The 132,266-nt window shown below is 43.0% G+C and overlaps 1 protein-coding gene across 2 annotated transcripts; it reads right to left on the minus strand.

Moving 5' to 3' along the window:
- Positions 1–23,876: 23,876 nt before the first annotated feature.
- On the minus strand, positions 23,877–105,368 carry ddx11 (DEAD/H (Asp-Glu-Ala-Asp/His) box helicase 11). Of its 2 annotated transcripts, XM_072552453.1 has the most exons (27): positions 105,234–105,367; positions 104,638–104,769; positions 101,938–102,183; positions 100,948–101,034; positions 99,523–99,671; positions 98,501–98,543; positions 97,324–97,431; positions 95,952–96,039; positions 94,442–94,653; positions 92,403–92,555; positions 86,212–86,258; positions 79,884–79,963; positions 73,862–73,906; positions 72,484–72,551; positions 68,835–68,873; positions 65,712–65,841; positions 63,655–63,789; positions 58,284–58,396; positions 56,717–56,789; positions 45,761–45,864; positions 41,348–41,497; positions 40,526–40,594; positions 39,042–39,142; positions 32,421–32,505; positions 29,965–30,040; positions 24,611–24,765; positions 23,877–24,173 (listed from the first exon to the last, which is right to left on the minus strand). In XM_072552453.1, the coding sequence occupies exons 2-27, from the start codon at positions 104,764–104,766 to the stop codon at positions 24,135–24,137; spliced, it is 2,724 nt and encodes a 907-aa protein (XP_072408554.1). In that variant the 5' UTR covers positions 104,767–104,769; positions 105,234–105,367; the 3' UTR covers positions 23,877–24,134. The 2 variants fall into 2 exon arrangements, with proteins under 2 accessions (XP_072408554.1, XP_072408555.1); XM_072552454.1 differs by lacking the exons at positions 23,877–24,173; positions 24,611–24,765; positions 29,965–30,040; positions 32,421–32,505; positions 39,042–39,142 and adding an exon at positions 39,310–39,333 and having other exon boundaries at positions 105,234–105,368.
- Positions 105,369–132,266: the final 26,898 nt, after the last annotated feature.

Raw genomic sequence — 132,266 nt, forward strand, 5'->3', positions numbered from 1 at the left:
CTCTCACCGTATGTATAAACACAGATATTCCCCCTACACCACTGTCACCGTGTGTATAAACACAGATATTCCCCCTACACCACTGTCACCGTGTGTATAGACACAGATATTCCCCCTACACCACTGTCACCGTGTGTATAAACACAGATATTCCCCCTACACCACTGTCACCGTGTGTATAAACACAGATATTCCCACTACACCACTGTCACCGTGTGTATAAACACAGATATTCCCCCTACACCACTGTCACCGTGTGTATAAACACAGATATTCCCCCTACACCACTGTCACCGTGTGTATAGACACAGATATTCCCCCTACACCACTGTCACCGTGTGTATAAACACAGATATTCCCCCTACACCACTGTCACCGTGTGTATAAACACAGATATTCCCCCTACACCACTGTCACCGTGTGTATAAACACAGATATTCCCCCTACACCACTGTCACCGTGTGTATAAACACAGATATACCCCCTACACCACTGTCACCGTGTGTATAAACACAGATATTCCCCCTACACCACTGTCACCGTGTGTATAAACACAGATATTCCCACTACACCACTGTCACCGTGTGTATAAACACAGATATTCCCCATACACCACTGTCACCGTGTGTATAAACACAGATATTCCCCCTACACCACTGTCACCGTGTGTATAAACACAGATATTCCTCCTACACCACTGTCACGGTGTGTATAAACACAGATATTCCCCCTACACCACTGTCACCGTGTGTATAAACACAGATATTCCCACTACACCACTGTCACCGTGTGTATAAACACAGATATTCCCCCTACACCACTGTCACGGTGTGTATAAACACAGATATTGCCACTACACCACTGTCACCGTGTGTATAAACACAGATATTCCCCCTACACCATTGTTGTCGTGTGTACAAACACAGATATTCCCCCTACACCATTGTCGTCGTGTGTACAAACACAGGTATACCCCTACACCACTGTCACCGTGCGTATAAACACAGATATTCCCCCGACACCACTGTCACCGTGTGTATAAACACAGATATTCCCCCTACACCACTGTCACCGTGTGTATAAACACAGATATTCCCCCTACACCACTGTCACCGTGTGTATAAACACAGATTTTCCCCCTACACCACTGTCACCGTGTGTATAAACACAGATATTCCCCCTACACCACTGTCACCGTGTGTATAAACACAGATATTCCCCCTACACCACTGTCACCGTGTGTATAGACACAGATATTCCCCCTACACCACTGTCACCGTGTGTATAAACACAGATATTCCCCCTACACCACTGTCACCGTGTGTATAAACACAGATCATCCCCCTACACCACTGTCACCGTGTGTATAAACACAGATATACCCCCGACACCACTGTGACTGTGTTTATAAACACAGATAATCCCCCTACACCACTGTCACCGTGTGTATAAACACAGATATTCCCCCGACACCACTGTCACCGTGTGTATAAACACAGATATTCCCCCTACACCACTGTCACCCTGTGTATAAACACAGATATACCCCCTACACCACTGTCACCGTGTGTATAAACACAGATATTCCCACTACACCACTGTCACCGTGTGTATAAACACAGATATTCCTCTTACACCACTGTCACCGTGTGTATAAACACAGATATTCCCCCGACACCACTGTCACCGTGTGTATAAACACAGATATTCCCCCTACACCACTGTCACCCTGTGTATAAACACAGATATACCCCCTACACCACTGTCACCGTGTGTATAAACACAGATATTCCCCTACACCACTGTCACCGTGTGTATAAACACAGATATTCCCACTACACCACTGTCACCATGTGTATAAACACAGATATTCCTCCTACACCACTGTCACTGTGTGTATAAACACAGATATTCCCCCTACATCACTGTCACCGTGTGTATAAACACAGATATTCCCCCTACACCACTGTCACCGTGTGTATAAACACAGATATTCCTCCTACACCACTGTCACTGTGTGTATAAACACAGATATTCCCCCTACACCACTGTCACCGTGCGTATAAACACAGATATTCCCCCTACACCACTGTCACCGTGTGTATAAACACAGATATTCCCCCGACACCACTGTCACTGTGTGTATAAACACAGATATTCTACCGACCCCACGGTCACTGTGTGTATAAACACAGATATTCCCCCTACACCACTGTCACCGTGAGTATAAACACAGATATTCCCCCTACACCACTGTCACCGTGTGTATAAACACAGATATTCCCCCTACACCACTGTCACCGTGAGTATAAACACAGATATTCCCACTACACCACTGTCACCGTGTGTATAGACACAGATATTCCCCCTACACCACTGTCACCGTGTGTATAAACACAGATATTCCCACTACACCACTGTCACCGTGTGTATAGACACAGATATTCCCCCTACACCACTGTCACCGTGTGTATAAACACAGATATTCCCCCTACACCACTGTCACCGTGTGTATAAACACAGATATTCCCCCTACACCACTGTCACCGTGTGTATAAACACAGATATTCCCCCTACACCACTGTCACCCTGTGTATAAACACAGATATACCCCCTACACCACTGTCACCGTGTGTATACACACAGATATTCCCACTACACCACTGTCACCGTGTGTATAAACACAGATATTCCTCTTACACCACTGTCACCGTGTGTATAAACACAGATATTCCCCCGACACCACTGTCACCGTGTGTATAAACACAGATATTCCCCCTACACCACTGTCACCCTGTGTATAAACACAGATATACCCCCTACACCACTGTCACCGTGTGTATAAACACAGATATTCCCCTACACCACTGTCACCGTGTGTATAAACACAGATATTCCCACTACACCACTGTCACCATGTGTATAAACACAGATATTCCTCCTACACCACTGTCACTGTGTGTATAAACACAGATATTCCCCCGACATCACTGTCACCGTGTGTATAAACACAGATATTCCCCCTACACCACTGTCACCGTGTGTATAAACACAGATATTCCTCCTACACCACTGTCACTGTGTGTATAAACACAGATATTCCCCCTACACCACTGTGACCGTGCGTATAAACACAGATATTCCCCCTACACCACTGTCACCGTGTGTATAAACACAGATATTCCCCCGACACCACTGTCACTGTGTGTATAAACACAGATATTCTACCGACCCCACGGTCACTGTGTGTATAAACACAGATATTCCCCCTACACCACTGTCACCGTGTGTATAAACACAGATATTCGACCTACACCACTCTCACCGTGTGTATAAACACAGATATTCCCCCTGCACCACTGTCACCGTGCGTATAAACACAGATAATCCCCCTACACCACTGTCACCGTGTGTATAAACACAGATATTCCCCCGACACCACTGTCACTGTGTGTATAAACACAGATATTCTACCGACCCCACGGTCACTGTGTGTATAAACACAGATATTCCCCCTACACCACTGTCACCGTGAGTATAAACACAGATATTCCCCCTACACCACTGTCACCATGTGTATAAACACAGATATTCCCCCTACACCACTGTCACCGTGAGTATAAACACAGATATTCCCACTACACCACTGTCACCGTGTGTATAGACACAGATATTCCCCCTACACCACTGTCACCGTGTGTATAAACACAGATATTCCCACTACACCACTGTCACCGTGTGTATAGACACAGATATTCCCCCTACACCACTGTCACCGTGTGTATAAACACAGATATTCCCCCTACACCACTGTCACCGTGTGTATAAACACAGATATACCCCCGACACCACTGTCACTGTGTGTATAAACACAGATATACCCCCTACACCACTGTCACCGTGTGTATAAACACAGATATACCCCCGATACCACTGTCACTGTGTGTATAAACACAGATATTCCCACTACACCACTGTCACCGTGTGTATAAACACAGATATTCCCACTACACCACTGTCACCGTGTGTATAAACACAGATATTCCCCCGACACCACTGTCACCGTGTGTATAAACACCGCTATTCCCCCTACACCACTGTCACCCTGTGTATAAACACAGATATACCCCCTACACCACTGTCACCGTGTGTATAAACACAGATATTCCCACTACACCACTGTCACCGTGTGTATAAACACATATATTCCTCTTACACCACTGTCACCGTGTGTATAAACACAGATATTCCCCCGACACCACTGTCACCGTGTGTATAAACACAGATATTCCCCCTACACCACTGTCACCCTGTGTATAAACACAGATATACCCCCTACACCACTGTCACCGTGTGTATAAACACAGATATTCGCCTACACCACTGTCACCGTGTGTATAAACACAGATATTCCCACTACACCACTGTCACCGTGTGTATAAACACAGATATTCCCACTACACCACTGTCACCGTGTGTATAAACACAGATATTCCCCTACACCACTGTCACCGTGTGTATAAACACAGATATTCCCACTACACCACTGTCACCGTGTGTATAAACACAGATATTCCCCCTACATCACTGTCACCGTGTGTATAAACACAGATATTCCCCCTACACCACTGTCACCGTGTGTATAAACACAGATATTCCTCCTACACCACTGTCACTGTGTGTATAAACACAGATATTCCACCGATCCCACTGTCACTGTGTGTATAAACACAGATATTCCCCCTACATCACTGTCACCGTGTGTATAAACACAGATATTCCCCCTACACCACTGTCACCGTGTGTATAAACACAGATATTCCCCCTACACCACTGTCACCGTGCGTATAAACACAGATATTCCCCCTACACCACTGTCACCGTGTGTATAAACACAGATATTCCCCCGACACCACTGTCACTGTGTGTATAAACACAGATATTCTACCGACCCCACGGTCACTGTGTGTATAAACACAGATATTCCCCCTACACCACTGTCACCGTGTGTATAAACACAGATATTCGCCCTACACCACTCTCACCGTGTGTATAAACACAGATATTCCCCCTACACCACTTTCACCGTGCGTATAAACACAGATATTCCCCCTACACCACTGTCACCGTGTGTATAAACACAGATATTCCCCCGACACCACTGTCACTGTGTGTATAAACACAGATATTCTACCGACCCCACGGTCACTGTGTGTATAAACACAGATATTCCCCCTACACCACTGTCACCGTGAGTATAAACACAGATATTCCCCCTACACCACTGTCACCGTGTGTATAAACACAGATATTCCCCCTACACCACTGTCACCGTGAGTATAAACACAGATATTCCCACTACACCACTGTCACCGTGTGTATAGACACAGATATTCCCCCTACACCACTGTCACCGTGTGTATAAACACAGATATTCCCACTACACCACTGTCACCGTGTGTATAGACACAAATATTCCCCCTACACCACTGTCACCGTGTGTATAAACACAGATATTCCCCCTACACCACTGTCACCGTGTGTATAAACACAGATCATCCCCCTACACCACTGTCACCGTGTGTATAAACACAGATATACCCCCGACACCACTGTCACTGTGTGTATAAACACAGATATTCCCCCTACACCACTGTCACCGTGAGTACAAACACAGATATTCCCCCTACACGACTGTCACCGTGTGTATAAACTCAGATATTCCGCCTACTCCACTGTCACCGTGTGTATAAACACAGATATTCCCCCTACACCACTGTCACCGTGTGTATAAACACAGATATTCCCCCTACACCACTCTCACCGTGTGTATAAACACAGATATTCCCCCTACACCACTGTCACCGTGTTTATAGATTGAGATATTCCCCCTACACCTCTGTCACCGTGTGTATAAACACAGATATTCCCCCAAAACCACTGTCACTGTGTGTATAAACACAGATATTCCTCCGACCCCACTGTCACCGTGTGTATAAACACAGATATTTCCCCGACACCACTGTCACCGTGTGTATAAACACAGATATTCCCCCTATACCACTCTCACCGTATGTATAAACACAGATATTCCCCCTACACCACTGTCACCGTGTGTATAAACACAGATATTCCCCCTACACCACTGTCACCGTGTGTATAGACACAGATATTCCCCCTACACCACTGTCACCGTGTGTATAAACACAGATATTCCCCCTACACCACTGTCACCGTGTGTATAAACACAGATATTCCCCCTACACCACTGTCACCGTGTGTATAAACACAGATATTCCCACTACACCACTGTCACCGTGTGTATAAACACAGATATTCCCCCTACACCACTGTCACCGTGTGTATAAACACAGATATTCCCCCTACACCACTGTCACCGTGTGTATAGACACAGATATTCCCCCTACACCACTGTCACCGTGTGTATAAACACAGATATTCCCCCTACACCACTGTCACCGTGTGTATAAACACAGATATTCCCCCTACACCACTGTCACCGTGTGTATAAACACAGATATTCCCCCTACACCACTGTCACCGTGTGTATAAACACAGATATACCCCCTACACCACTGTCACCGTGTGTATAAACACAGATATTCCCCCTACACCACTGTCACCGTGTGTATAAACACAGATATTCCCACTACACCACTGTCACCGTGTGTATAAACACAGATATTCCCCATACACCACTGTCACCGTGTGTATAAACACAGATATTCCCCCTACACCACTGTCACCGTGTGTATAAACACAGATATTCCTCCTACACCACTGTCACGGTGTGTATAAACACAGATATTCCCCCTACACCACTGTCACCGTGTGTATAAACACAGATATTCCCACTACACCACTGTCACCGTGTGTATAAACACAGATATTCCCCCTACACCACTGTCACGGTGTGTATAAACACAGATATTGCCACTACACCACTGTCACCGTGTGTATAAACACAGATATTCCCCCTACACCACTGTCACGGTGTGTATAAACACAGATATTCCCACTACACCACTGTCACCGTGTGTATAAACACAGATATTCCCCCTACACTCCTGTACCGTGTGTATAAACACAGATATTCCCCCTATACCACTGTCACGGTGTGTATTAACGCAGATATTCCTCCTACACCACTGTCACCGTGTGTATAAACACAGATATTCCCCCTACACCACTGTCACGGTGTGTATAAACACAGATATTCCCACTACACCACTGTCACCGTGTGTATAAACACAGATATTCCCCCGACACCACTGTAACCGTGTGTATAAACACAGATATTCCCTTACACCACTGTCACTGTGTGTATAAACACAGATATTCCCCCGACACCACTGTCACCGTGTGTATAAACACAGATATTCCCCCTACACCACTGTCACCGTGTGTATAAACACAGATATTCCTCCTACACGACTGTCACTGTGTGTATAAACACAGATATTCCCACTACACCACTGTCACCGTGTGTATAAACACAGATATTCCCCCGACACCACTGTCACCGTGTGTATAAACACAGATATTCCCCCTACACCACTGTCACCGTGAGTATAAACACAGATATTCCCCCTACTCCACTGTCACCGTGTGTATACACACAGATATTCCCCCTACACCACTGTCACCGTGTGTATAAACACAGATATTCCCCCTTCACCACTGTCACCGTGTGTATAAACACAGATATTCCTCCGACGCCACTGTCACTGTGTGTATAAACACAGATATTCCCCCTACACCACTGTCACCGTGAGTATAAACACAGATATTCCCCCTACTCCACTGTCACCGTGTGTATACACACAGATATTCCCCCTACACCACTGTCACCGTGTGTATAAACACAGATTTTCCCCCTACACCACTGTCACCGTGTGTATAAACACAGATATTCCCACTACACCACTGTCACCGTGTGTAAATACACAGATATTCCCCCTACACCACTGTCACGGTGTGTATAAACACAGATATTCCCCCTACACCACTGTAACCGTGTGTATAAACACAGATATTCCCCCTACACCACTGTCACCGTGTGTATAAACACAGAAATTCCTCCTACACCACTGTCACGTGTGTATAAACACAGATATTCCCCCTACACCACTGTCACCGTGTGTATAAACACAGATATTCCCCCTACACCACTGTCACCGGGTGTATAAACACAGATATTCCTCCTACACCACTGTCACCCTGTGTATAAACACAAATATACCCCCTACACCACTGTCACCGTGTGTATAAACACAGATATTGCCTCGAAACCACTGAGACCGTGTGTATAAACACAGATATTCCCCCGATACCACTGTAACCGTGTGTATAAACACAGATATTCCCCCTACACCACTGTCACCGTGTGTATACACACAGATATTCCCCTACACCACTGTCACCGTGTGTATAAACACCGCTATTCCCCCTACACCACTGTCACTGTGTGTATAAACACAGATATTCCCCCTACACCACTGTCACCGTGTGTATAAACACAGATATTCCCCCTACACCGCTGTCACCGTGTGTATAAACACAGATATTCCCCCTCCACCACTGTCACCGTGTGTATAAACACAGGTATTCCCCTACACCACTGTCACCGTGTGTATAAACACCGCTATTCCCCCGACACCACTGTCACCGTGTGTATAAACACAGATTTACCCCCTACACCACTGTCATCGTGTGTTTAAACACAGATATTCCCACTACCACTGTCACCGTATGTATAAACACAGATTTTCACCCTACACCACTGTCACCGTGTGTATAAACACAGATATTCCCCCTACACCCCTGTACCGTGTGTATAAACACAGATATTCCCCCTATACCACTGTCACGGTGTGTATAAACGCAGATATTCCTCCTACACCACTGTCACCGTGTGTATAAACACAGATATTCCCCCTACACCACTGTCACGGTGTGTATAAACACAGATATTCCTCCTACACCACTGTCACCGTGTGTATAAACACAGATATTCCCCCGACACCACTGTCACCGTGTGTATAAACACAGATATTCCCCCTACACCACTGTCACCGTGAGTATAAACACAGATATTCCCCCTACTCCACTGTCACCGTGTGTATACACACAGATATTCCCCCTACACCACTTTCACCGTGTGTATAAACACAGATATTCCCCCTACACCCCTGTACCGTGTGTATAAACACAGATATTCCCCCTATACCACTGTCACGGTGTGTATAAACGCAGATATTCCTCCTACACCACTGTCACCGTGTGTATAAACACAGATATTCCCCCTACACCACTGTCACGGTGTGTATAAACACAGATATTCCCACTACACCACTGTCACCGTGTGTATAAACACAGATATTCCCCCGACACCACTGTAACCGTGTGTATAAACACAGATATTCCCCTACACCACTGTCACTGTGTGTATAAACACAGATATTCCCCCGACACCACTTTCACCGTGTGTATAAACACAGATATTCCTCCTACACCACTGTCACCGTGTGTATAAACACAGATATTCCTCCTACACCACTGTCACCGTGTGTATGAACACAGATATTCCCCCGACACCACTGTCACCGTGTGTATAAACACAGATATTCCCCCTACACCACTGTCACCGTGAGTATAAACACAGATATTCCCCCTACTCCACTGTCACCGTGTGTATACACACAGATATTCCCCCTACACCACTGTCACCGTGTGTATAAACACAGATATTCCCCCTTCACCACTGTCACCGTGTGTATAAACACAGATATTCCTCCGACGCCACTGTCACTGTGTGTATAAACACAGATATTCCCACTACACCACTGTCACCGTGTGTATAAACACAGATATTCCCCCTACACCACTGTCACCGTGTGTATAAACACAGATTTTCCCCCTACACCACTGTCACCGTGTGTATAAACACAGATATTCCCACTACACCACTGTCACCGTGTGTAAATACACAGATATTCCCCCTACACCACTGTCACGGTGTGTATAAACACAGATATTCCCCCTACACCACTGTAACCGTGTGTATAAACACAGATATTCCCCCTACACCACTGTCACCGTGTGTATAAACACAGATATTCCTCCTACACCACTGTCACGTGTGTATAAACACAGATATTCCCCCTACACCACTGTCACCGTGTGTATAAACACAGATATTCCCCCTACACCACTGTCACCGTGTGTATAAATACAGATATTCCTCCTACACCACTGTCACCCTGTGTATAAACACAGATATACCCCCTACACCACTGTCACTGTGTGTATAAACACAGATGTTCCCCCTACACCACTGTCACCGTGTGTATAAACACAGATATTGCCTCGAAACCACTGAGACCGTGTGTATAAACACAGATATTCCCTCGATACCACTGTAACCGTGTGTATAAACACAGATATTCCCCCTACACCACTGTCACCGTGTGTATACACACAGATATTCCCCATACACCACTGTCACCGTGTGTATAAACACCGCTATTCCCCCTACACCACTGTCACTGTGTGTATAAACACAGATATTCCCCCTACACCACTGTCACCGTGTGTATAAACACAGATATACCCCCTACACCGCTGTCACCGTGTGTATAAACACAGATATTCCCCCTCCACCACTGTCACCGTGTGTATAAACACAGGTATTCCCCCTACACCACTGTCACCGTGTGTATAGACACAGATATTCCCCCTACACCACTGTCACGGTGTGTATAAACACAGATATTCCCCCTACACCACTGTCACCGTGTGTATAAACACAGATATTCCCCCTACACCACTGTCACCGTGTGTATAAACACAGATATTCCCACTACACCACTGTCACCGTGTGTATAAACACAGATATTCCCCCTACACCACTGTCACCGTGTGTATAAACACAGATATTCCCCCTACACCACTGTCACCGTGTGTATAAACACAGATATTCCTCCTACACCACTGTCACCGTGTGTATAAACACAGATATTCCCCCTACACCACTGTCACCGTGTGTATAAACACAGATATACCCCCTACACCACTGTCACCGTGTGTATAAACACAGATATTCCCACTACACCACTGTCACCGTGTGTATAAACACAGATATTCCCCATACACCACTGTCACCGTGTGTATAAACACAGATATTCCCCCTACACCACTGTCACCGTGTGTATAAACACAGATATTCCTCCTACACCACTGTCACGGTGTTTATAAACACAGATATTCCCCCTACACCACTGTCACCGTGTGTATAAACACAGATATTCCCACTACACCACTGTCACCGTGTGTATAAACACAGATATTCCCCCTACACCACTGTCACGGTGTGTATAAACACAGATATTGCCACTACACCACTGTCACCGTGTGTATAAACACAGATATTCCCCCTACACCACTGTCACGGTGTGTATAAACACAGATATTCCCACTACACCACTGTCACCGTGTGTATAAACACAGATATTCCCCCTACACCCCTGTACCGTGTGTATAAACACAGATATTCCCCCTATACCACTGTCACGGTGTGTATTAACGCAGATATTCCTCCTACACCACTGTCACCGTGTGTATAAACACAGATATTCCCCCTACACCACTGTCACGGTGTGTATAAACACAGATATTCCCACTACACCACTGTCACCGTGTGTATAAACACAGATATTCCCCCGACACCACTGTAACCGTGTGTATAAACACAGATATTCCCTTACACCACTGTCACTGTGTGTATAAACACAGATATTCCCCCGACACCACTGTCACCGTGTGTATAAACACAGATATTCCTCCTACACCACTGTCACCGTGTGTATAAACACAGATATTCCTCCTACACGACTGTCACTGTGTGTATAAACACAGATATTCCTCCTACACCACTGTCACCGTGTGTATAAACACAGATATTCCCCCGACACCACTGTCACCGTGTGTATAAACACAGATATTCCCCCTACACCACTGTCACCGTGAGTATAAACACAGATATTCCCCCTACTCCACTGTCACCGTGTGTATACACAGATATTCCCCCTACACCACTGTCACCGTGTGTATAAACACAGATATTCCCCCTTCACCACTGTCACCGTGTGTATAAACACAGATATTCCTCCGACGCCACTGTCACTGTGTGTATAAACACAGATATTCCCACTACCCCACTGTCACCGTGTGTATAAACACAGATATTCCCCCTACACCACTGTCACCGTGTGTATAAACACAGATTTTCCCCGTACACCACTGTCACCGTGTGTATAAACACAGATATTCCCACTACACCACTGTCACCGTGTGTAAATACACAGATATTCCCCCTACACCACTGTCACGGTGTGTATAAACACAGATATTCCCCCTACACCACTGTAACCGTGTGTATAAACACAGATATTCCCCCTACACCACTGTCACCGTGTGTATAAACACAGAAATTCCTCCTACACCACTGTCACGTGTGTATAAACACAGATATTCCCCCTACACCACTGTCACCGTGTGTATAAACACAGATATTCCCCCTACACCACTGTCACCGGGTGTATAAATACAGATATTCCTCCTACACCACTGTCACCCTGTGTATAAACACAAATATACCCCCTACACCACTGTCACCGTGTGTATAAACACAGATGTTCCCCCTACACCACTGTCACCGTGTGTATAAACACAGATATTGCCTCGAAACCACTGAGACCGTGTGTATAAACACAGATATTCCCCCGATACCACTGTAACCGTGTGTATAAACACAGATATTCCCCCTACACCACTGTCACCGTGTGTATACACACAGATATTCCCCTACACCACTGTCACCGTGTGTATAAACACCGCTATTCCCCCTACACCTCTGTCACTGTGTGTATAAACACAGATATTCCCCCTACACCACTGTCACCGTGTGTATAAACACAGATATTCCCCCTACACCGCTGTCACCGTGTGTATAAACACAGATATTCCCCCTCCACCACTGTCACCGTGTGTATAAACACAGGTATTCCCCTACACCACTGTCACCGTGTGTATAAACACCGCTATTCCCCCGACACCACTGTCACCGTGTGTATAAACACAGATTTACCCCCTACACCACTGTCATCGTGTGTTTAAACACAGATATTCCCACTACCACTGTCACCGTATGTATAAACACAGTTTTTCACCCTACACCACTGTCACCGTGTGTATAAACACAGATATTCCCCCTACACCCCTGTACCGTGTGTATAAACACAGATATTCCCCCTATACCACTGTCACGGTGTGTATAAACGCAGATATTCCTCCTACACCACTGTCACCGTGTGTATAAACACAGATATTCCCCCTACACCACTGTCACGGTGTGTATAAACACAGATATTCCCACTACACCACTGTCACCGTGTGTATAAACACAGATATTCCCCCGACACCACTGTAACCGTGTGTATAAACACAGATATTCCCCTACACCACTGTCACTGTGTGTATAAACACAGATATTCCCCCGACACCACTGTCACCGTGTGTATAAACACAGATATTCCTCCTACACCACTGTCACCGTGTGTATAAACACAGATATTCCTCCTACACCACTGTCACCGTGTGTATAAACACAGATATTCCCCCGACACCACTGTCACCGTGTGTATAAACACAGATATTCCCCCTACACCACTGTCACCGTGAGTATAAACACAGATATTCCCCCTACTCCACTGTCACCGTGTGTATACACACAGATATTCCCCCTACACCACTGTCACCGTGTGTATAAACACAGATATTCCCCCTTCACCACTGTCACCGTGTGTATAAACACAGATATTCCTCCGACGCCACTGTCACTGTGTGTATAAACACAGATATTCCCACTACACCACTGTCACCGTGTGTATAAACACAGATATTCCCCCTACACCACTGTCACCGTGTGTATAAACACAGATTTTCCCCCTACACCACTGTCACCGTGTGTATAAACACAGATATTCCCACTACACCACTGTCACCGTGTGTATAAACACAGATATTCCCCCTACACCACTGTCACGGTGTGTATAAACACAGATATTCCCCCTACTCCACTGTAACCGTGTGTATAAACACAGATATTCCCCCTACACCACTGTCACCGTGTGTATAAACACAGATATTCCTCCTACACCACTGTCACGTGTGTATAAACACAGATATTCCCCCTACACCACTGTCACCGTGTGTATAAACACAGATATTCCCCCTACACCACTGTCACCGTGTGTATAAATACAGATATTCCTCCTACACCACTGTCACCCTGTGTATAAACACAGATATACCCCCTACACCACTGTCACCGTGTGTATAAACACAGATGTTCCCCCTACACCACTGTCACCATGTGTATAAACACAGATATTGCCTCGAAACCACTGAAACCGTGTGTATAAACACAGATATTCCCCCGATACCACTGTAACCGTGTGTATAAACACAGATATTCCCCCTACACCACTGTCACCGTGTGTATACACACAGATATTCCCCTACACCACTGTCACCGTGTGTATAAACACCGCTATTCCCCCTACACCACTGTCACTGTGTGTATAAACACAGATATTCCCCCTACACCACTGTCACCGTGTGTATAAACACAGATATTCCCCCTACACCGCTGTCACCGTGTGTATAAACACAGATATTCCCCCTCCACCACTGTCACCGTGTGTATAAACACAGGTATTCCCCTACACCACTGTCACCGTGTGTATAAACACCGCTATTCCCCCGACACCACTGTCACCGTGTGTATAAACACAGATTTTCCCCCTACACCACTGTCACCGTGTGTATAAACACAGATATTCCCCCGACACCACTGTAACCGTGTGTATAAACACAGATATTCCCCTACACCACTGTCACTGTGTGTATAAACACAGATATTCCACCTACACCACTGTCACCGTGTGCATAAACACAGATATTCCCACTACACCACTGTCACCATGTGTATAAACACAGACATTCCCACGACACCAATGTCACCGAGTGTATTAACACAGATGTTCCCCCTACACCACTGTCACCATGTGTATAAACACAGACATTCCCACTACACCACTGAGACCGTGTGTATAAACACAGATATTCCCCCGACACCACTGTCACCGTGTGTATAAACACAGATATTCCCCCTACACCACTGTCACCATGTGTATAAACACAGATATTCCCACTACACCACTGTAACCGTGTGTATAAACACAGATATTCCCCCGACACCACTGTCACCGTGTGTATAAACACAGATATTCCCCCTACACCACTGTCACCGTGTGTATAAACACAGATATTCCCACTACACCACTGTCACCGTGTGTATAAACACAGATATTCCCCCTACACCACTGTCACCGTGTGTATAAACACAGATATTCCCCCTACACCACTGTCACCGTATGTATAAACACAGATTTTCCCCCTACACCACTGTCACCGTGTGTTTAAACACAGATATTCCCACTACCACTGTCACCGTGTGTATAAACACAGATTTTTCTCCTACACCACTGTCACCGTGTGTATAAACACAGATATTCCCCCGACACCACTGTCACCGTGTGTATAAACACAGACATTCTCACTACCACTGTCACCGTGTGTATAAACATAGATATTCCCCCTTCATCACTGTCACCATGTGTATTAACACAGATATTCCCCCTACACCGCTGTTACCATGTATAAATATGGTCATTCCCACTCCATTACTGTCACTGTGTGTATAACAGAGCAGCTGTTATGCGTACTGAACCAGGAGTTTTAACGTCAAACATTTTCTCAGCTCAATGTGCACTTGGCAATGTCAGCACTGAGCATTTCCTGAACTCAATAGTGTTAATGCTGTAAATTTGTTCCAATTCAGTGTCAGTGCTGTGAATTCTCTGCACTTGATAACTGCTAACACTGTGCATTTTGGAAACTCACTTGTGTCAGCTCTGTACATTCCCTGAACCTGATAGTATCAGCATTGTCTGAAGTCATTGCTATTTGTGCTGTTTTGTGCCCTGAAATCAGTAGCTGACCTTCAACTGGGTCAGGTGAATATTATCCTCTGGTTTTTTGATGGCAAGAATAAGCTTCTCATAAAATCACACCATAGCAGTGTCAGCACACTTTCCTCTATTGCCAGCAATTCCTCTTTTAGTTTTAGACTTGCAGCAGCCACTGAATGTTGCTTTGTCTGGGTCAGTGTTGATTGTGTGGTTTGATATGAAAATATGTGACTCCTCAGACTGGTGTAGACAAGTTACTGAGTTCGTACCCATAACTGAGTTTTTAAAAGAAACTAAAAGCTCAGAGTACCGCAAGTCTGGAACCAAAATAATTATCCAGCAGCTCCTATCCTGTGAGGACAGAGGAAAGTGAGTCCACCATCAGGCTCATCAAGCTTTCTACTGTTCAATAAGATCATGGCTGACCTGTTTGTGGCCTAATTCCACTTCCCTGCCTGGACCTCCATAAATTTTGACACCCTCATATATGCAACAATCTCATGCCTATTGGCGGGTTTCTGTGTTGTGAAGTTCAATATAACAGCCAAAGACTTCAGATTTTGTAAATTCTTCTGTAGCAGGACAGTACAAGTACAGAACTCGGAACATTTAGATCTACTTCTGTCACGTCTTGAAAACTCCGAAATGAGACTCACTGGGATCAGTGCCAAACAGGATCAAATTTTAGGAAAATCCAGGAAAAGCCAAAGATGCTAAAACAAGGATACAGGATGGTTCACAAAGCAGCTTTGCAATATTTAACCTGCCCCTTCGACACAAGCCTAACAAGGAGACCTTTGTCCTACAACCATCTAGAGTTGAAAAATGTGGCCCTGGAAAAAAACACAGCATCCGAGGAGCAGGAGAGTCGATGTTTCAGGCATAAGCCTTTCCTGATGGTCTCTTGTCCAGCCAACACTTTTCGACTCTGACTCTCCAGCATTTGCTGTCCTCACTTTCTCCTACAACATTGCATCATGTTCAAACACACTTTTTCAACAACTTTAATTCATCAAAACAGCCTGTTGTGGTTCACCCATGTTCACCCATGTTCCAAGCCAAAGAAGCACATATTTGGAGGGAGGGCCCAGAGATTTCTCAGAGGACTGTAAAGAAGAGAATCCGTGTAGTAATTCCAGAGAGCTTATTACAGAGAATGGGACACATCCAGCTTGGCTGTCAACAGTGAGTTGTAGGGAGCAAGTTTCCAAAATTGGACCAAACCAGACAATCCTTGTGAAGGGGCTTAATGGATCTGCAGAAGTCCTGATACACGCCAATTTAAAAATTAAAAACTTCTAAGGTACTGCCCAGAATTCTCCATAAACGTCTCAGGGTTGAGATTTGGGCCAGATCTGCAGTCTTATTTGTTAGATTAGATTCCCTACAGTTGGCCCTTTGGCCCAACAAGTCCACACTGACCCTCCAAAGAGTAACCTACCCTGACTCATGTTTTGGCATTTACCCCTAACTAATGCACCTAACACTAGGGACAATTTAGCATGGCCAATTCACCTGACCTGCACATCTTTTGGACTGTGGGAGGAAACCAAGGCACCCAGAGGAAACCCACACAGACACGGGGAGAATTTGCAAACTCCACAAAGAAGTGAACCCGAATCCCTGGCGCTGTGATGCAGCAGTGCTGCCCCTGTTAAATTTACAAGAGTGAATATAAGTCTGTTTAATGCCTGGTTAAACTCAATGGTTAGTACACATAACTCAAGTGAGAATTATGGAGTTTTCCACACATCTGACCTGTGACTAGTGATAGTTAGTGAAATTTGAGGAGTCAGGCAGTGAGTTACTTACCCCAGGATTCCTAGTCACTGGCCTGCTCTTGCAGCTACAGAATTTATTTGCACCTGACTTATGATTGCTCGTACTTACAAATGTGATCCTATACAGGGGTGTAATTTCAAAGCTCTGACATAGAACACAGAACATAGAAACGTACAGAACAGAACAGGCCCTTAGGCCCACGATGTTGTGCTGAGACTTAATCCTAATGTAAAATATAGTAACTTAACCTACATACCCCTCAACTCACTGCTCTCCATGTGCATGTCCAGCAGTCACTTAAATGTCCCCAATGACTTCGCTTCCACCACCTCAACTGTCAATGCATTCCATGGATTCACAACTCTCTGCGTAAAGAACCTACCTCTGATGTCTCCTTTATACCTTCCTCCTAGTATCTTCAAACTATGACTTCTCGTACCAGTCAATCCTACGCTGGGGAAAAGTCTCTGGCTATTGACTCTATCTATTCCTCTCATTACCTTGTATACCTCGATCAGGTCTCCTCCTTTACTCCTTCTCTCCAGACAGAAAAGTCTGAGCTTATTCAACCTTTCTTCATGCGACAAGCCCTCCAGTCCAGGCAGCATCCTGGTAAACCTTCTTTGCGCCCTCTCCAAAACCTCTGTATCTTTCCTATAGTAGGGCTACCAGAACTGGACACAATATTCTAAGTGTGGTATCACCAGGGACTTGTAGAGTTGCAGCAAAACCTTGCGGCTCTTAAACTCAATCCCCCTGTTAATGAATGCCAAAACACCATATGCTTTCTTAACAATCCTATCCACTTGGGTGGCAACTTTGAGGGATCTATGTACTTGCACACCTAGATCCGTCTGTTCCTCCACACTGCCAAGAATCCTGTCTTTAATCCTATATTCAGCATTCGAATTCGACCTTCCAAAATGCATCACTTTGCATTTATCCAGGTTGAACTCCATCTGCCATTTCTCAGCCCAGCTCTGCATCCTGTCTATGTCACGCTGCAGCCTGCAATAGCCCTCGATACTATCAACGACACCTCCAACCTTTGTGTCATCTGCAAATTTACTAACTCATCCCTCAACCTCCTCATCCAAATCATTTATAAAAACTACAAAGAGCAGAGGCCCAAGAACATTCGATAGGCCAAATGGCCTTACTTCCACTCCTATGTCTTATGGTCTTAACAGAGCCCTGCGGGACCCCACTCAACACTGACCTCCAGGCAGAATACTTTCCATCTACAACAACTCTCTGCCTTCTGTCAGCCAGCCAATTCTGAATCCAGATAGTCAAATCTCCCTGCATCCCATACTTCCTGACTTTATGAATGAGCCTACCATGGGGAACCTTATCAAATGCCTTGAACTCCATATACACCACATCCACTGCTCTACCATCATCGACCTGTCTTGACACTTCTTCAAAGAACTCAGTAAGACTTATGTGGCATGACCTGCCCCTCACAAAGCCATGCTGACTGCCTTTAATCACGCTATGCTTTGCCAAATAGTCATAAATCCTATCCCTCAGAATTCTTTCCACAACTTTACTGACCACAGATGTAAGACTGACTGGTCTCTATTTGCCAGGGATTTCCCTATTACCCTTCTTGAAAAGTGGAACAACATTTGCCTCCTTCCAATCCTCCGGTATGACTCCAGTGGAGAGTGAGGAGGCATCTGACATGTAAACATTTTTTGTATTTAGCACCTGCTGTTTTATATGGTGCAGCATGTGTTCTGACTTACAAATGGACACCAAAACAGAAACAATTTGTAACCAGGGGTCTGCCTGTATAGCTCATCCAGTTCAGTTTCTGGTCAATGGTAACACCCGCACTGGATGTTGCTAGAGAGGGATTCAATAATGTTAATGGGGAATGTCAAGTTGAGAGAGAGGGTAAAGAAGTAAGAGATGGAATACATATGGGAAAGTGTGAGGTAAGGCACTTTGGTACAAACAACGGTACAGAGACAATTCTCTAAGGTGAGAAAGGTTTCAGTAATCTGAAGCACAAAGGGGCATGGGAGTCCTGGGTCAGGATTCTTTTAAGGTTAGCTTGCAGGTTTAGTTGGCAGTTAAAAAGGCAAATTTAATGTTGGCATTCATGGCAAGACAGTTAGAATACAAACTAGAGATGTACTGCTGAGGCTGTATCAGGCTTTGGTCGGTCTACATTTGGAATATTGTGAGCAGTTATGGGCCCTGAATCCAAGGAAGGATGTGCTGATCTTGGAGGGTTCCAGAGGAGATTTATAAGAACAATCCTAGGGATAAAGAGCTAATCGTATATGAAGCAGTTCAGGACTCTAGGCCTGTACTCAATGGAGTTTAAAAGGATAAAGGGGGATCTGGTTGAAACTTACAGAATACTGAGATGCCTGGATAGAATGGATGTGGAGATGTTTCCACTAGTCAGAGAGACTAGGACCAGAGGTCACAGCCTCAGGGAGAAGGGACGAGCCTTGAGAATGGAAACAAGGAGTTTCTTCAGCCCTAGGGTGGTTAATCTGCAGTACTCATTGCCACAGAGGGCTATGAAGACCAAGTCATTGAATGTATCGAAGACAGAGATAGATAGGCTCTTGATTAGTTAAGGGATCAGAGTAAGGGAAGAAGAGAGGAGAATGGGGTGGAGGAATATATCAGCCATGATTGAATAACAGAGCAGGTTCAATGAGCCAAGGGGCCTGATTATGTTCTTGTTTCTTATTTTCTTTCAGATGGTCATTGTCTGGCACCTGTGTAGCCCAAATGTCACTTTCCACTTGTTAGCCCAAGCCTGAATTTTGTACAAATCTTATTCCACTTGGAGATGGACTGCTTCAGTTTGAGGAGTCACAAATGATACTGAATATTGTGTAATTATCCTCAATTCTGACCTTGTAATGGTGGGAAGGTCATTATTAGATTACATTACAGTGTACAAATGCACAAATACAGGCCCTTCGGCCAAACAAGTCCACTCTGACCCGCCGAAGCGCAACCCACCCAGACCCCTACATTTATCCCTTACCTAACACTACGGGCAATTTAGCATGGCCAATTCACCTGACCTGCACATCTTTGGACTGTGGGAGGAAACCGGAGCACCCAGAGGAAACCCACGCAGATACGGGGAGAACGTGCAAACTCCACACAGACAGTCGCCTTATTGAAGCAGCTGAAGATGGTTGGGCCTAGGACACTACCCTGAACATCTCAGGGTTTCAGGGGCTGAACACAAAAGTCATGTGACAGATTAAAACTTATCATGTTTGTGACATCTTAAAGACTATCACCTTTGAAAGTGCAGCTTTAAAGTCCTGCAACATCTTGGTGTTTGTACTGGGAATGACTTTGCACAATTCGAATAAATGGATGCAGCCAGCTCATGTACTTACTATATATAACCAAGTAAACTTTAGCCTGTGATGATTCAACCAGAAACTCCTCTAAATGTAATCGCATCTTTGTACGGACCATTTATAGATGTGTCCATTGACAGCTGTAACATGCCACTCACTAATGAAGAGACTGGTTTATCCAGCAGTTAATATAATGAGCTGTTGTGGTTCTGTTTGCCAAGCTGGGAATTTGTGTTGCAGACGTTTCGTCCCCTGTCTAGGTGACATCCTCAGTGCTTGGGAGCCTCCTGTGAAGCGCTTCTGTGATCTTTCCTCCGGCATTTGTAGTGGTTTGAATCTGCCGCTTCCGGTTGTCAGTTCCAGCTGTCCGCTGCAGTGGTCGGTATATTGGGTCCAGGTCGATGTGCTTATTGATTGAATCTGTGGATGAGTGCCATGCCTCTAGGAATTCTCTGACTGTTCTCTGTTTGGCTTGTCCTATAATAGTAGTGTTGTCCCAGTCAAACTCATGTTGCTTATCATCTGAGTGTGTGGCTACTAAGGATAGCTGGTCGTGTTGTTTCATGGCTAGTTGGTGTTCATGGATGCGGATCGTTAGCTGTCTTCCTGTTTGTCCTATGTAGTGTTTTGTGCAGACCTTGCATGGGATTTTGTACACTACATTGATTTTGCTCATGCTGGGTATCGGGTCCTTCGTTCTGGTGAGTTGTTGTCTGAGAGTGGCTGTTGGTTTGTGTGCTGTTATGAGTCCTCGTGGTCGTGGTAGTCTGGCTATCAGTTCGGAAATGCTCTTGATATATGGTAGTGTGGCTAGTCCTTTGGGTTGCAGCATGTCCTCATTCCGTTGTCCCATGCAAGGAATGCACAAAACACTACATAGGACAAACAGGAAGACAGCTAACGATCCACATCCATGAACACCAACTAGCCACGGAACAACATGACCAGCTATCCTTAGTAGCCACACACGCAGATGACAAGCAACAGGAATTCGACTGGGACAACACTACCATTATAGGACAAGCCAAACAGAGAACAGCCAGAGAATTCCTAGAGGCATGGCACTCATCCACAGATTCTATCAACAAACACATCGACCTGGACCCAATATACCGGCCACTGCAGCGGACAGCTAGAACTGACAACCGGAAGCGGCAGATTCAAACCACTACAAATGCCGGAGGAAAGATCACAGAAGCGCTTCACAGGAAGCTCCCAAGCAATGAGGATGTCACCTAGATGTCTGCAACACAAATTCCCAGCTCGGTGAACAGAACCATAACAATGAGTACCCAAGCTACAAATCTTCTCACAAATATAATGAGCTGTTTGAGAAGTCAGTGATAAGGAGCTATTGTAAGCAATGATAAGTCTCAGACACTACAGTCATTCTTTGAAGGGAGCCCTGAAGAAGAATAAATCCTGGAACTACTCAGAAGCAAAATACTGCAAATCTGAAACGAAGCAAAATTTACTGGAGAAACTCACAGGTCCTGAAGCATCTTCTGAAGAAGGGTTACTGGAGTAGAAATGTTAACTTTGTTTCTCTCTCCACAGATGCTGCCAGACCTGAGTTTCAGGTTAGACTGAGTTTCTCCAGCATTCTGTGTTTGTAATAGGGTTAATGTTTCAGGTCAATGACCTTTCATTGTGACCTTGTACCTGTCTGTGGCCATGAACTGTCTATTTCAAAGGATCATGGATAAACTTTGACATTGTTGTGCTTGAAAGCAAGTGACATCATTGTTTTGTTATGTTCATAGTAAAGGAAGACAAGAGAATGGTGCACTCTGGCTGTGGTCACCGATTTTCTCAAATACTTGTCATGTCTGTCTGAAGACAGAGGTCACACATTAACCCTCCTCCCACACAGACGCTGCCAGACCTGCTCACAAATTCCACATTTTCTGTTTTTATTTCAGAGTTCAAACATTTCATTTCTCTTATGAAGAATTGGAAATAGAAAAGTTCAGCTGTAATTCAAATAATACTCTTACTTGATTGAGGCTTTTTTGAATCATTTTACAAATGCTTTTTACCTTAACCATGTTCAATATCTCTCTGGGCGCTGAGACCCACCGTTTTAGGTTGACTTATCAGAGTGTTGCTTTGAAGTTTATATCTTTGATAGAACAAAGAAAATTACAGCACAGGAACAGGCCCTTCGGCCCTCCAAGCCTGCGCTGATCCAGATCCTCTATCTAAACCTGTCGCCTATTTCCTTAGGATCTGTATCCCTCTGCTCCCTGCCCATTCACGAATCTGTCTAGATACATCTTAAATAATGGTATCATGCCTGCTGGTAATGCATTCAGGCACCCACCACCCTCTGCATAAAGAACTTTCTATGCATATCTCCCCTAAACTCCCTGATGTTCTCCCTGGACTCTGCTGTCTTTATTCACATGTGCTATCACAACTTAGCATTGGGCATATTGCCAGGTATTTTCTTTGGATAATCGAATGTTCGGATAATCAAATACCAGACAACAAGTTTAGTCAAGCATCGGGACCTAGTGATGTTGTCCGGATAATCCGAAATTCAGATAATTGAGGTTCTTCTGTATAAACATTCAGGGAGCAAGGGGAGTGTGAGGAAGAGGAGAGAAGGAACACCAGTACCACACAAACAAGGCCACCTCTGTTCTTTATTATTGAGGTTCAGCAGAAAAACACAAACACTCTAACATAATTAGTAAATATCACTCAACAGATAAATATAAAACAATCACAGGAGAACTAGCAGCAGCAAAAAAGGATTTGAATCAACTTCATTGTTATACAATTAGGCAAGAACTCCATAACCAAAGGAGTGGTTTGAAACGGATGGAGGGCACCAGTATGACTGCTGTTAACCATGTCTCAGCCCAGCAATGGTCTCTTGTAGCTACTTAGCATCTCCATGGGCCTTCTTGTCTCTGAAGAACTGTAACCCAAAACATGAGAAGATTAGATTACTTAGTGTGGAAACAGGTCCTTCGGCCCAAGTCCACATCAACCCGTTGAAGCGCACCCACCCAGACCCATTCCACTATATTTACCCCTTCACCTAACACTACAGGCAATTTATCATGGCCAATTCACCACCTCTGCACATCTTTGGACTGTGGGAGGAAACCGGAGCACCCGGAGGAAACCCATGCAGACACGGGGAGAATGTGCAAACTCCACACCCACAGTCGCCTGAGAAGTGGAGACATGTTAAACGTCTCGTGTAACACTCTTCTTCAAACCAAACGATTTTATTACAGAGCTGTGATTTTTGAGATTAATGTTACATCACTCATTCTCTTCACAATCCATGGGGAATGATAATTTCACTGTCCCACTGCAGGCTGACTGGAGTTCAGTGTAACATCGCACCTTTCCGATGGCTCCAAGGGCAGGTCCAAATGAAGTTTCTGTCTTAGTGCGTGCTCTGATCCAAGTTGGTAGCTTGCTGAAGATGTTGGACCGGGTGTAGCGATGATCCAAAAGGACAATAGCAGCATAGTCTTCACGGTGACGAATGGCTCGACCTACAAACAGCCCAGTCCATAAACAACAGAAATGAAGCTTGTCCCTGATACTATTACAAGGTTCCTTACAATTGTGCTACACAACTTGCTACACAAGCCATTGGTTCAGGGAACTGTGATTCAGCAGAAGGCACCTTCTCTCTACAGCTGAGCACTGCTCCTTTCAAGCCTGTAAACCATTTCAATTAGTTCCTGGCTAATATTAAAAGGCCGGTGATATTGACTGGTGCCAGCGGTAAGAACCAAAAGTCAGTAAATTCACTTTTCTTAATGCTTAGCAGAAGGGAAACGGGGCTAATTTTAGGCCTAGATCTGTGAAAGTCAGATAGTACAGACAGCACGTCTGGTCTCCTTCCTATCGGAAAGATGTTGTGAAACTTGAAAGAGTTCAGAAAAGATTTACAAGGATGTTGCCAGGGTTGGAGGATTTGAGCTATAGGGAGAGGCTGAACAGGCTGAGGCTGTTTTCCCTGGAATGTCAGAGGCTGAGGGGTGACCTTATAGAGGTTTATAAAATAATGAGGGGCATGGATAGGATAAATAGACAAAATCTTTTGGGGATGGGGGAGTCCAGAACGAGAGAGCATAGGTTTAGAGGGAGAGGGGAAAGATATAAAAGAGACCTAAGGGGCAACTGTTTCAAGCAGAGGGTGGTACGTGTATGGAATGAGCTGCCAGAGGAAGTGGTGGAGGCTGGTACAATTACAACATTTAAAAGGCATCTGGATGGGTATACGAATAGGAAGGGTTTGGAGGGATATGGGCTGGGTGCTGGCAGATGGGACGTGATTAGGTTGGGATATCTGGTCGGCATGGACAGGTTGGACCGAACAGTCTGTTCTGTGCTGTACATCTCTGACTCTACAAGGCAGTAAAAAAGTTTAGAATGGCGGAGTAAGGCTGCTTTACACAAGTATGGTCAGTGCAGACTTGGAAACTGACCTGTCCATGCTCCCCACCCAATGACTACTGATGAAGATAAGGCAAAGGAGGAAACCAAGCATAGATCTTTGGGGCATACTACAGGGATGTGAGGCCAGGCTGGTAATCTCCTGGATAAGATTAAGTATAAAGAGAACAAAGGCAAATCACTCTTGAGAAGCTGCACTGAGAATGGACAGTGTTGGAGGAGAACAGTGTGGTTCACGAAAATGATGGCTACAGAGGAATTGGAGAGGACAAGAAGGGATTCTGCAATGGTGTTGCAATTAATGTCAGGATCATAGATTCCCTACAGTGTAGAAACAGGCCTTTTTGGCCCAACAAGACCACACTGACCCTCCAAAGAGTAACCCACCAGACCCATTTTCCTACCCTATCACTTGACATTTACACCTAGCTTATGCACCTAACCTACACATCCCTGAACATTCTGGGCAATTTAGCATGGCCAATTCACCTGGATTGGCAAACCTGGATTTAGTGTTGTCCAATGAGGCAGACTTGATAAGGGAGCTTAACGTGAAGGACCCCTTAGGAGGCAGTGATAATATGATTAAATTTATGCTGTAATTTGAAAGGGAGAAAATAGAATCAGAGATAATAGTATTACAGCTGAATAAAGGTAACTACAGAGGCATGAGGGAGGAGCTGGGTAGAATTGACTGGGTGAGGAGCCCAACAAGAAAGACAATGGAATGACAGGAGCTTCTGGGAGTAATTCAGGAGACACAGCAGAGATTCATCCCGAGGGAAAAGAAGCATGTACAGGGACAATGAAGCAATCATGGTTGACTAGGGAAGTCAGCAGTAGCATAAAAGCAAAGGAGAAAGCATAATAATGTGGCGAAGGGCAGGGGGAAACAAGAGAATTGGGAAGCTTATAAAGACCAACAAAGGGCAATTAAAAAAAGTAAGGAGGGAGAACATTAAATATGAGGGCAAGTTAGCCAGTAGAACATAGAACATTACAACACAATGCAGGCCCTTCGGCTCTCAATGTTGCACCGACCTGTAAAACCAATCTGAAGCCCATCTAACCTACACTATTCCATTCTTGTCTATATAGAACATAGAACATTACAGCGCAGTACAGGCCCTTCGGCCCTCGATGTTGCGCCGACCTGTCATACTAATCTGAAGCCTATCGAACCTACACTATTCCATGTACGTCCATATGCTTGTCCAATGACGACTTAAATGTTTATCCAATGACCATTTAGATTACCTTAAAGTTCGCAAGTCGACTACTGTTACAGGCAGGGCATTCCACGCCCTTACTATTCTCTGAGTAAAGAACCTACCTCTGATAGCTATCTTATATCTATCACCCCTCAATTTAAAGCTATGTCCCCTCGTGCTAGCCATCACCATGTGAGGAAAAAGGCTCTCACTATCCACCCTATCTAACCCTCTGATTATCTTATATGTCTCTATTAAGTCACCTCTCAACCTTCTTCTCCCTAACGAAAACAGCCTTAAGTCCCTCAGCCTTTCCTCATAAGACCTTCCCTCCATACCAGGCAACATCCTAGTAAATCTCCTCTGAACCCTTTCCAAACCTTCCACATCCTTCCTATAATGTGATGACCAGAACTGTACTCAATATTCCATGTGCGGCTGCACCAGAGTTTTGTACAGCTGCAACATGACCTCATGGCTCCGAACCTCAATCTCTCTACCAATAAAAGCTAACACACCATACACCTTCTTAACAACCCTATGAACCTGTGTGGTAATTTTCAGGGATCTATGCACACAGACACAGATTTCTCTGCTCATCCACACCACCATGAATCTTACCATAAACCCAGTACACTGTAAGACTGTTATCCTTCCAAAGTGAATTACCTCTCACTTTTCTGCATTAAACTCCATTTGCCACGTCTCAGCCCAGCTCTGCAGCTTATCGATGTCTCCCTGTAACCTGCAACATCCTTCAGCACTGTCTACAACTCCACCAACTTTAGTGTCATCCGCAAATCTACTCACCCATCCTTCTACGCCCTCATCCAGGTCATTTATGAAAATGACAAACAGCAAAGGTCCCAAAACACATCCTTGCGGTACACCACTAGTAACTGAACTCCAGGACGAACATTTCCCATCAACCACCACTGTCTGTCTTCTTTCAGCTGGCCAATTTCTGATCCAAACTGCTCAATCTCATGCCTCCATACTTTCTGTAACAGCCTACCATGGGGATCTTATCAAACACTTTACTGAAATCCATATACACCACATCAACCGCTTTAACCTCATCCACCTACTTGGTCACCTTCTCAAAATAGTATAAAGGAAGACGAGTTTCTTGCAAAATATAAAGGGCAAAAGACAGGCAAAAGTGGGCAATGGGCTGCTGGAAAATGATGTTGGAGAGATAGTAGTGGGGAACAAGGAAGGGGCTGAGGAACTGAATAATTACTTCGCGTCAGTCTTCATTGTGGAAGACATGAGTAATATCCCAAAAATTCAAGCAAGAGAGGGGGCAGAGCTGAGTATGGTGGCCATCAGCAAGGACAAGGTGCTAGAAAAACTGAATGGTCTGAAGGTGGATAAATCACCTGGACCAGATGGACTACACCCCAGAGTGCAGGAAGATAGCTTAAGAGATAGTGGAGGCGTTAGTGGTGATCTTTCAGGAATCACTCGAATCCAGGAGGGTCCCAGAGGACTAGAAAATCGTTAACGTAATACACCTGTTTAAAAAGGGAGCATGGAAAAAGATGGAAAATTACAGACCAATGAACCTAACGTTGGTCATAGGCAAGATCCTGGAATCCTTTGTGAAGGATCAGATTTCTAAATACCACAAAATATGGTAAAATAGGGCAAAGTCAGCATGATTTCATTAAGGGGAAGTTATGCCTGACAAATCTGTTAGAATGCTTTGAGCAAGTAAGACCAAGGAGAGCCATTGGATGTTATCTACCTGGACTTCAAGAAGGCCTTTGACAAGGTGCCACACAGGAAGCTACTGAGTAAGATAAGGGTCCATGGTGTCAGAGGCAAGGTGCTAGCATGGGTAGAAGTTTGGCTGTCTGGCAGAAAGCAGAGAGTGGGGATAAAAGGGTCTTTCTCAGGATGGCAGCCAGTGACAAATGGTGTTCCACAAGGCTCAGTGTTGGGACCACAGTTTTTTACTTTATACATTAACGATCTGGATGAAGGAACTGAGGGCATTGTGGCTACGTTTACAGATGATACAAATATAGATAGAGGGACAGGCAACATTAAGCAGGTGGGGAGGATGCCGAAGGATTTAGACAGGTTAGGAGAGTGGACAAAGAAGTGACAGATGGAGCACAATGTGGGAACATGTGAGGCCATGCATTTTGGTAGGAAAAATAGAGGCATGGATTATTTTCTAAATGGGGAGAAAATTCAGAAGTCTGAAGTGCAAAGAGACTTGGGAGTCCTCGTCCAGGATTCTATCAAGGTAAACTTGCAGGTTGAAGCAGTAGATAGGAAGTCAAATGCAAGGATGGCATTTATTTTGAGAAGACTTGAATATAAAAGCAAGGATGTAATTCTGAGGCTCTGGCCAGGCCATATATGGAGCATTGTGCGCAGTTTTGGACTCCAAACCTCAGAAAGGATGTACTGGCCCTGGAGTATGTTCAGAGGAGATTCACAAGAATGGTGCCAGGAATGAAAAGCCTAACATATGAGGAATGTTTGAGGACTCTGGGTCTATACTTGATGGAGCTTAGAAGGATGGGGAGGGGATCTGATTGAATATTGAATGGCCTGGACAGAGTAAATGTTGGGAAGATATTTCCATTGTAAGGAGAGACTAGGACCTGAAGGCATAGTCTTACACTGAAGATAAGACCTTTCAGAACAGAGATAAGGAGTAACTTCAGTCAGAGAGTGGTTAATCTATGGAATTCATTGCCACAGAAGGCTGTGGAGGCCAGGTCACTGATTATATTTAAGACAGAGATAGATAGGTTCTTGAGTATCAAGGAGATCATGAGTTACGGGGAGAAAGTGGGAGATTAAGGTTGAGAAATACATCAGCCATGATTGAATGGCTGAGCAGACCCAATGAGCTGAATGGCTAATTTCTTGTCCTATGCCTTATGGTCTGATGGTCGACATTCACCTCAGTCTCACCGTTATCTCACTGTACTCCTTGTTCAGTCCAAAAATTACTACAAAGTTTCTTGCCTATCACCTTCTCAGTAATATGTTAGTGCAAGTAATTTCTGAACTTTACAGTACTTAACCCTGTGTCGATGCTGTACAGACACCCACCTATCGATTGGTTAACAGCTTTCATGCAGAGATTTTCCACAAGAAGTTTTCCCGGGGTCTTCCCATCGGTTTTTGGCTAGAGAATTAAAATACAACAGTGAGCAAGACAGATACTTTACATGTTCACAGCCCTGGTTACAAACCATTTACTCAGTTCATAAATCATATTATAAACAGTCTGGCAGTTTGCTCCAGACACCACTCCTGGTCTAGCTCACTCTTCCCAAACACCACTCCTGGAGTCACCCATATTATTCAGTTTTACTGAATCTGGAACACATTACAAACGCCAGCTGAAGTGTGCCCATGTTATAGATGGAAAACAACTAGCTGCTAAAGATGATCCAAGACAAAAGTTGGATGGTGTAATTAAATCAAAGAAGAAACGTTTGTGTTGTTACGGTTTTGGGGAGAGAAAAACTGCAGTATGCTGTTTTCATAAAGAAATGGGTGAATTATTTACGATTTGGTAAATTAACTTGCATTTATATTGTGCCTTTCATGGCCAATTGGGTCACAAAACCTTTTACAACAATGCAGGAATCACAGTAGCCAATGTGAGCACAGCAAGGTCTGGGAAACAAAATTGAGGTAACAAGTAGATATTATGCTTTATGATGTTTATATAGGGATAAAGACTAGCCATGGGGGGAAACTGGGGGGAAAACACTCCCGCACTCTATTTCAAAACCTAGGACCTCTTTTGTTCACCTGAGAGGACTTGTTGCATCTGTGATCTTATCTCTGCAGCAGGGACAGACGTACCCAGCTGAACTGATTGAGCCAAGACAATCCTTTTATTTTGATACTCCCTGCGTGGTGAAGCATTGTACAAAATTCTCATGGAACTGGAAAATCCAGCAGCTTTTAAAGGGCTGCTGCAATAATGCAACAGATCAGGAATACAAAATCCACTCTCCCAACATATTGCAAAGGAAATAGAAAGAGTTCACTTTTGAGGCCATTCTACTAATTCTCTGCCTTGCACTGAAAAAAAATTAGAAATATTTGTATTGCACTGAGGATGGTCAACGCTCTCACATTTAGCACAAAGTTAAAGTACTGCGCATGCTGGAAATCTGAGAAATAAGGAGAAAATGCTGAAAATAAGCATCGCTCCAAAAATGCTGCCTGACCTGCTAAAATTTCCCATTGTCATTCCACATTTACTGGAGATTTTCTGAAGGCCCTGTTTCAGAAAGTACATTTCCTGCAATTCTCACTCACACTGATTAAAGCAGCACGAGAACAGGCATCAGGGATAGAGTTAGTGGAGCACAGTGATTAATTCTGCCAGGGCTTACAAACTGAGCCTTCATATAAACATGCTTATTCGTTTTGCATAAGGTCAGCCTAATGTCATCTTTCCTCTGCTGCCTCCAAAGGGATTTAATCAACCTTTAGTCAAAGGTTTTAGTTAAAAGGACATTGCATCACAGAAATTGCAGGGCACAGCGATACTTTGCACATGCTTGTTTCAAATTCAATTCTCACCCACATATCACTTGCACAAACCGCAGGAGTGACTCTGAATCCTAAAGGGACTTTGCATCTACTCACACTATCTTAAATGTGCTCTACCTACAGCTGGCAATAATGGAGGCACTGTAACCATGGAGCCAGAGGAACAAGAGATAAAAGAGTTTGATGGTGACCCTCTCTCTGTTGCCTGTGATTGGCAAAAGTGAAAGGGGTGGGGAGATTGGAGGGAGTGGAAAGTGGAATATATATTTGTATAAAGTGTTACAATAAACATAACTCAAAATAAAAACTGTGGGAATGTACAAACGTTGGGAGGAGAGACTTTGTCATGTGTTGAGTTTCCCTGTCAAAGACTATCTTTTTAATAGGGTCCTCGCTTTCAACTGAAAGCACTAATTAATGTACCAAAATAAGATATTGTCACATGTGCTATGCCTGAAGGCAAGTCTCATTGGCTGCTGATGCTTCATCCTGGGCATTTTTTGTGATAGCTTCTCTCCATGCTGCTGTGTCAGTGCCTTCCACTCTCAGAGGCTAGGTGACGATACAAGTCCCCAGACCACCACAGCGGGAACAGGAATTCAGCCTGTGTTGTTTGTGTTATTCTGAATCTTGCACAAGCCATCTACATTCAGGTAACAAATGCAGGGCAAGACAGGATCAGGAATAGGCTCTCACATAAAGACAAAGGACATTGACATCTACACACTGCATCTGGCATAAAAAAAATACGGTCAATTAGGAGAAAGTGAGAACCGCAAATGCTGGAGATCAGAGTCGATAGTGTGATGCTGGAAAAGCACAGCGGGTCAGGCAGCATCTGAGGAGCAGGAGAATCGACGTTTTGGGCATTGATTCTCAATCTCCTCAAATGCGGCCTAACCTGCTGTGCTTTTCCAGCATCACAGTCTCGACAAGTACTGTCAATATCTGGATTATGAAGCAATTTACATTCAGGCCTAGCCGCAACATACCAGGGTCTTGTCCAGATAAACCATTTTCTCCTGGAGCTCTGGTGAGTTGATATTGGGAAACGGCATTCCAACCATCACCACACACCTGTAACACAACACACCAGTGACATGACGGATGAACATTGGATCAAGGTCAAAGCATTTTCCATTTCCCATTTCCAATTTGTGTAAGTAACCTTGAACGCTAAAACAATAAGATTTCCAAAATTGTAGAGGGTACTAATGCCAAAGTGCATTGTGGAATCTTGCATCAGTTATGCACCAAATCCCATTCCCTCAGGGCATCTATGTTCAATTGATTACACTGGCAATGTTCACCAGTGTTTTTATACACTTCCCCAGTCTTGCCCCCGTCTACACCTCCTTCAGTGTGTGAGATACTTGCCCCAACTATTTGTTAAAACACACAGTATTGTTGTAATATAGCTGAACAAATAGTAATGGTAATTTCTAAAAATAAATGTAAAGAATGATACTCTGGCAGTAAATTGCCCAGTCACTTGATAACAGATCTGGAGTTATGCCTGAACCTGATGAGGCATTAATTAGCCAGCTCTCCACACCACTGAGCTCTGATCACACCACATTATGTCAAGGCCGTAAAAACTGGGAAACAAACAACACGAGTTCTTCCAAGCATAAAGGGGATTTGAGAGGCGCCAGTTAGTCTGGACTAAAGGTACACAGGAGGTGAGGAAATGGCTAATTGTATCAGAACCCTGAATTTTACTTCAAATCATATCATGTCGGACAAAGGAAAGTTTATTAAATGGAGCAAAAGTCAATTTAAAGCAGATTTTCTCAGTGAGAAAGATCATTAAAACGTTACTGGGCAGAGTAGGAGACACAGAGACACCAGGCAGACAGCTGGGCACTAAGGTAGGGAACATGGGAGAAGATTTTTCAGTCCCTCCAGTTTGTGACATCATTCAAGTGGACTATGACTGATCTGTATCCTAGCTCTAACTCCTCGCCTTTGCTTCATTTCTATAATACACTTGTCTAACAAAGATCTATAAATATAGTTTGCAATTTTCATTTGACCCACCTTGTTGTCAGACAGAATTTCAGAGAAGAAGAGTTTCTTGAAACGACCCTTGAATGGGGCAGCTCTAAATTAAGTTTATACGAACATAAGAACAAAGAACACAACAGGCTGCTCGGCCCTTCCAGCCTGCTCCACCATTCAATTAGATCATGGCTGATCCGATTTTAACCTCAACTCTACATTCCTGCATATTCCCAATAATGTTTCATCCTCTTGGTCATCAAGAGTCTATCTACCTCTGTCTTCAAAATATTTGAAGATTTTGCATTCATTATGTTATGAGGAAGGGAATTCCAAAGGCTCACAACACAGTGAGAAAAACAAAATTTCCTCATTCTTGTTGTAAATGTGTGACCTCTTATTTTTAATCTATGATCCCTAGTCCTTAATTCTCCCACAAAAGGAAACATTCTTCCCACATTCATCCAGTCAAGTCCCTTTCTAAACATTAGAGGATATATCTCTCACTCTGCAGACATCCTGCCTCTATTCCTGATTTAGGGCTTTTGCCCGAAATGTCACTTGTCCTGCTCCTCGGATGCTGCCTGACCTGCTGTGCTTTTCCAGCACCACTCTGATCTAGACTAGAGGATATAGACCTAGCCTGACTAGCCTTTGTCATCAGGCAATCTGCTCATTCCAGGGATTAATCTAATAATCCTTCTCTGAACTGTTACCAAAACATTAAAATCCTTCACAAGTAGTGGTCAGTAGTATACACAACCCAGGTGTAGTCTCACCAATGCCTGTATAACTGAAGCATAACTTCCCTACTCTTGTATTCAATTCCCCACATAATAAACCATAACATTCTGTTAGCTTTCTTGATTAATTGCTGTACCTGCACATTAACTCTCTGTGATTCGTGCATTGTACTAAGATACCCAGATCTCCCTGCATCTCAGGACTCTGCAACCCCTAACCCTTTAGATGCCATACTTTATTTTTCTTCCTGCCAAAATGGACAATTTCACACCATCCCACATTGTACTACATTTGCAGATCTTTGCCTATTCATTTAACCTATCTATATTCCCTTACAGCCTCCTTATGCCCTCTGCACAATTCATTTTCCTACCTATCTTTATGTCATCAGCAAATTTGGTTACCATACTTGTGATCGTTTCCATCCAAATCATTTGCATAAATTATAAACACTGTCCAGGCTTCAGCACTGAGCCCTGTGGCACACCATTCGTGATGCCCAGTCAGCCTGAAAAAGACAGACTTATTCCTACTCTCTGCTTCATGTTAGTAGGCCAATCCCTATCCATGCCAATTTGCCTACACCACGAGCTTTTATTGCTTGCAATAGCCTTACTAAATGCCTTCTGGAAATCTAAGTACAATACTCACCTTTGAATTTAAATTACCAACCAGTTTGTTTTTAACCTTCCTACAAAAGTCTTTTAAACCACCTTAAATACATCAATTAGATCACTCTGTCATATTCTATATTGAATGGAACTTTGCAAGCTGGTTTCATAAATTGAATCTTTTTGAATCTGTTTGGCCAACTGAGTCCACACTGCTCTTCCGAACAGCATCCCACACAGAACGACCACCCTACCCCATTCCTGTAACCCTGCATTTCCCAGGGCTAACCCACCTACCCTACACATCCCTGGACACTATAGGGCAATTTAACATGGCCATTCCACCGAACCTGTGGGAGGAAACCGGAGCACCTGAAGGAAACAGATAGAATGTGCAAACTCCACACAATCGCCCGAATCCAGGTCCCTGGCGCTGTGAGGCAGCAGTGCTAACCACTGAGCCACTATGTTGCCCTTTTTAGTGTTGCACACTCTCAAAGGCTTTTTAATTTTTATTCTGCTGCCCAGAAATGCATGTAGTTCTTTTAAATGGGAGACTCATCAGAGCTTTATGTAACTAACATATTCATAAACAGTTTCAATTCCAATCTTCTTAAAATAGTAGCTTTTTTTAAAAAATCAAATTCACATTGTTCCATAAGGTCTATGGAGATTGGGACTTGCTCTTTTGGGAGCCAGTACAGATACATTGGGCCAAATGGCCTCTTTCTGTTTTGTAAAATTCTATGATTCTAAATGGCAACTTTGGTACTTCCACTTCTAACTTTCACTTCTCCTCCACAATGTTTGGCTTCTTATCAATTAGATAATACTCTAAGATGCCTCAAATTAGAGCATTTCACAATTCTCACAACTAAATTCTGTCAATGTTTCACCAACTCAACTGCTCTTTTTACATGCTTGACTGTGTCACCTAACATAGGTGACAGAACAGGAGATCTAATTCTGTTGACAACTAAGTTATTTATATACAAAATAATGATGGTCAACAGAAGAGTTGGGAACTGGAGAGGAGCATCCACAGAGAGTTAGGGGATTGGACGGTCAGGTTTCAGTAGCACAGATTTGATGGGAGATTGGAACTTCAATATGGAAACAGGATTCTATTGGGCGGATTCTCCCAGTGTCTGCGGGGGTTTCCTCCGGGTGCTCCAGTTTCCTCCCACAGTCCAAAGATATACTGGTCAGGTGAATTGGCCATTCTAAATTGCCCAAAGGTTCATTAGTCAGGGGAAATGGGTCTGGGTGGGTTACTCTTCGGAGGGTCAGTGTTGGGCCGAAGTGTCCGTTTCCACACTTTGGGGAATCTAATTTAATCTAATTACTTATTTTCTTTGAAAGGCATGTGCAATATGAGTATGAGTTCCTAGTAACTAGGTATTAGTAGAATAGTAGAACTATCACAGGACTATTACTCCAGACACCCAGGAAATGTTCTCGGGACCCAGGTTTGAATCCTGCCACAGCTGATGGTGGAATTTGAATTCAATAAATATCTGGAATAAAGAGTCTAATGATGACCATGAAACCTCTGTCAATTATTGGGAAAAAAACCCATCTGGTTCACTAATGTCCTTTAGGGAAAGAAACTGCCATCCTTACTTAGTCTGGCCTACATGTGACTCCAGAGCCACAGCCATGTGGTTGTCTCTTAACTGCCCTCTGGGCAATTAGGGATGGGCAATAGCCAATGATGCCCTCATCCCATGAATCAATAAAAAAAATGCTACTAAACATCCAGAGCAAAACCAATTTTACTTTACACAGTATTCATGAGGTTTGTATGGGAGCTAATGTTGGTCAGTGAGCAATTTAGGATAAGTATGAAGTTTTGGATGGTCTCAGCAGCCAAGGGTGAGGTAATGAAGGTGGAAATAGGCAGTCTTGGTGATGGCACAGATAACTGATTGGAAATGCAAGAATGCAGTCTTCCATGGATTTTAATGTGTAGACATTTGATCAAACTTCAGTATTATGTAGCAAGACCAGAAGACCTTTTCCAGGTGAAACTAAACTAGTGAACGCTGTAGGTAATTTTTTTCCACAGATTGGAGACTTTTAAGTAAACAAACTCAAGAACATCGAGATCTGGCCCTGAAGGTCATGAATGATTAAGAAGGAAATTCAGGAGAACATCACTGAACAGTGAAAATTAATGCATAGTGGCTAACAGGAAAATGATCTTTTCCTCATGGTTTATGAAAAGAACCCAACATATTACTGATATAAAGAGGAATCTTTATAGGATAAGACACTGTCAACATGTTAACCAGATTGATCCCTGAAAGACAGTGCAAAAAACAAACCTAGAGATTTCAAATGGGTGAAGACTTGGTCAATTACTAGTTAAAGAGCAACACTGAGTCTCTGACAAAGTGACCACTCACTGGTATTTATATATAAAAAGTTTTTGCTTCCAGTTGCTTGATCTTAAAGTGAAGAGATGGACGCATGCAAGCTTTATGTGCATTCCAGAATTATTATGTAACAGTGTCATATATTTGTTGAGTTTTAAATAAAGGAATACCATTCCAGAAATCATTGTCTCAAATTTGTCTGTTCTATGTTTCTGAACTCCAGACACCTAGTCAAACCTTGCAAAACTTACCTCAATCTTAAACAGGACACCAAGGGGTGGGGATTGACCAAAATGAACACAAACAAAATAATAATGATATAAATAATAGCACCAGAGACTAATCCCAGGCTCAGATGACCATCATAATAGGATTTGAAGAGATAGATAGAGAACAATGCAGTTGCCCAAAGTTCTCCCCACTTGGCAACTGCTCCTTTCGATGAGAAAGATTAGGTTCAACACGCTTGAAGAACCGGAGATATTTGAAATGGTGGCTAAAGTGGTGGACAGGAAAATGTCTTCCAGGAGGCATTTGATTAAATCCCTCAAAAAAAAAGAGGCTGCTTGTTAAAGCTGCAGCTTGTGAAAGTAAAGGCAAATTAGTGGAGTGGCAGAAGACCTAAGGCAAATGGGAACATATTCAGATTGGCAGCATGGGACTGTACTTAAATGATAAAAGATGGGATAGAATGACTCATGTGTAAGCTCATCATTGACATAAAGGTAGGAGGCATTGTGAAAGTAGTGACTAAGATGCTGAAGGTGTGTGAATAGAAAGAAACGGTGATAAATGGATTTCAATCTCGGCAAATGAGCTCACTTATTTCAGGCCCCAAAAAGGATAAATCAGAAACATTTCTAGTTGTTTGGGAAGACAACATTTCCTGGGTTTCTGCTCTTAATACTGGAGTAACATTCTCCTAAAAATAAAATGCATATTTCACTGTTACTGAGCAGGTACAAGACTAGACTTGGTGACAACAAACTTCTTGATGAAATAACTAGTTGACTTGACAAAGCTCATACACATTTAGTGGCTGTGTTCATGGGGGTGTGGGATGGTGAAGAAAGCAGAGTCTGGGCATTTCCTTTATATTAAATCATAATGAGAACTTGAAACTGTGGCCCTGCACTGATCCAGGGAGCTTGGTTCATCATACAATGAATCCATCTTATTGGTCACACTGGAAGGAAGCACATTCTGTTAGTGCTCTTTGAGATTTACAATAAAAATATAGCAGCAGCAAGTTGACATGTTCTTGGTCTGCGTTGGTGGTGATTCTGATTTGACAGAAATAGCCATGATTCTATGATCAGTTGTGTCACAAAGTCTACTCCTCCCATGCTCCAAACATTGGAATAGTCAGGATTTCATTTATAAACTCCAAAGGCAGGAAGATCTGTCGTAAAGCACTTTACAAAAGATCTGGTTTTCCCATCAGCTTTTGTCACAGACTGTCAGAACTGATATTGCCCTGGATTCATGCAAATCTGTCTAGATATCTCAGAGACACTGAATCTGACTGACAAGTCACTTTCTGGAGAGAGATGGCAAGCCTGCTAATCTATTGTTTCACCAACACTTCCATTGAATGCCACAATGGTTAGTCCACTTTTGGTTCACTTGGGGCAGGAGGGAAGCAAAACTCAACATTGTACCAGCAACATTTCAAAATGGTTTGGACAAAACCCAACTCTGAGGAACTTTGGAGCAAGAAAAAAGTGAGGACCGCAGATGCTGGAGATCATTCCTGATGAAGGGCTTATGCCCGAAAAGTCGATTCTCCTGCTTCTCAGATGCTGCGTGACCTGCTGTGCTTTCCCAGCAACACACTCCCGACTTTGAACTTTGGAGCAATCAAATTATGAATTCCTACCTGCCCAGGTCATCTGAGAAGTTGATGCCTTCACTCATTTTTCCACCAACCACAGAGAAGAGCAGGCCCCCAGCAACTAGGCCTGGCGAGCGACTCGAATGCTGTATGACACCAGAAAATAAAGAAACTAATGCAGCCAAAGTTTGGAATATTAACCCCTTATCATCAATAACATGGGTCAATCTGCTTCTTCTCAGTCTTTGCTCCAATCTAATCATATCAATGATCTGGAACCCTATTGTTATGTAGGTGGTTGAGAGTTCTGCCCCTTTAAGAGAGCTGATCAGGTGACCTGGTGGAGAGAGAGAGAGAGAGAGAGAGCTTGGGTCCAGTCCAGAACCGGCTGTGGAAGTATGAACGTCATCAATAAAGCATCTCCGTCCAGATTTACCATTTGCCTATCTGCTATATAATTCCTGGTAGCAAAAGAGCACCAACATAGCAACTTGAACTATGACTGCCTTTGGGGGAGGTGATGGCCTAGTGATATTATCTATTAATCCAGAAGACCAGGTCGTGAGATTTATTGGTCAGAGCATGGAGGAGGTCATGTTGCAGCTGTACAGCACATTGGTTAGGTCATTTTTGGAGTTCGGGTCTCCCTCCAATTGGAAGGATGTTGCGAAACTTGAAAGGGTTCAGAAAAGATTTACAAGGATGTTGCCAGGTTTGGAGGATTTGAGCTATAGGAAGAGACTGAATAGTCTGGGGCTGTTTTCCCTGGAGCATCGGAGGCTGAGGTTTATAAAATCATGAGGAGCATGAATAGGGTAAATAACCAAAGTCTATTCCCTGGTGTAGGAGAATCTAGAACTAGAAGGCATAGGTTTAGGGTGAGAGGGGAAAGATATAAATGGACCGAAAGGGGTGATTTTTTTCACGCAGAGGGTGGTGCATGTATGGAATGAGCTGCCGAAGGAAGTGGTGGAGGCTGGTACAATTACAACATTTAAAAGGCATCTGGATGGGTATACGAAAAGGAAGGGTTTGGAGGGACATGGGCCAAGTGCTGGCAGATGGGACCAGATTGGGTTGGGATATCTGGTGGGTATGGACGGGTTGGACCAAAGGATCTGTTTCCATGCTGTACATCTCTATTTGAACTCAAGAAAGAAGAAAACTGAAATTAAGAGTCTAAAGATGACCATAAAACCATTGCTGATTGTTGAAAACCCTTCTGGTTCACCAATGTTCGTTAGGGGAGGAAATTTGTAACCTACTTGGTCAGCCTGCATGTAACTCCAACCCACAGCAATGTGGCTGATTCTGAAGCAGTTATGGATGGCAATAAATGTTGGCCCAGTCTGTGATTCCCACATCCAGTGAATGCAAAACAACATTCGCAATTTTTTCTTTGAAGGTGCTGACTCTCATTGTGGAGTAGAAATCAGCCCATTGGTATCTTGCCCAGATTGTCCAAATGAGAGGGTAAGAGTCTCAGCCTTGTCTTGTCCTCAAACAGTATCTATACTCCTGCGACGTACCTGGATGCACATAGAGTATTCGGATAGCACTTGCTCCACTTGACTAGCTTTTTTAGGTTCCTGAAATATCTATAGCATCAAATAAAAGCATAAAAGTAGTTTAGGTGACAGAAAACACTCCGAAAGTCAAATATTGATCAAGCCAGCATCAAAGTAATTCATATAGCAACAATATAGGCCTGGTGTGATAATAAACTAAACAACAGGTTTGAGATTCACATTCACCACAGACATAAAACAGACCGCTCTCCCTCACCACTGTCCCAACATCACATTCTCACTCTCATTCTCTGCTCTATCATCACATTCTCACATCTGCTCCCCACAATATACTTTTAAAGATATCTTAGTGCACAATTTGTCACCTAAACAATTTTTAGCCTTCAATTCAGGGGTGGTTTTCATTTGATATCATCCAGCATTAGTAAAAAGAAGAGGCTACGTTGACAGCTATTGGGTAGGGGAGAATGAAAGCTTAGCTGAAAAGATTGTTCCTGAATGAGCTCATAAAGGGGGAGGGAGCAAGAAAAAGTGGAGGTTTAGGCAAAAACTTCCTGAAGGGACTGAAGGGTCTTCCATCAAGGAGGGGTGGGGTGTGAAAGAGAGGAGAAGTGCAGTTAAAAGTCAAAGGACTGAACAATGCAAGCATGAGACACACAGAATCATACACAAGATGTGAGGGGAGGGACATTTTTTAAATAGAAAGAAAGATTTTCAAACACTGTACAACATTCTTATCAAAAGAAAAGAGCGTGGTTCCAAACTATTACCTCTGAGTTGTTAAAAGCTGAAAGAGCCACAAGTGTGAAAGAACTAAGTTACCTTCTTTCTGGCTTCAAGCTGTGTCAGGAGGCCGGTCTTTTCCCAGTGTGTGTACACTCGTTTTTCATACTCGTAGGATGGAAAGAAGCATACGATACCACCAGGGACCACCTTACACAGATTGACCAGCACCCGGCCACATTCATCCAGCTACAAAGAGAAGATTTGGCATTAAAAGCAAAAGAAGAACAAAGTATGGTCAACATCATACGAGGCATTCAGATTAATTCCAGAACTTGTCATTTAGAACAAGCTAAGTAGCATAGTTAAGGGCTGTGCTGATATCCATTTTAACCAGGAACTTCAAGGAAATGCTGGAAGGCAGAACAGCCTAAACCACCGATGATGATGTTCCCCACAAGGTCAGTGCCTCACCTTGGCCTGGTATTCCAACACTTGTCACAGTTGTTGGGTTTGGTCAGTCAAAAGGAATCATTAAAATTTAATCTTTCTGCAAGCTTTTGAAAGTGTTATCTAGTTAGTCTACTCTTTCCCACTAGTCCTGCAAATATTTCTTTCTTCTCGTCTACATACCATTTCCTTTTGAAAGTCACTATTGTATTAAAGGTAGTCACCAACTTATGAACATCTGATTTATGAACAGTTACACTTACAAATGAGGTCCAATACTAACTTTAAGCATGATCCCTCATGCGAGCATCTGCTCATACTTACAAATTGATATTTTTTGCTGTCCTGTATTATGTTGCAATTTGCAAAGAAATTGATTCAAGATCATACTCAGGAATGGCAATGGTACATAACTCAGGGACTGCCTGTATACTAAATCACAGAATCCCTACAGTGAGGAAGCAGGCCATTCGGCCCATTGAGTCCACAATGACCCTCCCAAGAGCAGTCCATCCCAGACCCATTCGCTACCCCATCTCTATAACACTGCATTTCCGATGGCGAATCCACCTAGCCTGCACATCCCTAGGCAATTTAGTTAACCTGCACCTCTTTAGACTGTGGGAAGAAACAACAGTACTTGCAGGAAACCCTCACAGCCAGATAATCGCAGCAAACTGTTGTGCAAGGTCTCATTGCTCCTTTTAAATGGGTGTCCATAATTTACCAACTCCCTAACTAGTGGAAACAATTCCTTCAACAAAACATACTTTGCTCCTAGACTTCTTTGAGATTCCTAAACTCAGATTTTCCTTCATTCCAATGATGCTGCTGTGAAGTGTCTCCCATCTAGTTTTAAGCACAAAATACAACAAATTTGGAACAGATGGTTAAGCACCAATTCCAGCAGTCAGCAGAGCTTTAGGCAAAGGCATCAAGAACACAGTGGAGAAACCGTTCATTTGTACTGAGTGTGAGAAAGGAGTTCACTTAGTTATCAAATCTGTAGAAACACGAGCAAATTAAAAAAATGTCTGGGCCCCCTGCTGAGATCTATATCATCGATAGCCACAGGCAAGGTGTCTGAAGACTGGATGTTGGCTAACATGGTGCCACTTTTTAAGAAAGATGGTAAGGAAAAATCCAGAGATCTACAGATTGGTGAGCTTGACATGGGTGGTGGGTAAGTTGTTGGAAGGAATCCTGAAGGACAGGATTTACATGTATTTGGAAAGGCAAGGACTGATTAGGGATAATCAGCATGGCTTTGTGCATGGGAAATCATGCTTCACAAACTTGGTTGAGTTTTTTGAAGAAGTAACAAAGTCGCTTGATGAGGGCAAAGTGGTGGATGTGAGCTAGATGGATTTCAGTAAAGCTTTCGACAAGGTTCCTCATGGTAGAACTGGTGAGCAAGATTAGATTCTGCAGAATAGAGGGAGAACTAGCCATTTGGATACAGAACTGGCTCAAAGGTAGAAGACAGAGGGTGGTGGTGGAGGGTTGTTTTTCAGACTGGAGGTCTGTGACCAGTGGAGTGCCACAAGGATCGGTGCTGGGTCCACTACTTTTAATCATTTATATAAATAATTTACTTGTGAACATAGGAGGTATAGTTAGTAAATTTGCAGATGACACCAAAATTGAAGATGTAGTGCACAGCCAAGGTTACTTCAGAGTACAACTGGATCTTGATCACATGGGTCAATGGGCTAAGGGGTGGCAGATGGAGTTTAATTTAGATCAATGTGAGGTGCTGCATTTTGGAAAGGAAAATCACGACAGGACTTATACACTTAATGGTAAGGTCCTGGGGAATGTTGCTGAATAAAGAGACCATGGAGTGCAGGTTCATAGCTCTTTGAAGGTAGAGTCGCAGGTAGATAGGACAGTGAAGAAGGCATTAGGTATGGTTGTCTTTATTGGTCAGTGCATTGAGTATAGGAGTTGGGAGGTCATGTTGTGACTGTACAGGACATTGGTTAGGCCATTTTGGAATTCTGTGCGCAATTCCTACTGGAAGGATGTTGCGAAACCTGAAAGGTTTCGGAAAAGATTTACAAGGACATTTGCTAGGGTTGGAGGATTTGAGCTAAAGGGAACGGCTGAACAGGCTGGGGCCATTTTCCCTGGAGCATCAGAGGCTGAGGGGTGACCTTATAGAGGTTTATAAAATCATGAGGGGCATGGATAGGGTAAAAATACAAGATGTTTTCTCTGGGGTAGGAGAGTCTGAAACTAGACAGCATTGGTTTAAGGTGAGGGGGTTAGATTCAGAGGGACCGAAGGGGCAAATATTTCACACAGAGGATGGTGCTTGTATGGAATAAACTGCCATAGGAAGTGGTGGAGGCTGTTACAATTACAGCATTTCAGTGCTGTATATCTCCAGGACCAAAAAGAGTTACATTTTCAGATTAACATTATTCCACATTCACTGAATTAGCAAAAAAAAGGCTTTCCAGAAATTCTTGTAAAGCTTTCAAAAGACTGAGTGTACCCTTACAAATTACAATGTATAACAAATTAAATAAGACCTTTGCCAGTAACCATATCAGCTGAGAACCAGATGATTAAGTGGAATTTCAGTTATATCCATTGTAAATTCTTTGATTATAAAGTACAGCGTTTAAGTTCACAGTATTATCTGACATTTGCATTAGACTAAAGATAGTCCTAAAATCCTTTTTATAAACTTAACACACAGAATTATGACTTGCCTGTAATACTAAATGGAAGCCTGGAATTTGACACCAAGACATTTATGATCAGGTAAACAGACAATGACCAATCTTCCAACCTTGATTAGAACAAATTCAAAGCTTTTGAAAGTTGCATATATAAATCAGATTCAGGGGATACATGCTGAACAGTCTACTGTTCTTTTGTCAGAAACATCTTCAGAAGTGTCTGGAGATCCAATTAATAATTCCAGAGACCTAGTTTGGTCCATCACTGAATTTAGAGCAGACCAAGTCTCACATGGGTGAGGGTCACAGAGATAAGCAAACCCATGATTGAGGTGAGGAGAGTGAGGTCTGCAGATCAGAGTTGAGAGTGTGGTGGTGGAAAAGCACAGCAGGTCAGGCACCATCCAAGGAGCAGGAATTGACATTTCAGGCCAGATTCCTGATGAAGGGCTCCGGCACAAAACATCGATATTCCTGTTTCCTCGGATGCTGCCTGACCTGCTGTGCTTTTCCAGCAACACACTCTCAACCATGACTGAGGTGAGCTTGTCACTACTTTACATCACTAGCCATTTACTGAAGGACCCCAAGATGACATTCTCATCAGATTTACTGAAGATACAAGTTGTTTAAAATTTTCTTCTGCTTGATCTTGTCGAAAATCATAAAGGTCTGTTGTTGCAATGAGTATAATCTTTCTTTGCTTAGTTTTCTATTAACTTTAGCTCCTTCTTAACAAAAAAGTTATTGGCTTGTCTCAAAATCATGCACTAAGATTATAATTAATTGGGTTGTTTACAGACATTGGTAAATTGGGGTAATTATGAATTGAACAACCTAGGATGTTGCCTGGTTTGGAGGGAAGGTCTTAGGAGGACAGGCTGAAGAACTTGACACTGTTTTCCTAAGGGAGGTTGAGAGGTGACTTAATTGAGACATATAAGATAATCAGAGAGTTATCATAGGGTGGACATTGAGAGGCTTTTTCCTTGGATGCTGATGGCTAGCACAAGAGGACATAGCTTTAAATTGAGAGGTAATAGATATAGGACAGATGTCAGAGGTAGTTTCTTTACACAGAGAATAGTAGGGGCATGGAGCGCACTGCCCGCAACAGTAGTAAACTTGCCAACTTTAAAGGCATTTAAACAGTCATTGGATAAACATACGGATGAAAATGGAATAGTGTAGGATAGATGGGCTTCAGATTGGGTCCACAGGTCACAGCAACAATGAGGTGCCTGTACTGCGCTGTAATGTTCTATGTTCTAAGCTCAAATTCAATATATCACAACTTTACAATACCAAGCTTTACTGAGATTTGCTGACTTATTTCAGATTTTGGAGACAGCTTCAGGTCTGAAATACTCACCAGCTGTGTCTTGTCCCTCTTCTGGAAGGTGAATTCAAGCTGCTGTCCTGATGGACCACTACACAGGATTACTGGCAAAATGTTTCCTGGAGGAATCACATGATCTAAGAGGTTCAGAAAAAAAAAGGACAGTTGACAGGTAATTCTGCACTAAAAATTTCAGGAACCACCAGCTTGTAGATAGAAACTGGGTATTCCTTTTGGACAGGGTTGGCTGAGGTGACCACCCTGTGACAGGCAATCAGTGTCAGTGAGAGGAATGGACAGTGTGAGGACATGGAGACAGTCAGTGTCAGTGAGAGAATAAAAGGATGACCAAGTAGGAATAGGGCCAGTCAAAGACAGAAGTGGGAAGTTGAATGTGGACCCTGTGGAGATCAAAGATGTGCTAAATGATTATTTCTCATCTGTTTCCACTCAGGAAAAGGAGAATATTGTACAGGAGAAAAATGAGATACAGGATATTAGACTAGAAAGGATCGAGGTTAGTAAGGAGGAGGTGTTATCAATTCTAGAAGGTGTGAAAGTAGACTAGTCCCCAGGGCCAGATGGGATTTATCAGAGGATTCTCTGAGAAACTAGGGAGGAGATGCTGGAGCCTTTGGCCTTGATCTTTGAGTCGTCATGGTCTACAGGTTTAGTAACAGAGGACTGGAGGATTGCAAATGTTCAAGAAGGGCAGTAGAGATGACCCAGGTAATTATAGACCAGTGAGCATTACGTCTGTTGTAAGAAAAGTTTTGGAAAGGATCATAAGAGATAGGATTTATAATCATCTAGCAAACAATTTGCTCTAGCAAACAATCTAATCTAATCTAATCTAATTTGACTGGAAATAGTCAACTTGGTTTCGTCAAGGGCAGGTCATGTCTCACAAACCTCATTGAGTTTTTTTCAGGTGACCAAGCATGTGGATGAGAGTAGGGCAGTTGACATGGTATACATGGACTTCAGTAAAGCCTTTGATAAGAGTCCATATGGTAGGCTTTTGGAGAAAATGCAGAGGCATGGGATTGAGTGTGATTTAGCAGTTTGGATTAGAAATTGGCTTTCTGTAAGAAGGTAGCAAGTGGTGGTTGATGGAAAATATTCAGCCTAGAGTCCAGTTACTAGTGGTGTGCCACATGGAGCTGTTTTGGGACCACTGCTATTTGTCATTTTTATAAATGACTTAGATGCAGGCATCGGCGGATGGGTTAACAAGTTTGCAGATGACGCTAAAGTTGATGGGATAGTGGACTGTTTGGAAGAATGTTATAGGTTGCAGGAGTATTTGGATATACTGCAGAATTGGGCTGAGAGGTGGCAAATGGAGTTCAATGCAGGTAAATGTGAGGTGATTCACTTGGGGAAGAATAACAGGAAGGCAGAATACTGGGTCAATGGAAAGATTCTTGGTAGTGTGAATGTATGGAGGGATCATGGGGTCCATGTACATAGATCCCTGAAAGTTGCCACCCAGATTGATAGTGCTGTTAAGAAGGCAAACAGTGTGTTAGGTTTTATTGGTAGAGGGATTGAGTTCCAGAGCCATGATGTCATGATGCAACTATACAAAATGCTAGTGCAGCACACTTGGAATATTGTGTACAGTTCTGGTCGCCCCATTACAAGAAGGATGTGGAAGCATTGGAAAAGGTGCAGAGGAGATTTACCAGGATGTTGCCTGGTCTGGAGGGAAGATCTTATGAGGAAAGACTTGGGTCTGTTCTCATTTGAGAGAAGAAGGCTAAGAAGGGTTTTGATAGAGACATACAAGATGATCAGAGGATTAGATAGGATAGACAGTGAAAGACTTTTTCCTAGGATGATGATATCAGCTTGTACAAGGTGGCATAGCTACAAATTGAGGGGTGATAGATTTAAGACAGATGTCAAAGGCAGGTTCTTTACTCAGAGAGTGGTAAGGGCGTGGAATGTCCTGCCTGCCAATGTAGTCAACTCTGCCACATTAGGAGCATTTAAACAATTCTTGGATAAGCATATGGATGATGATGGGATGTACTTACATCAGTACACAGGTCGGCGCAACATCGAGGGCCGAAGGGCCTGTTCTGCGCTGTATTGTTCTTTGTTCTACAACAGTCAGTGTCACTGAGACGAATGGACAAGGTGAGGACAGAGTGACAGTTAGTGTCAGTGAGAGGAGTGGACAGTGTGAGGACACGGAGACAGTGTCAGTGAGAGGAGTGGACAAGGTGATGACTGGGTGACAACTGTCAAGTCTAGGTTCTGGTATATATATATTCTTTAATTTGGAGGAAGTAAGTGACAAGAGAGTAATTCAAGGTTTTTGAGCAGATTTGTGGCTCAGGTTGAGGTTCTGGTTGTAAGTTTGCTTGCTGAGCTGGTAGGTTTGTTCTCTGACGTTTCATCACCATGCTACGTAACATCATCAGTGAAGCGTTGGTGTTCACAGATGTTCATTCATGGTGCGCTTCAACGAAGGCTCACTGAGAATGTTACCTAGCATGGTGACGAAATGTCTGAGAACAAACCTACCAGTCCAGCAAGCAAACGTACAACCAGTAATTCAAGGGTAAGGCAGCATAGTCAGGTGTACTGCAACTGCTGTGGGATGTGGGAAGTTAGGACATCTCATGTCCAAGGTGACCACATATGCAGGACTGCAGCTACTGGATGTCATCCTACCAGATATAGAGCAGTAGCTGGAGTCATTGCTGATTACCTACAAGGCTGAGATAGTTGTGGATAGCAGTGAGATGATCACACTGCCGGTCAAGATTGCCAACGTAGGAAGGGAACATGTGATCACCAGGCACAGCAGAAGCACAAAGCAAACAGTGCAAGAGTTTCTGCAGACATTTCTGTGGCTGTAGGACATTGTGAAGAAAGAAGAATCAGAGATTGTGGACCAAGTCAGTGAAATGCGATAGGTATAAAATCAAAGCATGCAGTCCTAAGAACAGAGTGTAGGGAGCTAGGAAATAAATTAAAAACCAGGACTTCAACATTGGAAATCTCAAGTTTACTCCCAGTGTTACATGCTAGTAAGATCAGAATTAGGAGAATACAGTAAATCAATGCATGGCTGGAAGGATAGTGTAGGAGGGTGGGATTTAAAATCTTAACATAGAAACACAGAAGATAGGAACACAAGTAGGCCATTTTATCCCTCAAGCCTGCTCCTGTATTCATCATAGCCATCATGGATCATCGAGCTCAGTACCTTAATCCCACTTTCCCCCATTGCTTTGTCTTTTTTCTCCAGAAGAGCTTTTACTACCTCTTCCATGAAAACATTATGTTTTGGCCTCAACTACTTTCCATGGTAGTGAATTCCCCAGGTTTAAGAAATACCTCCTCACCTCAGTCGTAAAAGATCTACCCCTTATCCTTAAAGTGACCCCAATCCTGGATTCCTCTCCCATCGGGAACATCCTCCCTGCATTCACCTGTCATTCTTCTCAACTCCAGTGAATACAATCCAAACCAAATCATTTGCCAGTCCTGCCATCCCAGGAATCAATCTGGGAAACCTTCGTTGCATTCCCTCTGCAGCAAGAGCATCCTTCCTCAGGTAAGGAGACCTAAACTGCACCCAATATTCCAAGTGTGGCCCATTTAGTGCCCTGTATAGTGCAACAAGACATCCTTGTTCCTGTACTCAAATCCTCTCAACATGAAGGCCAACATACAATCTGCCTCCTTTACTGTCTTGTGTGCTTGCTTTCACTGACTAGTGCACGAGGATATCCAGGGTTCATTGACCATTCCCCTCTCTCAATTTACAGCCATTCAAATAATAGTCTGCCTTTCTTACTTGCTATCAATATGATAACCTCATATTTATCCACATAATCCTGCGTCTGCCATGCATTTGCCCATCATCTCAGCCTGTTTGGATCAGTGTGGTTCTGGAAAAGCACAGCAGGTCAGGCAGCATCCAAGGAGCAGGAAAATTGATGTTTCGGGCAAAAGCCGTTAATCAGAAATAGAGGCAGGGTGGAAAGATAAATTGGGGGGGGGGGGGGGGGGAGAAGGTAACAAAGAGTACAACAGGTGAATGGGGGTGTGGATGGAGGTGATAGGTCAGAGAGGAGGGTGGAACGGATAGGTGGGAAGGTGGCAGGTAGGACAGATCATGAGGACGGTGCTGAGCTGGAAGGTTGGAACTGGGGTGAGGTGGGGGAAGGGGAAATGAGGAAACTGTTGAAGTCCACATTGATGCCCTGGGGTTGAAATGTTCCGAGGTGGAAGATGAGGCATTCTTCCTCCAGGTGTCGGGTGGTGAGTGAGCAGCGGTGAAGGAAGGCCCAGGACCTGCATGTCCTCAGCAGAGTGGGAGGGGGAGTTGAAATGTTGGGCCATGGGGCTGTGGGGTTGATTGGTGCGGGTGTCCCAGAGATGTTCTCTGAAGTGCTGTGCAAGGAGGCGTCCAGTCTCCCCAGTGTAGAGGAGACCACATCGGAAACAATGGATACAATAAATGTGCAGTTCAAACTTTGATGGATGTGGAAGGCTCCTTTGGGGCCTTGGATGGTGGTGAGGGGGGAGGTGTGGGAGTAGGTTTTGCAATTCCTGCAGTGTCAGGGGAAGTTGCCAGGACGGGAGGGGAGGGTGGAATGTTGGGGGGCATGGACCTGACCAGGTGGTCATGGAGGGAACGGTCTTAACGGAAAGCGGATAGGGGTGGGAGGGAAATATATCCCTGGTGGTGGGATCCGTTTGGAGTGGCGGAAATGTCAGCGGATGATGCTGACATACTGTGAAGATTGGTAGCATGGAAAGTGAGGACTGGGGGTTCTGTCCTTGTTACGGTTGGAGGGATGCGGTTTGAGGGCGGAGGTGCAGGATGTGGATGAGATGCATTGGAGGGCATCTTCAACCATGTGGGAAGGGAAATTGCGATCTCTAAAGGAGGAGGTCATCTGGTGTGTTCTGTGGTGGTACTGGTCCTCCTGAGAGCAGATACGGTGGAGATGGAGGAATTTGGAATACGGGATGGCATTTTTGCAGGAGGTAGTGTGGGAAGAGGTGTAATCCAGGTAGCTGTGGGAGTCGATGGGTTTGTAAAAAAATGTCAGAAACATCGATTTTCCTGCTCCTCAGATGCTGATAACTTGCTGTGCTTTTCCAGCACCACACTGATCTAAACTCTGGTTTCCAGCATCTGCAGTCCCCACTTTTGCCTAGTTGATTTTAACCTCACTGCGCATCATCTCAGCCTGTCCAAATCACACTGCAAAATATCTGCAACTCTGCATCCTCCTCACAGCTCACCCTTCCACCCACCTTTGTGTCATTGACAAATATTGAGATATTATGTTTTGTTCCCTCATCTAAATCATTAATATCTCTGGAGTTCTAGTGCCAATCCTTGCGGTTACCCACTAGTTACTGCCTGCCATTCAGAAGAAGTCAAAAGTCACATGACAACAGATTATACTCCAACAGCTTTATTTAAAATCTGCTCCTTCATCAGGTGAAGCCTGTGATTTTAAAAAAATCTGTTGGACTGTAACCTGGTTATGAGTGACTTCTGACTTTGTCCAATACCAACACCTCCACATCATGGTTGCCATTCAGAAGAAGTCTTTATACCTATCCTTTGTTTCCTATCTAAATAACCAATTTTTTATCCTTCTGAATACACCAGCCCCAATCCCATGCATTTTAATTTTAAACATTAATCTCTTCAGTGTCACTTTATGTCGAAAGTCTTCTGAAAGTCCAAATAAACCATATTCACTTGCTCCCCATGATCAACTCTACTAGATACATTTTCAAAGAATACCAGTAGATTTGTCAAGCATGATTTCCCTTTTATAAATCCATGCCGACTGTCTGTTTCTACTACTGTCCCCTGCTCTGTAGGATCTCCCTGTCTAGTAACATCAGACTCACTTGTCTATAATTCACTGTTTTCTCTCTATATTTCTTTTTAAATAGTGAGGTTACACTAGCTACCCTCCAATCTGTAAGAACAGTTTCTATAAAATCTTGGAAAATGAAGACCAATGCATCCATATGTTTTAAGGCAACTCCAAAAGTACTCTGGGGTGTAAAATGTCAGGCCCTGGATTTACCAGCCTTCAAACACATACATTTCTCTAAAATCATTTCCCTACTATAGAGATTTGGTTCAGTTCCTCCCTCTCACTAAACGCCATACACCCCATCATTTCTGGCGCATTATCTATGTCCTCCTTTGTGAAGACAGAAGCAAAGTATGAATTTAGTTTTTCAGCCATTTCTCTGTTCCCAATGATAAATTCCCTGCTTCTGACTGTAAAGGATCTATATTAGTTTTCACCAATCATTTTCTCTTTATACCATTTACAGTCAGCTTCCTGCAAGCTTACTCTCATACTCTATTTTCTCCTTCATAACCCAACCCTCGGTTCCCCTTTGCTGACTTCTAACCTGTTCCCAATCCTCAGGTCATAGAATCAGGGAGTCATAGAGCCCTACAACATGGAGACAGGCCATTTGGCCCAAATGGTCCATGCCAACCAAAACTGGTCCATCCACAATAACCCCATTTCCCTGCACTTGGCCCATATCCTTCTAATCCTTTCCTATCAATGTATTTGTCCAAATGCCTTTTAAATGTTATTAAAGTACCCGCCTCAACCACTTCTGCTGGTAGCCCACTCCATATCCATACCACCCTCTGTGTAAAAAAGTTGCCCCTCAGGTTCCCTTCTATTCTTTCCCCTCTAGCCTTAAACTGATACCCTCTAGTCCTTGATTCCCCATCCTTGGGAAAAAGACTGAGTGCATTCACCCTATCCATGCCTCTCATGATCTTGTACACCTCTATAAGATCCCCCCTCAGTCTCCTATGCTCTAAAGAAAAAGATCCTAGCTTGACCAACCTCTCCCTATAACTCAGACCTTTGAGTCCTGGCAACATCCTTGTAAATTTCTTCTGTACTCTTTCCAGTTTAATAACATCCTTCCGATAGCAAGGTGACCAAAACTGAACACAATACTCCAAGTGCGGCCTCACCAGCGTCCTGTATAACTGCAACATAACTTCTGTTACGACACAGGGTAAACCCCCCCTGCTAATTTAAACCAGCAACACAGAAAAGATATACCTTGTGCAGTAATCTGTGAAAATTTGAGAGGTCAGGACCTATCCCAAAAGTCACTATTTAAAGTAAAAATTAACAACTTTATTTTTTTTAAGTTTAACAGAGAATATTAATGAACAACTATTTACAACTCATCCATCTACACCTATCTTTTGCCTTTCCCTCTACAATACCTGTCTGATAAAAAAATCCCGATTATGATTTACCCCAAAAAATATGTAATCACATTTCAAAACTAGTCAGCTTGCCGAGTGTCCTCTGTATTTTCCTCTGTTTTCTTCAGAGAATCCCTACAGTATGGAAACAGGCCTTACTAGTCCACACCGACCGTCTGAAGAGAATCCCACCCAAAGCCATTCCCCATTTCTCTACATTTACCCCTAACCTCCACATCTCTGAACACTATGGGCAATTTTGCATGCCCAATTCACCTAACCTGCACATCTTTGGATTGTGGGAGGAAACCAGAGCACCCGGAGGAAACCCACGCAGATACTGGGAGAATGTGCAAATTCTACACAGACAGTCACCCGAGGTCGGAATCGAACCTGGACCCCTGGCGCTGCGAGGCCGAAGTGCTAACCACTGAGCCACCATGTCACCCACTTCTTAGGGATTCTGTTTCGCAGGTCGTTGATAGATAAAGGTACCTTTAAGAGAGTTGATTTGCAAGCAGCCTGTATATGTTGGTGGTTTGGCAGTTCTCCCTCAACTGCTCAACTTTTCCCAGTTTTATACCCCAAAGCATCGGATTGTTTTATTGATTTTAATATTGTCAAAATACTAAATTCAAACTTCATTGGAGTTTGTTATCTTGGGGCATAATTTAAAGTAATTGGCCGAATTCAAATTTGTTTATTGTATCCAGGCAATCCAGCTAATTTAACTGCTCGACTAAATGTTGTATTTCAAGTTTTCCAGTACCCTGTGTGCTTCTCTAAGTCCTTGCTAGCTTTTATACTTCCTTAAAGCACAGTACCCCTCACACCTTCATAACACTTCCCAACTTCTATACTCAATGTCCTGACTGATGAAGGCCAGTGTGCCAAAAGCCTTCCTCACCTGAACTCCAAGGTCCCTCTGTTCCATTACAGTCCTTAAGGCTCAACCATTCACCATGAAACTCCTTGATTTGACTTTCCAAAATGCAAGACCTCAGACCTATCTATACTGATCTCCATTTAGCATTTCTCAGCCCATTTCCCCAGCTGATCAAGGTCCTGCTGCAACTTCTGATAACCTTCCTCATTGTCCACGATGCCGCCTATTTTAGTGTCATCAGCAAACTAACTAACTATGGAGAAAGTGAGGACTGCAGATGCTGGAGATCAGAGCTGAAAATGTGTTGCTGGAAAAGCGAAGCAGGTCAGGCAGCCTCCAAGGAACAGGAAAATCGACGTTTCGGGCATCAGCCCTTCTTCAGGAATGAGGAAAGTGTGTCCAGCAGGCTAAGATAAAAGGTAGGGAGGAGGGACTTGGGGGAGGGGCATTGGGAATGCGATAGGTGGAGGGAGGTCAAGGTGAGGGTGATAGGCCGGAGTGGGGGTGGGGGCGGAGAGGTCAGGAAGAAGATTACAGGTTAGGAAGGCGGTGCTGAGTTTGAGGGATTTGACTGAGACAAGGTGGGGGGAGGGGAAATGAGGAAACTGGAGAAATCTGAGTTCATCCCTTGTGGTTGGAGGGTTCCCAGGCAGAAGATGAGGCGCTCTTCCTCCAACCGTCGTGTTGCCATGGTCTGGCGATGGAGGAGTCCAAGGACCTGCATGTCCTTGGTGGAGTGGGAGGGGGAGTTGAACTGTTGGGCCACGGGGTGGTTGGGTTGGTTGGTCCGGGTGTCCCAGAGGTGTTCTCTGAAACGTTCCGCAAGTAGGCGGCCTGTCTCCCCAATATAGAGGAGGCCACATCGGGTGCAGCGGATGCAATAGATGATGTGTGTGGAGGTGCAGCTGAATTTGTGGCGGATATGGAAGTGTCCCTTGGGGCCTTGGAGGGAGGTAAGGGGGGAGGTGTGGGCACAAGTTTTGCATTTCTTGCGGTTGCAGGGGAAGGTGCCGGGAGTGGAGGTTGGGTTGGTGGGGGGTGTGGACCTGACGAGGGAGTCACGGAGGGAGTGGTCTTTTCGGAACGCTGATAGGGGAGGGGAGGGAAATATGTCCCTGGTGGTCCGTTTGGAGGTGGCGGAAATGACAGCGGATGATACGCTGTACATGGAGGTTGGTGGGGTGGTAGGTGAGGACCAGTGGGGTTCTATCCTCATTCCTGAAGAAGGGCTGATGCCTGAAACGTCGATTCTCCTGTTCCTTGGATGCTGCCTGACCTGCTGTGCTTTTCCAGCAAACTAACTAACCATGCCTTGTACATTCTCATCCAAATCATTGATATAGATAACAAACAGTATTGGGCCCAGCACCAACCCCTGAGGCACACCACTAGTGACAGGCCTCCAGTCCAACAAGCATCCTTCCACTATTACCCTCTGCTTCCATCCAGCAAGCCAATTGTGTATCCAATTTGCCAGCTTCCCTAGGATTCCATGCGATCTAACCTTCCAGAGCAGCCTACTAGGTGGAACTTTACCAATGGCCTTACTGAAATCCAACCTTCCTGGTCACTTCATCAAAGAACCCTGACAAATTTGTGAGGCATGCTCTCCCACACACAAAGCCATGCTGACTACTCCTAATTAAACCCTGTCTTTCCAAATGCACGTATACCTTATGCCTTAGTATCTTCTCAAGTAACTTACCCACCACAGATGTTAAGCTTACTGGTCTATAGTTCCTGGGCTTTTCTTTGCAGCCTTTCTTGAATAATAGCACAACATTCGCTACCCTCCAGACTTCTAGGACCTCATCCGCGACTAACGATGATGCAAAAATATCAGCCAGGGCCCCTGCAATTTCTTCTCCAGCCTCTTGCAGTGTTCTTGGATATATCTGGTCAGGATCAGGAAATTTATCCACCTTCATACATTCTAACACCATCCAACACCTAATCTACTGTGATATGGACTGTCCCCAAGATATCACCATTAACTTCCTCACGTTCTCTAGTCTTCATGTCTTTCTCCGTGGTAAATGCAGAGTACAAATGTTCATTGAGAACCTCAACCATCTCCTGCAGTTCTACACATACATGTCTACTTTGATTCTTGAGGGACCCTGTTCTCTCTCTGGTTATTCTTTTTCCTTTAATATGAAGAGAAATGTCTTTACTCAGTAGTGAACCTGTGGAATCCACTCTCACAGCAAGCTGCAGAGGAGAAGTCACTGAATATAATTAAGAAAGATATAGATTTCTAAAAGCAAAAGGTGTCATGGGTATGGGAACAAGCAGGGGTATGTGGCGGTGGTTAGTGTCCTTTCAGTCAGATTGTGTCTGTGGCAGTGATTCGTGCTCTCTCAGTCAGATGGTATCTGACTGAAAGGGCACTAACCACCACAAACACAACCCAACTGACAGGGCACTACCCACCACCACAAGCACACTCTGACTGACAGGGCACGAACAACCAACACCGCAGACACACTCGAACTGACAGGGCCCTAACCACCACCACAAGCACACTCCAACTGGCACGGTACTCAGTACCACTACAAACACTATCCGTCTGACAGGACACCAGCCTCCAAACAGTCACCGTATGAACGGAATATTAACAGACCACTCATCAAACAGCAGCATCATAAGTAAAGCACTGAGCTATAAAAATGCTAGTTCCAGGTCTACGCTACATATTCTCCTTACACTAGACCATGAAATGAGAGCTCACAAGATCTGGATGATCTGTCTGAACTTGCAACTAAGCATAAAGTTACTGTTCTGCGAAATTGCAAAGATTAGTCATTGGTATAAAGCTGAAAAAGAATGACGCCTATTATCCTGAACTCACCACATGAAAACTCAAGGAGCCGATCTGCAGAAACACCCGAGGCTAACAGCAGCTGATCTTTGAATTCTTCCACCTAGTAATAAAATCAGGAACATTTCTGATTATGTGATAAGTAAATGCTTGCCTATCTCTCCTGTACTACAATGACACCCTGCACTATTGATCACTTTTACTCAAACTTTTGCAGTCTCTCGATACTGTGCAAACCCTCAGTCTGCCCTATGTCCTATACCCCTCAAGTGGTTTTTAAATCTTTACCCAATGTGATTAAACTATACATTTGATTTTATTTCTTTGCCTTTTCTACTCTTTGCAGCTTTAGAACTGTTTAGCACTGCAAATAATTCAGACATAGGTATAGGAATTGTCTTAAATTGTCCCTCCCTGTCTCAAATTATTCTATATATCTTTTCATTGCGCTACCATAAGATTTGGAGTGCTGGGATTGTTCAGATGGAGTCCATGGCTGTTGTTTCTGTTCAGGTTGCTGATCTAGATTTAAATGACAGTCCTGAGATGTGAAACAGCTCAATGATTAGTGCAATACAGTTAGGCTTCAGTTCACAAGAGATGTGTGAATCTGCCCTTCAATTGGTATAACTAAACTATTGTCCATCTAAACCACTGGCTTTTACCCTTCCAGAATACCAACTGGAAGGCCTATTACTCAGTAGCTATTTTTTTTTAAACCAAGACAATTAGTCTATCCTTGATGACCGCCTTTTCAGCTATTACTCATTTTCCACAAAAATTGAACACTCTCTCTTAATCTCTGTAAATCCACAAATAATTAAAGAAATGGCTGAAACTCCTTCCCAGGATGACTCAGTGGATCAGTCTAACATTACATTGAGGGGTTATTTGTCCTTGCTTCACTGTGACATGGGCTCTCAAATCAGAACCTTAAGTCAGATGTTCAGTGAGCAAAATTTGATTTGATGTATTGTTGTCATGTGTACCTGAGTACAGTGAAAAGTTTTGCTTTGCCTGCATTACAGGCAGATCATAAGGACATTCATATCATAGGGTGACTGAACATAATGAGGCATACAGAGTTATGGCTGTGCAGGAGGTGAAAAAAAGCAAGATCAACATCAGATTTGAGTCCATTCAGCAGTCTAATTTCAGCTACAATCACAGCTAATTATTGTTACAAATTGGCTAGAATGGCTTTCTTGGGGGTCTGAAACCCTTGCCTGTAGACTCTGAAAGGCTTTTGCACAGCAGTTTTGAAAGGTTTTCCTTTAAGTAATGAGGTGTGAGGATTAAAAGAGAACAGCACACATTTCTAAGCTGTTTCTCCCTTGCTCCCTGAAAATAAAAGGTTATTTGCTTTAGTCTTTATTGAGATCTAGGGGTTACCGGCAACACCACAAGTTTGAGAAGACTCCACAGGCATTTCACCCAAGACACTGTTTCATTCACAGGACCGGGGTGCACGACACTCATACATGATGATCTGACCTGAAGTTGATGTGTGCTAAGACATACAAATGGAACAGGGTTTCTAGCAGGAATCACTGGATATAAATTAAAACATTGCTCATTCGCATCAGGAAACACCTACCGGTTGCATTGTTCCTCCAGCGATGACCACTGCTCGACACTCCTTCACTACCTCAGCAAAGTGGACTGCTGGATTCAACAGTAAGAACTTCAGACTGCTCTGGGACACTGTACCTGCAAGACACAGAGCCAAGTTCATACATAAGCCCAGCTTAAAACAACACTGAATCAATCAGCTCAAGGCACCAGTCCTTCATATCTGCCATCGGATTCTGCTGAAGAGGCTGTGGACAACACAGTGACTTGCCCTTTCTTTATCAGTGGTTAACAGCTGTGAGCACAGCCAATGCTTTCCTGCCCTTTTTACTGTGAGGCAAGCATCGTAGAGTGGAGAACTGGGAAAGGAAACCATGGAGAAACAGAAGATACTACAGCAAGCATGGACTTCTGACAGATAACATTTGAAAGATGTGAATCTAACAAACAATCTACTAATGTAACTAAGTGTTTCACGAATGGACGACCAGAGTGGTGTTGTTAGTCAGGCAGATGTAGTAGACATCTCCATGATACAGATAACTACAGTTTAAGATGAATGACCAGTCAAATTGCTTTTGTTGTGCTGGTTGAGCTAAAATTGGAGATAAAACAGCAAATCATGCCAGTGAACAGGTCAAAGCCTTCCCAGTAATAAAACAGCACTCCATGAGTTGTGTGCTGGTCCGCAAGTCTACAACATCCTCAGACCCTGAGTGTGGAGTTAATTTTGGCTGAAGCAAGAGCTGCACACTCAAATTAATCTAGGATGGAGTTTGTGTTGAGTTAAGTCTCAGCTAAGCCAGCTGTGGATCCCATCGTGTCCACAGTCTCTCCAGAGGAAAATGTACAGAAATTCTCCAACCAATTAGACACACTGATGAGTGTATGTTAACAGAAATATGTCGTCAGAACCACACCCTTCATGAGATTTACTGTAAGTACCATCATTAGGAAGACGAGGTTTTTTGTTATAGAAAATAAGCAGCATAACTCAGGATTTGGAATGTCAAATATGGCTCTGAAGGTCTATAGTTTGGAGGAGATAGGCAAGTGAGGAGCTGCTTGCTTTTATGGTGCTGGGGAGGAAAAGAGGAAAGAAATGGCAATATTTTAAAGAGGGCACAGGGAGAAAAAAAAAAAGAGGGCATGATGAAGCAGATTTGTAAACATGGATAACGAAAGGCGATCTGTATGTCCTTGTATATTATGATCTGCCTGTAATGCAGACAAAGCAAAACTTTTTACTGTACTGAGGTACACGTGACAACAATACATCAAATCAAATTTTGCTCACTGAACATCTGACTTAAGGTTCTGATTTGAGGGCCCATGTCACAATGAAGCAAGGACAAATAACCCCTCAATCCAATGTTAGACTGATCCACTGAGTCATCCTGGGAAGGAGTTTCAGACATTTCTTTAATTGTTTGTGTATTTACAGAGATTAAAAGAAAGTGTTCGATTTTGTGAAAAATGAGCAGTAGCTGAAAAGATGGTAATCAAGGATAGACTAATTGTCTTGGTTTAAAAAAAATTAGCAACCGAGTAATAGGCCTTCCAGTTGGTATTCTGGAGGGGTAAAAGCCAGCGGTTTAGATGGACAATAGTTTAGTTATACCAATTGAAGGGCAGATTCACACATCTCTTGTGAACTGAAGCCTAACTGTATTGCACTAGTCATTGAGCTGTTTCACATCTCAGGACTGTCATTTAAATCTAGATCAGCAACCTGAACAGAAACAACAGCCATGGACTCCATCTGAACAATCCCAGCACTCCAAATCTTATGGTAGTGCAATGAAAAGATATATAGAATAATTTGAGACAGGGAGGGACAATTTAAGACAATTCCTATACCTATGTCTGAATTATGTGCAGTGCTAAACAGTTCTAAAGCTGCAAAGAGTAGAAAAGGCAAAGAAATAAAATCAAATGTATAGTTTAATCACATTGGGTAAAGATTTAAAAACCACTTGAGGGGTATAGGACATAGGGCAGACTGAGGGTTTGCACAGTATCGAGAGACTGCAAAAGTTTGAGTAAAAGTGATCAATAGTGCAGGGTGTCATTGTAGTACAGGAGAGATAGGCAAGCATTTACTTATCACATAATGCAGAAATGTTCCTGATTTTATTACTAGGTGGAAGAATTCAAAGATCAGCTGCTGTTAGCCTCGGGTGTTTCTGCAGATCGGCTCCTTGAGTTTTCATGTGGTGAGTTCAGGATAATAGGCGTCATTCTTTTTCAGCTTTATACCAATGACTAATCTTTGCAATTTCGCAGAACAGTAACTTTATACTTAGTTGCTAAAGCAGCATTACTGCAAGTGGGGTAAGAAAGAAATACAAGAATGTTGAGAATAACTGTTAAAAAGTATCCTCCTTTGGATGACAGGCTTTCCTTTATCTCATCTAGCAACATAGAAATGATTACAGGAACCTTGCGAGAGAAAGCAACATGGTGTAGATCTCAAAAACGCTTGAGTTTTATACAGAGTTAAGAGCGTTTAATGTGAAAAGACTGCTTGTGCAAATAAACAGTTCTTGGAGGCAGCTTTAGCAATGGAGGCGTGATCAGAGAAGGTAGTGAGACTGACAGTACCAACAAACAATAAAACAATAAGACATCAGTGAGAAAATGAGCAGTTAAAGTCAAAGGAAACCCAAAACGTCAACCAGTGTGTACACAGGAAGCCATTATTAACTTAGAGGGTGATCGTAAGAATTTTAACCAATCTTTCCATACATATTATGGCACAGCTCTGGAGCAGGTGGTACTTGAACTCAAGCTCAGAGGGAGACAATTTATGATGGCACCACATGAGCCCCAGGGTGGTAATATGCCTAGAGGCTGAGGACAAGGTTAATTTGCAAATGAGTAGTTTGTTTTGGAGCTATTAAGGAAGGAGATGCTGACAAAAGACCAGAGGTGGTGGAGTTAATGGATGAGGTGCAAATCAAGAGGCAGGGGTAGTGATAGGCTGTGCTTAAACTTGAGGATGACACTATTCAACTGCAACAGGAATAGGCTAGCAGAATGGACAGAAACGTGGAGGATGAAATATAAACAGAGAAACATTTTGGCACAAAGTATCGACAGACGCAATATAGGGAAGCTATATGGACAATGTGGCACAGATTTAAAGAGTACACAGGAAGAAATGATTGAGAGCTCAAGTGGCATAATTCTGAAGATTGGACATATTGAGAATATTTAGCAAAGTATTTGGATCCTGGATATTGAGTACAAAATTGCTGAATCTTTATTCGGTTCTGGCTAGGCCTCTACTAGATCATTGCATCCATGTTTGTTCAGTACACTTTGAGAGGAATGTGAGGGCTTTTGAAAGTGTCAGAGAGATCAACTAGAATGATTGTAGGGTGAGGAAATTTTAGCTCCAAGGTTAGATTGCAGAATCGGGGCTTATTCTCCCTGGAGCATGAGGGTTGTTAGAGGTATACAAGGTTATGATAGGTTTGAAAAGATAGACAAAATAAAACTTGTTCCCAATGGCTGATTGTAAAAAGACCAAGGGACAAGGATTATAGATTTTCAATGGAAATAAACTTGCAGGGTTACTTGGGAGGTGATGGCCTAGTGGGTTATCACTAGACCATTAACCCAGAAACTTAGCTAATATTCTGTGAAATCAGAATCTATTAAAAAAACATCTAGAATTAAGAATCTATGATGACCATAAAATTTCCAATTGTCAGAAACACCCATCTGGCTCATTAATGTCCTTCAGGGAAATCGGCTTTCCCCACCTGGTCTGGCCTGCATGTGATTCCAAACCCACAGCAACGTGGTTGATACTTATACTTCCCTCTGAAGTGGATAAAAAATGCTGGCCCAGCCAATGAAGCCCACATCCCACGGGTGAATGAAAAATAGATATGGATAATGCAGGGGAAAGGGACGCATTAGATTGCTCTACAGAACCAGTTTGGACTCGATGGGTAGAATGACTCCTTTAAGTGGTGTAATGACTCAAAGGCTATTTAGAATGCACTCAGTGAAGGGCTAACCTAAGCAATTTCACTTCTCACTTACAGGAATGGAAAATGAGTAATGAGGGAGGCTAGATATTTTTATTTGCTCATGAGATGCCTCTAGTTGCTCTTGAGAAGGTGGTGGTGAGCTGCCTCCTTAAACTGCTGCAGTCCATGCACTGTGGACTGACTCACAATGCCCTTAAGGAGGAAATGCCAAGGTTTTGATCCAGTGACAGTGAAGGAACACTAAAACATCTCCAAATCAGGATGGTGAGTGGTTTGGAGGGGAACTTGTAGGTATTGATGTTCCAATTTATTTGCTGCCCTTCTCAGAGATGTAAGTGATCATGCTATCTAAGGATGTTTGGTGAATTTCTGCAATGCATCTTATAAAAAGTACACACTGCTGCTACTGTACATCAGTGGTGGAGGGAGTGGATGCTTGTGGGTGTAATCCAATCAAGAGAGTTGCTATGTCCTGGATGGTGTCAAGCTTCTTGAGTGTTATTGGGGCTGGACCTACCCAGGCAAGTGGGGAGTACTCCATCACACTCCTGACTTGTGCCTTGGAGATGGCAGACCGAATTTGGGGAGTCAGAAAATGGAATGTAGTTTGGACAAAAAAAGAACAGAAGAGATCACAGATATAAAAATGAAAAAGCATGGACTAAAGTAAAATAAAAAACGGGGCTTGCAGTTACATGTAGTTGCAATCACAGGAAATCTCAAAGCTCCCTAAAGCCAATGAAGCACTTTTAAATTATGATTACTATTGTATGTAATAAATAGAGCAGTTAATACCACAAGCCCCATAAACAAGAATGCAATTCTAACTAGATAATCTATTTCTTTGATGGTTGAAGGGTAAATATTATCCTGGATAACTGCCTTGGAAATAAATGCTGGAGATCACAGTGGGTCAGGCAGCATCTATGGAGAGAGAATTTCGAGTCTAAATGACTCTTCATCAGAGCTGATGTGAAGTGTGGAGGGGACAGCAAATAATAGCCTTTTCTTCAAAGTTGTATGACAGTACGTTTTATATCCATCTGCAAGAGCTGGCAGTTGAAACTCTCATCTGACAGATGGTATCTTTAATAGTGCAGTGTTCCATCAGTACAGCATTGAAGTGACAGCCAAGGATTCTTGCTGAAGTCTTGAATTGAGACTTGGATTCATGACACTGTAATTCGGAGCCAAGAGTATTTTTAGTGAGCCATGGCTGCAATAGGGAAGGACAGTCAATGGATGAGCTCCAAAACGAAGCAGAGGTGAAGTGAATCGAACAGGAAGTAACTGAATAGTAAAAGGCAAATGACATGACTGCCTTCTCACCTGATTGAAATAGAGCAAATGACGAAAGATGTGGAATTTGTACGAGAGACATCTCATACCTACCTTGTTTCTGAATGACCACTCGTCCGTCTTTGTTAGCGCTGGTGAGGGCAAAGAGAAACCCCTCAACCTGCATCATCGGAGATGACATAACAGGATGCTCTTCCTCGATGTCCTCTCCCCGCTCATGGAGTGTAACTACCAAATAAACAACAGATCAAATCAACAGTCAGAAATACAAAACAGACACTGAGTACTTTGAGCCAACCAGTGGCACAGACAGACATCAATTCACAGAAATATCTTCCAGGATCCATTCCAACTGTAATAAATTAGTTTCTCTGATCTGGATTTTGGTTTTGCGTTTTACCTGAAGGTAGATAAATCACCTGGACCAGATGGAGTATGCCCCAGAATTCTAAGGGAGATAGCTGAAGAGATAGTGGACGCGTTAGAGGTGATCTTTCAGGAATTGCAGAATCCGGGAGAGTCCCAGAGGACTGGAAAATCGCTAATGTGACACCCTTGTTTAAAAAGGGAGTAAAGCAAATGGTGGAAAATTACAGACCCCAACTAACCTAACCTGGGTAAGATCCTGGAATCCATTGTGATGGATGAAATTTCTGAATACTTGGAAGTGTATTGTTAAACAGGGCAAAGTCTGCATGGTTTCATCAAGGGGACGTGATGCCTGACAAACCTGCTGAAATGCTCTGAGGAAGTAACAAGCAGGTTAGACCAAGGAGAGCTAATAGATGCTATCTACCTGGACTTCAAGAAGGCCTTTGACAGGGTGCCATACAGGAGGCTACAGAGCAAGTTAAAGGGCCGCTGGTGGTTAGAGGCAAGGTGCTAGCATGGAAAGAAGCTGGAAGAAAGCAGAGCTTGGGAATAAAAGGGTCCTTCTCAGGATGGCAGTCCATGACAATGCTGTTCTGAAAGGCTCAGTGTTCGGACCACAATTTTTCACTTTATATATTAACCATCTAGATGAAGGAACTGAGCGCTAAGTTTGCAGACAATACAAAGATAGGTAGAGGGGCAGGTAGCACTGAGGAGGTGGGAAGCTGTAGAAGAATTTGGACAGGTTAGGAGATTGGGCAAAGAAATGGAAAATGGAGTATAATGTGGGAAAGTGTGAGGTTATGCACTTTGGTAGGAAGAATAGAGGCATGGACTATTTTCTAAATGGGGAGAAAATTCAGAAGTCTGAAGTTTGTAGTGCAAAGATACTTGGGAGTTCTAGTCCAGGATTCTCTCAAGATAAACTTGCAGGTTGAGTCAGTAGTTAGGCACATAAATGTAATGATGGCATTTATTTTGAGAGGGCTTGAATATGAAAACAGGGATGTACTTCTGAGGCTCATTTGGAGTACATTTGGAGTATTGTATGCAGTTTTGGGCCCCATATCTCAGGAAGAATGTGTTGGCTCTGGAGTGTTCACAAGAATGGCTCCAGGAATGAAAAGCTTAACATATGAGGGACATTTGAGGACTCTGGGACTATAGAGGACTATATAATGGAGTTTAGAAGGATCAGGGGGTATCTAATGGAAACTTACAGAACACTGAATGGCCTGGACAGCGTAGACATTGGGATGATGTTTCCATTGATAGGAGAGACGAGGACCCGAGAGCACAGCCTTAGAATAAAGGGAAGACCCTTTAGAATGGAGATAAGGTGAAACCTCTTCACATGTGAAAAAGCCAGAGAGTGGTGAATCTATGGAATTCATTGCCATAGAAGGCTGTGGGAGCCAGGTCATTGAGTATATTTAAGACAGAGATAGATAGGTTCTTGAGTATCAAGGGGATCAAGGGTTATGGAAAAAGGGGGAGAAAGGGGTTGAGAAAGTTATCAGCTATGATTGTATTGCGGAGCAGACTCAATAGGCTGAATGGCCTAATTTCTGTTTCTATGTCTTATGGCCTTCTGGTCCTGTACTCACAGCACATTGTAATTAGTTCCCAGTAACACGCAACCTAAACTGCAAAGCATATGATAGTCATGCATAGGAACAAACTAGTTTCAGGACTGGAGCTAAATGGCAAAGTGGGCTTAGCATAATTTACTAAGAAAAGAAACACCATGACCAGACACTGCAAAATTCAACACAGACCTTCTCCAGTGGGTTTCTCATTGAGCTTCTGAAGAAAATTCTCCAGCGCTGCTGTTTTGGATACTTTTTGATCCTGTGTGTTGTTTGGTTTTGACACTGAAACCTGGTACTTGTTCACGAACCCAAAGAGCTGTGGAATGAAGGGAGCTAGTAAAATAACAGTGGTACAGTACAAACAACGGTATATAAAACTAGAGGGGATAGGTTTAAACTGAGTGCGGGAAAATTTTAAAGAAAATAAGGGCGGTACGGTGGCTCAGCGGTTAGCACTGGTGCCTCACAGCACCAGGGGCCCAAGTTCAATTCCTACCTCGGGCAACTGTCTGTGTGGAGTTTGCACATTCTCCCAGTGTCTACATGGGCTTCCTCCAGGTGCTCCGCTTTCCTCCCACAGTCCAAAGATGTGCAGGTCAGGTAGTTTGGCCATGCTAAATTGCTCATAGTGTTAGGTGCATTAGTCAGAGGGGACTGGGTGGGTTACTATTCGGAGGGTCAGTGTGTACTGGTTGGGCCGAAGGGCCTGTTTCCACACTGTACGGAATATAATCTAATATGACTGGAAATGAAGAAACAAGATTGCTATCTAAATGAACACTCAACATTGCTCACAACTATCTCAAAGCTTTCATGTACAGAGGTATATTTAGCAATCTTGTGCTCAAAGGGTTCAGATGACTGGCATTCCATATAAAGGCCTGAACTCTAATCTCTGAGCACAGCACTTGCTGAACTGACTCATTAGTGATTACTATGAGGTTTAACTTATAATGGGGCAGAGATGGCATTTACTTGGACACAGATCTCAGAACAGATATTGTAAAATACACTCTACCTAACATACTCAAAACAGGTTAGAGACACAGACATGACAGCACGACACATGATTTCTGAACTACCGTCATGATTCATGGCGGCATCTTCTGATCTGACAGCTTTATTTCTTTTCTAAATATAAGCATGTGCCCACAAAAGAGGCCAAGGATATTTCCAAAGTTGATCAGGATTGCAAGTCTGGAAGTTGTGGGACCTACTGCTCCTGCTGGACTGTGACCAATCTGGAGTGCAGCAACTTACATGCTGACCTTTGCAGACTTCCAGTGGTCAGGGGAAAATGGAGCAGATTTGCAAAATAATTTGGCCCAGCAAATGAGGAGACAAATGCTAGAAAAATAAAACGAGAAGCCACCCGCCTTATACAGTTAAGGTTGACTTAGAGTTTGTCAAGTAGCTGACAAGCTGTCCAACTCTTAAGCACTTAAAAAAACTTGACATTCTTCATGGTGGAAGCAGGGAGTTACATATTTACTTTCATATGGAGGGGAGAAAAGCTTTTCTTAAAACAAAAAGCTTCACAAAATGTGGGTTCCACTGGCTAGGTCACATCCTGAATTCTCCTGGAGGCAGTGAACCACTTCCTTGAACTGTTGCAGTCAATGGACGGTAGGTAAACCTACAATGTTGCTATAATTCTGAAATGTATTACCTGGCGCTGTGGTGGAAGCAGCTTCAATTGTAACATTATTGAGAGCAGTGATGATTATATAAATAGAAACAGTATCCATCAGTATGGGGAAAGGGCAGGAGGATGACACTAAGTCACAATGAACTCTGAATAGCTTATATTTTACTATGGGAAGACAGCAAAAGATTTGCATGGCCCACAGCAGCCTCTACAGGAGGAACTACTTATGGGTTTTGCATTTAGCAATCTCTCCAGCTCCAAACTTAAACTTTCACATTTTATTGTCAGACAGCCAATGCAGATAGATGGGTCAAATGGTTTCCTTCCACTCTTTAATACTCTGTGCTAAATAGACTGCATTCTATTTGACTCAAACTGCCTTTATAACAATGCCTGGCCTGCTGATCACTTCAGCATTTTTTGTTTTTGTTAATCTCTATTTGACTCCAATAACTGAAAAAGCTGCTAGTTGAACTTGCTGAAATCTTGAAAATCCCTTGATGAATAAATAATACTGTGGAACTGGGCTGGGTTTGCACAGTCATGGAAAACATTACTGAGATTGTTATGTCCATTTTAGTTCTCCAATAGAATTTGTGCTGAGGAAAATTGGCTCTTTATGGGACTTCTACAAAATAATATTTTGGTTTGAGTCTGTTTCAACATCAAAACCTGAACAACTGCCGTGGTAGTTTTGTAACCATACTGATATTTAATTTTTGCTTTGTCTCGTCTGTCTCATCTCAGTTTGCATCAATGAAATAGTCTATAAATTACTACTTCAAGCAACTGTCTGTTCGCTTAAAAACATTGCAAAATATAAACTTACATGCAATACCTTAAAAAAATACACCCTGTCATATTTTAATCCAGTTGGGAAGCTTTTATTGGTTACTAATACATTTAAAAACAGTTTCTTCAGCTAATGAAAGGTTTGAGCACTGAGCTCATGATCAGTCCTGCATGGGCTTTGAACACTGGAAAATTTCTGAGGTTTTATTGACGTGGAAGTGCCGTGTTGGACTGGGATGGACAAAATCAGAATCACACAACACCAGGTTATAGTCCACAACGGCGGCACGGTGGCACAGTGGTTAGCACTGCTGCCTCACAGCGCCAGAGACCTGAGTTCAATTCCCGCCTCAGGCGACTCTCTGTGTGGAGTTTGCACGTTCTCCCCGTGTCTGCGTGGGTTTCCTCCGGGTGCTCCGGTTTCTCCCCACAGTCCAAAGATGTGCAGGTCAGGTGAATTGGCCATGCTAAAATTGCCCGTAGTGTTAGGTAAGGGGTAGATGTAGATGTAGGGGTATGGGTGGGTTACGCTTCGGCGGGGCGGTGTGGACTTGTTGGGTCGAAGGGCCTGTTTCCACACTGTAAGTAATCTAATCTAATCTAATCTAAACTTGTATACAAAATCACCTGCTTTTTAAATCTTTGGCTTAATTTACAATTGATGGAGCTGGCTTTACTGCAGAGTGGAAATCTCCCTCTGTATTCCCCAAAGCAGGTACAGCACAGGTTAGATACAGCTGACATGAGATAATCTAGCCTAGGACTGTAAGTGAAGGATTCTAAGAATGCACCATGTCAGACCTTAGCAGGACCGAAGAGATGTTTAAAAAGAGGCACTCCAAATTCTATTAGCTTAACCAGGCACTGACCTTTCGACTGAGCAAGCTCTTCGTATAGTAGTGCTGCACCTGTTAACAAAGAGAATAAACTGAATAAATGTACAGCAAAGTCACATGAAGAGCATGTCTGAGATTCCTAAGTGTGAGGAATGACCTGCAGCTCAAACAGAGATCTTAGCCTCAGCCACTATAAACACACAACAAACCCCCCACCTAGTAAACAATTCTTTCCTTCCTCACCCAAAACAGCATATCTTATAGCACATGACACCCATTTGGCCCATCTTTGAAAGAGGTATCCAATTAGTTCAACTCCCCTGTTCTTTCCCTATAGCTCTTCTTTTCAACTCCTTTTCAATACTTTAGGAAATTTTGAGGACATTAGAAATTACAGCAGTGAGGTTGAAAAGGACATCAGCAAAGCCAAAAAAGAAGGGAGGAAAAAAAAATTGTCCAACAAAATTAAAGAAAATCTAAAGATCTTTTATCATACATCAAGTGAAAGACGTTGACTAAGGAAATAGTTGTACCATCCGGTCTACAAGGTAATGTGTATGAATGTAGAAGTGGTGAGCCGGGATCACGATGAGTATTTTATCCTTGTCTTCACAAAGGAAAGGGATGATGCAGACATTACAGTTAAAAGGTGGGGCGGGGGGAGTGAAATATTAGATAAAGTAAGCATAATGAAAAGTACAGCAAGTATTAACTGACTTGAGAGGATAAACCTGCAGAGTTGGGTGTAATACAGCCTAGGCTGTTAAAGGAAGCCAGGTACAAAACAGTTCTGTGAATCACTTTCCAATCTTCACTAGATATCAGAGGGCTGGAGTTTTGTAAACGCTGTACCACTATTCAAAATGGATGCAAGGGACTGGCCAAATAATTATAGGCAGGTAGGCCTGACTATGATGGCAAAATACTGGAATTAATATTGAGATAGGACTATCTGGTGCTTGGGGAGGCATGGATTAATCAGAGATGGTCAACATGGTTTTGTTAAGGGAAGATTGCATCATATTAACACAATTTAAATTTTTGAGGAAGTAACAAGGAGGTTTGTTGAGGTTTGTGAAGTGAAAATTGTCTACATGGATCTATATATGGCATTTGACAAGGTCCCAAAAAGCAGAGTGTTAAGAAAAATGAATGCCCATGGGATAGAGTGGAAATGGGAAGATGGATGCAAATTTAGCTCAGTGACAGGAAATAAAAGAAAATGGTCAATAGATAATTTCTGCCAATCACAGAATTCCAACAATGTGGAAGCAGGCCATTCAGCCCATCGAGTCCAAACAGCAGCCCACCCAGATTCAGCCCTATCTTATCCCTGTAATTCTGCATTTCCCATGGTTAATCCACCTAGCCTGCACATCCCTGGACACTACGGGCAATTTAGCATGGACGATCCATCTAACCTGCATATCTATGGAGTGTGGGAGGAAACCGGAGCATCCAGACAAAATCCATGTAGACACGGGGAGAATGTGAATGGAAAGCAGTTTCTGGTCATGTTCTGCAGGTCTCAGTTTTGGATCCCTCGCTGTTTGTGGTATACATTAATGCTTTATACTTAAGTGTGGAGATATGATTGGGAAATTTTCAAACAACACAAAAACTGGCCAAATAATAAAGAGGAAGGTGGTCAACTACATGAATATATCAGCAGTTTGCTTAAATAAGTGAAGAAGTGACAAATAGAATTCAGTTGAAAAGTAATGTGTTTGGAAAGGATAAACAAAGCAAGGGAATGCATGATAAATGGGAGGATCCTGACAGAGATCGAGGAAGTGAGACAGCTTGGAATATATGTCCACAGGTTCCAAAATGGGTTGGTTTTGTGGTAAAGAAGGCACATGGGACACTTTTGTTCAATGGAGGAGATATTGAATACAAAAGCAGAGATCTAGCACTGGAATTAGTTAAGACACTGGTTAGGCCACAGCTGGAGTTACATATAGTTCTGGTCACCACACTAAAGGAAGCACATAATTGCTCTGAAGACAGTATACAGGAGAGTACAAGAATGTTGCTAGGGCATGAAAACTAAACTGCAACTATTAGCAAAGATTGGATAGGCTAGGACTGATTTCCTTACAACAGAGGAAGCTGAGGGGTGAATTAATTCAGGCATGGAAATAGCGGGGGTCTTGGATAAAGTGGATAGGGAAGACTTGTGGAAACTAATGGAGAGATCAGGTACCAAGGAAAACAGATTTAAGGTGATTGGTAGAAGGATTAGATATACACAAGCAAAAGCTTTTCACCCAGAGGGTGGTGGGTTAGACACTGCCCATTTTGGTGGTTGAGGCAGAAACCCTTGACTCATTTAAAAGGAATCTGGATTTGCACCTGAAGCTGAAAAGTGGGATTAGAATGGGTGGCTAGTTCATCCTGCTGCTGCAGGTACTATGGGATTAAGAGCCTCTTTCTCTGGTTTTAAGGTATTACTGAATCTGCTTCTACTACTCTGTAAATGTGTACACTTTGTAATACTATTTAAATTGATGAGCAGATAATTGAAAGTGGAACATCTGAGGAATGTCATTACGTGAGGGAGAAAGTCCAACTTTGTAATATTGAGAGGTGAGGTCCATTTACAAACTTGATGGACGACACAAGACTAGTTGATCCACACAGCTCATTCCACACATAGTGAGTACTGGAGAGAGGTTACCTGTGCCTTCTCCACTCGGAAGGTACATGGTAATTTGAGAGGCAAGTTTTAGAAGTGAGCAAATTAGATTGATTTGAACAGCATACTGAAACCTAAACAGAGCCCCAGGATCAAAACCAGTCACAAATGGTCAGGGGTAGAAACCCAGTTGATGGTAACAGGGAACAAGTCAATCCCAAAGTGAAACCCAGCTTAAACGATTGTAAGTTTAATTCTTGCAGTTGGTTACTGTGGTGGTTAGTCATTGAATATATGAGCCTGCCAATTTTCTTTAATAAAACAGCGCAAGTTTGTTCCACAAAAGGAAAAAAACAAAGCAAATAGTAGTATATATACAGACCTCATCAGCAGCATAAAGAAAAAGTCGACGTTTTTCTCCAGAAATATCCTTTCTAGTCACTCAAACCCAGCGTAGGGTCGCTTCTGTTTTAATTTCAAATTTTTTACTGAACTGATTGTTCCCGGCTTTAATGGCCTCAAGACTTCTCTCCAGCTGTGATGATCTAATTTCTTTTCAATTCTGACAGCTTGAAACTTCAACACAAAATACTCTCACAAACCTAAACCCCCTATGGTTTGGATGAAACTTCTCTGAATTGAAAAATCCAACTTTTCTGAATTGAGCTCAAATATTTACAGCCCCAGACTATTTTCATGTGTCCAACAAAATTTCCACTTGGTAAAGGCCCCATCAATTAAGACTGCAGCTATCTGGCTTAACACTCACTAAGTCGAACACTTTCTTGAAAATGATGTTTTAGGTCACTTTTCTGAATTACTTTCTGTCCACTTGAAGAATGTGACCTACACAGAACTGAAACTAGAATTCATCTGTCGTCACATTAAAAATCTAAATTCCCAAATTGTAATTACATTAACCTTTATCACATCAGTCTCAGTTAAATTACCACTTGGGGACAGTTGTTAATATCATCATGAGCAATAAATATGGGCAGGAACTGATGCATTAAGCCAACTGTATCACACATAAAAGTGACTTACTTTAAATAGGTTGATGTTGTCAAATTGTGCACGGAAAAGGAAATCATTGATGGACTGTAACTCAGTGCCTTTGGAAAACAGACAGAAAAGCAAAAAGGGTTTCGAAGTCAAGGCATATTTTCAAAATAAAAATCAGTAATCCTATGGATTGTCCTAAATGGAGAGCTGTAAATCCATATACAAAGGGGAGCCTAACTCCGATAATAAAATGCATCTGCAGCTCAATTTCATTCCTCCATATTTCTTTGTATCTTTATTTAGTAAGAAATGATCATTCTCTACTTTGGAAGCTCCAGCTCTCCCTGAACACCTATCCCTACACTGGCCTAATGGAGTTCCAGATTTCCACACCCTTTATATGCAGACAAAAGGATGCTGCCTTCCTTCACTCCTCAATGAAATGTTAATGATATCTCTTGTTCTGAATAAAGGGTCAGTTAGACTCGAAACGTCAGCTCTTTTCTCTCCTTACAGATGCTGCAAGACCTGCTGAGATTTTCCAGCATTTTCTCTCTTGTTCTGGATTCCTCTAAGCATTCTAAATATCTTTTTCATAGAATTATTCTTTTAAAGGAAGGGTGTTGTGAGATTTTGACCCAGTAAGACCAAAGGAATGGCAATATATTTCGAAGTTGGGGTATTGTGCGGCTTAGAGGACAAACACCCACTGCTCTTGACCTTCTATTTGGGACAGTTTGTGGGTTTGGAAATTTTATGTCAAATAAGCCTTGGTGAGTTACTACATCTTGTAGATGGCACGTACTGCTGCTACTGTGCATTGGTGGCAAAGTGAATGTTTAATACGCGGGTGTAGCTCTGATGAAGTGTACTCCTCTATCCTGGATGTTATCAAGCTTCTCAAGTGGTGCTGAAACTGAACTCATCCAAATAAGAGGGAAATATTCCATCACAGTTTTGACCTGTGCCTTGGAGATGCTGGACAGTCAGGTGAGTTACTTGCAGCAGAATTCCTTGATTCTCACTGGCTCATGATCCCCCTGCACTGATGTGGTTGGCATAGTTCAGTTTATAGACAATGGTAACCCCCAGAATGTTGATGGCAATGCCAGTGAATGTCAAGGTGATGTGTTTGGATTCTGTCTTGGGCATTGCCCAACACTTGTATGGCATGCATGTTAATACACTTATTGCACATCCTTCAGCCTCCTAAACTAAGAAAGGCCTTAAGTTACCCAAGATTCTGTATCAACCTAAGTCACCTTTGAGAAGAGCAACTGACGAGAAACAGTGACTTGCCTTAAACCAAGGCCAGTGGGGCTCAAAGGACTGGATAACTGAAGGGAGGACAGACTTTTTATATATTCAAAGTAAGCAGATCAAAATACTCTGCCTGTGTTAAAAGTACTCAGTCACCTACCATCCTGAAAAATCTTCTGCATGTTCGGATTTTGTCCAACTTTACCTTGATTAATCACAAAATAAAAGAATTAGTGAAGAGATCAAGCTCATGAAAACAGTGTAAACAACAAAAAAGTGGACTATAAAGGCAGGAGCCCAAAGATGCAATGGATGGGATTCCAGGTAAAATATAAAGCAGACAAAGTGTAGGTCTCCTTCCTTGCTGGCTGGAAGGCCTACTGTAAAGTGAGTTTAAACAATCCCAACTCACAACTTAGAAGTCACATGCTAAAAGGACCAAAGTGCCTTAAATTAGGACTAACTAGTGCTAAAAATCTATTATATTTCAAATATTTCTCAGATTGCAGATCACAGATCTGAAATGTCAATTCAGTTTCTCTCTATACAGATCTGCTGTGTTTCTCCAGCATTTTCTGTTTTTATTTCGGGGTTTCCAGCAAACTGCAGTATTTTACTGTGGAACGGGCCTAGCATCCCTGAAGTGGCAAATACTGCAGGAGGGAGCACACAAAAACTCATGCAAACTTGGAGCAGGAAGCCATGCAGCTCTTTGAGTCTGCTCTCCCATTCTAAAAGAACAGGACTGTTCTGACTGTCACCTCAAAAATCACATCCCACCTATGCTTGATAACTTTCCAACCCCTTGTTTAACTTTAACAAGAATCTATCTTCCTCTGTCTTAAAAATATTCAATGAGTCTACTTCCATCATCTCTTCAAGAAGTGAGTTACAAAGGTTCATGACCTTCAGATAAAAATCTGATTTTTAATGTTTTAAATGGGCAATTGATTTTTAAAGTAACTCCTAGTTCTAGATTCTTGTATAACGGGAAATATCTTCTCTGAATTTAACCTGCCAAGACTCCTTAGGATCTTAAGACATTTCAATTCAAGTCACCTCTTACATTTCTAAATTCCAAGCCTTTTCCAAGCTTTTTACGTAAGATAACCCTCTTGTTCCAGGTATTAATTTGGCAAACCTTCTCTCATTTATTTCCAGTGCATTTACATCCTTTCTTAAATGAGGATACCAATACTGCACACTGCACTCCAGATGCAGTCTCATTAGTACCTTGTATAACTGAAGTATAACCATTCTACTTTTGTATTCAATTCTCCTTGACATAAGTACTAACATTCCACCAGCTATCTTTATTACTTGCCATACTTGTGTAGCAGCATTTTACACTTCATGCACAAGGGCATCCGGATCCCTTTCCACCTTACAGTGTACAATCTCTCACCATTTAGACATTCTTTGTCATTCTTCCTTCCAAAATGGACACTCAATTTGCCACATCCTTGCCTAACCACATAGAGTCATAGAGATGCACAGCATGGGAACAGACGCTTTGGTTCAACCCGTCCATGCCGACCAGATATCTCAACCCAATCTAGTCCCACTTGCCAGCACCTGGCCCAAATCCCTCCAACCCTTCCTATTCATATACCCATCCAAATGCCTTTTAAATGCTGTAATTGTACCAGCCTCCACCACTTCCTCTGGCAGCTCACTCCATACATGTACCACCTTATGCGTGAAAAAGTTGCCCCATAGGTCTCTTTTATATCTTTCTCCTCTCACCCTAAACCTATGCCCTCTAGTTCTGGACTCCCCGACCCCAGGAAAAAGACATTGCCTATTTACCTGATCCATGCCCCTCATAACCCACTCATTTTAATCAGCTCCATATGTCCTTACTTTGCTGTTGTTTATGTCCTCGTGAATTTGACAATTATAACTTCTGTCCCTTCATCTATGTTTAGATTAGATTAGATTACTTACAGTGTGGAAACAGGCCCTTCGGCCCAACAAGTCCACACCGCCCCGCCGAAGCGCAACCCACCCATACCCCTACATCTACCCCTTACCTAACACTACGGGCAATTTAGCATGGCCAATTCACCTGACCTGCACATCTTTGGACTGTGGGAGGAAACCCACGCAGACACGGGGAGAATGTGCAAACTCCACACAGAGAGTTGCCTGAGGCGGGAATTGAACCCGGGTCTCTGGCGCTGTGAGGCAGCAGTGCTAACCACTGTGCCACCGTGCCGCCCATGTTGTTTGTGTAAACTGTGAACAACTGAGATGCCAGCACTGATCTTTATGGCATACTACTCATTACATCTTACCAACCTACAAAAGATCCATGGTGCAAACTCTCTACTTCCTTGTTAGTCAGCCAATTTTCTAACCCTGCCAACATGTCACATCTATGAGCTTTTATTTCCCACAATAACCAGTCACCTTCTCAAATGCTTTCTGGAAATCTAGGAAGATTTATCCACCAGTTACCTTTCAGTCACAGTGCATGTTACCTCCAGAAAGAACTCCCAATAGATTCATCAAACACATTTCACTTTCACAAAACCATGCTGACTCGGGCTGATCACCTTTTCCACGTGCCCTACTATATCCTCTTTAATAACGAGCTCTAACAGCTTCCCTGTGACAGACGTCGAGCTAACTGGCCTGTAGGTTCCTGCTTTTCGTCTCTTTAAATAAAGGAGTTATATTTGCTGTCTTCCAATCGAATGGGACTATCTCAAAATCAAGGGAGTTTTCGAAAATTAAAGCCAATGCATCAGATGTCTCAAATAAAAAAACTGACATAACAATGGATACTAGAAATCAGAAACAGAAACAGCTAGAAAAACTCAGCAGGTCTGGCAGCATCTTTGGAGAGAAAGCAGTTATAGTTTCAGGTCAAACATCTCACTTGTCACTTCTATTAAGACCAGAGAATGGGGTTCACCAGGACTCAGGCACTTGTCAGCTGCTGCTCCAACGACTTACTTAGCTTTACTTCGATGGTCACAATCATACAGCACAGAAGAGGCTCTTCGGCCCATCACATCTGTGTTGACCTAGCTACACTAATCTCACTTTCCAGCATTTGCCCATTGCCTTGAATGTTAAGGTATTTCAAGTGCCCCTTCCCAATTCCATTTTAAAGATTAAGTTTCCTGTCTCGACTGCTCACCCAAGTGGAGCATTCTAGAATCCCACCACCCTCTGAATGAAAATATTTTTCCTCAAATCCCCTGTAAACCTCTTGCCTATCATCTTAAAATTATGCCCTCTTGCTATTGATGCTTCACTGTGGAGAACAGTTGGTTGCTATCCATCTTGATCAAACCCTCATAACTGTATACCTCTATCAGGTGCCCTCCCTGTTCTAAAGAAAACAACCCAAACTTATCCAGTCTCTCTTAAACTCCAACATATTCATTTCTCCTTATAATCTATGCCACAACTGATGAAGGTCAATGTTCCATTAGTCTTTTTAACTACCCTATTATTCTGTTTTACCACTGTCAGGGATCTATGGACAAATACACAAAGACTCTCTGAGCTTCTTAGTGTCCTGTCATTCATTGAGTACTCCCTTGTCTTGTTACTTCCAAAGTGCACCAACTCTCATTTATCAGGATCAAATTCCATCTGCTGCTGATCTGATCATGATGTGATTTTGTTTAGCTCCTTACTTCCTTCCATCTCCTGATTTATTTCGCTTCTGCCGATGGTACTTTCATTATCCGTAAAAATACCTGATCAATTCAATTGCCATTTCCTTATTTTCCATTATTAATTCTCCATCTCATTTTCTATAAGACCAATGTTCATCTTGCAACTTTTTTCCTCCTTACCTATTTTTATATTTTGAGCTAGTTTTCTCCTATCCTCTGATACTTCCTCTTCATGGGCATCATAGTGGCTCAGTGGTTAGCATTGTTGCCTCACAGCCCCAGGGGCCTGGGTTCAATTCCCACCTCGGGCAACTGTCTGTGTGGAGTTTGCACATTCTTCCCGTGTCTGCGTGGGTGTCCTCCGGGCGCTCCAGTTTCCTCCCACAGTCCAAAGATGTGCAGGTTAGGTGAATTGGCTATACTAAATTGCCTGTAGTATTAGATGCATTAGCCAGAGGGAAATGGGTCTGGGTGGGTTACTCTTTAGAAGGTCGGTGTGGACTTGTTGGGCCGAAGGGCCTGTTTCCATGCTGTAGGGAATCTAATCTAATTACTGTTGTTTATATGCTGTCCTATCTCTAAACATGCCACATGTCTTTGCACAATTGCATATATTTTTCTTTCATTTTGATACTAGTCTATAACGTCCCTGGTTAACCACAGATGGTGGGTACATCCTTGAAATGTTTCTTAGTCAGTCTTCTGGGTTGGGCATGCTCTTAAACAGTACAGTGAGAGTTTTACTGTATCTAACCCTGTGCTGTACCTGCCCTGATACTACTTGCTTGGACAGAATACAAGGAGCTTTTTTTCCTGTTGTGCCAATGTGAACTTTACCTACCTTCGCTATCCTGATTAATCACTCTGGAAGAATGAAACTGAAAGTGGTCCAGTCCTCAGTACTAGTTTCCTGCTGTTGTTGTGGTTCTGTTCGCCGAGCTGGGAATTTGTGTTGCAGACGTTTCGTCCCCTGTCTAGGTGACATCCTCAGTACTTGGGAGCCTCCTGTGATCTTTCCTCCGGCATTTGTAGTGGTTTGAATCTGCTGCTTCCGGTTGTCAGTTCCAGCTGTCCGCTGCAGTGGTCGGTATATTGGGTCTGGGACGATGTGCTTATTGATTGAATCTGTGGAGGAGTGCCATGCCTCTAGGAATTTCCTGGCTGTTCTCTGTTTGGCTTGTCCTATAATAGTAGTGTTGTCCCAGTCAAACTCAACTATGAAAGCAACCACCCCAACACACACAAACGAAGTTGCATCAAGACACTGTTCAAAAGGGCCACAACACACTGCAGTACACCAGAACTGCAAAAAGAGGAAGAAGAACACCTATACAATGTATTCGCCAAAAACGGATACCCCCATAATTTCATAAAAAGATGCCTAAGGGAAAGACAACATAACGAGGACATGCCGCAACCCAAAGGACTAGCCACACTACCATACATCAAGAGCATTTCCGAACTGACAGCCAGACTACCACGACCAGTAGGACTCATAACAGCACACAAACCAACAGCCACTCTCAGACAACAACTCACCAGAACGAAGGACCCGATACCCAGCATGAGCAAAACCAATGTAGTGTACAAAATCCCACACAAGGACTGCACAAAACACTACATAGGACAAACAGGAAGATAGCTAACGATCCGCATCCATGAACACTAACTAGCCACAAAACGACATGACCAGCTATCCTTAGTAGCCACACACTCAGATGATAAGCAACATGAGTTTGACTGGGACAACACTACTATTATGGGACAAGCCAAACAGAGAACAGCCAGGGAATTCCTAGAGGCATGGCACTCATCCACAGATTCAATCAATAAGCACATCGTCCCAGACCCAATGTACCGGCCACTGCAGCGGACAGCTGGAACCGACAACCGGAAGCGGCAGATTCAAACCACTACAAATGCCGGAGGAAAGATCACAGAAGCGCTTCACAGGAGGCTCCCAAGCACTGAGGATGTCACCTAGACAGGGGACGAAACGTCTGCAACACAAATTCCCAGCTCGGCAAACAGAACCACAACAGCTCATTATATTAACTGCTGGATAAACCAGTCTCTTCATTAGTGAGTGGCATGTTACAGCTGTCAATGGACACATCTATAAATGGTCAGTACAAAGATGCGATTACATTTAGAGGAGTTTCTGGTTGAATCATCACAGGCTAAAGTTTACTTGGTTATATATAGTAAGTACATGAGCTGGCTGCATCCATTTATTCGAATTGTGCAAAGTCATTCCCAGTACAAACACCAAGATGTTGCAGGACTTTAAAGCTGCACTTTCAAAGGTGATAGTCTTTAAGATGTCACAAACATGATAAGTTTTAATCTGTCACATGACTTTTGTGTTCAGCCCCTGAAACCCTGAGATGTTCACCTAGACAGGGGATGAAACGTCTGCAACACAAATTCCCAGCTCAGCGAACAGAACCACAACAATGAGCACCCGAGCTACAAATCTTCTCACAAACTTTTCCTGCTGTGCGTAAATCCAGCAGAAAAATGTTTAAACCAAAGGAAAGTACTCACCTCCTAAAATGTGGATAAGTTTAACCAGGATGTAAAGGATCTGTTTGATGTACATCAGATTTTTTGCCTTCAGTCTACTTCTGTGTGTCAAAAGAAAAACATGCTGTCAGGGCCAGAATAGCATTTCACAAAGACTAATTTCACAGGATACAACAGTGTGCGAAGTACTGAAAATAACTTAAATGGATAAACACTTGTTAGGTGAGAATGTTCATGGGGCTTGGGATACAAAACTGAGTGAAACAGTCAAGGCAGCAGTTCTAGAATCCCTATTAATCCCGAGGATTAAGGACAGAAATTAAAAACAGAATGGACACTAAGTTTATTGGAGAGATCTAAAAGACTTCAACGAGAAGGGAGTTAAGTATATGCTGAAGCTAGGCAAAACAGGGAAGAATGCTGGGAGGCACAGCACACTGCAGAAGGTATACAAACAGTAAAAGTGAAAGGAAGGACAACAGACAGTAGAGGCTGTTAGTTTTGTATTTTTAACCTCTTCTCTTAGAAATCAATGTGAAGTAGCAGAAGGGAACAGGATGTCCAAATACAATAGGAGCATCCAACACCCACATGAGTAGAATCATAGAATCCCTAGTGTGGAAGTAGGCCATTGGACCCATTGATTCCACACCGCCATTCTGAACAACATACCCAATCACTGTAACCTTTTCATTTCCCATGGCCAATCACCTAACTGACACATCACTGGACACTAATGGAAATTTAGCATGGCCAATCCACCTAGCCTGCACACCTTTGGGACTGTGGGAGGAAACCAGAGCATCCAGAGGAAACCCATACAGGCAAAGGGAGAACATACAAACTCCATACAGACAGTCATAGGGTCACTGAGTCCTACAATATGGAGACAGGCCTTTTGCCCAAACTGGTCCATGCCGACCAAACTATCCAGCTACATCTTGTATAACTGCAACATAACTTCCCAACTTCTATATTCAGTGCCCTGACTGATGAAGCCAGTGTGCCAAAAGCCTTCTTCACTGCCCTGTCTACCCGTGACTCCACTGTCAAAGAAACGTGTATTTGAACTCCAAGGTACTACTGTTCTACAGCACTCCTTAAAGTCCTACTATTCACTATGAAACCCCTTGATTTGACTTTCCAAAATGCAAGACCTCACACTTCTCTATATTAAACTCCATTTGCCATTTCTCAGCCCACTTCCCCAGCTGATCATGGTCCTGCTGCAATTTCTGAGAACCTTCCTCACTGTCCACAATACCACCTATTTTAGTGTCATCTGCAAACTTACTAATCATGCTTTGTACATTCTCAACCAAATCATTGATACAGGTAACAAACAGTAATGGGCCCAGCACTAACCCGAGGCACAGCACTAGTCACAGGCCTCCAGTCCAACAAGCATCCTTCCACTATTACCCTCTGCTTCCTACAACAAGGCAATTAGATACGAGAATTCTGCTGAATATGCATCCAAGGTTCAGAAATAGAACTCTGACCTATATTTACCAGGTGTATCTGGAGTGGGGTTTAAACACAGTTATTCCTGACTCAGATACAGCAACGCTACTCCTGAGCAAAATATTCATTAGGCTGTGACTTTAATGTTATGCATTAGTCCATGTTGTGAAACTTGAAAAGGTTCAGAAAAGATTTACAAGGATGTTGCCAGGGTTGGAGGATTTGAGCTACAGGGAGAGGCTGAATAGGCTGGGGCTGTTTTCTCCGGAGCATGAGGGCTGAGGGATGACCTTATAGAGGTTTACAAAATTATGAGGGACATGGATAGGATAAATAGACAAGGTCTTTTCCCTGGGGTGGGAGAGTCAAGATCTAGACGGCATAGCTTTAGAGTGAGAGGGGAAAGATGTAAGAGGGACCAAAGGGCAACGTTTTCACAGAGGGTGGTGCATGTATAGAATGAGTTGCCAGAGGAAGAGGTGGAGGCTGGTACAATTAAAACATTTAAAAGCATCTGGATGGGTACAGGAATAGGAAGGATTTAGACGGATATGGGCCAAGTCTGGCAAATGGGACTAGATTAAATTAGGATATTTGGTCGGCATGGACAAATTGGATAGAAGGGTCTGTTTCCATGCTGTATGTCTCTGTGACTCTAAGTAGGTCTCACGCTAACAGTGCAACTGCCCTGGTCAGATATTAGCTTGGAGACCAAACATGCACATTCAAAGCTGAGGCTTCATCAATAGCTTCAAATAAAACTTACAAAAATTATGAAGTCAGTTTTAATGAATCCCCAATCACAACAAGGGTAGAATTCCCCTGGTCCTCATTCCAACCCACTAATTTCCATGTCCAAGGCATCATCCTCCACTGCCCTCTGCAGTCTGACCCCACCATCAAAATGATACTTCCCTCCTCACCAATATCCATTTTGCAGGGTCTCCCTCCTTAGGTTCACATTCCCCCACAATCCCTTCCACACCCAGAACCTTCCCCTGTCACCGCAGGAGGTGCAAAACCTGCCCAAATACATCCCTCCTCACCTCCATCCAAGGCACCAATTAATCATACCAAGTCCTGCAAAGATTCACATGCATTTCCTCTAACCTGATTTATTACATCCTTTGCTCCCGAAGAGGTTTCCTCTATATCAGAGAGACCAAGCGCAAACTCGTGGATCAGTTCAGGATACATTCACAGTCCATACACTCCAATCAACCCCCGCTTCCAATTGCCATTCATTTCAACAGCCCCTTCCATTTCCCCGACAACATGTCCATCCTGGGCCTTCTCCACCATCAACACAAGGCTCTGATCTGAAATGTCAATTCCCCTCCTCCTCTGACACTGCTTGACCTGCTTTGCTTTTTCCAGCTCCACTCTTTATCCACTCTGATCTCCAGTATCTGTACTTCTCACTATCTCCAGGTTAAAGAAGCTCTCTATGGCTCTTTTTCTAAGGTTCATTCCACAAAGACAGATAATGTGTAGTGAAACAAGTGGTCACTCGTTCATGTGAATTCAAAAATTGAACCATCAGTGCCCTACCTTATTTCAGCAGTAAGTCCAACTTGTCTAACCATTCTGCCCCACTGACCCCATTCACAAACAGAAGGCAGTAGATAGTCCAGAACTACAAACAGGAAATGCTGGCTGCTTCCTCCCTGTGCAAGGAGAGGCCAATTCAGCAGACAGTAAGGATCAAACAGGGAACCCTCAAGGTGTGACCATAAAATGAGGGAGCAGAAATAGACCATTCAACCCATTGAGCCTGCTCTGTCATTCAATGATGTCATGATTGATCTGATAATCCTCAAGTCCACTTCACTGACTTTTCCCCATGACCTTTCAGATTCAAAATCTGTCCATCTCAGCCTTGAATATACTTAAACGCCCAGCTTCAAATGCCCTCTGTGGTCATGGATTCCAGATTCACAATACACCGAGAGAAGAAATTCCTCTTCATCTGTCCCTTTATTCTCAGATTATGCCCTCTGGTCCTAGACTCTCCCACAAGGGAAAACAATCTTTCTGCATATACCCTGTAAAGTCTCCCAAGACTCTTGTATTTTTCAATGAAGTTGCATTTCATTCCTCTAAACTACAATTTGTACATATCCAACCTACTCAACCTCTCCTTATAAGGTCTTTCCATAACTTCATTCAGTCTAGTGAACTTTCTCTATTTGCCTCCAATCTCTTCTTAGATAAGGGGTCAAAACCACCTCACAATATTCCAGTTGCTAGCACCCCATATAGCTTTATCAAAACCTTCACGCTTTTATTCTCCATTCCTTTGAAATAAAGGCCAACAATTCATATCTATTGCCTGGTGAATTTGGATATTAGTTTTTTTGTGATTCATACACAAAGACTCCCACATCCATTTTTGCCATAGTTTTTTTGCAATCTCTCTCTGTTTAAGTAATATTCAGCTCCTCTATTCATTCTGCCAATGTACATAATTTCACATTTTCCCCACATTATATCCCACCTACCAAACTTTTACCCACTCAGTGAACCTGTTTACGTTCCTCTGCAGACTCCTTGTGTCACCCTCACATCTTGCCTTCCCACCTACTTTAGTGTCATCTGCAAACCTGGTGATCGTGCATTCAATTTCCTTTTCAAAGTCATTAATATATTGTTAATAGTTGTGGCCTCAACACCGATCTGTGCCAGCCCAGTGGTTATAGGTTGCCATCCTGAAAATGCTCCCAGCATCTCAACTCTGTTTTATCAGTTAACCAATTATCTATCCATGCTAAAGATGGGATGACATCGGTAGGAGTAGTCTGTAGAGAGCAATAGTAGCTGTACAGTAGGGTAGAAAATAAATCAGGAGATCATAAGGACATATAAAATTAATCATGGGTGATTTTAATTTTTATGTACATTGGCAGATGAAGCCTCGAGGAAGAATTTACAGATTGTGTTTGAAGAGTTTCCTAAAACTGTTGTGGATCTGGCTATTTTGGATCTGGCAACATACAATCAGGCAGGTATAATAAATAACGTCTGTGTAACAGAGCCTAGGAAAGAGTGACCATAACATGGTAGAATTTAGTATTCAGTTAGACAGGGAGGAATGTGGGTCAGAAACAATCGTGTTAAACCTAAAGAAGGAGAATTACCAAAGAACAAGGACAAAACTATCTGGAGTGGACTGGGAAAAGGGTTTAGCAGCAATGACAACTGAGGAACAATGACAGAGGTTTAAGAAAATCGTTCTTGGTACACAGTGAAAATATATCTCAGTGAGAAGGAAGGATTTAAGAAAGGGAATAAACTAACCACGGCTAACCAGGGAAGTTCGGATAGCATCGAATTGAAAGACAAGTAAACATACAAGGTGGCAAAGATGAGTGGTAAACCAGAGGATTGAGAATGTCTTAAAATCCAACAAAAATCCACTTTACAAGAGGTAGAAAGTAAAATTTGAGGGTTAATTTCCAAGTAATGTCAAGATAGGTGGCTGGCTCTATTACTTTGCATTCGTCATTTAGTAAGTGGAGTCATGGAGTCATGCACCATTAAAACAGACACTTCGGTCCAATCGGACCATAATCCCAAACTAGACTAGTCCCACTTGCCAGAATTGGCCCACATCCTTTCCAACCTTTTCTATTCATGTACTTATCCAAATGTCTTTTAAATATTGTAACCGTACCTGCATCCACCACTTCCTCTGGAAGTTCATTCCACATGCAAATCTCTGTGTAAAAAGGTTGCTCCTTATGATTTTTTTAAAACTTTCTCCTCTCATCTTAAAAATATGTCCCTTAGTTTTGGACTTCCCACACCCCAGGGAAAAGGCTATGGTCATTCACTTTATCTAAACCCTTCATGATTTTATAAACCTCTAGAAGGTTACCCCTCAACCTCCTACTCTTCAGTGAAAAAAGTCCCAGCCTATCTTTATATCTCAAACCCTCCATTCCTGGCAACATCTTGGCAAATCCTTTCTGAACCTACTTCTGTTTAATAATATCCTTCTTATCACAGGTGTTATGAAGGTGTAGGTGTGTACTGTACCTTTAAGAGAGAGTAAAGCTGGCAAGGACTGACGGAAAGCATAGAGTGTGCTGAACAATTTAAAAATGTAACATTTGGTTGTGAAACAAATAGCTGGAACTGCGTTGCCATGGTATACGACAAATGTGAATCTGGCCAATCAGTTTAAATTATGCCCAAAGATACCAAAATCCAATCGAATTTCAATTTTAATGTTTTGATGACATCAAACTAATGAGTCAGTCCGATGTTTTGGGTATTTTGAACAGTTGGGGAGAACAGCAAAGAGCAGCCAAGCACCAACAGACTGCTAGCAGAACAATTCTCTGAAAGTTATGAAGCAGAAGACCAAAGAAAAGATGGCCAGGAAAATCTACAGAGTAAAATCAGCCCGGCTGGATGGTTTTGAACTTTTTTTTGTAAATCTTAATTGGGGCTTTTATCAGACCAGTATTGTAAAGTTGAAGGTTAATATAGCTTTAAGAGAAGGGAGCTATAAATAGTTGTCGTTTGATGTTCTTTTTGGACTTAAAAAATAAAATTGTTAATTTGTTTTTCTTTAAATAATGATATTTGGAATAGTTCTTTGCCTCTCTAAATTTAACAGATTATGGCACATGGTGAGCTTTTCTGTGTGTCTGGTTTAAATTAGCAGAGGAGTTTATCCTGTGTCGTAACACAGGGAGACCAGAACTATACAGTTATTCCGGAAGAGGCCTCACTAACATCCTATAAAACGTCAACATCACATCCCAACTGCTATACTCAGAGGTCTGAGTCATGAAGGCAAGCAAAGGGTCACCAGCCTTCCAAGCTATTCAAGGGTCATAACGGAGGAGACGGAGCAGTTGCTGATGAAGAGTCTTACCTGTATCGCTCCATGTACTGAGAGAGTTGCGAGTGAGCACAACATAGCTGAAAAACAAAAAACAGATGTCTTATGGTCTTATATGTCACAAGGAATTAAGGGCTACTGAGAGACTGCGGGTAAGTGAAGTTGAAATGCCCATCAGCCATGATTGAATGGCGGAGTGGACTCGATGGGCCGAATGGCCTTACTTCCACTCCTATGTCTTATGGTCTTACATGGGAACATCACCATTGGCACCTTCCCCTCCAACTAACATGGAGATATATGTGACATAGACTACATCAATTCGAAGCAGCAGTTCATTATTATCTTCTCAAGGGTGTTTACTGCTTGGTAATAAATGCTGTCCTTGTCAGCATTGTCCATATCCCATATATGAATTTTTAAAAAGTCCTTATTCTCTATAATCTATAAATGTTAAAGCACAAGGTTGTCATGCCCTAACTATTGTTTTTATCTATACATTAATGAATCAGGCATGCAAAAGATTAATAAAAGGTTACAAATCTTAATTCATTCATCACAGATATTGCCTGTTCCAAAAAGCTAATATCTCCCCCTGCTGGCTCAACTCTCAAACCCTATATAACCTGGTGTTGTGTGATTTTTAACTCGATACCATGAACATATCCTGGTACAAGGATGGCTAAAACATGGAAATCTGCAACACAACCTTTTGCTTAGGTAAAGTATGTATTCTTTGAAAAGGGCAGCAGACAGCCATTTTGGAAAGGAATATTGAAAGATTGAACAGTAAAGGAAATGGGGAGTGCACAGGAGATGGTGATTCAACAGGTGGATACAATAAGTGCTCAAAATGATGTACGTTCACCTCAAGGCCTTACTTATGCTGGTATTTCGTTGTACAATTGCAATATGGTGATTTAGAAAGGACAGTGTTACCCTGCCCCTCACTGGCGGGTAACGTACTGTCCGAAAGACCAGGGTCTGTTAATACCAACACCAAACATACAGGTAAAATGAGAGAACACTACAGTTAACATACAGAAGTTCTAGGATTAGCAGACTGGTGCTGACCTTGGGCAGCAGATGTTAGTCTGAGTTGTGAGTTTGAGTTGATGGATTCATTGATTGTTGTTACATGTACCGAAAACAGTAAAAAGTTTTGTTTTGCATGCTGTGCAGGCAGCCCATACATACAAATTGCATCAGCATAGCAGAACAGAATACAGTGTTACAGCCACAGAGAAGGCACAGAGAGACAGAGATTAGAATTAACATTTAAGAGGTCCATTCAAAAGTCTAATAACAGTGGGAAAGAAGCTGTTCTTGAATCTGTTCATACATATGTTCAAACTTTTGTGTCTTCTGCCTGATGGATGGAACAGAGTATAACGGGTGGGTGAGGTATTTGATTATGCTGGTTACTCTCCCAGGGCAGCAGGAAGTATAGATGGAGTCAGTGAATGGAAACCTGTTTTGTGTGACAGACTGCGCTGTGTTCACAACTCTAATTTCTTGTGGTCTTAGAACATAGAACATAGAACATACAGCACAGAACAGGCCCTTCAGTCCACGATGTTGTGCCAACCACTGATCCTCATGTATGCACCCTCAAATTTCTGTGACCATATGTATGTCGAGGAGTCTCTTAAATGTCCCCAATGACCCTGCCTCCACAACTGCTGCTGGCAACGCATTCCATGCTCTCACAACTCTGTGTAAAGAATCCGCCTCTGACATCCCCTCTATACTTTCCTCCAAATTGCTTAAAACTATGACCCCTCGTGTTAGTCATTTCTGCCCTGGGAAATAGTCTCTGGCTATCGACTCTATCTATGCCTCGCATTACCTTGTATACCTCAATTAGGTCCCCTCTTCTCCTCCTTTTTCTAATGAAAAAAGTCCTAGCTCAGTCAACCTCTCCTTATAAGATAAGCCCTCCAATCCAGGCAGCATCCTAGTAAACCTCCTCTGAACCCGCTCCAAAGCATCCACATCTTTCTTATAATAGGGCGACCAGAACTGGACGCAGTATTCCAAGAGCGGTCTAACCAAAGTTTTATAGAGCTGCAACAAGATCTCACGACTCTTAAACTCAATACCCCTGTCTTGGGAAGAGCAGTTGCTATACCCACACTGTGATTCATCCAGATAGGCTGCTTTCTTTGGTCTATCTATAAAGTTTGCTTGCAGTCCTTGGGGACTCACTGAATTTTGTTAGCCTCCTGAGGAAGTAGAGATGTTGTCGTGCTTTCTTGACTATCTCATCTCTCACCAGCCACTTTTTAAAATTTGTTCATGGGATGTAGGTGTCAGTATTTCCTGAACTGAGTAGCATGTTTGGCTGTTTCAGAGGGTAATTAAGAAGCAAACCAGATTGCTGAGGGTCTAGAGACACATGTAAGTCAGACCAGGTAGGGACAGCAGATTTCCTTACAGAACATTAGTGAATCAGATGGGGTCCTCATGGTTGTCATTGGACTAAATTATAACTCTAGGTTTTTAATGAATTTAGATTTTGCCATCTACACAATTCAATCCCATGTCTCCAGGCATTATCATAACACCACCACCTCTCTACACCAACCACATGAGGAACTGTGGCACATCCCTGCATTACTGTTGGAAATGCTGACTTTCAACTGAGATGTTAAACCAAGGTCCTGCATGCCCCCTCACTTGATCCTAAAATATTTCAAGGCTTTACTTTGATATACAGCAGCCAAGTACTCTGTGCTGCCAAGGCCAATATTTATTTGCCAAAACAACATCAGTAAAACAAATGAATTTATTTCTGCCTTTTGGAAGCTTTTCAGGGCACAAGTTGTTTATCATATTTATGACTGTACAAGACTGCAACATTGATTGGGAAATGCTTTAGAATGTTAAGGATCATTGCACAGACCTTTGACTATAGGAGTTGGGAAGTCCTATTGAGTTTATACAGGACATTGGTGAGGCCTCGTCTGGAGCACAGTGTAAAGTTCTGGTCACCTTATTTTCGGAAGGATGTTATATTGGAGAGAGTTCGGAAAAGATTTACCAAGATGTTGCCGGAAATGGAAGGTTTGAGTTATAAGAGTTGGCTGAGACTTCTCCCAGTGGAGGATAGGAGGTTGAGGGTGACCTTATTGAGGTTTATAAAACCATGAGGGGTAAAGATAATTCGAGTAGCAAGGGTTTTTACCTTAGGGTGGGGGAGTTCAAAACTAGGGGGCATATTTTTAAGGTGAGAGGAGAGTTTTGACATGGACATAAGAGGCAACTTTTTTTCCCCACAGAGGGTGGTTCATGTGTGGAATGAACTGCCAGAGGAAGGGGTGGATGCAGGTACTGATACAACATTTAAAAGACATTTGGATAAGTACTTAAACAGGAAAGGTTTTGAGGAGGATATGGGCCAAATGCAGGCAAGTGGGATTAGTTCAATTTAGGAACATGGCCTGGACTAGTTGGACCAAAGGATCTGTTTCCATGCTGTATGATTCTATGAAAGGCACCAAATAAATGCAATATCTTTCTTGATGGGCTTCATCATGAAATAACTAGAACAGGAAGTTGCTTTCTGCTTACATTTAAAAAATATTCATCTCAAGGACTCAATCAGCAAAGACACTGTCCGGTTCTGCAGTAACTCAGATAGAAACCAAAGTGTTAGGTTGCTGCCTGACCTACGCCAAGTTCAGTGATCTCAACCCAACCAACATTGGGACCTTATACCGGACCTCAGCAATACAGGAGAGAGGTAAATAGTAGCAATTGTGAAAGTGCTCATATACCAGAGGTTCAAGATAATGCTCTGGACAAATAGGTACAAATACCATCACAACAGCTAGTGGAAATGAAGTTCATGACCAGGAGGAGCCAGATGTAAGAGAGCAAAGATTCTGAGTCAAGAGCTGGTTGACTGACCACGGTCATACTGAATTGTGTAACAGGCTCGCAGGGAGAAATGGCCTGCTCTGGTTCTTATTTTCTGTTTCTGTGCTACCAGTGAATATTTAAATTTAATCCACCTTACAGATAATTAAAAATAATATAACTTTGTGGGGAATAGTTAATCCTGGAAGAAAGGTGGTTGTGTTAGGGTCAGGGGGCACATAATCTTCTCTGCAACCCTGACTGGGAATTTGAACAACTGTGTTTCCTGGTCAGCACCAGAGTTAAAGCTACCCCTTGAAGATGAGGATCAAATTCGATTCCAAGGAATGGGGGGGGGAAAAGAAAGACAGATACAATCTAGTATTGTGGTCCATATAGGAATAGTCACTTAAACACTTTACTGTTCTGCTGAGGGAGTTTGAGGAATTAGAGTCATATTGATAAGCGGAACGTCAAGAATCCCTGGACCATTTCCTTAACTGTACAAATTGCAACAGAGCCAAAGAGACTAGGATGTTGAGTGTTTAAGGTGGTGGGGCTTCTATTCATGGGGAATTGGTACTATTACCAGGTAAAGATGGAGGTATTCTACTGGGAGAGACTCTACTTAAACTGGTAGCAAATTAATAGCGCTTATAAAGCTTTAAACTAAAAAATAGAGAACAAAATTATAAGTCTAAAGGAAAAGATTACCATAAATGTGTGGCAAATGGGGTAAAGATGAGCAGTGTAACAGGAAGCAGTACAGTATTTAACATTAGTAATGCAGTAAGTAATATCAAATCAGGGAAAATGAGCAAAACATGAAGGTGTTTTACCTGAAGGCATCTGAATGTATTTGTAACAAGACTAATGGCACAAAAACAGATAATTGTGATTTGTCTAACAGCCATCACAAAGATTATAGGAACCGTATTTGGAAATTACGTACTGAAGAGTGCTTGACATTTTGACAAGACAGACAAAATGGAAACAAAATGGCGTTGTGGGCATTGACGGTAGGGGCAAGTAATGGCTGACTCAAGATGGTAGGAAGGAGAATTAATGAAAGGAGATAAAGAATAAGAAAAGGCAAAAAAAAACACGGATGGGATTAGTTTATCTGCTCCTTAACAGTAACTATACATCTCAACTTTTAAAATACCTTTTTTTTTTAACTTTTCAAATCCCCTGTGGCCCTCCTCTCCATTCCCTGGACACCACATCAGCAATATGGTGAACAGCATCAGTCTCCTTATTTAAGGAAGGATGTGAATGCAAGATAAAGAATTGAGAAAGTTTACTAGATTAACACTGGAATGTACAGGATGATGTTTTGTGGAAGGGTTAAACGAGCTAAGCTTGTATCTACTGAAGTTTAGAAGAGTAAGAGGCAACTTGGTCAGAATACGCAAGTTTGGGGGGTCTTGACATGCGACAGGTGGGAAGGGAGGTTTCCTCTTGTGAGAACTAGGGGGCCAGTGCCCAAAAATAAGGAGCTGTCCATTTAATACACGAACAGCAATTCTTTCAGAGGATCATATGTATTTGGATTTTTCTTTCCTAAGAAGGTAGTAGAAGCAGTATTCTTGAACCTTAAGGCAGAGAAAGGGAATCAGCAATGGTAATCTCATTGAATGTCAAGGGAATTATTCATATTGGATTTGGTCCTTCCCAGCTTTTGTGTGGCAAAGGTGTTATTTGCCACTTGTCAGCCCAAACCTACATATTATCCAGGTTTTGCTACATTTGGATATGGCCTGCGTCAATATCTGAAAATTTGCAAATTGGTGCTGAACATGCAGTGAACATGCCCACATCTGCCCTTATCATGGAGGAAGGTGGTCATCAAGGATGGGTGAGAATGTGAAGTAATAGGTAGAGGTGTTAATGGCCTACCCTCTGCTCCTAATTCATTTGTTAGTATGTAGATTTAAAGCTTAAAATTACAGCAGAGTCTCAAGATAAATGCTAACTCATTTAGAATTGCGAAGATTATTTGTGGACTCAGAGGCTCATGAAACGTTAGTATTCTTTCACAAAGAGCTGTGGATACCCAATTGAGTATATTCAAGTCAAAGATCAGCAACGTTGGGTCTGTAAGAGAATGAGGGAATATGTGATTTAGCTGTGCAAATGAAGTCAGGTTGATTTTTTGGCATGACCTTCCTGAACATGGAGCATACACAAGGGGTTGCACATTGCTATGTTAAAAACTTGCAGGACAAAGGGGTTGGGATTATTTGCATGACACATCCAAGACAGCACAGATTCAGTGGGGTGAGTGGTCCATTTCATAAATGATTCTGCTGTACATTATACTGAAAACAAACTTCAAATGACCACAATGAGATAGTACCCACCTGCGACCCTGTCACCTTGTAGCTGTGAATTCCAGTAATGGTATCAATCAGGTTATGTGCCTCGTCAATCACCAACACTTGCCCCTTCAGTTTGATGCCAGATGCCTGCCTGGTCGAATTGTGTAGCAGCGTCTGATACGGCATCACCACCAGCTACCAGGAGTAGAGGGAACCCAGGAAAACCGTCACCGTGAGAAAGGCAGAACCACATACAATCACTTTACAATACAAGTCCTGCAAGGCTCATGGAATCCAATCATCTTTACATAGCCTCAAAATCCAAAGGAAACATATTCCTGAGCCATAACAAAGAATTCCTTTGTACTGTAAGGTGGAGAAGGTCCTTGGAACGCTCAAACCTGAGCTTTGGTTGTAACAGATATTTCCAGTTTGAGAAATATTCTCCTAAACACCAGTTACATCATTCTCCCCGTTGACACATAACATGATACTTCTTAGCACTGAATGCCAATTGTAGGCAGTATTGACGACAGTACAGAACTTCTTCTGGGTGGGATACTTAAATGTACATCAATATCTTGGTAGCACCACAATTGACTGGCCAAGTTATAAGAATAGCCAGTCAAAGACTGTGGCTGGCGATGGGAAACCAATAAGAGGAAGAAATCTACTTGACCTCATTCTTACCAACTCACATCTGGTTCAAACCAATCCACAACTGTTGCAAAGCCAAACCCTCCTTCTACCAGTAGCAATAAGCTGAGTAGGATAAATCAAACGTGAAAACCAGGGGCCGAAAACTGATCACTTATGAAACTGATCATCATACAGAAGAAAAATTAGAAGAATAAGAATGATAACCCCCCTGACACTATGTCAAATCATTATAGCTATAACCATCTTCAGCTGCTTTATCAATATTTCCACTGTAAGTTCAAGTCCATTTCCAGAGAGAGCTTCAGATAACAGAGTAAAAACCACATCATGTTTGGACAGATAAGTGGCAGACAATATTTGCATGCATGTAACATTCATTTCAAACTCAAAAGAGCCCTAAAATTTGATTGATATTTTTGAAAATCTTACTCATGAACATTCTGAAGGTCAGTACTAACCAGAATTGTCTGATCAATAGTGAGGGGATATAAGCAGACCAGAAGCTGGATGCTGCATAATGAACAGCTTAGCTCCTGAACCCCCACAAAAGCCTATCCAGCAGCTATAGTTCAGAGATGGAATTCTCCATAATAACTTGAGCAGTGCAGGGTTCTGCAAAATATGAGATTTGACATTACCAAGCTCAAAGCACTGCAACAACTGGGCTTCACATGTACCTTTCAAACTGGAGGATCTGGGGCTGTAACATGTATGTACTAAAGGAAAACCAACTCACCTTGCCACAACCTCTACCAAAAAACATTCTGATGAAGAGTCATCTCGAATTGGCAATGTTAACTTGCTCTCTCCACGGATGCTGCCTGATCCACTGTGATTTCCAGTAATTTCCCGTTTTCAGTACAAATTCCAGCATTTGCGGATATTTGAAATTCTACCAAAACAATGTTGTGGCTCAGTGGTTAGCTTTGCTGCCTCACAGTGTCAGGAACTTGGGTTCAATTCCACCCTCGGGCGACTGTCTGTGTGGAGTTTGCCTTTTCTCCCAGTGTCTGTCTGGCTTTCCTCCAGGTGCTCTGGTTTCCTCCCACAGTCCAAAGATGTGCAGGTTAGGGTGGATTGGCCATGCTAAATGTAGGGTTACAGGGATGGGTGGGATGCTCTTCAGAGGGTCAGTGTGACTCAATGGACTGAAAGGCCTGCTTCCATACCATAGGGATTCTATGATACCTTCAAATTTGTCCCCAAGTCACAAACCATCCCAAATTGGATCCATATCATTACTAGCTCATTGTTGCTGGGTTCAGATAGTGCAGCTCCCTATCCAATGCATTGTCAGTGTTTCCACCACAGTAAATGACTCACGCACATGTTTCTTTTAAAAGGATACCCAATTAATCCAATTTCTTTTTTAATAATCTAAATTTGACTTTTGCTCCTGAACAAGGTGAACCTTCCCATACCTGTGCTGGTGGAATGGCAAAGCGGCTGGCGTAGTATGGACACGCCTTCATCTCCTTCCCCAACAGCACAAGCTGCTCAATGTCCTTCACCTCCACCAGCAGCTCATCACGCAGGGACTGCATCTGCTCGTGCTTGTAGAACGGGCATGTCACTCGACTCTTCCGTCTCCGTTTCAGAGTTTCCACCTCGTCCTCGCTGCGTTTTCTGTCATCTTTCAGAAAATGTCGTGTGAACATCTGCTTTTGCTACAAGCCTGACAGTGCATCTGCCCCTCAAAAAAGTGTTAGACTTGATGAGCACTGTATTAGTGGGAAAAAAACCTCCCTCACTCCCCCTCAGTCATTAGTAATTCAGAATCCTCATTACATATGTGACGATACTATGGCTTTAAGAGGTATATTTTGTCCTTTTGTTTTATAAAGAAAGGTTGAGACAGAGGTGAAGGACAGTCTGTCCCCAGCCAATAAAGTAAACAGCTTTTGAGACATCTTGGGTTTTTTTAAAGTTGGGACAATATAAGCAGCTTGAATGGATGGTGTCAAACTCAGACAAACCAGGATTTTAATTTAGCTTTCAGTAGCTGTTGGATTAAGAAGCTGCTATACATCTCTCTGCAGTCGCAAAATGCTTAAATTCTCCCTCTCCCTCACTCACGAGTTTTTTATTGATGTTCTTTCCTCCTGCACTGGAGGATTGCATGTGAGACTATCTATTTTACCGAATTTGCCTTTGCTAAAGGATATTTACGGTATGACATTGAAACAGTTACTGTTTAGTAATTAAATAATCTATTATTCTGTTAAGTTTTCCAATAGATTGGTTATTCCAATTAATCTTTCTTTGATTGTATTTTAACTATCATGTCTGAGTAAAGTGTGTCACGCACAGGAATCTGTTCAATCCCTAAAAATATCGCAGACCAAGTAACCAGCCTCAACCTGGAGCAGTCTGGCACCTGAAGGTGTGAACCAGCATCATCCAAAAGACTGAACCAAGAATATGAAGGCAAGTCTAGCCATCCACCAAAAGAACACATCACAGCCCTGTTCGACCACCACTGCAGAATAAAGTTCAATCTATAAAAATATAAGGACTGAATAATATTGTGGAGAAAGTAATTGTGGGGCACCTGACAAAGCAAAGTATGGAGAATTTTACAATTGTCCAACAGCTCCCAGCCAACTTTTCAATCATGTGGATTTCTACAAATCTTGGCTTCAACCAGCCAAGATGGGGAGGACAAAGAGAATACGTGATAATGAGTCTGCAGCCTAGGATGGTCAAGGGAGGAAAATTTTAATGTCCAAAAGAATATATTTGATGAGAGGAGAAAGAAAACCTCTCAGGAGGAGCAGGGATTAACAATTTAGTGCTAACTCTATAAAACAAATCATTTGAGTAGAGGTAAAGCCTAAAATAATATTTAGAAGCAGTTCCATTTTTTAGAGGATGTTCAGACTGAATGACAAGTCAAATTTTGAAAGGGAGAGAAATATAGGTTCCACTCACCACGTTTGTTCTTCTGCATTTCCAGGCACCTATCGTTGATCAGCTGGAGTGACCGGAGATACCTCACCTCATCATTTACACACATGTTCTTCAGTGGGGAGAGAGGAGAAAGAGGAGACAAACTAATAAAGGAACATGCTCTACCATCTGATTATTGTCACACATTAACCATTATTAAATGGAGCACACATGCTGGAAAATGTATAGAACCGAAACAGACCCTTTGGTTCAACTCATCCATGCTGACCAAATATCCTAAATTAATCTAGTCCCATTTGCCAACATTTGGCCCATATCCTTCTAAATTGCAGCAAAGTAGTTACACACAGAGATGGAGCATAATGTGGCAACTTTAATTTAAGATGTAGGAACACAGTTTTCCCAAAACCTGGTAAGACAGACCGACTTCCTGGGGTTCACCTTCAACTGCCTTTTGGCTGGGCTGTTACAATGAGTGATCTGATCTGATAGATCATCATCATCATCATCATCCATTACCGGAAAAGTAAGAACTTTGTAGTCAATGTAGGGGAGCTTCCAATAAATGGGTCTCATTTAAAAAAAAAACCACTGAAAGGTTAAAGTCAAATTAAAGAAAAGGCTCCATTAAAAAGTGAATGGGTAAAGAAATCACCAGTTATTCAGAACATTAGGTTATAACCCAACCAACAGGTTATCCTAACTGACCTCAGCAATGTTAGGGAGGAGGGATAAAAGACAAGTTAATTATTCCTCCCCATATCTGTTGGGAGGTATGTGGTTACATTAGGTTAACAAGTTCTGGTTTAGCGCTGTCAATGATGAAAGATGCTGCTGGCAGCTGTGATTCACGGCCTAGCAAGAGTCAGCAAAATGACTTGTGGCCTTTCCTGTTCTTGGCTATAGATTTCCCTAACCAGGAAAGGAAGTGTGTAATTCAGCAAAGTTGGTACAGAAAATGTTGGTCAATACAAATTCTTCACTTTCCTTTCAACTTAGACTCTTACTGCTTCCAAGAATCAAGCATTTTTAAACACCAGAGTTAAAACTGTCAGCAGTATGACAAACTCCCTCTTTCCCAGCACCTCGATACCAGTCAGCTCCTAGAATCCCTAAGTTTTCCCTGCCTTCTACAAACTTCAGATCTTTGAAATCAGCACCAGAGATTCACTGTGTTCCAATTCGCCCCATTTTCTTTCTGACTATTCGCCGTCCCAGTATCCTGTATACACTCCTCAGTCTTTCAACTTGATCTTCCAATTAAAAATGAGCCATTAGAGTTGCCTGTTCTAATTTCCAGTCTGATAAAGTGGCACCAATGTGATCCAGAAGCACACCAACCAATGATGAGAGCCACCTCAAAAGATGCAGCTCAGCCGAGTCCATGACCTACCTGCCGGGATCCAAGTGACACCAGCCTGATATCCTTGCCAAACGGACTTTTCTGAACCTCGTGTACGAACTGAGAAAGTTGCGAATGTGTACGACTGCAGTAATAGACCTGGGAGCAGAAAAATTATATTAGGTCAGCTCATGTAAGGAGGATGCTCACATCCAGACGCTCTTGGCATTCAGTTCTTCCTTTTAATTAATGGCAGCACAAATAGACTCAAGTAACCCAGCTTTTGACCCCAAGGTGGTAGGACAACCTCATTCCTTCTGGGGATTGAGGTAAACCTGCTCCATCAACTTCCTCTATGAAGTGAGGTTGTCCCTGTTGCCCACAAGAGAAATAGCAGGGGAGATTACAAGTGGGCTCAGCATTTCTGAGGTAGGGCTGGGTTAACAAGCAATAACAATCAATGTCCTTCTGACCACTGAGGCATTCCATAAACCAATGGAATTAGACTTACCCTAAAGCTGCAGTTCTTTTATTAAATACATTTTCTCTTTGTTTATTCTTGCATGGGATGTGAACGTTACTGGCAAGTCCAGTATTTGTTGTCCATCTCTAACTGCCTGCAATCAGAGTGGTTTGCCAGGCCGTTTCAGAGGGCAGTTAAGAGTCAAGTAAATTGCTACAGGTCCGCAGCCACATGTAGACCAGACCAGATAAAGGTAGCAGATGTTCTTACTTAATTCATTCTCTAAAAGGCATTATTGACCAGATGGGTTTTTATTTACAAGAATCAGTCATGGTTTCAATCACTATTATTAATTTAATCTAATTTCCACTGGCTACTGTGGTGACATTTGAATGTAGGTCTCCGCAGCATTGGCCTGGACCTCCAGATTGCTAGCTCATTGATTCAATCACAATGCCACCATCAGCCATTTACTAAATTTACTCCAATCAACGAATTGTAGCCTGGCATAACTCCAAGTTCCACTGCTTTCTATATAAAAGGAAGAGGTGCAGTTATATTTACTGGGAGATCAACTACAGTTGAAAGAGATTATTTTAGTGAATGTGCAGTTGCTGAAGCCATTAAGATTCAATTGGCTCAAGTAAAGAACATCAAATTAAATTATGGCACTTGATATGAGTCCAGGACTGGAAAGCCTTTGTGATATTTATTCGTTCACAATTCATTAAAACAGAAGAGTTAGAGAACTTCAATCCTCCAAACCTTTGTCACATGCTCTTCCTCCAAATCTTCTTCATCAGATAGGCTGGAAAATATAACACATAAAAATAGTAAGAACCACTTATAGAACACAAGAGATTGGTTCACACTTTGCAACACACCAGATGTGAATTCTCACGTGACTTTTCGAAGTTGATTCCCTCAGTGAACAGACAGGTCTACAGCCAGAATAATTCTACAATGAAACAAGTAATTCAGCCTCCCTGTTTCTTCTCTCCTCTATGGAAAGTGTACTTCATTGCACAGGTACGGTCCAAGAAGATTGGGAACGATTTTCACCTAAAGATAAACATGTTCTTGCTCAATATTTCCAACACAGACTATCCACCAGGGATTATTGGGTGGAGGTCAAAAACTCATCTTTCTTCTCAAATCTAAGGCAACATGATCAATTGTAGCTTCAGCCAGCAGCCTGGCTGATGTTAGAAAACTTCTCACAACCTAACTTGCAAATGGAATGCTCTCAAACTCAAGGTTTTGTGATAATTAGCTTATTATTTCTTCACTCACAATGATGTTGGGGAAACTAGTGAACTTAATTATTTATAGCGGTTCGAGTTTTGAAGTAACACGGTCATCATGGAATTCAGGTCATTAGGATTCTCCCACTGAGCAATGGGGGAAACCCATTCGGCACAAGGTCTGAAAATCACAACAGCATCAAAATCAACCTGACTGGGTGAGGCTCAGGGACATCACTTTGACATGAGGCAGCAAGTGTTGGGCTCAAGTGGCATCAACAACACTTGTTGCAGGCTGACACTCCAGTGCAGGCCCCAGCTGCCTGCTCAGGTGGATGTAAAAGACCCAAACAGTGGCATTCCTCGCCAAAATTTATCAGTCTACCTTTCTGAGAACACAGCATCACATTGCTGCCATGGGGTCCTGCTTTACACACACAGGCGGCCGCTTTTCACTAAAACGATGCACTTTGAGATTTCCTGAAGTCATGAAATACACACTGTCGTTCCCTCTTTCTCTAAAAGACCAGAACTTCCACCTACCCTGAATCCTTTGGTTTCTTTTCATCATCACTCTCATAATCTGCCAGAATAAAATTCTCATCCTCCCCGTCCAGAGTCTCAGCTTGTTTGGAAGTCACCATTTCTCCACTCATCTGAATGAGTCGCTCAGTATCATCGTCATCATCTCTCTGGAACATAGGTAAAACAGTAACAATGCTGGTAATTGCTTGACAGAGATAACATATGGTTACCATATCCTACAGAAATGCAATCAGCAGGGCAAAAAATGGGCTATTCCTTGACCACAATGAAACAATTCCCTTTTACAATAAAATCATCTAGGTTTACGATCAGAAAAATTCATAACAAATGCCATGGCCCCTATCATTGCCCCACAAATAAAATGCAGAGACAGGATGACAGGGAGCATTATGGCTGAGACATTTAAACTAAGTCCACTACAAAACGTCCATGATGATAATCATAGAAATGCATTTATGATGTCTTAGAGTCATAGAATTATAGTCTAAACTGATCTACTCCCATTTGCCAGCATTTGGTCCATACCTCACCAAACTCTTCCTATTTATGCACCCATTCAGGTGCATTTTAAATGTTGTAATTGTACCAGTCCCCACAACTCCCTCTGACACCTCATTCCACATAACCCTCTGTGTGAAAAAGTTGTCCCACAGGCCCCTTTTATATCTTTCCCCTTCAACTTAAACCTACGCCCTCTAGTTTTGGACTCCCCTACCCTGGGAATGACACCTTGGCTATGCTCCCTATCCATGCCCCTCACAATTTTATAAACCTCTCTAAGGTCACCTCTCAGCCTCTGACATCCCAGGTCATACAGCCCGAGCTTATTCAGCCTCTTCCTATAGATCAAATCCTCTAATACTGGCAACATCCTTGTAAACCTTTTCTGAAGCCTTTCAAGTTTCACAACATCCTTCTTATAGCAGGGAGACCACAACTGAAAGCAGTATTCAGCCCCAACATGACATCCCAGCTCCAATACTCAATGTATTGATCAATAAAGGCAAATTATGTTTATCAAGGTCACTGAAGAAGAGGGAGATTATTTGCTTGTAATGTCACATTTTAAAATGCAACATACCATGGTGTTGTAAATTTTTAAAAAAACTAGTCGACATCTAAAAATATCCTGATGGCTGTCAGATGCTTTGGGACATGCTGAGCTTGTGAAAATCACTATTTAACTGCAATATTTCTTTTTCTACATGGAGCAGAATGATTCTCAGGCAAGTGGCAGTACAAAATTCAAGGCAAAATAAACAAGACTGTGCAAAGGGAAGACAGTAGCGAAGACATAACATCTTCTTCCACCAAACTCTTGTGTGAGCAACATTGCAGACAAAAACAAAACCTCAACATCCAATCAGTCCTTCCATCTCCATCACCTCCCTCCACACCTCAATCTTAAGGAAGAATTCATACCTTGCGTTTTAAAGCATATTTAAGCTGCACATTGTTACGTATTTTCTCCAATCGCTCTTCTCTCCTCTTTCTTTTCAATTCTTCGTCCTGGAAAAAGCAAGTTTGGATACTTTAAGATAAACTCTGTCTGAACACAGCTATTTGTTTCTCTCAAGTACCTCAAATTTGAGGGGAGTAGCTGAGATTCTCTGCAACAATTCACAATGTAAGAAAACCACCTGACTGTTTACAGGGAGATCAAGCTCTCAGCCCGGCCTACTACATTTAGGAAAATGAGTATATAAAATGGGAATACAGGTGCTTCATTCTTTACTCATGAGTTTTCATCATCAAAATGAACAGAGTCAGCAAGGAGTTAGTCCGAGACATGGCCTGAACTCCCATCAATTCTTCCCAGGTTGTTGCTATAGCTGGTTTTGATTCAACATTTTGCCTTCCTACTTTCACAGATTGTTTCTTCCTCTGGTCATTGATTATACTGATCAAACATTCAGTAATTATCTGATAATATGGAGATGATTCCCCTCTTTATCATCATCAGATTCTTGACATTTAATTTATTTCCTTGATGAAGTTTTGAAGATGGCATTGCAATGCCGAGTGATACCAATAGCGTGATTTCAATGGCTGAGATTACCATGAAGGTTCCACCTTCTCACCCTCTCCCCTCGCCTTAGGTATGGTGACCCTCAGTTTAAACTCACAGTTCTCTGGCACTATAGCAACTTTACCTTCTCCTGTTCCCAATTCTGCAACACAGTTTCCAAGCCAAAACACCAGCTCCCATCTGCAATGAACTCACGTTTTGACATTCCTCAATCCAATGCAAGTCTCAAACATCCACATAGCAAACAGATTTCATTGGATCAGGTGTGTCCATGATTTAAAAAGTTAATTTTGTTAAACTAGAAAATCTCAATGGCTCAGCAGGCATTGGCAAATAAAGTTAATCAAATGTAAAATACACCAAAGATATGTGAATAAACTGACCTTCAACTTATCGACCAGATCACGCTCAGCCTTCTTCTGTACAAATTCAGTGATCCAGTCTAACTCAGCTCCCAAGGCCTTGGCTTCCAACTCCTTACCATCAACACCACAGGGATTCTGAGGATCCTGACACAGTTCTTGCTGTGGCACATGATCTTCCAAAAGCTGGGCTGCTTCCAGTTTTTTCTTCTCTTCAAAGTCTCTGAGCCAAGTGAGTGCGCCGCAGATCAGACTCAGCGACTTTCCCTGAGGGAGCAATGGCAGCCACAATTAATACATGAGAAAACACGCCATTGTGAGAAAATATCTGCTGAGAAGTACATAAGCTCTGCTTTTATGGAGCACTTGCCCTCTCACAGGGAACGTTTTTCATAAAACAAAATACATCCTTGAACTGTATGCAATGCAACAGGTGATCTTGGCATGCAGACTCACTCTAGCAGCCTTCCAGGGATAATAACCCAGACTAAGTAAGAGGATACCCTGTACTGAAATCATAAGACATAGGAGCATTAGGTCATTTGGCCCATCGAGTCTGCTCTGGCATGGCTGATAGGTTTTGCCGAGAAAGTGGGAAAATAGGGTTGAAAAACCTTTGATCTCCTTGGCAATCAAGGGCTTATCCATCTCTGTTTTAAGCATATTCAATAACCTGGCTTCCACAGCCTTTTGTGGCAATGAATTCCACAGATTCACCACTCCCTGGCTAAAGACATTTATCATTATCTCCTTTCTAAAAGGTCTTCCTTTTACTCCAAGGCTGTGCCCTCAGGTCCTCACCTCTCTTGCCATTGGGGCTAATGAACCATGTACTGCACAATGCATTTTCAAAGGCACTAATTTAAAGGCACTTGATTTTGCCCATAGTTGTGTGATAACTCAACGCCAGGGGCTATTATTATGATGAATTTCTTTATTTTCTTTCTTCCTTTAAGATTCTCCTTAAAAACTTCAGTAATTACCTCAGCATTTAGCTACTTATCCCAATATCTTTTTATGAGCTATGTGCTGCGCACTGGCTGAAAACATTCCTCCTAATAAGTGCAAATTACTGTTGTTACAATACTCCTGATTTATACTGCCTCACATCTTTAACAAGCAAAGCCATTAGCTTGTGTTAGTTCCTAAACAAAGAACACAACATGCAGAAGGCAGGGGATATAAGAATTACAGTCAATGTGTACAACTGGACTCAGGTCAGCATGATCTTAATGAATGGTAGAACAGATTAATCTAGTCCAATGTTCAGAAAAGGAATTTTCAAATTTTAAGCAAGCCTTGGGTCTTGCACTGCATTTCGGAGGACGGTAGCTGAAAAGAACTGAAAATCACAGTGCTGAAGGTATCACACCCGTACAGAACAAACTCAATCAGTCTGTCCAGCTGGTCTGTTCCATCTTCTTTGTCAATCCTGCCACCATCAGGAACCTGCGGATGTGTACACCAAGCTCATCATCCACCCTGCCTCATCAAGCCATTTGCTTTACCTTCAAATACCCAGTCAATTTTGTGTATTCTGCAAATTTCCCAATAATAAGACCCACATTTAAGTCCAAATCATTAATATATGCATCAAACAGCAAAGAATCCAAACTGAGGCCTGAGGAACATCACCGAAAACCAATTACCGTTTGCAAAAACTTTAATCAACCATTAGATGGAGATCACAGCAGGTCAGGCAATATCCATGGAGAGACAGCAAGCTAACATTTCAAGTCTAGATGACTCTTTAACAGAGCTGAAGCTCTGATTTGCTGTTTTCAGTACAGATTCCAGCATTTGGAGCAATTTGCTCCTACATCAACCTTTCCCTGTAACTGAACCAATTCACCATTCTCCAATATCCAATGGGCTATACTTTTTCTGACATCTCTGCAATGACTAAGATTCATACAGACAATATCCATTGCATTACCATCATCAATCTTCCTTGTTACTTCTTCAAAAACAATTCAATTAAGTTAGTAAGTGACGATCTTCCTTTAACAAAACAATGCTGATCATCCTTGAATAATCTATGTGGTAAAAACAAGGACTGCAGATGCTGGAAATCAGAATCTAGGTTAAAGTAGGCCTGGAAAAGCACAGCAGGTCAGGCAGCATCTGAGGAGCAGGAAAAGCGACGTTTCGGGCAAAAGCCCTTTATTTTCAAGCTGGAGCACAGAGTTCCTGATGAAGGGCTGTTGCCCAAAAGGTCGATTTTCCTGCTCCTCAGATGCTGCCTGACCTGCTGTGCTTTTCCAGCACTACACTAATCTAGACCCTGAATAATCTCTGCCTCTCCAATGGACAATTAATCCCCTCTCTCAACACTGACTCCAGTAATTTCCCACCACCAGACTAACCAACCATAATTTGCTCTACCCCGTACATTCATTTCGAATAACTGTACAATGTTTGAAGACCACCACTCTCCTGGTACCACATCTGCAACGAAAGTCATCAGAGGAACTATTTCTAGAAATTTTAGCTTGCTCCCTCTCAATGGATGCTGTTTGATTTGCTGTGATCTCCAGCATTTGTTACTGTCGGAACTATTTCCTCTCTGGCTTCCATTAACAGCCTAGCAAACAATACACCTAGCCCTAGTGATTTATCCATCTTCAAAGCGGTTCCCTTCTCATTAGATTATGGAATGGAAACCATCACAAAAGGACTGGAGATAACCATATCTGTGACAGACAGTAGATTAAAGCATACCGTTCCAGTGGGACTCTCAAATATTCCAATCTTTCCTGCTTCAAGTACATGGTACAGTGCATTCATGAAATCTTCCTGGATTGAATAGGGCTTGAAGGGAAAAAGGAATCTGGGCTTCTCCTCAGCCATGTCCTGCAGAAAAGGAAAATTGTGAAGTAATTGTTGAACAACTAACTATAAACATCAGTCCGGCTGCTATAACTCTGTGGTTCCCACTCCTGGAATTGATGCTCAATTCACATTGAGTTAATTCGTCCTCACATTGAGTGGGAGGTCCATCCCCTCAACAGTGATCCATCAACTGGGATCCTTCCTAAGGTGATCCACCCAATTGGATCACCCCAATAAGATGTTCCACCCAATAGGACTCGCCTCTGGAAAAGGAGATCCAGTGTGGTGCTGGAAAACCACAGCAGGTCAATGACATTCCTGATGAAGGGTTTATGTCCGAAGCGTGAGTTCTCCTGCCCCTCAGATGCTGCCTGACCTGCTGTGCTTTCCCAGCACCTGCATTCCTCACCTTCTCCTGATAAGGAGACATACCCGCCCTGGGGCCTCGGGACAACCCCGACCTCTGCCCCGAGGCCCGAGCTCACCTCGCAGATCCCACCAGGTCCAGGCCCGGTGCCGGTACCCGACCGCGGGCCCTGGGCTCGGTCAACCCCGTTCGAAGATCGCGCTCGGAGCTGCCTCGCGGCGGCTGGGATGTGATTGACAGGCGCAGCGGGCCAATCACATTCCGCATAGGGCGGACCACGTTGCAATAGCTACCAATCAGGGTAAAGGTCTCCTAGATCAGCCAATCGAAAGCTTTATAAACACTCCGGAAACTGTCCAATCAGAAGGCGCACTCGCCTATGGCGGAGACCAATGGGAGAGTGAAGCTTGCCTGCAGCTAATGGGTGAGCTGGGTCTGCCGACAATGATCCATGGGCGGGCGGGGCCTGCCTGTTGCAACGAACGGCAGAATGGAGCCTGTCTCCAACAGCCAATGGGCGAGCGGGGCCTGCCTGCAGCTGCCAATGGCAGGGAGGAGCCTGTGCGCAGCAGCCAATGGGCGAGTGGGGCCTGCCTGCACCGGCCAATGGGCGAGCGGGGCCTGCCGGCAGCTGCCAATGGCAGGGTGGAGCCTTTGCTCAGTAGCCAATGGGCGAGCGGGGCCTGCCTGCGGCAGCCATGGACACAGCGGACGCAAAACATAAAAAACAGAAGTACGTTATGAAGGAGGGTCACGGGTCCTGAAACATTGATTTTTCTTCACAGATGCTGCCAGATCTGCAAAGCTTTGGTTTTGGTTTCGTTTCTGATTTCCAGTATCCCAAGTTCTTCCATTTTATTTTGCTTAATGGGTCTGTGGAGCCAGTCTGTGATGTGGAGGAGCTGGTGTTGGACTTGGAGGGGGGGACACAGTTATAAATCACACAACTATCAGGTTACAGTCCAACATGTGAGAAACAAAGCTCACACACCTCAATAATTGCAGTCCAAGACAAAATCTGAATCAGCAGTGTCCTTTATTTTACACTTGCAAGTGGGTGAGATGTCCAGTGCCTATAAGGTAGAGGACATACACACACCAAATTCAATTCATACATAACATTTATATGATTTGATGTCTTTTGTTTTACATTGCTCCTCCCCTGCTTACATCGTCCACTTCTCTAAGACCGGCCCCCATTACCCCTGTTTATCTCTTGCCTTATCCGGCCTTGTCTGTGACAAAATGCTTATTCCTGGCCTCACAAGGCTGTTTGACCTCATCCTGCTGTAGGTCATTGTTAGGCATATTCTTTCTTCATCATTATCTACCCCCTTCATCTGTGCCTTTCCTGAGGCCGTTCTGATCCCTATGACCCTTTTAATTGGGGTTTGTTCCTGTGTTTTTGTAAAAGTGGGAAGCAGATGTTTATACCTACTGTTTGTACAGGCGTATCTAGCTTAACTTCATCCCCTCACAACATCTTATCTATTTGCCCGTAATGTCTACCATTGTTTTGCAGTCACATTTCATTCTGACATACAGTTTTAGCTAATACAAAAACAATTATATATGTCCTCCACATCATTTACATTCTTGTTGACTCAGCTCGTGGCTAAAACAATTACACGCTGGTGTGAGTTCATTTTACTTTGTAAAATGGAATTGCAGAATTGCAGAAGTAACATTAATTTACCTATATCCCACAATTTCCCCCTTTTCTTTAATTACCATTTGTTATCTTCTGCATTTTCCTTTTAGGGGCACCTACAGAATTGAGATAAATCCTGTCATCGAAAGAAGTGTCTAACAGTAATCTCTTACCCCTTCCCTTTTTCCCTCCTATCTTTTCCTTCTCAAATGCCAGGGTAAATGGAATTGCCAATTGTACAATTGCACATATCCCTCTCCAATCTGGATGTAGCGTGGGTCTCAATATTTTGCCTCCACAGTCCCACCACAGATCCGCTCGGGGAACCTTTCGTGCTGAGTAGTTCCCTCCCTTCTCCGTTTCGGTAACATTCTTAATCTCTGTACATAATTTCAGCTCCCCCAAATCTTTCGACCGACTTGTACCTCGTCTACGCACACACGATGTGTGATTTCCAACTGCGGCAGAAAACAGGGGGGCAACTTTTGCATCTTTCTTCTCCAAGGGAGGGAACATCAGAGATAGGGAGATACAATTCCTATCATTCCATGCAGTCTCATCCTGATACAGGGCTATCATACATTTCATGCCCTTCCTGTCTCGCTTCCACCCGAGCGGAAAGGGAACCACCTGGGCCACTGGCCTACCGGAGGCACATGCATAGCAATTGCTCTTGTTCAGACTTTTCACAGTATACTTTACCCATTCAACCCAGGCATTTGCATCCCCGTACCCAGTTTCTATTTCAATGGTCTGTTTCAAGTCCTTTACCTCTATAAATTTTACTACTTTAGGATCATCGGGAGGGGTGAAAGATTGTATCTTATTACCCAGTAGTTCTACCCATTTTCCCTGTCCTACACTAATTCGAAAACAATAGCCCAAGAAATCCTTCCCATTTGCTTTCATTTCATTTCTATCCCAAACGTTTCATTTCATTGTATCTCATAGGTGCCCCCCCCCAGGATTGTTTCGTGCCATGTGGTTTTACTTATCGTTAGGTATATTGGGTTACACGTTTTATCAGGACAATCACGAGCTGGTCGGAAGGGGGCCCGGTGTACTGTGACGAAACCATTATACTAAGTACCATCCCCAAGGCCATCCCCATAGGACTTAAGATGTATCTCAGAGCTGCGGTACTGTCTCTGATTATCTACATCCCCACAATTTACTAAGCTGCATACATCAACGTCTATTATTTGTGGATTATCAGATTCAGGAACCGTTAATAATACATATGAAAATGATATTTGACGAAATCCCAATACTAAAAGGGCTAGCATCATAATTCTAGCAGCATTCCCAGTATTCTAAACATCATGCTGAAGCACAAAAAGACTTAATATACAATCTCGCAGAAATAATCCCGTGCTCGCGTCGCCACTGTATAATTAGTTACTCAAAGTCTCTTTAGTCTGAGTTTCAGCGGATCTTGCGTTGATTCGGCTGTTCAGACTTCTTCCTCAACTGGAGATTCCACTGGCCCTTTGATCCGAGTGTAATGAGTCCAGCCTTTCTCCGCTGTCCTTATTGCCGTTTCGGTAGTCAAAAGAGCCTGGTACGGCCCTTCCCAGTCCGGCTGTAATTTAGTCTCTGTCCATGATTTTACTAAGATTCAATCGCCCGGCTGGATGGGATGAACGGTGAATTCAAGGGGTGGAGTCTGTGCCAATAAACCCTGTTTCCTGAGGAAAGACAAAGAGGAGGACAAGCCCAGTATGTACTTCTTTAAAAACAAATCTTTAGTTTTGGGAATTGGCAATTCTCCATTCGTTCCCAAGTAAGGTAATCCAAATAAGATTTCATAGGGGGATAGTCCCAAATCTTTCCTTGGGGCTGTTCGTACTCGCAAGAGAGCTATAGGTAAACATTTGGTCCAAGGGAGTCTGGTTTCTATTATCAATTTAGAGAGCTGTCGTTTGAGTGTTTGGTTCATTCTCTCAACCCTTCCCGATGATGGCGGGTGCCACGGAGTATGGAACTCCCAGGAAATTCCCAACCCTTTCATTACCCCCTGTAACACTTTAGAGGTAAAGTGAGTTCCTTGGTCGGAATCAATATGGTTCACGAGCCCGTATCGGGGAATTATGTGCTCCAATATTGTTTTAGACACTCCACTCGCAGTGGCGGTAGCTAGGGGGTATGCCTCAACCCAACCAGATAGATGATCTACTATGACCAATATATATTTTAGTCTGCCTACCCTGGGGAGTTCAGTATAATCTACTTGTATACTCTGGAAAGGTCTCAATCCTGGGTCTCTTCCTCCCGGGGTCTGTTTTCTCAAGACTTTCTTATTTACCTTTTTGCATATGATAATCCCTCACATATTTGTTTAGCAATTGTATATATTCCTTTACATCCATATTCCCTAAGAACTAAATCACACATTGCTTGTACTCCCCAATGGCTGCCTTGGTGTAGGACAGCCATAATCTCTCGCATCATCATTTTGTTTAACATTTCCCTTCCATCAGGTAACCTCCAATGCCCGTCTGCTGTTTTTACAGCCCCTAAATCTCTCAATTCATTTTCTTTGCTTTCAGTAAATATAGGAGCTTCCCTAGGACTTGGGACAGTAGGTATTAGGGAATGAATCACCACTTCTTGTGGGTTCAGGGCTGCTTCCTTAGCCACTTCATCGGCTAATCTATTTCCCCTAACTTCTAGTTCATTTCCTTTCTGATGACCATTTGCATGCACTACTGCTATTTCTCGGGGAAGTAATTGGGACTCCAAGACCCGTTTAATCAATTCTTCATATACTAATTCTTTTCCTCGGCTATTGATCAGCTGTCGTTCCTGCCATATCTTACCGAAAGTGTGCACAACACCAAATGCATATTTAGAGTCAGTGTATACTGTTCCCTCTTTATTCTCTAATGCCCTAAGGGCTCTTTCCAATGCATAGAGTTCACAAGTCTGAGCTGACCACCCATTTGGCAACCGTCCTGCCTCCACCACACTACTGTTTGTCCCGTCTACGACTGCATACCCATTATATCTTTCCCTTCAGTCACCCGGGATGATCTGTCTATAAAAAGTCTAGCCCCTGCATGAAGTGGAACATCTCTGAGGTCCATGCGGACCTTAGTTTGGTATTCTATAATGTCAAGGCAATCGTGCCCTGGATTCTGAGGAGAGTCTCCTTCCCCTTTCCAAAGAAAGGCAGCTGGATTTAAACAATTGTCAGTCACCAACACTAGATCATCCTTTTCTCTTAATATTGCCTCATATTTCAGAATCCGTGAGTCTGTCAACCATCGCCCAGCTTTTTGGTTTAGGATTGTTCTCACTTGGTGTGGAGTGCTTACTATTAGGGCACCCCCAAATGTAAGCTTTCTGCTTTCCTCCACCAACAGTGCAGTGGCAGCCACAGCCTGCACACACTCAGGCCACCCCCGGGATACTGGATCCAGTAGCTTCGAAAGATATGCTACTGGTTGTCTCATTCCTCCCCACCTCTGGGTCAATACTCCCAAAGCCGCAAAGAGGTGGAAAGGTTTATCTAGAGAAGGTAAGGCTGACACGGGGGCATGGATCAGATCTCTTTTGAGTTTCTCAACTAGTTCTTTTTCCTCATCATCCCAACTTAGACATTTTGGTTCCCCCTCTAATAGTTTGAGATATAATTTCTTAGTCTTCTGTGCATAGGAATCAATCCACAATCTGCAATAGCCAGTGAGACCCAAAAATTTGCGTAACTCCCGTTTAGTGCTGGGCAGTGGCATCCCCACTATTCCCTCTATCCGTTCCGGGCTTATCTTTCGCTTTCCCTCACTAACTAAATGTCCAAAGTATTTCACTTCTTGCTCCACATATTGTAGTTTGTTTTTAGATACTCACAGTCCCTGCTGACCCAGGAAATTCAATAATTTGTTAGTGGCTTCTACTACTCTTTCTCTTCTTTTTCCTGTTACTAAGAGGTCGTCTACATACTGCAACAGGGTAGTCCCCTTGGGGCTGCTAAATTTCTCCAAAATTTGTTCTAACATCTGTCCAAATAAATTCGGGGATTCCGTAAACCCCTGGGGAAGCACAGTACACCGGTATTGCTGTTTCTATCCTGTCTTAGGGTCTTCCCACTCAAAGGCAAACAAATTCCTACCTTCCTCTGCCAAGGGACAAGCCCAAAAGGCATCCTTTAAATCTATCACACTAAACCATTTGTGGTCATTAGGGATCTCACTTAATAAGGTATAGGGGTTTGGCACCACTGGGTGCCTGATCTGTACTATTCGATTTAATGTTCTCAAAGCCTGCACCAATCGATAAGTTCCATCGGATTTCCGCACTGGTAGTATTGGGGTATTATAAGGAGACATACATGGCTCCAACAGTCCATCTCTAATCAGTCCCTCAATTACTGGCTGCAGTCCTCGTTTACCTTATATGGAAATGGGATATTGTCGCTCACAGACAACGTCCCCTTTTCCTTTTTTTAAAAATTTACTTCAAGGGGAGGGATCTGTAGTTTTCCACAATTCCCTTCCCTAGCCCATACAATAGGGTCTATCTCTCTCTCCACATCCTCTGTCAACATTGCCTTTGTACAACAAATTCTTTTTCCTGAATTCCAATCCCCAGTTCTAAGAGGATAATTAAGTCTCTCCCTAGTCAGTTACTTCCTATATCAGGGATATACAGCAGTTCCCCTGTGACCCTATCCTTAGGACCTTCTATCATCATAGGTTCAAATACTGGAACAGTAAATCCTTCCCCTTTTACCCCCGAAACAGTAATTGACCGTGTTGACATTCCTACTTTCTTTGGTTTAAAATTCAGCGATGACCGTGCTGCCCCCATATCTACTAGGAAGACTACCTCTTCCCTACAGGGTCCCACCTTCAGGTTTATCAAGGGTTCCTGGTGGGCCCCCGAGGGCAGGAACCCCTGACACCCCTATTCTTCATCAAAATTCATAAGCGGAATTGCCCTCTCTTCCCTTTTCAGAGCAGGACACTCCCGCTTAAAGTGCCCTATCTTTCCGCAATAATAGCATCCTGCCTGTGGAGACCTCCAGCTCTGCCCCTGTCGCTCGAACCCTCTATCAAATACTCCCCCTTGTCCTCTCTGTCCGACATGCTGCCACCCGCCGCTCCGGTTGCTCAATATTGGTTCCATTCTTTGCTTAACTACCTCATCAACCGCAGCTACCATCATTTTCACCTTCTGTTTCTGTCTCTCATCCTCTCTCTTTACAAACACTTTCTGTGCCTCTCTTAACAATTCATCTAATGGCTTTTCACTCCACCCTTCTATCTTCTGTATCTTTCTCTGTATGTCTGGTCATGCCTTTGTCACAAAATATACTTTCAAAAGACCCTGTGCCACTGTGTCCTCAGGGTCCATTCCAGAATATTTCTGCATTGAGTCTCTTAATCTTTGCAAGAAAGCTGAGGGAGTCTCACCTTTCTCCTGTCTAACTTCAAAGGCTTTAGTCAAATTCTGTGACTTTGGAACTGCCTCTCTTATTCCTTTTAGAATTAGGTCTTTCAATTCCCTCATTTCTTCTCTATGCTGCGGATTTTGATTTTCCCACTGGGGGTCTCTGAGGGGAAACTTCACCTCTCCCTGTCCAGCATCCCCATCTCCAATGGGGTGTTCCCTGTCCCATATTTTAATGGCTGCTCCCCATATAAGTCCCCTTTCTTCCCCAGTAAATAGTATATTCAAAATAGACATTAACTCAGCCCAGGTATACAGACTGGGCCCCAAAAATTGATCAATTTGTTCAGACAACCCTACCGGATCCTCAACCAGGACCTTCATTTCTTTTTTAAATGTTCTGACCTCCCCACTGCTGAGGGGGACACTTACAAACCCAATCTCTTTGTCCCCTATTGGTACCTCCCGAAGGGGATAAGTCATTACGTTCTTCTCCTTTTTTTAAAAGAAATATTGCAATATTTCTAGCTCCCCATAACTTCAAACACCAATTCATCAATTCATGCTTGACTAACTTTAAAGCCTGTTCCAAACTTATAAATATATTTATATATTTACGTTCATTTATTCAGTATTTAATATTCAAAATGTAAAATGCATACAGTTCTCAATTTTGAAATCCACTGTAATCACCCAGTTTTAGTCCCTTAATTTAAATCCAAAATTAGTTTTCTTAAGTAGTGCTGACCAATCATTGCTCAATTACAATACTATAGGTCTTGAAATAATCAGAGCTGCCTTAAAAGAATTTGTCTAATCAAGTTAAAAAAAACTTCTAATGCATGAACAATGGCCGAATCCAAGGTCACAGATATTAACCATAGAATTTTGTTTTTACTACAATCTAATGTTGAACTGAAACTTCAACTGTCCTCCATAAATCGCTTTTATGTAAAGATAAAAGAGATTAGTTAGAAACTGATAGTAAGGCAGTCATGACCTGTAAGAAGAACAGGAGGTATCATTCTTTTTTTTCATAATCTCAATAGAATCCTTAACCTTAAAAGAAATCATGTTAAGTTTCCATAATAAAAATCAGATTCAAAACAGTCCCGGAACTCAAGCTCCAGGGAATAAAACGCAAACGTTCAATCACCAACAAACAAATGTGCGTTCAAACCAAATCACAAAGGGTTAAACTTTCTACCAGCTGTACAGCTCTTTTCATTCTCTCTCTCTCTCTCTCTCTCTCTCTCTCTCTCTCACTCATTGACAAATAAATTCAGATATTTACAAACCCAGTCTTTGTCCGACCTGTATTTTGGCCAGAAGAGGCAGGACGAAGAATGGATTCCTTAGTCCATACAAAGCAACAATATTTAATCATCTTTTTCCCTTGTATAAGTATTATTTTGCCAATTCCACAACATCCTCCCCAAAGGACTTTCTGGAGGTATGTTGTAAGGGACCCCGCCTCCATTTCCATTGCTTTTTCCTTCTTTTGTTTTCCTGGAGGCTTTTTCCTTACCCACGGCACAACCCATATTGAGTTCCTTCGTTAGTCCCTTATTAACTACTAAAACTCAATCCCGGCCACCAAGGCAATACTTAAAAGTCAGGTTTCTTACCTTGGTCTGTGCACAGAGTTGCCTGGCCCCTTGTCGCCGTATTTTCTATCGAACGCCTATCCCTGTCTGATTCAGATGTCTCTCTTCTGGGATTCGTACCAGTCGCCCAAGGAAGCAGACCAAACCAGGACACGAGACCGCTCCTCAATGGGGAACGGGACGCGTCTTCCCAGTGTCCAAGGCCAGCCACTCCCCCCGGTGATGGAAGAAAATCCTGGACGAGCTCCCAATTGTGAGAAACAAAGCTCACACACCTCAATAATTGCAGTCCAAGACAAAATCTGAATCAGCAGTGTCCTTTATTTTACACTTGCAAGTGGGTGAGATGTCCAGTGCCTATAAGGTAGAGGACATACACACACCAAGTTCAATTCATACATAACATTTATATGATTTGATGTTTTTTGTTTTACATTGCTCCTCCCCTGCTTACATCGTCCACTTCCCTAAGACCGGCCCCCATTACCCCTGTTTATCTCTTGCCTTATCCGGCCTTGTCTGTGACAAAATGCTTATTCCTGGCCTCACAAGGCTGTTTGACCTCATCCTGCTGTAGGTCATTGTTAGGCATATTCTTTCTTCATCATTATCTACCCCCTTCATCTGTGCCTTTCCCGAGGCCGTTCTGATCCCTATGACCCTTTTAATTGGGGTTTGTTCCTGTGTTTTTGTAAAAGTGGGAAGCAGATGTTTATACCTACTGTTTGTACAGGCGTATCTAGCTTAACTTCATCCCCTCACAACATCTTATCTATTTGCCCGTAATGTCTACCATTGTTTTGCAGTCACATTTCATTCTGACATACAGTTTTAGCTAATACAAAAATAATTATATATTTCCTCCACATCGTTTCCATTCTTGTTGACTCAGCTCGTGGCTAAAACAATTACACACTGGTGTGAGTTCATTTTACTTTGTAAGATGGAATTGCAGAAGTAACAGGACCAGGGACGCAACATGTACCGGGAAATAGAGAAGGCATGTCAGAAAGGCAAGGTTACATTGATCATGGGTGACTTCAATATGCAGGTGGACTGGGTAAATAATGTTGCTAGTGGATCTAAAGAAAGGGAATTCATGGAATGCTTACAGGATGGCTTTTTGGAACAGCTTGTCATGGAGCCCACAAGAGAGCAGGCTATTCTGGACCTAGTGCTTTGCAATGAACCAGACTCTATAAAAGATCTTAAAGTAAGGGAACCCTTAGGAAGTAGCGACCATAATATGGTAGAGTTCAGTCTGGAGTTTGAAAGGGAGAAGGCAAAATCTGATGTAATGGTGTTACAGTTGAATAAAGGTAATTATGAAGGCATGAGAGAGGAACTGACTAAAATAGACTGGAAGCAGAGGCTAACCGGGAAGACACTAGAGCAAAAATGGCAGGAGTTTGTAGGTATAATTGAGGACACTGTACAGAGGTTCATTCCCAAGAAAAGAAAGATTAACCGGGGAGGGATTAGACAACCTTGGCTGACAAAGGAAGTCAGGAAATGTATTAAAGAAAAAGAGAGATCCTATAAAGTGGCTAAGAACAGTGGGAAATCAGAAGATTGGGAAGGATACAAAAGCAAACAGAGGATAACAAAGAGTGTAATAAGAAATGAGAGGATCAAATATGAAGGTAGGCTAGCCAGTAATATTAGAAATAATAGTAAAAGTTTCTTTCAGTACATAAGAAACAAACGACAGGCAAAAGTAGACATTGGGCCACTTCAAACTGATGCAGGGAGCCTAGTGATGGGAGATAAGGAAATAGCAGGAGAACTTAACAAGTACTTTGCGTCAGTTTTCACAGTGGAAGACATGAGTAATATCCCAAAAATTAAAGGGTGTCACGGGGCTGAGTTGAGTATGGTTGCCATTACGAAAGAGATAGTGCTAGAAAAGTTAAAAAGTCTTAAAATTGATAAATCTCCTGGCCCCGATGGGATACACCCTAGAGTTCTGAGAGAGGTTGCTGACGAAATAGCAGAGGCATTGGTTGAGTCAGGAAAGGTCCCGGATGATTGGAAGATGGCTGTAGTAACCCCCTTGTTCAAGAAAGGATCAAGGCAAAAGATGGAAAATTATAGGCCAATCAGCTTAACCTCGGTTGTTGGTAAAATTCTAGAATCCATCATTAAGGATGAGGTTTCTAAATTCTTGGAAGAGCAGAGTCTGATTAGAACAAGTCAACATGGATTTAGTAAAGGGAGGTCATGCCTGACAAACCTGTTGGAATTTTTTGAAGAGGTAACAAGTAGGTTAGACCAGGGAAACCCAGTGGATGTGGTCTATCTAGACTTTCAAAAGGCCTTTGATAAGGTGCCACACGGGAGGCTGCTGAGCAAGGTGAGGGTCCATGGTGTTCGAGGTGAGCTGCTGGGATGGATTGAGGATTGGCTGTCTAACAGAAGGCAGAGAGTTGGGATAAAAGGTTCTTTTTCAGAATGGCAGCCGGTGACGAGCGGTGTCCCGCAGGGTTCGGTGCTGGGGCCACAGCTGTTCGCATTATATATTAATGATTTGGATGAGGGAACCGGGGGCATTCTAGCGAAGTTTGCCGATGATACGAAGTTAGGTGGACAGGCAGGTAGTACTGAGGAAGTGGGGAGGCTACAGAAGGATCTAGACAGGTTGGGAGAGTGGTCCAGGAAATGGCTGATGGAATTTAACGTGAGCAAGTGCGAGGTCTTGCACTTTGGCAAAAAGAATAAAAGCATGGACTACTTTCTAAATGGTGAGAAAATTAATAAAGCCAAAGCACAAAGGGATCTGGGAGTGCTAGTCGAGGATTCTCTAAAGGTAAACATGCAGGTTGAGTCTGTGATTAAGAAAGCGAATGCAATGCTGTCTCTTATCTCAAGAGGATTGGAATATAAAAGCAGAGATGTACTACTAAGACTTTATAAAGCTCTGGTTAGGCCCCATTTGGAGTACTGTGTCCAGTTTTGGTCCCCACACCTCAGGAAGGACATACTGGCACTGGAACGTGTCCAGCGGAGATTCACACAGATGATCCCTGGAATGACAGGTCTAGCATATGAGGAACGGCTGAGGATACTGGGATTGTATTCGTTGGAGTTTAGAAGATTAAGGGGAGATCTAATAGAGACGTACAAAATAATACATGGCTTTGAAAAGGTGGATGCTAGGAAATTGTTTCTGTTAGGCGAGGAGACTAGGACCCGTGGACACAGCCTTAGAATTAGAGGGGGTCATTTCAGAACAGAAATGCGGAGACATTTCTTCAGCCAGAGAGTGGTGGGCCTGTGGAATTCATTGCCACGGAGTGCAGTGGAAGCCGGGACGCTAAATGTCTTCAAGGCCGAGATTGATAGGTTCTTGTTGTCTCGAGGAATTAAGGGCTATGGGGAGAATGCTGGTAAGTGGAGCTGAAATGCGCATCAGCCATGATTGAATGGCGGAGTGGACTCGATGGGCCGAATGGCCTTACTTCCACTCCTATGTCTTATGGTCTTATCCCACAAACAGGTTTATGTGGAAGCACTAGCTTTCGGAGCCCTGTTCCTTCATCAGGTGGTTGTGGAGTATAAGATGGTACAGAATGTATAGCAAAAGGGTGATAGTGATATGGAGCTGTAATTAAATTAGATTAGGCCTTTGTTGGAGAAGTTCAGCCCAATGAATCAGACACCACAAAGGAGGATCACAGAAACTGCCAAGTGGTTTATTAAACAAAGCAATGGGAGGAGAGATATTGACCAGGCTGACACAGAACTGATCCTCTGCGCAGGTGGCCAGAATGCTTTCCCCGAGCGGAAGGTGCGGGCAGTCTTTATAGGGGTACAACACAAAGGTGATAATTGTAAAGCAGTTACAGTACAATGGTGAAAATTGTAAAGCCATTGAAACAAGAATAAACTGAATCAAGCATTCGGCAGCAGCAATTCCTTTGTAATTGACACAGGAGATTCCAGCCATCTCCCATAAGTGAGTGAGAATTTCTTCTAGAGGATTCTTGATTGTATTTCCTGTCCATGTGACTATGAGTCAACGACCCTTCTGGCATCCATGTCTGTCCATGGTGTTCCTCCTACAAGCAAAGTCTTCTGGGACTTCTTGGTCTGCCTGTTTGTTTATGCGGTATCGGTTTCAATGGGATGCCTGCCCTTAGGGTATTGGAACCACAGTGCTAATCAGGGCTGGGAGCTTTACTGTGAAGGCAGTTTGGCAAGAGTATTCTGTCGTCTGGGAGTAACTTGACCATGTCTGGTTTCTTTCTTATCCTGTTTGGCCAAGACTGGGGCATTGTGGGTGTGTTCTGTGTGTGTTGACAGGCTTGATTTCTGTGTTTCACAGGTCAGCTTCTGTGTTTCTTATGTGGTCATCCTGTGGGTGGGCAGGTTAGCACAGACTTTCATCTTTTAGAATGGGATATACTAGTTCCAGTTCTTTAATATGTAAATCCCAGAATTCATTTTAAGTTACATTCTCAAAATAGCTTTAGCTTTTCTAACAATAGGATTCGCCTCAGCTCGGACAATGCCTTAAAAGTGTGTGTTTAAGGTCAGAGTTGTGTAAGACTGATTCTATTTCTACAGTGGAGCACAGATTCTTACAGGGATTGATGCAGCTTTTGAGGTAAAAAACATGTCATAGAGTCGTAGAGATGTACAGCATGGAAACAGACGCTTCGGTCCAACCTGTCCATGCCGACCAGATATCCCAACCTAATCTAGTCCCACCTGCCAGCACCTGGCCCATATCCTTCCAAACGCTTCCTGTTTATATACCCATCCAAATGCCTCTTAAATGTTGCAATTGTACCAGCCTCCACCACTTCCTCTGGCAGCTCATTCCATACCCATACCACCCTCTGTATGAAAACGTTGCCCCCTAGGTCTCTTTTAGATCTTTCCTCTCACCCTAAACCCTCTAGTTCTGGACTCCCTGACCCCAGAAAAAAAAATTGCCTACTTACCCTATCCATGCCCCTCATAATTTTGTAAACATCTATAAGGTAACCCCTCAGCCTCCAACACTCCAGGGAAAATAGGCCTAGCCTATTCAGCCTCTCCCTACAGCTCAGATCCACCAATCCTGGCAATATCCTTGTAAATCTTTTCTGAACCTTTTCATGTTTCACAACATCTTTCCTCTAGGAAGGAGACCAGAATTGCACACAATATTCCAACAGTGGCCTAACCAATGTCCTGTACAGCCGCAACATGACCTCCCAACTCCTGTACTCAATACTCTGACCAATAAAGGAGAGCATACTAAACGCCTTCTTCACTATCCTATCTACCTGCGACTCCACTTTCAAGGGGCTATAAACTTGCACTCCAAGGTCTCTTTGTTCAGCAACACTCCCTAGGATCTTACCATTAAATGTATAAGTCCTGCTAAGATTTGCTTTCCCAAAATGCAGCAGCTCGCATTTATCTGAATTAAACTCCATCTGCCATTTCTCAGCCCATTGGCCCACCTGGTCAAGATCCTGTTGTAATCTGAGGTAACCCTCTTCGCTATCTACTACACCTCAATTTTGGTGTCATCTGCAAACTTACTAACTGTACCTCTTATGCTCGCATCCAAATCATTTATGTAAATGACAAAAAATAGAGGACCCAGCACCGATCCTTGTGGCACTCCACTGGTCACTGGCCTCCAGTCTGAAAAACAACCCCCCACTACCACCCTTTGTCTTTTACCTTTGAGCCAGTTCTGTATCTTCATGTTGACTCCACTCACACTAATTCCCTCATGTTAACCTCCCTCGCATTGACTCCATTCACATTGACTCCCATTAAGTTGACTCCTCTCATGTTGACTTCCCTCATGTTGACTCCCCTCACACTGATTCTCCTCATGTTGATTCTTCTCACATTGACTCCCCTCTTGTTGACTTCCCTCACATTAACTCCCCTCAAATTGACTCCCCTCTTGATGACATCCCTCATGTCGACTTTCCTCATGTTAAACCGTCACTGCTGACTGCCCTCACATTGACTCCTCTCGTGTTGACTTACCTAATGTTGACTTCCCACGTATTCACTCCCTTCACATTGTCTTCCCTAATGTTGTCTCCACTCACACTGACTCCCCTCGTGTTGTCTCCACTCACACTGACTCCCCTCATGTTGACTCCACTCACATTGAGTCCGTTCTTGTTGACCACCCTCACTGTCTCCCCATCACCATCTGACATGGTGAATCTGGACAGCATTCAACTCTGCCAGTGACTACACATTGCATGACATTGTTAGATTGTAGATCCTGTATATTAGGTCTTCTGCATCGCTATTGTATAATCTCTTTCGCCTCCTGAAAACACTCGACAGAGTTCATCAAACAAGATTATCGCTTTTGAAATCAGTGCATATGTTTTTTTTCTCTAGGTATTCATTTGCTCTGCCCTTTAAGTAATGATTGTTTAATTTCCTAGCTGATTGCGCATGTGCTGAACTCCTTCTTAAATGTAAGAATTACATATGCTAATTGTCTGTCCTCTGGCACTAAAACTTTATTAACAAATTATTAAGTATGTATAGTCATGTCTCTGTTATCTCTTCCTGAGATACTTAAAAAAATACAGAGATGTAATCTGTGCAGACAGCAGCATTGTCGTCATTGAATTTGATGAATTTGTTCAATATATTCTCTATTTTACTTCAAATCCATATCGCCTCACTTATTTCATCATTTAATATCATGTCTATCAGTTCCCTGGTTAACACTGAAGTGAGATGATTATTTCTTTTCCTGCCATCTCTCTATTCCTACCTGTGGCATTAGCCTGGTCTATCCCTTGCATGTTCTATTCCCATTTCAACCTTGCTTTTTTAATTGATGTGGAGTAAGTTATCCATGTAGGCATGGTAGCCATTTTGTACACAGCAGGATCCCACAAAGCGATGAGGAAAATGATCAATTGACCTGTGCTTGGTGGTGGTGATTGAAGGCTGCTGACATTTGTTTTAAGTGCCAGTTAGATGTAATGAGTCTGCCGAAAGAGTTGCCGATGGTCGGGGAGTGAATAAAGCATTCTTCTGGACCTCTTCTTGCACGGGAGCAGCATCTTTGACAGATTGGGAAAGAGAAGTAGGTAGCTCACAGCTGATGATGAGAAGTGTCTATACATTAATAAACTGGGATAACGTATTGACAATGAAGAGAAACCTGTGACACCTATGTGCCCTCAGAAGATCTTCTCCTCTCTTTCCCTCCCACTATGTCTCGGTGTAGTCCCAGGATCTGCAGCTAGGGTAGAGGAAGCCTGCCCTACAGTGGAGTCTGTTGACCTTGAAGGTTTGGTCAGGCATTTGTGTTTGCAGTACCCAGTCAATGCAGAGTATGTCGTGCCCAGAATCAGGTGTATATTCCTGAAGAAGGGCTTAAGTCCGAAACATCGATTCTACTGCTCCTTGGATGCTGCCTGACCTGCTGCAAGGGGACAGCCCTGTTGGCTGCCCCTAAAAATGCTAAAATTGCTTGATTGTACCCAATTGGTGATGACTGCAGTGAGAGGGTCACTGTAGAGAACCTTTACCCATCTTATAAAGGCTTCGCCCAAGCCAAACCGCTCGAGAGTATAAAAAAAGCTCAGTCAAATGCCTTCTCTGCATCGAGAGAAATCACTAATCCCTGTATTGACTTGTTGACACGCTTGAATTACATTAGGCAGTCTCCTAACATTATTGGAGGATCTAGAGCCCTTTATGAAACCCGACTGGTCTTCTTTAACAATAAAAGGTAACACAGTTTCCAGCCTTAATGCAAACGTCTTAGAGAGGATTTTAAAGTCAACATTTAAGAGTGAAAAGGGCCTGTAAGAAGCACAGTCCTTCGGGACCTTCCCTTTTTTAAGAGTAAGCTTCTCTGAGAGATGGCAGGAGACAATCATGACTGTATGAGTCATTGAACATGTTGAGCATCAGGCCTAACAAAATGCTTGTAAATTCTTTATAGAATTCACTGGGAAGTCGATCAGGACCGGGCACCTTTCCACTCTAAAGCTGCTTCACAGCCTCTTGCACTTCTTGTTCTGTTAAGGGGGTGTTGAGAAAAGATTTTTGTTCAGAGGTCACACCCGGAAGCTCCAGATTCTTGAAGAAGACTCCATCTTGGCCCGCCCCTCCTCACAACCCTCACATTGGTATAATTCAGAGTAAAAATCCTTGGAATGCCACATTAATCCTTTTGGAATCATATGTTAGATTCCCAGACCCTTCCCTAATCGACGTAGTGTCTTGAGGGGCACTCCTTTTCCTGGCAAAATATGCTAGGTACTTACCCAGCTTGTCACCATGCTCATACAACCTTTGCTTTGCAAAAGTAAGCTCCTTCTTTGCTGTCTGTGAGACCATGGAATTCAATGCAAACCACAGTGCCATAATCCTCTATAGCTTGATTAACAAGGGCCTGTCAAAGTAAGCCTTCTTGGCTGCCTTCTACCGTGCTTTGAGGAGATGTGGTTGCTCGCCCTTCTGCTGCTTCCTACTGGCAGAATGTGAATTAACTAACCCCTTGGCATAGACTTTAGGCAGTTTCCCAAAGGTCGGATGGACTACTAACCGAGCCTGAATTAACATCTAGGAGCGCCCTAAATTCCTGAGAGAAGTACTCCACAAACTTATTATCCTTAAAGATAAAGGGATCCATTTGCCAGTGCCTTGGGCCCACTATAGTGTCCTTAATCTTAACCAGCAAGTCCATTGGAGCGTGAGAACTGTAGAGAACCTTTACCCATCTTATAAAGGCTTTCAAAGTTGGGAGGTATCCGGTTAGATAGCACTTATTAAGATGAATATCCTCCCCTGTTTGTTGTACCCCATACAAATGGTCCCCCTTTTTTTGATGAGCAAATGTTCAGAGACTGAATGGCTGGTTCAGCTCTTTTATTTGGCATCGTAAGGGGTCCCTTATTAAAATAGTTAAACTGCAATTGCCTCACAGACTGGATCTCCCAGACATTAAAAACTATCAACTAAGCTCACTTTTATTTTACATGAGTAATTGGGCTTGTGGGGACCCTCTTTCAATATGGTTGGATATCGAAACCTCTCAGGCAATGTGCCCCTTACTAGCTTGCTGTTTTTGGACAAATGAGGACAGTTAAGGAATATTGCCATAACACAATGGTTATCAATACTGTTAAAGCATGGAGGGTAATTCGGTAGAGGGAAGGCAATATTGGCAAAACATCTCTTACACGTATGGTGGGTATGCCGGGATGATGGATTCAGGATTTAAATGTTGGGTAGTTAGGGGTCTGTCTTGCATGGGCGATTAATTGGTGGAGACACAATGATATCCTTTGATCAGTTAGCACGGAAATACGAGCTATCTAATAGGGACCTTTTTTTTTCAAATTAGGGATTTTATTGAAAGACTACACTTTTGACTGATCCCTACAAATCCGACATAGAAAGAAGGGTGCTCAGTGCTAAGAGTACATTTTCTGTCAGCACTTTATATCATCAACTGGGCTGATGGCCCCTCAGATGAGTTTGATCAGCTTTGCAGGGTGTGGGAGAGAGAGTTAGGCATTCAGGTCTCCTCACAGGTTTGGGAAGATGTTTGGAAAAACGCAAGTAAGGTATCAACTTGCAATAGAACCCATGCTTTATATCTGAAGATTCTCCACAGGGTCCACTGGATCGTTTATCAAAATTTAAACCAGGTGTATCTTCAACATGCCCCAAGTGCAGGGTTAGTACGGGCACTCTTAACCATTGTCTCTGGTCGTGTGGTAGGCTTCAAACATATTGGAGCGCTCAGGCAGATGCAATGGAAGGGATTTAAGGTGTAAAGGTGAAGAAAGACCTGTGTTGCCTGTAGATGCGCATAAGAAAAAGCTGTTCAACATCCTCACTTTCTGCGCAAGAAAGAAAATCTTGCTGGGTTGGGTGTCCGAAAATCCCTCAGGCCTGTTTGGTTGATGTAAGATTGTTATGGAGCATATCTCCTTGAATTTTCTTACAGGTACACCACAAAGCTGAGAATTTCTATAAGACATGGCAGCCCTTTTTGGAATACCTTGACACAGATTTGTCTGCCGCACTAATAAGGGCTTTTATATAACCGTAATAATAGTGCTTTACGAGTCCAATATTCAGAGAGAGCAAACTGCGAGCATATGAATAGGTAAAAAGTAATGCTCTCGATATTCAAGAGTTAGTGTTTTGCTTTGCTGAGCTATATTATTATTATTTGTTAGTTTGTTGCTAGTTATTATTTATTTAGTTAAGAAGTCAGTTGGATTTTAAAACTTTTTTTGTACATTTATACATTTGTACATGAGGGTGGTTTGGGTTTTTTACAATTTTTTGGTGTTCTTTCTTTGTATTGTTTTGAATTATATTGTTTTGAATTATATTGTTTTGTATTTGTTGCAATATTAAAAACATCTATTTTTCAATAAAAATATATTTTTAAAAAAGGATAGGGTTCAGAAATGATTTACCAGGATGTTGCTAGGAATGGGAGGTTTGACTTATAAAATAGGCTGAAACATTTTTCATTGCAATGTAGGTGGTTGAGGGACATAGATAAGGTGAATAGCAAGGACCTTTTCCCTAAGCTGGGGCAGTCCAAAACTAGGGGGCATATTTTTACAGTGAGAGGAGAAAGATTTTAAAATGATATAAGGATCTTTTTCTGGAGTCGCGGAGACTGATAGAAAAATTCAAAAGTTGAGAGTGTGGTCCTAGAAAAGCTCAGCAGGCCAGACAGCATCCGAGGAGCAGGAGAATTGACGTTTCAGGTGCAGGTTTTGCACTTCTGAGCTCACATCTCCCCTCTCACCTCTGTCCAAGGCCCCAAAGGATCCTTCCATATTGGACAGAAATTTACCTGCACCTCCACAAATGTCATCTACTGTATCCGTTGCACCTGATATGGTCTCCTCTACATCAAGGAGACAGGACACCAACTTGCGGATCATTTCAGAGAACATCTCTGGGACACCCACACTAACCAATCCCACCGCCCCATGGCTGAACACTCCAACTCCCCCTCCCACTCCGTCATGGACATGCAGGTCCTGGGCTTCCTACATTGCCAAACTGTAACCATTTGACGCCTGAAGGAAGAACACCTCATCTTCTACATTGGGACCACTCAACCACATGGGATTAATGTGGATTTCACCAGTTTCCTCATTTCCCATCCCTTTGCAGCCTTATCTCAGTCCCAAGCCTTCAACTCGGCACCACCCTCCTAACCTGTCCGTCTTCTTTCCCATCTATCTGCTCCACCCTCCTCTCTGATCCATCACCTCCCCCCTCCCCCCTCCCCCCCCCCCCCTTCATCTACCTTCATCTACCTTCATCTACCTTCATCTACCTTCATCTACCTTCATCCCCCATATTCTCAGCTACCTTCCCTATTTGGGTTGGTGATGTCATATCCTGTGGTGAAGTCACTTCCTGTTCCTTTTCTCAGGGGGTGGTAGATGGGGTCTAACTCGAGGTGTTTGTTGATAGAGTTCCGGTTGGAATGCCATGCTTCTAGGAATTCTCGTGCGTAGCTTTGTTTGGCTTGTCCTGGGATGGATGTGTTGTCCCAATCGAAGTGGTGTCCTGAAGGTTTGATGGTCAGAATCTTTTTCCCAAGAGTTGAAATGTCTAATACAAGGGGGCACGCATTTAAGGTGAGACAGGGAAAGTTCAAAGAATATGTAGGCAGCTACTGGGGTGGTGGTGGAGGCAGATATAATAGGGGCATTTAAGGGACATTTAGATAAGCACATAAATATGCAAGGAATGAAGAGATGTGGACCAAGGGCAGGTAAAAGGGATTATTTTAATTTGGCGCCACTTTCAGCACAACATCATGGGCCAAAGGACCTGTTCCTGTGCAGTACAGTTCTATGTTCTAATCTAATGATCTGCATTGGGTGTACAGCAAATGGCAGAATCAAAGGTTCAAAGAAATGTCTGTCAAATTGCTGCCCCACAGGAAGTACCTAGCTTCCTAGGCCATCATGTGTGAGGAGGTTAAAGATTGTAATCACTAACTCATTCACAACTCTGCTGTCCACATCCTGTCTTAAGCAAAGTTTCCGCTTTCCCATGGCTGAGCCATGCTGACCTCTATTCCTTAACCCCCCATCCCCATCTGCCTACTCATTGAATTTTTGTTTGAAGATGTTGTCTAGAAATACTTCATGAGCTCACCCAGCAACACCTCCAATGTTCCATTTCTTCACATCTCCTGTCAATTCTCTGGCTTTCTCAGAACCTCCTACCCACTGTTCCATCAAAGGTGTCAGTCTTGTCTGCCTTCCCCACTCTTCATCCATGTCCCCTCTTCTCTAAAATTCCTCTCCGCACCTTCAGACACCTTTGATTTATTTTATATTTTTCTTCTTTTCTTCTGTCTATCTTTTATTTGTTCATGGGATATGGGTGTCACTGGTTAGCCAGGATTTATGACCCATCTCTCTCAGTAAGACTAATTATCTCTTTTTTCTTCCTCTGTGAAACACTCTGAGTATTTTCCAACTGAAAGACTCTTAAAATCCAACCTCTTGTTCTCTGATTTACATGTGCATAATGATGTCTTGCGAAGGGTATGAGAGTGTTTATACTGTCTCTGACTCCATTCCATGAGTTAACTAACACTTTCAGGGGGGGGACACCACCAGTCACGTGAGTATCCTAGTTTGCTACAGAAATATGACTTGTTATTGTTATATCAGTGAGAAAGTCTAGGCTTATAAATTGGATAATGACAGAATTCCCATCCTGACCATGGATCATTCTTTATCACTGAGTTTTGTCTGTTCAAACCAGAGGACCAATTTTAAGCCTGCACTAATGGTGAGTGAGCATTTAACATTTCCCAGGTTACTTAAGAACAGAAGAAACAAGAACCTGATAAGTAAGCGATAGGAGAGTGAAGGTAGGAAGTGATAGTGACAGGTTGCTTGAAAGGGTGGAGCGGGTATTTGGGAAGGAAGATGGACAAGTAGGTCAAAACAAGGGGGTGGATCTGATATCGAGTGGAGGAAGGGGAGATTTGGAAGCTGGTGAATTCAGTGTTCATGCTGTGTGGTTTGAATCATTAATTCACTCTTGAGGCATTTGGCAGCTGCCTAGAACTTTGTCTTTGACATATGGATGGATAAATTGTTGTCTTTGATTACATGAGAAGAGTACTCGAACCACAGAATCCCTAAATGTGGAAACAAGCCATTTGGACCAACAAGTTCACCCGGACCCTCCGAAGAGTAACCCATCAGACCCATTCCACTACCCCATTACTCTACATTTACCCCTGACTGATGCACATCCCTGAACACTATGGGCAGTTTGACATGACCAATTCACCTAACCTGCACATCTTTGGATTTTGGGAGGAAACCAGAGTACCCGGGGGAAACCCATGCAGACTCAGGGAGAATGTGCAAACTCTACACAAACAGTCACCTGAGGCGGGAATCAAACCCAGGTCCCTGGCACTGTGAGGCAGCGCTAGCCACTGTGCCACTCCAATTGACCCAGCCTTTCATCATAATACAGCTCTGTGATTACAGGGACCAATCCAGTCAACCTTTCCTGTATCTCCTCCAATGCAAGTATATCTTTCCTCTTGTATGCATTTCTGGAAAGGTTCTCAATTGTTCCCCATCACATTTTGCCCTTGAACTGTGTAGCTTGCTAGGCCACTTCAGACGGAAGATAAGAGTCAGCTGTGGGTGAGGAGATATATGTAGACAAGACTGGGTAGAGTATTAGGGTAGGGGAATGTGTCTGGGTGGGATACTCTTCGGAAGGTCGGTGTGGACTTGTTGGGCCAAATGGCCTGTTTCCACACTGAAGGGGTTCTATGATTTGCCTGGCCCTACCAGATTACTCATCTAATGTTATCACTACAACACTGCCTTAGAGATATACCCTTCCTTAAGTGTGGTGAACAGAATTACACACAGTATTCCAGGTGTGGTCTCACCAACGTCCTGTACAATTTCAGCAATTCGATTCTCTCCACATGATATCAAGAACCAGTTGGAGACATTGGATACTACAAAAGGTGTGGGATTCACAACATTCAGGCAATAGTACTGAAGACATGTGCTCCTCTAGCCAAGCTCTTGCAGTACAGTTACAACACTGGCATCTCCCTGACAATGTGTAAAATTGCCAGGCATGTCCTGTACACAAAAAGCAGAACAAATTCAAACCAGTCAATTATAACACTACCAGTTTACTTTCGATCATCAGTAAAGTGATGGAAGGTGTCATCAACAATGCTATCAATCTCTTCGAATAAAGATCGACAAGCTGTTTACCTTCCTAATTGAATGTGTACCGACTTGATAGGTGCCTGAAAGTTGTTTATCTGAGTTTTTACCTGGTGGGTAAGGAGATTAGTCACTGCCACTGGTATTCTTTTTGTAGGTCTTTTAGGTTCTGATCCCATCTGTGGGATCTGACTGTCATTTTAACTGGATTGTCCAATGGAGGAATCCACTGCGGCTTTCCTGCCAGGGGAAGGCAGTGGGGAAAAGGATCTGGGGCAGGAGGAGCTCCATCAGTTGGATGGCCTTTTGGGGTCATAGCACTGTCTGTCTATGCTTCTTCCAGACCCACAGGCCTTTCCTTCCATCCCTGGATGTGAAACCCCTTTCAAGTCACTGACTGAATCTTAGGGGCTGTTTTGGCTTGGTCCGAGTTCTTGATGGGATTTTCTGCTGCCAGCTTAGCCAGTTGTCCCACTATATCCTGTTAAACTTGCCTCTTTAACTACTACCCGGCCCACATGGCATGCGTCATGTCCAGATCCAGCCCCATCTTACCCATGGCCCAATCATAGAACGATTCCTCACTGCCAGGATATGCTGATATGAACCAGTATTCCTGCCCCCGTGTTGTTTTTAAAAGCCCTGTGTGCATCTGGATTTGTGCAATGGCGTTCTGAAGATGGCTTTCTCATTGACAGACAAGATCTGGACATAGTGGAGGAGGTGAGGATGGCACCATGATTCTCTTACAGGGACTTGGAAGTCTGGTGCCAATGACAGGCTTCTTTTCCAGTGTCTCTTCCTCACCAGGAGACAGGGCAGTGTGAGGAGGCACCCAGTCAGATGCAGGCCCCCACACACATGTCCTTTAGAAGTCTCCACACTGGACATTACAAAGGTGGCTAGATGCTCCACATCCATGGGTGATATAGTGGCTCAGTGGTCATCACTGCTGCCTCACAGCATCAGGGATGCGGGCCCTGGGTCAACTGTGTACAGTTTGCACACTCTCTTTGTGTCTGTGTGGGTTTACTCCCACAGGTTAGGTAACATATTAATGTTAATGGCGCAAGTTGGGCCATAAATAAGGAGATTAGAGATCTGAAGAACTTGGAATAAACAAAAGGAACATCTCACCAGCTCCTGTGGACTGATGCTGTTGAAATGTGTTTCCCCAATATTATTTCCTTCACCCTTCACATCCATATTTCTTTGTCTGTCTGTGTCTATCTGAATATGTGATCAGGAGTTTAAGAAAGGGTTAAAGCTTCAGCAAATATGTTGGTAATTTACATTTTGTTTGCCTGTCCGTTAGAATTGATTAATTTGCAATAAATAGTCATCCATGTTAAGTGTAGAAACCTAATCAGTGTCTTCTGATAAATGGAATCCATTAAGCAGGTAAATTGGCGGCTTTGATTAAATCTTGAAGCTTTCTTGACATTCCTAGGAGTAGTGGGGTGTCTGTCAGCACACTTTCCTAACCCAGTTCCCATTTGAAGTCTAGCTCAATACCCATCAAAAGTCAGCAAAGTACCTCAGAGTGTGCATTGTCCACCACTTCCCATCTGGAGCTAAACAGAGTTGACTCTAAAGCAGATTTAAGTTCCGTTCATATTAGGTTACAGAGATTCCCTTAAAAAAACAGAATTTGGCATAATTTATTTTTCAATGGCAAGGTCAGGAATGCCTGATGTGTGTCTGGGCATGTTGAATTGTTTACCCTGATTATTTTATTGGCTACCTCTCTCCTCGTTACCAACACCACAAATACATCCAATATCTCTCAAGTTTACCAATCTCACAACAGTACAACCATTCCGAACTGATTTCATTGAACGTAAAGTAGCTTGGACTGTCCTGAGGATATGGCATTGGCGCTAGATACATATAAATTCTTTCCCCTTCCATAAAAAGAGTCAGAGTGAAGTCAATGTCAGGGCAGGTTTATAATTGAGTGCCTGATGTACTTTCCAAGGGCTAAGAGTCACTTTGCTTGACGTATTTAAGTTGAATAGGCCCCACTTCATCAAGCAGCCTTTCAAAATCTGTGGATAGTTCTGCAACAGAACCTACTGCCTGTGGCTGGCCAAGTTACCACACTGACAAGCACCTGTTGCCTAGAAAGGACTTGAGGACTTTGTCTCTCTCCATTAGTGGTTAGCTATAGCTTGGGGATAACCACTGCAACAGTGTGGGCTAAGGCGAGGAGGTAAGATCGCCATGAACTACCAGAGCCAGGATGGAGATTGAACCCATGTGGGTGGCTACACTCTTAGTCATTCAGTCAACTGAGTGAACCAACTCTCCAGTTACCCCATTACGGTTACAAAAATAATCATGGGCTCACAACAAGCATTAGGCAAAAGTGAGGACTGCAGATGCTGGAAATCAGAGTCTAGATTAGAGTGGTGCTCTAATCTAGAACACCACTCTAATCTAGACTCACAACAAGCGTTCCTGATTGACAATGTTCTCCTGCTCCAATCTGTTTGAAGGCTATTTATAATCTGTCTGCAGCAAATTGTATTATTATATAAATTTGTTTTAAAACTTATTCTTTGACAGAATGTGGATGTCACTATCTTTTATGGTACTTTATTCATGAGTTGCCAGCTGAGCTAACATTTATTACCCCTCCCTAATTTCAGCATCAATCATATTGTTGTATGCCTGGAGTTATGTGTAAGGATGGCAGATTTTCTTCCTTAAAGGAGGTTAGTGAACTAGTGGGTTTTTATAATAATTGATGGTGGCTATAAGGGCCAGCTTTTATTTGATTTCAAATGTCACCATCTGCCTGGTGGGATCATTATCCTGGAGTTCTGGATTAGTAACCAGTCCCCCACTTCCTCTCTGGGCCATCCTTATTGTCCATCACTAACAGCTGTGCTAGGGATAGTGGACTTAAAAATATGCTTCACTTTGGACAGAAAGATTGGATGGGTTCATTGGTCAAATGTAAATGGTACACCAGATTAGTAGGAGCGATAGGTTAGCCGTGGCATAACTGGAATGAGGTATATTGACCTCTTATATGAAACAACACGCATTCTCCCTCAACTAACACCCAAACTTTGTGTTAATCAGCCCACTGGGCCACTCTGCCCTGGCCAAAGTGCAACTGTATCCTCTCGGGCTGGAGAATCCAGCACTGGTCACTCGCTAACATCTCCTGGGTTCCCATAAGGACCACTGCAGCTGTTGTCCAGCTCTGCTGAGGCCCCTCGCCAAGACATGGCCAACTGAGCAAACATTCTGAAGACCATGTCAGCTCGAGTCCCTAGGTGCTGAGACTGTTCAGTCTTCTGCTTGTGAATAAATTCTTCGATCTTTCACATCTCCAGTGTCTCTTCCCTGCAGCCAGTCTGTCTGCATTGTCAGAGTGTCCTACCATTCAGTAAATTCAAATTCCCAGAGGCAGACAATCGTCTCCTCATTTGCTGAGGTCTCGGTCCATGGAAGGCAAACTATTGGAAATGTTTGTGACCCTCCAGGAGGTACCCTGCAGATATCAAAATTGGTGAAAAGTATGATACACACACACACACCATACACACACACACACACACACCATACACACACACCATATACACACACACACACACCATATACACACACACACACACCATCCACACACACACACACCATACACACACACACACACACACACCATACACACACACATACACACACACCATCCACACACACACACACACACACACACACACCATACACACACACACACACACAATCCACACACACACCATCCACACACACACACACACCATACACACACCATATACACACACACACACACACACACACCATATACACACACACACACACACCATCCACACACACACCATCCACACACACACACACACCATACACACACACACACACCATACACACACACACACACCATACACACACACACACACCATCCACACACACACCATACACACACACACACACCATCCACACACACACCATCCACACACACACACACACACACACACACACACACCATACACACACACACACCATCCACACACACACCATCCACACACACACACACACCATACACACACACACACCATCCACACACACACCATCCACACACACACACACACACCATACACACACACACACCATCCACACACACACCATCCACACACACACACACCATTCACACACACATACCACACACACCATCCACACACACACACACCATCCACACACACACACACACACACCACACACACACACACACACCATACACA

This window comes from Chiloscyllium punctatum, chromosome 32 (genome assembly GCF_047496795.1).
Source record: "Chiloscyllium punctatum isolate Juve2018m chromosome 32, sChiPun1.3, whole genome shotgun sequence".
Lineage (NCBI taxonomy): Eukaryota > Metazoa > Chordata > Chondrichthyes > Orectolobiformes > Hemiscylliidae > Chiloscyllium > Chiloscyllium punctatum.

Bases quoted from the DNA above. Each gene is read 5' to 3' on its own strand.
- ddx11 (XM_072552453.1), bottom strand. From the start codon at position 104,766: ATGGCTGAGGAGAAGCCCAGATTCCTTTTTCCCTTCAAGCCCTATTCA. The intron at 96,040-97,323 runs GTAGGTCATGGA...TCCCCACTGAAG, and splicing joins TGTCACTTGGATCCCGGCAG to AACATGTGTGTAAATGATGA. The intron at 58,397-63,654 runs GTAGGTATGAGA...TGTGTCTTGCAG, and splicing joins AGTGGTCATTCAGAAACAAG to GTACAGTGTCCCAGAGCAGT.